The sequence below is a fragment of the Xyrauchen texanus genome, chromosome 6, assembly GCF_025860055.1.
Source record: "Xyrauchen texanus isolate HMW12.3.18 chromosome 6, RBS_HiC_50CHRs, whole genome shotgun sequence".
Classification (NCBI taxonomy): Eukaryota; Metazoa; Chordata; class Actinopteri; order Cypriniformes; family Catostomidae; genus Xyrauchen; species Xyrauchen texanus.
The window spans coordinates 4,321,522-4,465,700 of record NC_068281.1 but is presented as its reverse complement, the minus strand read 5'-3'; the positions used below and the strand labels follow the sequence as shown (position 1 = coordinate 4,465,700).

General features: G+C 37.2%; 4 protein-coding genes across 7 annotated transcripts in view; 1 reads left to right on the top strand and 3 right to left on the bottom strand.

Annotated features, from left to right (window-relative positions):
* Positions 1-6,270: 6,270 nt before the first annotated feature.
* Positions 6,271-51,807, top strand: LOC127644533 (phospholipid phosphatase 2-like). The gene is made up of 6 exons (XM_052127732.1): positions 6,271-6,574; positions 39,151-39,302; positions 41,772-42,034; positions 44,221-44,278; positions 44,724-44,900; positions 45,633-51,807. Exons 1-6 carry the CDS (start codon positions 6,511-6,513, stop codon positions 45,780-45,782), a joined length of 864 nt encoding a protein of 287 aa, XP_051983692.1. The 5' UTR covers positions 6,271-6,510; the 3' UTR covers positions 45,783-51,807.
* Positions 51,808-62,828: 11,021 nt separating this feature from the next.
* LOC127644530 (transducin-like enhancer protein 4) lies at positions 62,829-89,702 on the bottom strand. Its single transcript, XM_052127728.1, has 13 exons — positions 89,072-89,702; positions 80,964-81,064; positions 77,978-78,041; positions 77,497-77,541; positions 75,389-75,451; positions 73,025-73,099; positions 72,465-72,642; positions 69,798-69,814; positions 68,829-68,966; positions 68,586-68,636; positions 65,478-65,639; positions 65,267-65,389; positions 62,829-62,892 (listed from the first exon to the last, which is right to left on the bottom strand). The coding sequence occupies exons 1-12, from the start codon at positions 89,108-89,110 to the stop codon at positions 65,267-65,269; spliced, it is 1,056 nt and encodes a 351-aa protein (XP_051983688.1). The 5' UTR covers positions 89,111-89,702; the 3' UTR covers positions 62,829-62,892.
* Positions 89,703-94,584: 4,882 nt separating this feature from the next.
* LOC127644541 (TLE family member 5-like) lies at positions 94,585-124,953 on the bottom strand. 4 transcript variants are annotated; one of them, XM_052127743.1, is made up of 8 exons: positions 124,709-124,953; positions 124,383-124,591; positions 106,031-106,128; positions 103,427-103,490; positions 102,667-102,711; positions 100,417-100,479; positions 100,130-100,204; positions 94,585-97,437 (listed from the first exon to the last, which is right to left on the bottom strand). In XM_052127743.1, the coding sequence occupies exons 2-8, from the start codon at positions 124,407-124,409 to the stop codon at positions 97,216-97,218; spliced, it is 594 nt and encodes a 197-aa protein (XP_051983703.1). In that variant the 5' UTR covers positions 124,410-124,591; positions 124,709-124,953; the 3' UTR covers positions 94,585-97,215. The 4 variants fall into 4 exon arrangements, with proteins under 4 accessions (XP_051983703.1, XP_051983705.1, XP_051983704.1 ...); XM_052127745.1 differs by having other exon boundaries at positions 94,585-97,434; XM_052127744.1 differs by having other exon boundaries at positions 124,383-124,953.
* Positions 124,954-132,620: 7,667 nt separating this feature from the next.
* Positions 132,621-144,179, bottom strand: part of LOC127644529 (guanine nucleotide-binding protein G(q) subunit alpha) — a 58,056-nt gene continuing 46,497 nt past the window's right edge. The window contains exons 5-7 of the mRNA XM_052127727.1: positions 136,674-136,803; positions 136,052-136,205; positions 132,621-132,887 (exon numbers count right to left, since the gene is read on the bottom strand). Of these exons, the coding sequence (XP_051983687.1) occupies positions 132,697-132,887; positions 136,052-136,205; positions 136,674-136,803 (475 nt within the window). The 3' untranslated portion in view covers positions 132,621-132,696. The remainder of the gene's footprint in view (positions 132,888-136,051; positions 136,206-136,673; positions 136,804-144,179) is intronic.

The following is a 144,179-nucleotide window of genomic DNA, read 5'->3' as shown; positions in this document are numbered from 1 at the left end:
TTTTATATTTAAATGAAAAACAAGTTTATTTATTTTATATTCAAATGAAAAACAAGTTTATTTATTTTATATTCAAAGGAAAAACAAGTTTATTTATTTTATATTTAAAGGAAAAACAAGTTTATTTATTTTATTTCAAAGGGAAAAAGTTTATTTATTTTATATTTAAATGAAAAACAATTTTATTTATTTTATATTCAAAGGGAAAACAAGTTTATTTATTTTATATTCAAAGGAAAAACAAGTTTATTTATTTTATATTTAAAGGAAAAACAAGTTTATTTATTTTATTTCAAAGGGAAAAAGTTTATTTATTTTATATTTAAATGAAAAACAAGTTTATTTATTTTATATTCAAAGGGAAAACAAGTTTATTTATTTTATATTCAAAGGAAAAACAAGTTTATTTATTTTATTTCAAAGGGAAAAAGTTTATTTATTTTATATTTAAATGAAAAACAAGTTTATGTATTTTATATTCAAAGGGAAAACAAGTTTATTTATTTTATATTCAAAGGGAAAACAAGTTTATTTATTTTATATTCAAAGGAAAAACAAGTTTATTTATTTTATATTTAAAGGAAAAACAAGTTTATTTATTTTATTTCAAAGGGAAAAAGTTTATTTATTTTATATTTAAATGAAAAACAAGTTTATTTATTTTATATTCAAAGGGAAAACAAGTTTATTTATTTTATATTTAAATGAAAAACAAGTTTATTTATTTTATATTCAAATGAAAAACAAGTTTATTTATTTTATATTCAAAGGGAAAACAAGTTTATTTATTTTATATTCAAAGGAAAAACAAGTTTATTTATTTTATATTTAAAGGAAAAACAAGTTTATTTATTTTATTTCAAAGGGAAAAAGTTTATTTATTTTATATTTAAATGAAAAACAAGTTTATTTATTTTATATTCAAAGGGAAAACAAGTTTATTTTATATTCAAAGGAAAAACAAGTTTATTTATTTTATATTTAAAGGAAAAACAAGTTTATTTATTTTATTTCAAAGGAAAAACAAGTTTATTTATTTTATATTCAAAGGAAAAACAAGTTTATTTATTTTATATTTAAAGGAAAAACAAGTTTATTTATTTTATTTCAAAGGGAAAAAGTTTATTTATTTTATATTTAAATGAAAAACAAGTTTATTTATTTTATATTCAAAGGGAAAACAAGTTTATTTATTTTATATTTAAATGAAAAACAAGTTTATTTATTTTATATTCAAATGAAAAACAAGTTTATTTATTTTATATTCAAAGGGAAAACAAGTTTATTTATTTTATATTCAAAGGGAAAAAGTTTATTTATTTTATATTTAAATGAAAAACAAGTTTATTTATTTTATATTCAAATGAAAAACAAGTTTATTTATTTTATATTCAAATGAAAAACAAGTTTATTTATTTTATATTCAAAGGAAAAAAGTTTATTTATTTTATATTCAAAGGGAAAACAAGTTTATTTATTTTATATTTAAATGAAAAACAAGTTTATTTATTTTATATTCAAATGAAAAACAAGTTTATTTATTTTATATTCAAAGGAAAAACAAGTTTATTTATTTTATTTCAAAGGGAAAAAGTTTATTTATTTTATATTTAAATGAAAAACAAGTTTATTTATTTTATATTCAAAGGGAAAACAAGTTTATTTATTTTATATTCAAAGGAAAAACAAGTTTATTTATTTTATATTTAAAGGAAAAACAAGTTTATTTATTTTATTTCAAAGGAAAAACAAGTTTATTTATTTTATATTCAAAGGAAAAACAAGTTTATTTATTTTATATTTAAAGGAAAAACAAGTTTATTTATTTTATTTCAAAGGGAAAAAGTTTATTTATTTTATATTTAAATGAAAAACAAGTTTATTTATTTTATATTCAAAGGGAAAACAAGTTTATTTATTTTATATTCAAAGGGAAAACAAGTTTATTTATTTTATTTCAAAGGGAAAAAGTTTATTTATTTTATATTTAAAGGAAAAACAAGTTTATTTATTTTATTTCAAAGGGAAAAAGTTTATTTATTTTATTTCAAAGGGGAAAAGTTTATTTTTCTCACCCCATTGGCAAATAGTTTTTCAGAAACTAAATTTAGTATTTTTACTGGAAAACAAGACTAAAATACAGAGTGAAAAAGTGATTTCTGAGCAGATTTTTTTTTTTTCATGTTTTGAAAACATTATTATTGTGCATTGATTGTTTCCATGCTGTGGTTGTAACAAAGTAAATACTGTATGATCAGGTGTTGATGCAAAATGTGAAATTAACACATTTCTGTAGTTTTCATGGGGAAAAAACTGTAGCATTACATATGAATGTTTCATGTTTTAATCTGTAAAGCAGACCAACTGGCTGCCTGTTAAGATGTGAAATCTACAAAATGACCCACCAAATGTGAACTACAGTGGGGCCCAAAAGTCTGACACCACTAATGAAAATGCCTCTATATTGCATACAATCAGCAGAACAATTTGAGAGAAAAGTTTGTAAGTAAATTATGGCAGAATTGTCATTTTAAGGTGAACTATCCCTTTAACATGTTCAGTGTCACAAATTTGCTTACATTTGATTAGTGATGAAAACATCCCAGAATTTGAATGTGGTCTCAGACATTATTGTCCCCACTGCATTTGTATATATATATTGTATTTCTTTTCATTAGGGAATGATGTTGTAAATAATGTGAAATGTTTATTTTTGTGTGCTGTGTCTGAAGATAAACTGGTGTGCGACAGAGGAAATGAAAGTGAGATGGACGCAGGCGTGGATCAGGAACATTACATTTGTGGGAATGTTGCGATTTGGGGTCAAAGTTCATCACCGCTGGTCCATCTTTCCTGCGAGTGAAATTCTTGACAAATTACCTCTTTGTTTAGACAGAGACGTGCCAGGCCAGTGTCACACTAACATCCGGCTCAACATAACTGTTCGTCAGCATCAGGAGCGCAGATCGGCCGTGTGCCAGGGCCTGCTATTCAAACTGTCCTACCAAAACTGTGTTGACTCTTGGTATATAACTCGTTCCCTACATTCCTCTGCTCCTTTGGGAATTTATCAGCCTGCTAAAGTCACTCTAAAAATAATAAATTAATGCTTAGCACAATCTTTGTCATTCTATTATTGATAACTTGAAGCACGAATAGATTGCAGAAACTCAAGTCTTCTAAACTGTGTCAGATATTCGGATATTCTGTAAGCACATGTGTGGCATAAACTTTATTTTTACTTGACCAATAAAGTGGACAGTAACATATTTAAAATCCCAAGAGTTGTTATTTGAAATTGAATACGTATAATCTGCTTTACTTGAGCAAATAAACATGGGCATAGATACAAGCAGAGGCTATATGTACATGTATATGTACTCTGGATTATTTGAGTACTCATTGCCAGCATACTTTGGACTTTGGTTATATTTATTGAACATTCTCGGTTGTGCCAATTGATTATAGGTAGATTTGCTCTGCACTTTGACTGCACCGCAAAGGAAATGTTTCATATACAAAGAAATTAATAGATAAAAAAATGCTTGTTAAAGAGTAAAGAGATGTAAATTCATCACCCTCAAGCCATCCAGTTGTATATGACTTTCGTCTTTCAGCCAAACACAATCTGAGTTATGTTAAAAAATATCCTGCCTCTTCCAAGCGTTATAATGGGGTTGAATGGTACCTTAGATATTGAAGCCCAAAAATGCGAATCCATCCAAAAAGTAATCCATACGGCTCCAGGGGGTTAATAAAGGCCTTCTGAAGCGAAGCGTTTTTGTAAGAAAAATATCCATATTTATAACTTTAGAAACTATAATCACTGGCTTCTCTTAACGGCCGTCCGCACGTTCACAAGAGAGTCGGCTTTTGGCGTATGACATAGGCGTAGCGTAAGCTCTGGTGAGAAGTGACGAACGCAAAAACGCAGAGGATAAAGGAAGCCAGTGAACGCGTGGACGGCCGTTACCGGAAGCCAGTGGGAGCTGAAGCGCAGCTTGCTGAATAATGTTCACGCCTGATAAATAAGTCATGAAAAATATTAATTTGTAGCTATTTGAGTCTTTGAGAATTACTTTGTTTAAAGGTTAGTGCACTGTAAAAAATGTACGTAATTTTAACGGTAAAAGACTACAGTAAAAAACATTTACGGCCATTTACCATAAAATATACGGTAAAAAGACAATACATGTAATTTTACAGTACAATGTTGTAAAAGTAAAATTTTTTACATGTAAAAAGTATAATTTTACCGTATAAATTAACGGTAAAAATGTATATTATGTTTAACAAGAGAGTACATGTACTTTTTATGGTACAATTACAGTTAAAAATGCAATGATCGAGAATTCCCTGCATGACCCATTTCATTATATTTTATGGGAATAGTTATATTTCTTGTTATTTTTAATATAAGTTATGTACACTGGGGTGTTTAGTGTTATATTTGATGTAGTTTAGTTTATGTTTATTGCATTATTTTAATTTCACATGTGTTTCACTGATGGTGTTTATTGTTTGTGTGAGTGAAACTGAGCGCTGTCTCTACATGTTTATTGGTCATTGCTCTTGGAAAGGCCACTATTGATGAACTCTCTGTCATCATGTGCCCTTCTGTTAATACTATGGTGTGTAACATTACATTATCACGTGAATAGCAGATTTTTACAATTTCAGTAGGTTAAAGTATTACGTTTATAACAATTAATAATATAAACAGTAATACGCCTGTAAAATATACAGGCATCAAAATGACATCCTGGAAAGCCAGAAGCATGGTTATCGTATTTTTTATAGTGAAATTCTGGCAACCAGAGCTGCCAGTTTTTTACTGTTCATTTATCAGGAATTTTTTTACAGTGTAGAAACATCACTTGTCAAATGGGCTTTTCACTTTTTCTCAAGAATAATCTAAAACACTGCAGATATAAAAATGCAACTCGCATAGAGAGCAAATAATCTCCAAAATATCTGCAAAGATGTACACATTAAAAGGTATATTTATGTATGCATGGATGTTGTATATTTATATATGGACATATTCTGACCAAATTTGTTTTCGCTGATTTTTTTTTAAATAAATTTTTACATAGTTGTGTGAGTAATTGACATGACGTTTTAAGCATTGTCATCAGTGTCCTGCTGTGTGACACTTTCTTCATCTAACTATTTTAAACCACATTTTATGATCTTGTATAGCTATACACCGATCAGCCACAACATTAAAACCACCTGCCTAATATTGTGTAGGTCCCCCTCGTGCTGCCAAAACCCACATCTCAGAACAGCAGTCTGAGATTATATTCTTCTCAGCACAATTGTACAGAGTGGTTATCTGAGTTACCGTAGACTTTGTCAGTTCAAACCAGTCTGACCATTCTCTGTTGACCTCTCTCATTAATCAGCATTTCCGTCCGTAGAACTGCCGCTAACTGGATGTTTTTTGTTTTTGTTTTTGGGCACCATTCGGAGTAAATTCTAGAGACTGTTGTGTGTGAAAATCCCAGGAGATCAGCAGTTACAGAAATACTCAAACCAGCCCGACTTTTTTGAACACAACAATTTGAAATTGAGCTGGAAAATTAAATCAGTGAGCCGGTGTGTTATGGTGGGGTGTGTTACGGGCCGGGTTTGGTGGGCCGCTCTGGACCAGCAAGTCAAGGGCCATTTTTTTGTCCCAGTCCACCCCTGCTTGACCCTAAAACTGCTGCTTTGAGCAATATTTATTATTTGCTGCTTAAATTTGAAAGGTTTTTAATGATCTTATACATGCATACAGTTATAATCAAGCTGTATCTGCTTGAAATAATGTCTATTATAGTCTATAAATATTTGGTAATAATAATTTTTTTTTAGAAAAAACTTGATTTATTGAAAAAAAAAAAAAAAACTGAAACCACAATGATGTTGCATTTTTTGTGTACATTAATAACGTATGTAACGTTTTCTTTATTTAATGACTTTTGGAAGGGTACTAGAAATGACCGTCTCTTTTAATGGATCAAATCCAATCCAAAGTCCGCTGAGTCTATCCCTCACAGCCTCGTTTTCATTCCAATCAAAACTGTAATATATAATACTCTGAATAAGGTCTAAAAGCACTTTACTTGATTATAATAATTCGCATCTGAAAGAGTTATTCTTCAATCACATTCAAATCGAGGTGTGTGTGTGTGTGTGTGTGGATAGAGGATATCGATGACGTCATTTTGAGGGGAGTATACTTAAGTGTAGTACAAGCCAGTTCACTTCTAGTGTTCGTGCTTCCCGCTGTGGTGAGTGAGTACACGCGTTTGGTTCGATCCCGCGCTATCAGAAAGTCCTTGGCGCGAAATGATCGCAGCGCAGCGCTCGTGAATAATCAGAGCGAGGACCCTTTCCATTATCAGTGCACCTTTAGCACAGGTAACACAGGATATCCGGAAGAACAAGCAGTTCGGGTTACCACTTCAGCCGAGATTTTTCACGAGCCTCTACAATCTACAATAAAAACTTCAGATTACAGCCATGACAGAGCTGAAGAAGAACAAGTTATTTATTGTGCTGATGGATATTCTTTGTGTGCTCTTGGGTAAGTTTGCTCTTTTATATCATGTGCATGTATATCATGATCTAAAAAGAAGGTTATGAAATCCAGAGTTACCAAAGTTCACCTGTAACTTTTAACTTACGTGTGGAAGAGGTTAGAAACGTAACAAAAGATAATATATTTTTTTTATTGTATCTAGAATTTGTCTTTGTCTGCTTTACCTTACTCTACATGGGAAAAGTTGTGTAATGTAATGGATTTATGCCTGAAGTGATACATTCATTAGTCTCATGTAACATTCCAAGTTCGTTGTCATCAAAGTGATAATTATTACATGCATTTAACAATTTAATATATATATTTGTTTTACCATTGTTATACCATGTTTTATACATATGTACTATGGTATTGCCATATTTCTATTGATATGTACCTTAGCAAGACCGTGTTTCATGCATTTGTACCATGGTAATACAGTTTTTATGCATATGGACCATGAAAGTACTATGTTTATGCATATGGACCATGGTAATACCATGTTTGTAGGGATATGTACCATGGTAATACCATGTTTTACGCACGTGTACCATGGTAATCCAATGTTTTATGGAGATACACCATGGTAATGTCATGTTTGTATGGATATGTACCATGGTAATACCACGTTTATTTTTTTATACATATGTACTATGGTAATATCATGTTTCTATGGATATGTACCATTGCAAAACCATGTTTTATGCTTTTGTACCATGGAAATGCCATGTTTGTGTGGATATGTGTGCCATGGCAATACCATTTTTTATGCTCATGAACTATGATAATGCCATGTTTTATATGGAGATGTACCATGGTAAGACCATGTTTGTATGGATATTTACCATGGTAATATATATATTTTTAATGGATATGTACCATGGCAATACTATGTTTTTATGAATATGTATCATGGTAATACCATGTTTTATGAATATGTACTGCTTCAAAGTTACCATTTGTTGTGTAGATTACAGCTCTGTGGACTCTTTTCATTCTCTTAACCAAATTCAATGCTTTTTAAACATTAGTGAAAGAGCGTATGTATGCTGGACATGTGTTAGCTGATTTTCCTTCAATATCAGGTCCAATTCATTCATTGGTATTTGTCTACACTAATTTCAAACATAGGTTTTTGTGACAGGGTGGATGGCGGGGCTGGGTCGTGATGCTACACACCTGGCCTCTAATCTGGCTTATTAGCCCTTGAGAGTGATAAAGGCTGACCGGAGACGGCAGTGCGACAGAGAGAAAGATTTACATGCAGCTGTCCGACACCTGTGTGTGTGTTTGTCTTTTTGGTTTGTATTTATATTGTCAAGCCGGTTCTTGCCTTCTCCTTTCCATGAATCCCTTTACACTGGTGCCGAAACCCAGGAAGGAAGAAGGAGGGATGCACCGTAGTGGGGTTCGCGCCGCTACCATCCACCCCAAAGGAGCAGCCTTGGCCATCTGCCGGAGGACAGAGGAGCCTGGCCACCTGGAAGTGGAGGAACGGCCGCCGACCGTGAGGGGAAGAGGGGCTCCCAACCAGCCGCCTTGAGTGGTTACCGCTGCCAGGGGCGGGGGAGACCCCTTCCGTCCACCAAAAAAGCAGCGGGGCTTTCCGTCTGCCAGGGTCCAGAGGACTACCTCTGATCTGCCCAGGGATGCATGGCTGTCGTCCGTTAGAGGGTGGAGGAGTGGCCGAAGACCAAGCTATGGCGTATCGGAGAACCGGCGAGTAACTGTTTTTTTTTTCTTCTCTCTCTCCCACAGCCACTCCGTGTTGGCCTTTCCCTCTCTTTTAAATTTTACTGTGGTTTTTGGGCAGTACTTCACTGTTACAGTGAGGAAAGATGATTGGGGGGGGGGGGTTACATCATGCCGGGGGCTCCCCGACCTGAGAGAACGAGGGAGGAATGTGGCAGGGCGGAGTGCAGGCCGGGTCGTGATGCTACACACCCGGCCCCTAATCAGGCTAATTATCCCTTAGCCGACCGGAGATGGCAGTGCGATAGAGAGAGAGATTTACGGGCAGCTGCCCGGCACCGATTTGTGTTTGTCTTTTTATTTAATTAAATATTGTATATATATATATATATATATATATATATATATATATATATATATATATATATTATATTTATATCATGAGAAACATATATTCAATCAAGTGTGTCCAAATTGAGGCTTGCCAAAGTCATTTTAGCAAGTCAGTTCACTCGGCAACCATCTTTGGAACGCTCCCGGGGAGCTATTTTTACATTTTTAAACAAGTGGCATGCCAGTGCAGCTTCTATCTACTTGATTGCGAAATCTCCAAAATGGTTGGTCAAGATTGCGATCAAAGAACATATTTCAAATCAGCAGGAAAATCTGACTACACTGGTATCATAAATTGTGCTTCTTTCATCCGTGCATCCACTTTCTATTTTTATCGCGATTTAAATTGCATGCATTTTACAGCACGCACACGTTTTTCCCCTCTGTGTTACACAGATTATTGCATCAATCTCAAACCCTCACCGCTCAGCAACAACAAACAACAACAATAAATTGCGGTAAGTCGTGACATCTGCTCATGTTATTTCTTCCTGCATTGCATGTCACATGTTTACAATAGCTTCTTCCATCAGCAGTGAGGGATGCACATGTGATAATTGTAAGTAATTATTCAGGCTGACAGAGAAGGTTAATGAGTTAGAGACACGCATCCAAACCCTAGTGGAGGTCAGTGAGAAAGAGAAGCCAGTAGATACTGTTTTGGATGCGGGGATTACAAAGAGCAACACATACACTTTGGTTACAGCTGTAGAGCCCCCGCAGCAGGGCGTTTGGGTGACGTCTCGGCGGCATACTCGCTCAGCAAAGCGACACCACTCTCCCGTTCCTGTTAGGGTTTTCAATGGATTCTCCCCAATCAGTGATACACCCACTGAGAATCATGTTGAAAGAGCCCTTGTTATTGGTGATTCTATTGTAAGGAACGTGGAACTAGAGACTCCAGCCTCTATTGTTGAATGCATTTCGGGTGTCAGAGCATCTGACATCAGATAAAATTTACAAGTGCTGGCTAATGCTAAACGTAGATTTTGTAAAATTGTTATTCATGTTGCCAGTCGGAATTTACTAGAGATAATGTTAAAGAGGTATTTGAATTTACAAAAACTATGTCAGACACTGTAATTTGCTCTGGCCCCCTCCCTGCTCATCGTGGTGACAAGGTTTATTGTAGATTAGTGTCACTGAATGGCTGGATGTATGAGTGGTGTCTGGAGAATAGAATATGATTTATACACAATTGGAAGAGTTTTTGTGGTAGACCTGACTTGCTAAAGAGAGATGGACTCCGTCCAGGGAAGGTGCCGCTATCCTCTCTAGTAATTTGGCTCATATTCTTATTAATGATAGTATTTGACTAACTGGGGCCCAGCTCAGGAAGAAGACAAACTGGTTAATCTTAACATCTGCTATCTGCCTTGAGACGTCACACATGTCACATAATCTACAACACATAGAGACTGTATCACCCAGATATCACATACAGACTTTGTCTGTTCCCCAAACTACCAAACGCAAAAATCTCACTAAATAATTTAGAAAAAAGTTGATTAAAGGCAAACTTGAACAAAACAAACATATGAAAGATTAATATCATATGAAGGTAAGGCTACTAAACATTATCTCTTTCAACCAAAGCACTTATTGTAAATGAAATTATTACAGATCATAGTTTGGATGTGCTCTGTTTGACTGAAACCTGGCTTAAACCGGACTAGTATATTAGTTTAAATGAATCTACTCCCCCAGGTTATTGTTATAAACGAGCCTCATCTGAAGGGTCAAGGAGGAGGTGTTGCCACAATTTAAATATTTGGTGTTACTCAGAGGACAGGATATAAGTTGAAGTCTTATGCTTAATGTAACAAAGTCAGATATATATCTTCTTTTACCCTTGTTACAGTGTATATTGATCACCCGGGCCTAATTCTGATTTCCTTGGTGAATTTGCTAATTTTTGTCAGATCTTGTAGTTACTGTAGATAGAGTTTAACTGTTGGTGGCTTCAACATTCACATAGATAATGAAAATGACACATTGGGATTAGCATTTATCAATATTCTCAACTCTCTTGGAGTCAGACAAAATGTAACAGTACCAACTAATTGCCATAATTATACGCTAGATTTAATTCTGTCATATGGAGTTGATGTTGATACTAAAGAAATTCTGCAGCAGAGCGATGACACCTCAGATCATTACCTCATCTCTTATATGCTGCAATCAGCTAATGTTACTCAATCTACACCACGCTATCATTCAGGTAGAACTATTCTTTCAACCACTAAAGATAGCTTCACTAATAATCTTCCAGATCTATCTAATACACTCAGTAAACCCCAAAGCCTAGAAGAACTTGATGAAATAACAGAAAATATAAATGCAGTCATCTCTAGCACTCTTGATAGTGTCCAGCACCATGGTACAATGATCACATTCATGTTCTCAAGAGAGCAGCTAGGAAAATGGAGCGCAAGTGGAAGAATACAAAATTAGAGGTATTTCGTGGTGCATGGAAGGATAGTGTCTGTAGCTACAGACAGCCACTAAAAGCTGCCAGGTCAGCATATTTTAGCAAACTCATAGAAAATAGCAATGACAATGAGTAAACAATGGCATAAACGCTTAGTAAGTCAGTGAAACTGGCAATACTTTGCAACGTGACATTGGATAAGCATGGCTTTATATATGGTACAAACAGGAAGTCACCATAGAAGAAACGGTTAGTGTCAGTATTCGGGAGAGGGCTCCCTCTGGCGGTCAGCTGAAGGGATAGCAGCCTCATTCGTTACAGAATCCCCCCTCTACGTACAACTCCCGGTGTTCTTCTTGGCCGCCCCTTGGTCGTGGTGCAGGACGATTCGGGTGAGCTTTGTGGAAGTCTCGGATCAGGGATGGATCCAGTATGTCCTTAGCGGCTACCCACGATCTCTCCTCTGGTCCATAACTTTCCTAAGGCTGATGTTGATGTCAAGCTGCTTGCAGAAGGCCTGCCAGACTCTGGAGGTGAACTGGGGTCCTCGATCAGACACAATGTCTTCTGGTAGGCCATAGTTCCTGAATACTTGATGGAACAGAGAGATAGCTGTCTCCATGGCAGTGGGTAGACCTTTCGTGGGGATTAATTTGGAGGACTTTGAAAATCTGTCAATGATTACAAAGATTGTAGTATACCCATTGTAGTTTGGCAGATCAGTGATGAAATCAACAGACAGGTGAGACAGGGTCTCTCAAGGATAGGCAGTGGTTGTAAGAGGTCTGCTGGCAGTGTAGCCAATGCATGCCTTAACATAGATGGTTACATCATTATTGAGTGTAGGCCACCAAAATTAGTTATATACCAAGTTAATAGTTATCTGAATGCCAGGGTGTCCAGTGCTGAGGGTGGCATGGATCCATTGAATCGTTCTTTGGCGCAGTGTACGTGGTACATAATGCTTGGTAGGAGGGCATTCAGGTGGTGCAGGGTCAGTTTGTTGGGTTCTTTGAATTTCTTACATGATATCCCAATTTATAGGTGCAATAGATTAGCAATAGAATAAAACTTGATTATTTTAATGCATTACTGGGAGGATGTCCAGCAAGATCAATAAATAAACTACAATTGGTTCAAAATGCAGCAGCCAGAGTGCTGACTAGAACCAAGAAATATGATCATATTAGCCCCATTTTATCGTTGTTACATTAGCTACCTGTTAAATTTCATATTAATTTAAAAATTCTATTAACTACGTACAAAGCTTTGAATGGTCTCGCTCCACAGTACTTAAGTGATCTTCTACCACGCTATATTACCTATACTACCTAGCCAAATCCCCCCCCATTGGCCCCTATATATCATGGCCTCCTAATAATCTCCATCCCTGAATTGGCTACATCACTCTACCATCTCCTCTCCGCCAATAGCTAGCAGGTCATGTTTGTAAATGAGAAGTGGTTCTCAAACAGTTTACCCGGATAAATAAAGGTTAAATAAAATAAAAATAAAAAATATTCCATCACGTTCATTACGCAAAATTCTGGCCTGTTAATAGTTCATAGAATATCAAAATCAACAAAAGGAGGTAGATCCTTTTCATATTTTGCTCCTAAACTATGGAATAGTCTCCCTAACACTGTTCGAGATGCAGACACACTCACTGAGTTTAAGTCTAGACTAAAGACTCCTCTATTTAGCCAGGCATACACCTAATTTATCCATCAACTCACAATTAGGCTGCTTTAGTTGGGTCTGCTGAAACCAGAAACGGCTATTATGATCTATAACTCTGCAATAAATTGAGTGGCATCTATGCTAATATTATTCTATTTGTTTCTCTGTCTCAGCCTCGGGACTCAACCTGGATCCAGCTCCATTCCTGCTTCATGTTGGACTCCACTGCTACGTGTCACTGAGTGATGTTGACTAATAGCAGCCGGTGCCAGCCAAACATCACTTCAGTCTATTACGATGGACTTCAGAGGATGAACTGATGACAACTCCAAACACAAGACATGGGATACTTCATATGCCATTGCCTGAACCTTGGATTTAGGATAGACCTCACCGAAATTACTGGCCAGGTTGAACTGCGATGCACCTAACTGATCTCTGGCTGCATCACCTTGCTCTAATGATGGACTACACTCTTGAAATGGAATACATAGACTATCAATTAATTGCCAACAAAACCCTTCATCAGCCAACTAACAAGGACAGTTGCATCTATGTGAACTTCTGCAGTTAATCCAGGATGGACTTCAAAGATATTAGTCATTAATCTTACAGTTCAAATTAAATATTTGTTTAAACACTGACCCTTAACACTTAGTTCAATAATTTTAAACCATGACTTGCACTATACATAAGTAATATTAGCATTATATTCATGATGTTAGTCAGAAGGGAACTGGCCCCCACAGTGAGTCTGGTTTCTCCAAATGATATTTTTCTCCCATTAATCAACATCTTATGGAGTTTTGTGTTCCTTACCACAGTCTCCTTCGGCTTGCTCACAGGGGTTATAAATACAATTACTATTTAATTACTTATATTTAAACACAATTCACAATTGTATTTTATTGTTAATTCATGATCATTTGTAAACGATGTGTGTTGTAAAAGGCGCTATACAAATAAAAATGACTTGACTTGACTTCTTTACCTCAGATTCTGCTAAAAACTAAATTTTCCCATCTTGTAATGCACATGCACATTCTAAAGTTGATTGACAGATGACACCTGTATCTAAAAGGTGATTGAAAAGGTGATTGGCCTTTCTACATCAGTTTACCATTGGTGACAGTTGGGCATTTCTCCTATTCGTTTTAATAGAAGTGACCCGTCTCTGCTAAAGAGTCTCTCGGCTTGCAAACTACACAAACTACACATCCTAAAACAGAGTGCATGATATGTTCACTTCCTGGTAACTGTTGTGAAGCAGATACTGCAGCCAGAAGACACTTCTTTATCCCTTGCCTGTACATGTGTCTGAAATTGTGGCATGTCAACAGTTTAAAACATGCCAAAAATATACCAAATTAATAAAAAGTGAAATCTAAATTTCGTGTTAAATTAATGTTTAATCAAATGATCCTCTGGAGAGCACACTCCAAGAACTTGCCTATGTTTCAGATTTACACATTTCATTTCAATTTCACTGCCCCCTGGTGCCCCCCCCATGGCGCCGACCCTATTACTATGCTATTCTTTTTTCCAAAGATATCTTTTGTTTCATCAGTTTTGCGGTGAATCAGTCTCCTAATTCCAATATATGAGGGTTTTGCTCTTTATTTCACCAATAATGCATTAGTTAAGGTAGTGGATAATAATAACTGTAATGTAACACTGGTGTAATGAACTGTAAAGGCATTGTCTTGTGCACTCGGCTGCATCAGAGGCCAGCTACTGAATCTACTGAAGCATACATGAGTGAGCAGAGTATCAATGGAGACCTTATAGAGAGTCTCAATGGTTATGATTTTAATTAAAGTGAGCTGTTTTACTGCTTCCTTCACCACTTTAGATTTACACTTCATTTCATCTGTGAGGTCTGATGGAATTAAATGTTTACACCTGTACAAATGACTCAAAATAGTCAAACTGGCATCTGAGAAGTAATTGGTGGCGTTTGTTTAATCTTTAAAGAAATGGCTAATTTTTCTTCGGTATTGCTGAACCTCTGAATTAAAAATGAAAACTAATGGTTTATAACCACCATATTTACATTTATGAATACTAAACTTTGCCATAATATTCCTTATGAAGAGACATGTAAAAAAAAGACAGAATAAAACATTTTCAAAACAAAGTTGAAAGCTGGGAATAATATGATCTCTAACAATTTTGCAGAAATCAGACCAAAAAGTAGGGACAACTCCAAAATAAATGAAAAATGTTTTCTGCCTGCATACCACAAAATGTACAGAATATTTTGCACCATCACAATCCAGCCACACCCACATGCTTGTGTAGTGTCTCGGGTGCATTGCGTCATAAACATAAAATGTTTAGGTCACTGTTTCAAGTTAAATACAGTTTAATACTCAATCTTTAAACGCATCTTGAGATCCCTTAGATCGCATTTGCGCTCCTTCAAGTGTTTTGAACGCAAGAACGTAACGCATGTTTGTGTTGTTCTGCCTACTGAAGTGTTTTCTTCACTGTATAAACTGTGTGTTGCCTATACAGCTGAAGTTTCACTTACTGCCCTCTGGAGTAAACAGGTGGTACTACAAGCTTGCATTTCTCAGGAATCTTCCTTATTATGGTCCGGTGGCATTGCGATTAATTGCGTAATTTTTTTTAACTAGTTATTTTTGGAAAAATTAATCGCACTGAATTAACGCGTTAAATCGACAGCCCTAATTATTATACATGGGTATAAAGGTTTGACGTCACTGAGTGTGTTTACATGTACAATCTGACACTATTATACTTGATAAGCTGACAACATGTTAAGGAAACGCCTTCAATGACGGTCTTTTATTGGGGGTAAGCTCAAAAACCGTTCAAGCAGAAACCGATCGGCACATGCCGATATTTGCCCATTACCCAATTTTGCGTTGCATAGACATCTTTACCAACATTCCCACCGGCATATCTGCTGTGCACAAGTGTTGTGCACATGCCTGTTTACATTTTGACGTCAAAAGCAAAGAGTAACGTGATAATTTCAAGTGTTATGTAAACATGATTTTCTTGTATTGTCATTTTGTCAAGCACCATTAATATTTTATATCATATCCTCACACAAAGCTATTGTGTATCCTCAAAAGACTTGGTGCTTTTTTTTGTCTTCGTTCTATGGAAAAAAGGACTCTAGACATCCTGTTATATATTTTCTGTTGTGTTTCACGTAAGAATGAAAGTCATATGGTATTTGTAACAAATGATGATCGACTTGAACTTGATGATGATCGACTTGAACTTTTTCTTTACGATGTTTCAGACAATACAAAACATTTTAGCAGCTGTGATTGACGATGGGAATTTGATTTCTTGGCGGGGTGGGTGTGGCCTGCAGGTGGAGCCTACCTGTGTCATTCAGCGTTTAGAGTCGTTAGTGCGCACTAACAGGAAAGACATCTGAAACTCAGTGGGCCAAAACAATGCTCCCCATTGCACAGTTGTCAGTTTATTGCGACGCAGCATGTCAAGGCTTGCTTGAGAATCAGGTCTGTGCAAGTTCAGCTTCAGCAACATCATTGTTGATGGCATTACATGCTGTTCTCTGCTAAATTATTCACGTTTACGTGTCTGACCAGACAATGGTGGAATTTGTAAACGTGTCTGGTTATTCAAAAGACCGATGATGAGCCAGTTGGGTAGAATTTCTGTTCAGGGTTGTATTATGTTTACACTGAGTGAAAAGAGACTTTTTCTCAAAAATTGGTTTTGTCTATCTGATTCTGTTTACTGTAGGTAGGATAGATAGTGTTCTGTCTGTGCTAACTGAATTTTGAAGCACTGCCCCAAAGTGGCTAAAGCTGGAAGTGTTGTTGAACGTTTAGCCCGTGTGAGTTCCAGTATCTGGGAGAAATGCCCACAGAGAGGCGCCAAAAGCAAGTTTTATTTTTAGTTGTAAATGATGCAAAACAGTTAACAGGAATACATATTTTATTAACTCTACTACAACCTAACCCAAAGCTCAATGATACTCAAAATTGAGCTCAGGTGCCTCCTGTTTCCACTGATCAACTTGATTGGAGTCCACCTGTGGTAAATTCAGTTGATTGGACATGATTTGGTAAGGTACACACCTGTCTATATAAAGCCCCGGAGTCATTCAGGTGCCTTTTGTCAAACTCCATACGGGCTGTCATGTGCCTTTTACTGAGGAGTGGCTTCTGTCTGGCCACTCTACCATACAGGCCTGATTGGTGGAGTGCTGCAGAGATGGTTGTTCTTCTGGAAGTTTCTTCTCTCTCCAAAGAGAAATGCTGGAGCTCTGTCAGAGTGACCATCAGGATCTTGGTCACCTCCCTGATTAAGGCCCTTCTCACCCGACCGCTCAGTTTGGCCAGGTGGCCAGCTCTAGGAAGAGTCCTGGTGGTTCCAAACTTCTTCCATTTACAGATGATGGAGGCCACTGTGCTCATCGAGACCATCAATGCTGCAGAAATGTTTCTGTACCCTTCCCCAGATCTGTGCCTCGATACAACCCTGTCTCGGAGATCTACAGACAATTCCTTGGACTTCATGGCTTGGTTTGTGCTCTGACATGCACTGTTAACTGCGGGACCTTATATAGACAGATGTGTACCTTTCCATATCATGTCCAATCAACTGAATTTATCACAGGTGGACTCCAATCAAGTTGTAGAAACATCTCAAGGATGATCAGTGGAAACAGGAAGCACCTGAGCTCAATTTTGAGTGTCATGGCAAAGGCTGTGAATACTTATGTACATGTGATTTTTGTTTTGTTTTTTATTTTTAATAAATTTGGAAAGATTTCATACAAACTCCTTTCATGTTGTCATTATGGGGTATTGTTTGTAGAATTTTGAGGAAAATAACACAAAAAAAAGTGAAAAAGTGAAGCGCTGTGAATACTTTCCGGATGTACTGTACACACACATATGCACAGTGTGTGTGTGTGTGTGTGTGTGTGTGTGTGTGTGTGTGTGTGTGTGTGTACTCTGTATATATGCATGTATGTATGTATATATATGTGTGGTTACAGACAAGTCATCTAGAACAGTGAAATCGCAATGAACTTCATCATCTTGTCTGCATTCGACCGCAGTATCTCACAGGAGAATGATCGCATGAGCTCCCTTATGATGTATTCATGTTTGTTTGACTTGTTAAATCACACTCCGGATGCAGAGAATCTCTGCTGTTCTGTCTTTCATTTTTCCTTTGTCTCATGATTCCCACCAATGGAATTCAGCAGAAACATCCCAGCTAAAAGCACACCTCTGATGTATAGAATTCCCAAACATCACAAGCCTCAACTGAGAAAGTTAATTGCGGGATTTCCTAAAATCTCCTGGACTTTGTGGTTCAATTAATAGAAAATCTATTCAACTTGGATCAACTTGGATTGTTCTCTTGTGAAATACTTGGGCTATCTCTGATTTGGTGTGGGAATGCCTGGCCAGATATCATCAGAAAACCTGCTAAACTGATTTAACCCAAATGCTCTGATTCGCAGAGAAACTATTGCGCTATAGTGCTTGAAGGTGCGGAGGTCTTTGATTCTTATAAGATGCTTTACTTCCTTTTCTTTAAACCCATGCTTCAAAGCTCCCATCCCTAAATCTGTTTAAGGACACTTTTTATGTACAATGATTGTCATATCCTTGACAGATGCACATATTCCCTCAGTACAGGCTGATAATTATTTACATACCAAACAATTGATGCTTGGGTATATTTGTGGTCACAAGTAATGAAGTGTGAAGTATGTAAGACATGCCTAGATTGTAAAACTAGATTGCTTCCATTTATTTCAACAAAGCTGCAAGCAATCAACGTAAATAGCTAAAATAATGTGACATACTGAGAGCTTTCTAATTTTGCAGTACCATGCAAGTACCTACAGTACTACAGCAGATTTTAAATATATTAACCTCTCTCTAAGTTCAAGGAGATGTGTGAGATTTCACCTAATTTCACCTAAAAGTGTAACACTGTGGTTTTGTGGTACTTTTAAAAATACCTCTGTTTGTTTGAGTATCCTTCCTGCACGACACCTCAACGATGGCTGGCCAATGGTGTGATTTTAGGGCGGGACTATTTGTTTTTACAACCACTGGAAGTCGAGGTGAGTTTTCTGGAATCTGTTTAAAAACAGCAATTATTTATACAACTTTGTTTGGTGATGCTATTGGTTCAGAAATGACATAGGCCTACTTTAGCTTTAGGAACTACTTTTCATACACTAAAACTCACTGCAGTTTGGCCTCTGAGTGCTCCCCACTGGCCCTGTATAAGCTTAGTTCAATTAATCATTCTATCAATAAAAATATATATTTAAAAAAAATATGTGTTCAGAAAAGGAGTACAAACCGTGTCATAGTTACTAAAGAAATGTAATGCAGTATCTTGTGATAGCATATGCTATATGAGAGATTTATAAACAATCTTAATGGCCCGGTCAGTTTTGACGGGGGACACAAAATGCGTATAATAAAAAAAGTAGAATTTTTTCCCCTAGTAAGAATATCAAAATATCCTTAAAACAAGATGAATTTAGCTGCTATAGATATTATGGGTTGTTTTCAGAGAAGCAGTCTGGAATGTAAGTGTATTTTGTCTTGTTGCATCGACAGATTGTTGATAACTTGTTAAGATTTCTTTTTTTTTTACTTGAAAAATGTCAAATGAAATATGTAATTTCTGCACCAGTAGTACAACCAGGGCTGGACTGTAATCTGTCATACCGTGCATTTTCCCGGTGGGCCGATCAGGGGCGGATTGACCCAAATGGGCCAAGCTAAAATGAGCAGCCGCGTTATGCAGAACGGACCAAAAAACGGTGCCACAATATGCAGAAAAGGCCAGCAAACCCATTTGGGCCAGTTGCTATGTAAAATCCCATGATTTCTCTTCCCAGTCCAGCCCTGAGTACAACCAAACAGAATTGAAAAAATAAACCTGTTTTAAAGCAAGTTTCCCATAAACTCCCCCCAACTTCCATTGGTTGAACAAATAAATAGTCCTGCCCCAAATTCACAGCATTGGTTGAGCCACTATTGCTGTGTCAGGGTTTGGATGCTCAAACAAACGCAACAAACGTTTTAAAATCGCCACGTAAATGTTCACACGTTTCAGGGAAATGAACCTATGGATGGTTTAGTTACAGCTGACTCTCTATATTAAGATGTAATACAAGAAAGTATTTTGACCAACAAAAAAATAATAAATACATACATTTTTTTGATATCTTTAGAGGAAAACATTAAGAATCAGATGTTTTGCAGTGTAGGAGTTTTGTAATTCAGCATGCAGGTTGTGTCTTGGGGCTAAAGGAATGGAAAAGCTTGTTTTGGGTTTAGTAGACTGAATTCTGGATTAATCCGATAATCAGGTCTGACTTCACGCCACTGAACACGCAGAATGCATGAAACAAAACCACAGACCACAGCATGCACCGCCGGAGAGCGTTCAGAAGAGCGAAATAGGTGTGGGAGAGATGAGAAAATCATTACAAACCGAGAAGGAAAGAAAGGAGTTAGTTGGCAAAGGAAAGGAAAGAAAGATGGAAAACAGAAGAGTGTGTGGAAGGTCTCTTGTGTAGATTAGATGTGTCAAGTTTAACAGGCAGTCAGTTCTGTGAGCACATACCACTGAGTATTACTCATTCTCTCCTCTCTCTCTCTCTCTCTCTCTCTCTCTCTCTCTCTCTGTCTCTCTCTCTGTCTGTCTCTTACACACACACACACACACACACACACACACACACACACACACACACACACACACACACACACACACACACTTTCACTCTCAAATACACCCACACTCTACATCAAGACGTTAAAGGGAACATTTGAGTTTAAATGTTGTGGAATTATTACATAAGCCCTTTTCCCAAAGCTAGGCATCCCTTAAGGCATCATTGGCACACTCTCGACAAAAGGTAGGCAGCATTCTGTTGCCAACTAAGGCCATGTTTACACCTGGTATTAAGATAACCATATTTTAACGTTTTGAATCATAATACACTAACTATAAAGGGGAAAAGTCACTTCCTCATTCTGTGCATCCCAAGATAACTGCATTCAAAACTATAAATAAACTCCAGAGGCATCCGAAGCGTTATTCATTAGTGATCACCTCAGCAATGATCACCGCGCCACCACGAGTCTCCGCGGTGTCACGCACAACAAGCCGCGTGATAAGATTCGTGGATTGACGGTCTCAGAAGCGGAGGCAACTGCCTCCCGGATTGAGGCGAGTAACCGCGCCACCACGAGGACCTACTAAGTAGTGGGAATTGGACATTCCAAAATTGGGAGAAATGGGGATAAAAATATAAAAAGACTGAATTGAATAGAGTTCTGGAGTTCTTTGTGCGACTGATGGCATTGGCCCTCAAAACCCTTTTTGGTTTTCAGATTGGAACTGGCATGTTGCCAAACATCATCTCTCTCTAGTGCCACTATAAGAGGTTTGTTGTTCAGTGATCCCTTTTAAATTCACATTTGTCTCTCTTATCTAGAGGATGTTTGTGCTTTGATCAGCATTTAAAGAGTTTTGCGGTGTGTCAGCATGATGGAAATCGCACTGTTGTACCCTCTTAATTTGTCCGTTCCCAACAAGTTCACTGAAAATGCTGCAGATGTTCACAGTTTCTGAATTTTCAAGAACAATAGGTTGAAGAATAGCACTTTACAAAACCCCAAACCTGTGAACTCTTCAAATGCATCTCATTTGCTTTAGTTCAACTCATGTGACATTTTTAAAGATGAAAATTCAGTCATCATGTTGTTCCAAACCCGTATGAATTACTTTCTCTTTGGAAAAGACACTATTATAACAGGGCAGCAGCATATAATGAGAGCGTTGACCTCAGTGCTGTTTCTGCTTGTGAGTTACAGTATTTGCTGTAAGGTCATTGGCTTCTATGCTTGATGAGTGCATGTTATGAAATTGAGGTTTGAGAGATATAGGAACTTTGATGCATTTCCCCGATATTGTAAAACTGAAAACTTCATCAACTGTCCAAAAACTCTCTCGTACTGACATCCTTATTGCTGAACCCTGGTTTGAATTGACCATTGCTCGGGCATATAAATTTACGACCTGGTGAGTGAACTGCAGTTCAGAGCATGTTCCCGTTCTCTCTTATTTTTTCTCGATAATTTCCTCTGACTTAGTCTGTGCATTCCTTTTAAACTGTCTCCTCAATTCTTGCTTTTGTCTTTCCTGGAAAAGGAAGTTCTTTGTTGTTTTACTCTTAAGTCACAAAGCACTTGTGTCCGGAAGAACGCATTTTCATTTGACAGTAGACAGGGGACAAGATTCCCCTCTAGACATTATCATACTGAAATGCAGCCACATTCCACTTTTTTTGTGGAACATTAAAACCCCTAAACCAACTCGTCTCACATCTACTGTGGTGTATGATACCTCAAATTGTGTAGTAATATTCCAGGTTCAATACAACATTTTTGGCATAATATTGATCACCACAAAAAAATAAAATAACTCTGTGTTACCGTGAAACACCCTTACAAAAATTGAGAGTTCTGGCAAACTTGCTGCAAACTTGTCATTGATTATTTTCTTTGTGGCAAACCTTTCATTATCACCATAGGTTTGCTGCCGGTGCACCGCTACTGGTGAAGTGCTGCAAACTTCTAGGAAACATTTGCAAAAAATTATAAGCTCATTTGCATGTGAAAAAATTAGTGAGACATTTGCAGCAAGTTTATCAGAACTCTTGATTTTTTTGTAAGGGCACTTACAATTTAAGTGAAAGGGACCAATCCATAAACATTCAAATACACACACTTTTAAAAAATAAAGCAACAAGGTATTAAAAAACAAATATGCATGTTAAAATTATTTTGGTGAGATAAAATCGCTTATTAACCTTTTCAGTGTAGATATATACAATTTTAAAACTTTGTTGCCATGACGACAAATATTACATAAATATTTCTACCATTGGAGCAATTCAAGCATGAAGTACCACTTGGTTTCAGCAGGGGACAGTAAGCGAAACTCCAGCTGTATAGGCTACGCGCAGCTGTACATAGAACAAACCACACTCAAGCTCACTTGACTTAGGATAGCACAAGATCTGAAGAGAATGCATTCTTATGTTCAAACACAGCTGGACGGAGTGCCATTCCGAACGATGGGATCTCGAAATGTGTTTTTCTAAGTTTCAAACTACTTTTAACTTGACACAGCAGCATGAGTATAAAACGCTGAGTCTATTACAGGACACAACCAAAGTGAGATGCTCCAAAAGTGTCTGATTCATGTCTACATTCACACATCCTTAGAAAAGCCCCTATAATAAATCTGTCTTGAAAAGATTAAGGAATTCAATTGCAAAATGGATTACTGTGGGCCAACGTTAAACAAATAATGATATATTACCTTCTAAAGCCAAAAAAGTATTTTTGTATTGTCTTATCAATGTTTTACTTGTCCGCTGCAATGATGTAATGCAAAATGAATTATCTAAATTATTATATTTATAATATAAATTATAGGGATGCACCGATATGGAATTTCTTGGCCGATACTGATAACCGATAACACACAGCTCATTGTGGCGACATATTAGATATACCTATATATATAGATATATCTATATCTATATCTATCTATATATATATATATATATATATATATATATATATATATATATATATATATAGATATATAAATATAAAAAAAGGTTTTTCATCATTATCCTGGAACTGCTTCCTAATTTATTAAATGATTCTCATTTTAAAATAGGTAATTTTAAAGCTTGGAATTTGGACTGCTATTTAAGGTTTTACGGATGTAACATGAACAATAAATGTGCCTGTATTACAGATGTATGCTGATTTAAATGATAAATAAATAATAATGTACTTGCATAAATTATGGTGCCCATTTATATAGGTTCTACGGTAATCCTGATGTCTCGCTCACAGAGAGAGAATATTAATTTCTAACAGCTGTAATAATGCATTAAACCAAAATGAGGCTATAAACTGCATGCAGCTAATATTAAACAACAAAACAAACCGTAATCTTTGTGTGGTGTATTATTAGTGCCGGCAGCCTGACTTTATGTGCAGCAGTGGTTTTTGTGTGTTATGAATGTGCGTGCTTGTGCTCCCTGTTCTGGTTGCTGCTGGCATGCTGCACGAGTGTTTGTATCTTGCTAGTCTGGTTAGCATTGCTTATACATTCATAATTTTATCCTTTTTCCATGGTACTGCGTGCTTCGGGTGTTTTCCCCTTTTCTACTGTTTAGTTCCGTCTACATCTAGCATCTCGAGTGTGTACATTAGTTTTCTCCACTGTGGTTTAAATAGATTATTGCATCAATCTCAAATATCTGCTGATCAGGAACCACATCGATCTCAAACCTCGCTGCTCAAGAACAACCATAACAACAAAACATTGCGGTAAGTCATGGCATACACTCATGTTATTTCTTCCTGCTTTTCATGCCACATGTTTACTATAGCTTCTTCTTTCAGCAGTGAGGGATTCACATGTGATAAATTTAAGGAATTAGTCAGGCTGACAGGGAAGATTAATGAGTTAGAGACACGCATCCGAACACTAGTGGAGGTCAGTGAAAAAGAGAAGCCGGTAGACTGTTACGGATGCAGGTAGTACAGCGAGCAACACACACTTTGGTTCCGGTTGAGGAACCCCTGCAGCAGGGCGTTTGGGTGACGTCTCGGGAGCATACTTGCTTAACAAATTGCCACCACTCTCCCATTCCTGTTAGGGTTTCCAATCGATTCTCCCTACTCAGTGATGCACTCACTGAGAATCATGTTGAAAGAGTCTTATTAATTGGTGAATCTATTGTAAGGAACGAGGAAATAGAGACTACAGCCACCATTGTCAAATGCATTTCCGGGGCTCGAGCATCTGATATCAGATTAAATTTACAAGTGCTGGCTAATGCTAAACGTAGATTTTCTAAATTTGTTATTCATATAGGCACTAACGATGTCTGGCTTCACCAGTCAGAGATCCCTAAAGATAATGTTAAAGATGTGTGTAAACTTGCAAAACAATGTCAGATACTGTAATATGCTCTAGCCCCCTCCCTGCTCGTCATGGTCATGACGTTTATAGTAGATTAGTGTCATTGAATGTCTGAGTGGTGTCCGGAGAATTGCATGGGATTTATAGACAACTGGAAGACTTTTTGGGGTAGACCTGACTTGCTAAAGAGAGATGGCCTTGCTAAAGAGAGATGGACTCCATCCGTCCAGGGAAGGTGTCGCTCTCCCCTCTAGTAATTGCTCATAGTCTTAATAGTGAAAGTATTTTACTAACTGGGGCCCAGGTCAGGGAGCAGACAAACTGGTTAATCCGAACATCTGCAAGCTGCCTTGAGATGTCACACATCAGATAAACTACAACACATAGAGACTGTATTACCTAGATATCACATAGATACTGTGTATGCTCCCCGAACTACCAAAGACAAAACTCTCACTAAATCATTTAGAAGGTCAAACTTAAAAAAAAGATAAACATCATATAAAGGTTGGGCTAGTAAACATTAGAGGTCTTTCAACCAAAGCACTAATTGTAAATTAAATTATTACAGATCATAGTTTGGATGTGCTCTGTTTAACTGAAGTGGAAGTTATTTATCCACGGTACATGGAAGGATAGTGTCTGTAGCTACAGACAGGCACTAAAAGCTGCCAGGTCAGCCTATTTTAGCAAACTCATAGAAAATAACCACAACAATCCTAAGTATTTATTCAGTAGTGTAGCTAAATTGGTTTGGAATAAAGCATGAACTGAACCAGATATTCCGTTGCAGCACAATAGTAATATTAATGAATTTCTTTACTAATAAAATTTAAATAATCAGAAATAAAATTGGAACTATGCAATCTACTGTCACAGCACCTCAGAAAAGTGTCTCTTAATTTTCCTCACAAGCAACTTCAATCCTTTTCTGAAATAGGTCATGAGCTAACAAAACTTATCAAAAAATCAAAAGCCACAACATGGATGTTAGATCCAATATCAGCTAAGCTCTTCAAAGAAGTATTCCCTGTAATCTCAGATTCTCTTCTTAATATTGACTCATCACTATCCTTAGGACATGTCCCAAGAAACTTTAACGTGGCATTAATAACTGCTTATTAAGAAGCCACAGCATGATCCTGGAGAATTGGATAATTACAGACCGATTTCAAACCTATCATTGATGTTGAAAATACTACAAAAGTTAGTGTCAGTCCCAACTATGTTCATTTCTACAGAGAAATGGTATAGATGAACAACTTCAGTCAGGATTTAGGCTCATCACAGTACAGATGGTCTTATCAGTTGCAAAGGACTTGCTCTTATCATCTGATTACAGCTGCATTTCTCTTCTAGTGCTTTAGATCTTAATTCTGCCTTCCACACCAGAGATCACAACATTCTCTTGAATAGGCTGGAGAATTATGTTGGTATTAGTGGACTTGCATTAGCATGGTTTAGATCCTATTTAACAGACCATTACCACTTTGTATGTGTAAACGAGGAATTGTCAAATCAAAGAAAAGTTAAGTATGGAGTGCCACAGGGATCAGTTTTAGGGCCTCTGATTTTCTCCTTATACATGCTTCCCCTGGGAGATATTATCAGGAATCATGGAATAAGTTTCCACTGCTATGCCGATGATACCCAACTTGATATTTCTTCTAAACCCAACAAAAATTCACAATTCACCAAATTAGCAGTGTATCAATGAAATCAAAGATTGGATGGCCAGAAATTTCCTTCTACGGAATTCTGACATAACAGAGGTACTAATTATTGGACCAAAAATAAGCCACTGCAATATAATTTGTCTCTCGATGGATGTACTGTTACGTTGTCTTCTACAGCGAAGAAATTGGGTGTTATATTTGATACCAATATGTTCTTTGAAAATCTAATTTCCAATGTTTGTAGAACAGCATTCTTCCACACATGCTCTCTGTTGCTGATGCCGAAAAACAAATTCATGCGTTCATGACTTCAAGGCTAGATTATTGTAATGCATTAATGGGAGGATGTCCAGCAAGCCCCATTGTTGGCTACCTGTTAAATTTCATATATTAATTTTAAAATTCTGTTAACTACATACAAAGTTTGAATGGTCTAGCTCCACAGAACTTAAGAGACCTTCTGAAACGGGGCACATACGATCACAAAATTCTGGCTTATTAATAGTTCCTAGAATATCAAAATCCACAAAAGAAGATAGGTCCATTTCCTATTTGGCTCCTCAACTATAGAATAGTCTCCCTAGCCCTGTTCGGGATGCAGACACACTCCCTCAGTTTAAGTCTAGACTAAAGACTCGTCTATTTACCCAGGCATTCAACTAATTTATCCATCAACTCAAAACTAGGCTGCTTTTGTTAGGTCTGCCAGAACCAGAAACATCTATCATGATCTATATAACTCTTCATAAAATTTAACGGGAACTACGCTAATATTGTTCTATTTGTTTTCATGTCTCAACCTCGGTATTCATATCTGAGGTTACCAGAGCCGGCCAGATCCAGCTCTGTTCCTGCTTGGTGTCGGACTCCACTGCTATGTGTCTCTGACTGATGATGACTAAATGCAGCCGGTGCTAGCCAGACATCACTTCAGTCTTTTAAGATGGACTTCAGAGGATGAACTGATGCCAACTCCAACTGCAAGACATTGGATACTTCATATGCCACTGCCTTTACTTTGGACTTAGAATGGACCTCACTGAACCTCACCAAAATGACCTGCCAGTTGAACAGCGATGCACCTCATTGATCTCTGGCTGCATCACCTTTGTCTATTGATGGACTACACTCTTGAAATGGAATACATAAACTATAATTTAAGTGCCAACAAAACCCTTCATCTGCCAGTTAACAAAGGACAATGCATCTACGTGAACTTCTGCAGTTAATCCAGGATGAACTTCAAAAGATATTAGTAATTAATATTACAGTTTAAAAAAAAACTATGGGGTTTTGTGTTCCTTGCCACTGTCACCTTCAGCTTTCTCACTGGAGTTCGAAATACAGTTATTTAATTATTAATTTTTTCTTCACAATTTACAATCATATTTAATCAATCTACACAATGATCACTCTGAGACTTTATAGATGTTACAGGTTATTTTTGTTAATGCATGCTTTTCTGTAAAGCTGCTTTGAAACGATGCGTGTTGTGAAATGCTTGACTTAACTTATGCGCAACTCATTCACAGAGATTTTCCACAGTGCTCATCTGTGACAGTTCCACAGTATAACTTATTAAATGAGCCATTTTAGGATGTGCTTGGACTTGCTTTAATCACAGTGCTGCGATGTACGTATGTAACGATGTGCTATTCCCCACATTCTGTATGTGTGTCATTAAGTAATAAGCGAAAAGGATATCCCCCATGAAACATACCTACATGCTTTTGTCGCGTTGTTTATTGCCTCATAAAACAAGCCGAAAATGAGAAATGCCATCGTTACTTACAGCAGATGACTAAAACAACCCCAAAACAACATAAGGTGCAGATATGATGAAATAATCCTCACAGAACAACATAAGCAACATAATTATTTAATTCTATATTTTAATTATTGTTATTTAAGGGCCTTTGTCAGCAACTAAATACAGTATCCGATTAATTGTGATAAATTAATCAGCATATTATGTAATTCATGGCATCTTTTGTTTGACGTTTTACACAAATGTCGTACGATATGCTTTCGGCAGCTGCGGTCAGACTTTGCAGTTCTATTTGAATATAACACTGATCTAGAGAAAGATCTAGATTTCACATGCACACAACAAGCTTATAACTTCAGTGTTTTACATTCACAACAGACAGATTTAAACTCTGCCTTGATGGCAAACTCCGAGCTGCTTTTCCCAGAAATATACAAAGGGAAGAACCATTGCCCAAGATTTGATTCAATCCAGTGCTTGAGTTCACATGTGAAACTGTTTCACAGATAGACTTTCCAAAATGATGAATCACCCAAGGTGGTTGTCAGGCCTTAGCTGGTCTCCCAGTCTGGTCTGTTGACTGGTTTTAGAGGGGTTTTGGGCACTTTTCAGCTTGGCAGATCTGGGATACCTGCTTAAACATCTATGCTAAGGCTTGTAATTCAGCAGGGCAATGAATTTAGATTGTTCAAACAAGCAAATTAGAAGCTGGCGCAGGAGTCCCTCATGCTATTGTCATTCTCTAGTCATCATGGTTAATTTGCTTTGCAGAGTTTAGCAAGATTTTCACTGTTACTGCCAAAATTCCTGTCTTCTCACTTTATCATTTCAGTACAAGTCAACACTTATTCTTTTTCATTTGTTTGGCTCGTCCTCATTTTTTCCTTCTTCATAAAACCAAATCTTCATCTTGGCTATGTGCTGCAACATTCTCAAAGTGTATTTTGGCATTGGTGGGTTTGCCCAGTAACAAGTACAATTTCAAATTTCTCTGGCCATGGGAAATGTAGATCTGAGTCAAAGGCCACAAGAATAACAAACTGTGTCCAATTGTGAATTCCTGGCTGTTTATTTTATCCAGTTTCATCTAGTTTGAAACTTGATAGCCAGATGACATTGCAACAAGCCACTGGAGACAATAGCGCTTCTTATTCCTTGAGTTCGGACCCATGCTAGCACAAAGACAAACGATCCTTTGGCACAGCTCCCGATCACTCGGCACTGTAATAACTTGAAGCTATGCCTGCCATGCGGTCGTTAAACTTGAAGTCCAAAGCTATGTGTGAGTACTGTTGGGGGATAATTGAGCTGTGGAAAATGAGTCTTGACCTTTCTGTGGATTGACCTCCTTGTAACATCATAATGCAGAAAAAACAATCTAATCTCTTTTGATTACTGGAGTGGGAAGTTTGTTTTGAAACTCTCTGTAGATAGATTTCTTTGCTTAAGTGCCATTTGGTGTAATTTACTTGACGGCATGAGAGTTTAATGATTTTGGAGTTTGATTGACGGTTTTCATTTAGAGTCTGTCGAAATAACAATTAAGTAGTTTTAGGCCTCATGCATACTTTATTGCAGTACACAAATGCAGATATGAATGCTTATTTTGAGTTCTGGCAAACTAGCCGTAATTTTGTCACTCATTATTTTCACATGCAAATGAGCTTGTGATTACTCGTAAATGTTTGCCAGAAGTTTGCAGCTCTTCACCGGTAGTGGCGCACCTGTTGCAAACCTTTGGCAACAATGAACAATTTGCTGCAAGTTTGCCGCAGAACTCATTGTCATGTGAATATTATGAGTGGTGAGTTTGCGGCAAATTTGCCATTAACTCTCGTTATTTGAGGGTGGCCAACCAATGTAAGTGTGATGTCTTGTTGCACATATTTAATATGCATTCTTGCCTTTTTGTGGAGGTTACAAACTTCATTACTCAAGGGCACTATAGAGTTAACTTAATCTGTTATTATTCAGGTAGCTTGCTTTAAACGTGCTCTCTGCAAACTGTTGTGCCGCCATGACAGTGGTTGACCTGAAACTGAAAATAGACTATAGAAGTATACAGATTACGGTAATGCCGAGGGATGCACAAATCTGATTCCCAGCCTATTCGAAGTTATCATGTGATCATGTACTTCAGTATATTTCGTACCTTATGCACTGTGGGACGTTTCGGAATGCATCAACATGTAAAATCGACAAATTATTGCTAGAAGTGTTTGCATTTAAGAACTTGCAGAGTATGTTTCATGTCTTAAGCATTACGCTCTGTTAAATTTTGAATGCAACAAGACATAAAATCGAGGATTTGTTGCTAGAAGTGTCTGTGTGTGTTTCTCACGAGTAAAATTCACCCACGAAAAAAAAAAAGAAAACTCAAAAGCCCATGTGGATCATGTTCATTTCAGGTTACCTATTGAATCCCCCCTTCTTCTCCCAGGAGCTCTTACTGTAAGTAGTGAGACAGGCCCCTATCTTTCCTCTACGAGACAGACACTTCCTGATGTTGTAGTGATACTACTGTAACCTGTATGTCATCATATGTTGACATTTTGAAAAGCCGTGTCTGTTATACATACTGTTTACGTTTATGGTTGTGATTTGTATAGCCCCATCCTGGACATTTAGAAATATTTAGCTCTGAGATACTGTAGAGGAAGAGAAACCTTTCTGCTTACCTGCAGTACAGTCAGGACTGGACTGGTAATCTGGCATTTTCCCAGTGGGCCGACGCAGTTTTGGGCCGATCAGGGGCGGAATGTCCATCGGGACGTGCCGAATGGGCCGCGATAAGCAACAATGAGTCGTAGAACGGACTACAAAACGCCACCGAGATATGCAGAAAAGGACAGTGAAGTCGAAATTGGCGGCGGTGTAGTTTGACAAAATGCCAAAAAGTTTTGTAGCACTTGTATTCTGCACAACCAGAGTGAACTCAGGCAATAATCAAAAACAATTTAGTAGGATTACGGCATCTCTCGAATGTTTTGTCAAGTCAGAAATGGTTTGTTTGTATGGTTTATGATAGTTTTGCATATATATATATTACATACAGTATGTGTGTGTGTGTGTGTGTTACTTTTGGTTAGTAATCTTTAGTGTAGTTAACTAATGTTTCATAGGGTAGCTTGACAAAAAAAATATACATAATGTATATTATGTATGTTATATATTATATTATATGAAGTATTTATATATTTGTTACTTTCATTTAGTAACCTGTAATGGAGCTAACTATTTCTTTCAAAGGGTAGCTTGACTCTATTTAAACTACTCTAAATGATATCTCATGTATAACTCATTTTCCTCAACAATGATTATCTGTTAGATTATTTCTGTTTGATCCATTGCTCTGTGATCTATTGTACCTCCTCAGAGTTGGCAAATTTACCACACATGCACTCTTCATTAAGTGCAAAATTCTCAAACGTTGCCATTTGAGTGCAATTCTCAATCGAAAACCCAGTCCTTGTTTCTAACAAGTAGTTCTCTGTAGATGGTAATATCTCAGTTCTCTAAACTTCATCAGTAATCAGATTCTTTTCAAAGAGTTTCACATCCGTCAGGTTAAACCAATATTCAGCACAAGCCGTAAGAGTGAATCTGAGATCAGTTACACGTCAAGTCATGTCAAGTGGTTTTTATTGTCGTTTCAACCATATACAGTTAGTACAGTACACAGCAAAACGAGACAACGTTCCTCCAGGACCATGGTGCTACATAAAAACAACAAAGGACCAACATAGGACCACATGAGACTACACAACGAAATAAAATACCTATATAAACTACCTATATATACCTATATAAAGTGCGTGCAAACATGTGCAAAAAGTACAGGACAGTACAACAAATTACTGACAATGAACAGGACAATAGACAGTGCAGCGCCGACCAGTACTCAGTAGTGCAAAAAGATGACAGTTTCTAAAAATGTAAACATAACATACTATGAGATAATGTTCTATGCACATAGCAGTTATTGAGGTAGCAGACAGTTATAAAGTGACAGTTATTAAAGTGCAACTCAGGACACGTGTGTGTGTCAAACCAGTCTCTGAGTATTGAGAAGTCTGATGGCTTGGGGTAAGAAGCTGTTACACAGTCTGGCCGTGAGGGCCCGAATGCTTCGGTACCTCTTGCCAGGCGGGAGGAGGAGTAAAGAGTTTGTGTGAGGGGTGTGTGGGGTCGTCCACAATGCTGGTTGCTTCTTGGATACAGTGTTTTTTGTAAATGTCTTTGATGGAGGGAAGAGAGACCCCAATGATCTTCTCAGCTGTCCTCACTATCCTCTGCAGGGCTTTGCGGTCCGAAGCGGTGCAAGTCCCAAACCAGGCAGTGATGCAGCTGGTCAGGATGCTCTCAATAGTCCCTCTATAGAATGTAGTGAGGATGGGGGGTGGGAGATGTGCTTTCCTCAGCCTTCGAAGAAAGTAGAGACGCTGCTGGGCTTTCTTGGTGATAGAGCTGGTGTTGAGGGACCAGGTGAGGTTCTCCGCCAGGTGAACACCAAGAAATTTGGTGCTCTTGACGATCTCCACAGAGGAGCCGTCGATGTTCAGCGGAGTGTGTTCACCGTCAGTCAGGTAATATTAACCATTGCATACAAGAGAAGCTTCACATATTTGGACCCTTTGTGCAAAGTATCAGAACTGGTCTAGAACTGTCTGTTGATTCGGAGGCCACATTTTCAACACTTTTTAAAACATTTTCCTCTTTTTCAAAGGTGCAATCCTCAGTTTATTTGTTTTTTGGACTTTAAATACATTTTATTATTTGCATTAAGCATTGTTTTTCCCTGCTGTCTGAAACCCGATCAGAACAGAACTGCAACCCACTATTTGAGAACCACTGTCCTAATGTGTACACCAGATTAGGAATAGGAAACAAACTTGTTTTAAGAGAATATGTCTTGAATTAAGTTTATTTTTCGTACACCATTGGCAAACATTTTCTTGTTTTAAGCATAAATCTAACTTTTTTCGGTTTATGCTAAAAAAATGTAATAGCAATTTGAGAAATTCAATTTAATAAATTCCATCGTGCATTTACGTTTACTTTTCATTTACATATTTTATGGAAGATACAGTATGACAAAAATACAAAATAAATAAATATATATATATAGAGCTTCTCATCACAATATCCTCCCCAGCAATGACAGTTTTGCAGATCCTTGACATTCTAGCGGTCAGTTTGTCCAGATACTCATGTGACATTTCACCCCACACTTCCTGTAGCACTTGCCATTGATGTGTCTGTCTTGTCAGGCACTTCTCACGCACCTCACAGTCTAACTGATCCCACAAAAGCTCAATGGGGGTTAAGATCCGTAACACTCTTTTCCAATTATCTGTTGTCCAATGTCTGTGTTTCTTTGTCCACTCGAACCTTTTCTTTTTGTTTTTCTGTTTCAAAAGTGTCTTTTTCTTTGCAATTCATCCCATAATGCACCCCTGAGTCTTCTCTTTACTGTTGTACATGAAACTGGTGTTGAGCGGGTAGAATTCAATGAAGCTATCAGCGGAGGACATGTGAGGCGTCTATTTCTCAAACTAGAGACTCTGATGTACTTATCCTCTTGTTTAGTTGCACATCTGGTCTTCCACATCTCTTTCTGTCCTTGTTAGAGCCAGTTGTCCTTTGTCTTTGAAGACTGTAGTGTACACCTTTGTATGAAATCTTCAGATTTTTTTGTCAATTTCAAGCATTGTAAAGCCTTCATTCCTCAAAACAATGATTGACTGATGAGTTTCTAGAGAAAGTGGTTTCTTTTTTGCCATTTTTGATCTAATATTGACCTTAAGACATGTCAGTCTATTGCATATTGTGGCAACTCAAAAACAAACACAAAGACAATGTTAAGCTTCGTGTTACAAACCAAATAGCTTTCAACTGTGTTTTATATATATATATGCTTTGATATAATGGCAAATAATTTTCTAGTATACTTCTAGTATTTTCTAGGAGTGGTGGTGGCGTAGTGGGCTAAAGCACATAACTGTTAATCAGAAGGTCGCTGGTTCGATCCCCACAGCCACCACCATTGTGTCCTTGAGTAAGGCACTTAACTCCAGGTTGCTCCGGGGGGGATTGTCCCTGTAATAAGTGCACTGTAAGTCGCTTTGGATAAAAGCGTCTGCCAAATGCATAAATGTAAATGTAGTACCAAATTAGCAATATAGTATGATTACTCAAGAATAAGGTGTTGGAGTTATGGCTGCTAGAAATGGAGCATGTCTAGATTTGACCAAAAATGACATTTTTTCAAGTAGTGACTATACTATATACTATAATTAATAGTATATTAAATTGCATTTCTTTGAGAATACTGCATTCAGTGTTCACTTAAATGTTATCCAGTTTGATTGAACTCTTTAAATTGAAGAAAGCTCAATGATATGGTCCTTTCAAACAAGGAAGAGGGTGATCTGAATAAAGGAGGAAGAGAGATAATGATGTGGGTGGAGTGGTTAAAGGTTGTTTTGTGTTTGTACAGTGGAAAATAAAGGGAGAGACCTGATAGTTCAAACAAAGATCTTACATTCATACTATGAGTAAACTACCTGTCAAAAGTTTGCTCACAGCTACTGATTATTTATTATTACTATTTTCCACTTTGTACAGTAACAATATAGTCTTCAAAACTATGAAATAACACAAATGGATGGATGGGAAGTATGCAATGATCAAAAAATATCCAACAAATTAAAACAAACTCATACACTACCTGGTTTTAGCACAAGAACGTGTTTAAGACTGAACATACCCTTAGAAGGCAGCATAATAAAGCTAATGACCTTTTGGAATTAATTTGTGTTGGGAATGCCCCCAACACGCACAGGAATATCCTAAGGACGACAATGCCAAGATGATGGGAGAGTCGAACCACCCTATGAAGTCTTCTCAAGCACATCCCAAAGACTTTCAATGGGGTTAAGGTCAGGACTCTTTGGTGGACAATTCATGTGTAAAAATGATTCCTCATGCTCCCTGAACCACTGTTTCACAATTTGAGCTTGTTGAATTTTGGCATTGTCATCCTGGAAGACGCCTGTGCCGTCAGGGAAGAAAAGAAAATCCATTGATGGGATAACCTGGACATTCAGTCGTTCAGATTTACATTTATGCATTTGGCAGACGCTTTTATCCAAAGCGACTTACAGAGGGACAATGTATTATTACATGTCCTTATTACAGGGACAATCCCCCCGGAGCGACCTGGAGTTAAGTGCCTCGCTCAAGGACACAATGGTGGTGGCTGTGGGGATCGAACCAGCGACCTTCTGATTACCAGTTTATCAGTTATGTGGTTTAGACCACTACACCACCACCAATCCAGATGTGGTTTCCGAGAGTTCCGTTACCCTGGGATCGGCCACATTATGCCGACACTGTTTACCTTCCCTAGTGATAATTGTTAGGTTTAGGGTTGGGGGTTACACTTTATTTAAAAAAAGGCATATCTCTTCACTGTGTTAGAGCCTGTACAGCTGAAAACAACTTGCTTCGAAACACTTTTGGCGCCCCTCTGTGGACATTTCACCCAGAAAATGGAGCTCACATGTGCCCATAGGCCCAACGACACTTACTGCTTTGGCCACTTTTCCGATTTCACTTTGAGATCAGTCTGAAAAAGCAGCAAGATGTGGTTCCATCTGTCGAAAAATCATTTTTAAAAACGCATTGGGTGCAAACAGACCTTTATATGTTAGCTGCCTTAGACAGCTCACTAGGTTTTAGAACAGAGCCTATAAATTTGCTGTCTACATTATTCTATATTGACATGAGTTCCCAAGGGTCGATCCCCAACAATCATTGTCGACGACTCACATCTGTTTAAAAGACAGCTTTACAGTCAGAGTCATTGTCAAAATGTGTGTGGTTGCTTTTGCCATTGTGTAAATGTTATGAATGCCAGCCAGTTTTTTTCTTTCTTCCTTTTACCGTCCTGTCCAAGTTTATGGACATTTCCTTTGTGCAACCAAAAGGTTGCATTCTTTGTGCCTGAAAACAATGAATGTCCAGTCAACACATTAAACCTTTAAAACTCAGATTTCCCAGAAGTTATTGTTGGAACTAAATTGGGGCTTTTTCTTTCTCTAAATAGATTATTACTGCATTCTCAACAGTGTGGAGGTCTTGGAAAGTCGTCTTGCTTTGTGACATCTAAAACGATCCTGTTCATTCTTTCATAATTATCATTCATGCAGCTTCTATGACTCGTTTGAATTGAGACAATATGGAATATTTGTAACTTTTAAAATGTATTTGTCACACCTAGTGTCAGAAATCCCCCCTTAATTTCTGGCCATGGTCACACCAGAGGACCTTTTAAAATAAAATATTAATGGTGATTAAAAATGGTCTATATAAAGAACGAAATGGTGACCAGGACTTCAGATTCTTAAGGAATTTCCCTTATACATTTCATTAAAAAAATGTGATGTTGATGACAGGATGCTCAAACAAACAGAGCAATGTTTAGATAATGCTACAGGGGTTTTCGGGGGAATCAACCTACAAATGGCCCACTTATAGTTATAGTCTCTGCGTATTAACCTGTTGATACGCAATCGCCCGCACGCGGTAGTGACGTCACTCTGCTTACATTTTAATATATAATTTACCGTCTATAAATGTAATTAATGTTAACAAATTATGCATATTTTCAAAGGTCTAAGGGTTCAACATTGATATCCGATCTCTGTTTCATAATAGCAATGCTCCAGAAACGGCAATTTAGTTATTTGTGCCAGGAGTACAAATGAAAACATGCAATATCAAAACAGGACTTCATACCTTTATTATGAAAACGCGATCGCCAGATGAATCCAGTTCAACACACTTGGGTCAGTCGTCCATGACAAGCGTTCATTGAAAAGCATCCAACAGCACTTTTTGTCCATAAAAGTGATAAATCTGAGAAATATTGATATATTCTTCATTGTTTACATGAGATCTCGCCTGAAAGAATCACCCTTTGTCATCGGTCTTCAACAAACTGCAATCTGAGCAGCATTCATGTTGTAAAACTGTATATGATCTTATATGTTAGAGTCTCATAAACAAAACAAGCCTGACTCCAAAGTCTATTTAAAAAAATGCAGCGTAGTTTTATTCATAATAGCCAAGCAGTGCCGTCAGATATTGTGTCGTCTTGAAAGGCGGAGCCTTAATTTTACTCTGTATGCTTCCAGTGATTTTACAGAGAAATAAGTTTGCAGGAACCTCATTTATTGGTATATAGACTCGTGGCTTTGAGAACATTGTATTTCTGGGTTGTCTTGGCACTTTTCTTATTGTTTTTTAGATTATAAAATCATGTTCAGCACAAAATATTTCCATTACTATAAATTTCAGCTTCTCGAACTTTAAAAAATAACAACATATATTAATTCTGGGAAACTTGGGAAATAAAGCCCAAAGTGTCTTCTTTCAGAAGATACTACAACTGTGTCCGTACTACAAAGGGTCCCGTAAATACATCCATTTAAGTTCAGGTATGTCATTTTCATGGTTTGTGCTCAAAAAGGGGTGCATATCAACAGGTTTAAGCTGCAAAATAAAGAAGTTTTATTATCAAAAATGATACACTTCAGCTTATTTTAAAGTACAAACCAGAAGTGCACACTCACACAAACAAATGTGCAAAGCCTTTAGTGATCTTTAAACATGCTGTGACTAAGAGCACTTTGGATGTGTCATACAGTTAAGTACATCTGGTTCAGTGCTTTTCCATTTATTGTGAGTGGATCTAAGTAATGCAATATGACTGGACTCCAAGGCCTTGATCCTGGGAAAGTAAAAGTTGCTTTGGGAATAGAAACAATGTTGATGAACCTCTGAGATGAAGCAAATGTATTTCACTCTGCCTTAACATCCAAAGTTTATTTTGATGGCCCATGAGGAATCTGATTGGTATCTTTGCTAGTGGGAACAGAGTTGCATGGAATATTCTGGCAGGTGTGTAAATAATCCTCATATTGGTCCTCATGACGTTGTATAAAATATATTGTAATTTCATGGACTTTTGCACATATTTGATTCTTGAATCAGTACTTTTCCTGGTTACTGGTGTGGGCATCTGTTAAACTGACCCGGGTAATAATACAATGTATCTGGGTGGAAAGCGGAAGATTTCTGAATTTTTTATGTGCTTTGGACATGCATGACTAGTCATTGTTTCTTGATGTGGAAAAAAACTTCTGATTTGTCATGCATTATGTTCTTACTTAAAAGGATAGTAAACCCAAAAATGAAAATTCTGTCATCATTTACTCACCCTTGTGTTTCCTAATTCCTTCCGTTTAACACAAAGTTAGGGAGAATGTCCAAGCAACTCCATGCAATGAAAGTAAATGAGGTACTGTGACCGTCAACCTCCAAAAAGGACAAAAAAGCACCATAAAATAGTTCATACACAAGTCGTGCGTTATATTCCAATACAAATAGGACACTTTATGAGTTCCAAGTCATTTTGATATTTTCAAAGCCAATAAATGCTATAATAAATTTATTTAAATGTATGAAACCAACATGGACACAAAGACTACATTTCTACGAACTTGATATATAAATGATTTCTAAATTGTATCACCTCGGATATCCTTATTTGTCTACAACCCATTCACTGAAAATCTTGCTTGACAGTCATGGTCACCATTCACTTACATTTCATGGAATACTCATTAGACATTCTGCTATATATCTTATTTTGTGTTTCACAGAAGAAAGAAAGTAAGGATTAGTACAAAATGAGCCTGAGTGGATGACAAAAGTTTCCTGTTTCCCATTATAAAATCAATGGAAAATTCAACAGACGACTGACGCATGAGAATGTTTTTTTGTGTGTGTGTGTGTGTGTGTCTGTTATCCAGGCAGCTGTCTGAATCGGATAATAACGTTGTCGTTTGTGTTTCAGTGGCGATGCCATTCATCATCATGACCATCACATTCAGGCCGTACAAGCGCGGAGTTTACTGTAACGACGAAACCATTCGTTACCCCTACAGACCAGACACCATCTCTCACAAAATGATGGCTGCCATCACCATATGCTGCTCTATTATTATCGTAAGTCTCTAAACCAATCTAAACAAAAATTTAATCGAACTCTTTACTTTCATGTCACTTGAAACAATTTTTGGTTTGATCAAACACGAAAAAGGAGTTCACGAGTAGATCGTCCAGACTTCTCTTTTCCATATACAACAAACATTCAATTGGTTGAGCAACTTGTGAGAACCTACCAGTTTCAGTAATTATTAAATGAATTACACACAAACTATATATATATATATATATATATATATATATATATATATATATATATATATACATACATATACATACATATATTGTTTGTACACCGATCAGCCACAACATTAAAACCACCAGCCAAATATTGTGTAGGTCCCTCTCGTGCTGCCAAATCAGTGCCAACCCACATCTCAGAACAGCAGTCTGAGATTATATTCTTCTGACCACAATTGTACAGAGCGGTTATCTGTGTTACCGTAGACTTCGTCAGTTCGATCCAGTCTGGCCATTCACTGTTGACCTCTCTCATCAATCACCATTTCCGTCCATAGAACTGCCACTCACTGGATGTTTTTAGTTTTTGGCACCATTTGGAGTAAATACAGAAATGCCTTGTTGAGGAGAGAGGTCAACAGAAAATGGCCAGAATGCTTCGAACTGACAAAGTCTACGGTAACTCATATAACTGCTCTGTACAATTGTGGTGAGAAGTATAGCATCTCTTTTAACTTTGGCCAGTAATCAAACACATAGTTTTGCGTAGCAAGACCTTTGACTACAATGCCAAAGTTCTGGACCGTAAAGCAGATTAAATTGGCCACGAACCATCCACTTAGACAGGAAAATCCCTCTTACGTGTAAAGTGGCCAATCACAGTCAGTTTCGTCATTACGTGCCATTTAGGGGCGGGGTTATTGGGGATATACTGTATTATACTATAATAAAAAAACGACATGGGGAAAGAAATTATTTATGCAATGGCACCACTGTCTTTGCAAGCGATTGCATAGAAACACATGTAAAAATAGCAGAAAATGTGTAGAGAGTACAAGAACACCACAACAAAAACTCTCAGATTATTTCACTGACATCACTATGTAAACATCAGAATATGCAGTTATGCTCATGGATATCTGCTTTACTTTCTGCTACGTGCCTCAAACAAAAAATCTGGATATCTTTGAAAGATTTGATGTCACAAACTTGGCAAACTTGGACAAATCTGATTATTATTCATCTTTAAGAGTGCTCATTCTATCAAATTGTATCAACTTGGACTGATGACTGAAGTTCTGTGTGCTTCTTCTTGAAGTAGTTCCATCAAACCAGCAAATAAGATTTGTGCTGAGTGACTTGAGAATGCGTTCTCCAATTTTGTGTGCTATGTGCATTAGACGGTTAGAGGCTGAGACTAGCAACCACATAACACCCTGGCAACCACCCAGAAGACCCTAGCAACTGCATAGCGATGTGCTAAAACTACTCAGAATATATTAGTGAGCACATAACACCCTAGCAACCACATAGCAGTGTGCGGAAACCACTTGGAACACCTTAGTAACCACATAACAATACCCTAGCATCTACCCATAAGACCCAAGCAACCACATAGCAATGTGCTAAAGCCATTCAGAACACCTTAGCAACCTTATAGTAGTGTGCTAAAACTTCTTAAAATACCTTAGCTACCACATAGCAACACCCTAGCAACCACAAAACAATGTTTGAAACTACTCAGAAAATATTAGTGCACACATACCAACACACTAGCAACCACATAGCAGTGTGCGAAAACCACTATGTACACCTTCGTTACCACATAACATCCTAGCAACCACCCATAAGACCCAAGCAACTATATAACAATGCGCTAAGACCACTCAGAACACCTTAGAAACCACCTAGAAATATGCTAAAACTACTTAAAACACCTTAGCTACCACATAATAACACCCTAGCAATCACCCAGAACACACTAGAAATCGTAAAGCAATGTGCAAAACTACTCTGAATATATTAGTGACCACATATCAACACCCTAGCAACCACATAGCAGAGTGCGAAAACCACTCGGAACACCTTAGTAACCACATAAAACCCTAGCAACGACCCATAAGACCCAAGCAATCACATAACAATGTGATACAACCTATCAAAACACCTTAGCAACCACCCAGAATACCCTAGCAACCTCATAGCAATGTGCTAGAACCACTCAATGCACATTAGCCAGCATATAACAACACCCTAGTAACCAATCAGAAGAGCATAGCAACAACATAGCAATGTGGGAAAACCACATAAACACCTTAGAAACCAATTAACAACACCCTAGCAACCCCTTAGCATTTACATGCTAACTTTTGCCCGGGCAAAAGTTTCTAGTTTTGTCCTCAGAAAATGTTCAAATTGAGTTATTTGTTTCTGTGTGCTCTTTGCTTTTAAATGTATTGAGCCTAAAGAACTCTTTTATCTTTCCTTGTGTCTTCATTCTGTTTGCAGATCACTTCAGGAGAGGCTTACCTGGTCTACACCAAACGTCTCTACTCCAATTCAGACTTTAACCAGTACGCTGCAGCACTCTACAAAGTCGTGGGGACATTTTTGTTTGGCGCATGTGTGAGCCAGTCTCTGACCGATATGGCAAAGTACACCATTGGACGCTTGAGGCCCAACTTCATGGCAGTGTGCACTCCAGAAGTCTGTAACGGTTACATGCTGGAGATAAACTGCACGGGAAACTCTCACAACGTGACGGAGTCCAGGTACAGCAATGGGAGGCAGGAAGGGCCAGTGTTATAGGTCATTAACTGTTAATCTTGCTTCCTGTATTTGTTTATTTTTGTCACCTGTTGTTTTTCACTAACAGTTTCACCAGTAAAAAAGTAATGTGCTTTCTCAGGCTTTCGCAGTCCAAAAGTGATAAAAAAAAAAGTATGTCATATAACCTCAAAGACTTAAGGATTTGTATCGTACATGCACTAGGATGCACTGAAATTAATGATTTTTGTTCAAATAAAAATAAGGATGTGCATGAGTAACTTTTACTTAAAATGTACCAAAAGTAATGGCCAGCATCATCAAATCACTGCCAACATTGTCCCATGTCTGCCAAACATGCTGAGTGGTCCAAAGATCATCTGCAGGCTAAAACTGAACTTTTGGTCAGATTTTAGGAGTGAATGCACCTAGCTGAATAGATAACTGTAGGAGGCATCCTTGCTCCCTTGCTCCCTATTTAGTGAATGACTAAACCTCCAGTGTGTTGACCGTTTGCTCTGATCTCAGAACAGTTCGAAATGCCCTTTATTTTCATCCTAACGCCATATAAATCCATTAATACATTTATACTCAATGCATTTACAAATGTTAATGAATAGAACCGTATCGTACAATGATAAAATAAAGCAATAAAAAAGTAAATTAAAGTGAAGCGAATTGACCCACAGATATGTTAATGTTGAAAAATATTTTTTAGTTTTTAGTTTTTAATCCCCTTTTCTCCCAATTTGGAATGCCCAATTCCCACAACTTAGTAGGTCCTTGTGGTGGCACGGTTACTCACCTCAATCTGGGTGGCAGAGAACAAGTCTCAGTTGCCTCTACTTCTGAGACAGTAAATCCACGCATCTTATCACATGGCTCGTCATGCTAGACACCGCGGAGACTCCAGATGTGGAGGTTCATACTACTTCTTTGGCTACATCACTCTACTCTCTCCTCCCCACCAATAGCTGGTGTGTGTTGGGCGTTCTGGCGCACTATGGCTGCTGTCGCATCATCATCCCTATGCCATGTAAAGCGCTTTGAGTGCCTAGAAAAGCGCTATATAAATGTAAGGAATTATTATTATTATTATTATTATTACTCTCCACGATCTACGAACAACTTACCACACACCCTATTGAGAGCAAGAACCACTAATCGCTAACCCAAGGAGGTTACCCCATGTGACTCTACCCTCCCTAACAACTGGGTCAATTTGGTTGCTTAGGAGACCTGACTGGAGTCACTCAACACACCCTGGATTCGAACTCACGACTCCAGGGATGCTAGTCAAGGTCAATACTCGCTGAGCTACCCTTAAAACTTAGAGGTTTCTTACCAGCGGCATTTTTGTTGGTGCTGCCCCAGTAGCAGCGCTTCCTTGAAAAAAGTTATGCTGTTGTGTCACCTGGCGTGGTGCGCCAGAAGTTAAACGCCCAAACATACTCAAAATTTCCCGTACAACCACATAACTCACTGTTTAACCACTATAGGAATGCATCGTTGGAGTACTGTTTCCCGAAACCGTGGTAACTATGTCGCACATCTATCGTTCGAACCACGTTGGTTCAACAATATAGAGCTGTCCTTAATGACGTTATGCATGGGGTGGAGTTAGAACTTCTGCAACCATCAAATTATAATAGCTCATTTAGACGTACAACAAAATGCAGCAGATTAATTGTGGTACAATAATGGGGTTTCCCTTTTCATCAGACTTCATGGATCCCTGGACACACTTCAGGATAATCGTTGTACTTGAGGATTAATCATTGAACTATGTTGGTAACGATGGAACTTGCGACCATAGTTGGCTAATAATGCTTTTTGGTAATGCACCCTTGACTGATTCAGTCAATAAGTGAGTCTTTAGAGTTCAGGACTGAGTCTTTTGGACCGACATATTAAAAGAACTGGCTTGTTGTAGTGATTCATGCAGGAAATACTTTTAGTATTTTAATCATTTCTATATGGCAATAATACAGTTCCGGTATTTTTTTTCTGAACGTCTTTTTGATGCCCAACTGTGATGTGTAAACATGCTTGTACAAATCTAATCTCCTTTGAGTTGAAACATGTCTGTTTAAATGATTTGTGAACTTTGAAAATGATTATCTGTTTCCTCTCTCCCTATTTTATGGTATCTATTCATACCTCCCTTCCACCTACGACTCTTGTGCGGCAGGCTGTCGTTTTACTCCGGCCACTCGTCCTTCGGGATGTACTGCATGTTGTTTTTGGCGGTGAGTTGTCGCAGTGCTCCTTCTACAATCATGCTGATACAGAAGACTTGTGTAGACCGATAAAAAGCAACAGGAAACTCGACTGAGACAATGAACTCCACTCCATTCGGCACGGTTTCTGGCTTTGAATCAAGGCCATATGTAATGCTTCGAGATAGTTCACCCAAAAAATGAAAAGTCGTCAACTGATTTCCACAGAAGAAATGTATGTGGGTTTGTGACAAGAGAGTAAATGATTGGAGAATTTATCCCTAAATTATTGGTTTTATAATTGACTTTCTGGTTGTTTCTAAAAATCATGTAGTTATGAGTTTGTCAGTCATATCCACACAAGTTCTGTGCTTCTGAATTCAGAACACATTATCTATTTTCCCCGTACACTGTACATATACAGTAGGCCTGTTTTAAAATATTGTGCAATTAAGCATTGTTTTTCCTTGTGTAGCTTTATGTCCAGGCGCGAATGGCATCCAAGTGGGCCCGCCTCCTTCGGCCCACCATTCAGTTCTTCCTGGTGGCTTTTGCCATTTATGTGGGCTACACGCGTGTGTCTGACTATAAACACCACTGGAGTGATGTCGTCGTTGGTCTTCTGCAAGGCGCTCTAGTTGCTATCCTCACGGTGAGTTGGTCAAAATCATGAAAACTGTCAAGAAACTGTCATATTTCACCCTAAAGGGCATGGTGGCTCAGTGGGTAGCACTGTTCCCTCACAGCAAGAAGGTCCCAGGTTTGAGTCCCGGCTCAACTTGGACATTCTCTGTGAAGTTTGCATGTTCTCCCCATGTTCACGTGGGATTCCACTGGGTGCTCTGGTTTCCCCCACAGTCCAAAATACATGCAGGTTAATTTAACTGGAGACCCTAAACCACCTGTTGGTGTGATTGAGAGTTTGAATGTGTATGTCTGTGTGTGTGTGCCCTGTCATGGACTGGTCACCTGTCCAGGGTGTTTCCCTACCTACGGCCTGAGACAGCTGGGATAGGCTCCGGCTCTACACACAACCCTACATAAGTGGCTAAAGAAGATGGATGGATATTAATATTGCTGATTTTATTCAAATGTACTAGACAGGAACATTTTCATTACTGTCTTACATGAAGAATTGGGGAAGTGGAGAGGGTTTGCTTCATTGTTATGTAAATAATGTCAAAATGTAAAAAATTACTCCTAAGCACACCCCCTCACTTACCAATAGCCTAAAAAAAATCTGTAATATATAAATAAATATACATTAATATAATAATAATAAAATAAATAAATACAAATAACAATAAATACGTTGATATATGAATACATTTAGTTGTTATACAAATATATTGCAACAAAACTGTCTTCTCTTCGCCCTTCACAGGTGCGATACATTTCCGACTTCTTCAAAGAGCGCCCCCCTCGCTGTCAGGATGTTGAAAATGCAGAAAACGAAGACATGGAGCATAAACCCAGCCTTCAGATCGCAGACGCAGACAGAAACAACCATTACACTTACAGCAGGCCCGTATGAGCCTGACCTTTGACCTTTAACCCAATGTGATTACAAAACCACTGGATGCTGCATCCTCTATTCCATGTACCTACACTGCCATCAACTATACTCTCTTCCACAGGATAATACTCCCCATTTCATACTACTGTGTGTGTGTGTGTGTGTGTGTGTGTGTGAGAGAGAGAAATTAAGAGAATGCACAGACTAACACTGAATCACATATACTATATAGATGGCTGAACGTGTTTATAACATTTTATGCACACTCCTATACGCCATGTGCACAGATCGAATCTAATGAATAGTAAGAGACTTTTTTTTTTTTTTTTTTTATCAGAGTACCAAAACACTTTCCTCAAAAGGAACTGGTTGTTTCCATGGCAACCACAAAACCACCGGTTGACATTTACTCACTGGCTGAACTTCTGGTGTTAAAATTCTTTCAACATGGAGAAAATAGTGCTTTTCTGACTTGTCAGAAGTCAAAGTTTGGTTGTCTGAAACAAAGAAATCCATAATTTGAACACTGAAACGCTGCCAAAAGAAGGTTTACTCACATTGTCAAAGAAATATTTTACGTACAGTTTATATGTTTAAAAAAATTGGATAACAGCAATTTTAAAGGTCTTTTTTTATATATATATATATATATAAAGAAATAATGTTATTATCCTGTGGTAGGTTTAGAAACATTTTATAACTCCATATAACTTTATTTCGATGTTTTTGTATTGTTATGCTTACATCTTAACGCCATGTCGACACGGCAAGCTTGCAATGCCCTTCTAGTTTTGTTGTGTCGCTCGCTCTTAATGTAGACATGGTGTTATGTTTTTAATAAGAACCACTAGCTAACTAGCGCACATTTATATTTGGCCTGTTCCTAACAGGTTTCTGTAAAACTCTAGAAAACTAGCATAACTAACACAGTAGCTGCAAGAATAAACCAACCTACCCATGTTATAGGACATTAATAATATATTAATTAAAACTATTAACACGCAGATTAGAATAAAACAGTTCAACAGCTGAAAGTGAAAATGCTGCTACAGTTTTTGCATTACAATCCCAAAAATCAGAACATCTCCAGTGTTTTCACATGTGATGTTTAGCATATCAAATTTGTAAACAAATTAAGAAACATGGCTGCAAATTGCGATACTTAACAGAGTTGCGAAGACCGTCTTTTGACAGTGCCTTGCCCGAGAGTGTAGATGACGTGAATCGCTGTCCCGAGGTTAGTTACGTTGATATCATTAACTACTTCCAACAACTGCACAATTTGAGCCTGAACTCATGTTTACTACTACTGGCACCTCAAATTGTTGTTCTCCATTTGGATCATTCATTTCGGTAGATTCTACAGTGTTTCTTATGGACCCGGAACCAGAAAACAATCCAGCAATCATATTTATCATGGCGCCACCCAGTGGTTGGTCAAGAAAACTGTGGAGACAGCTACATGCAGATTATTAACCAATGAGATTTCAGAGCCACACAGTGTGATGCAACAAAATAGAAACTGTATTTGATTAAAACGGATTGTGATTTGTTTGTCATGATGTGCCAGATTTATTCTTAGTCTTATGTGCTGTTTTCCACTCAGTTTTAAAAAAGCCATTAAAGTGGTCATGAGCTGCCAAAACGACTCGTTCTCTACTTCCTCCACATTGTGATGTCACACTGTGGTAGACAGTTGCATCTGACCTCCTCCACAACCACACATCAATGCCTACTTTACCTTTAATCACTTCTGTAGCCCCAACCAGTAGTGGTGAGTAGTGAGATGGCAAGAAGAGAGAGCATGTCAGTCAAGAGCAGAGAGCCAATCAGAACAGTGGGCGTTTACTGTCAAGTCTTAAAGGAGAACCAGCACCAAAACCAAGCGTTTCTGAAAGAGGGTCAGAATGAGGGTGGAAAATGACTATGTTTTACAAATATGTGTGTTTTTTTGCAAAACAAAAATACTAATATTATAAGTGAACCTCAAATGTATACCACAGTGTGACATCACAATATGGAGGAAGTAGAGAACGAGCCATTTTGGCAGCTTGGTTTCAACAAATGCGCTTTTCGCAGTGAGGAGGAAGTTTTGAGTTCTGAAACTTACAGTATGTTTTATAGTACAGTGAGCTCTAATATGTCAAAAGATCAAGGATTTGAATCCTCGTGTCATCTCAAGATTTAACTTTATGCTGCATCTTTGTATAATGTCACACAGTAGCTTTATTGCAATAATTCCCGTACTTCTACTTCGCACTTAAAGTATGTACTTTGCTGATGTTGGAAAATAACTGCATGCGCATTTTCTATAAAAGTTCACTAATGGTGAAATACATACTGTAGTGTGTTTAACATGACAGTATGGCAAATTGGAACATACAATAATATCTTAAAATTGTCTTGATACCAAAGACCCCTTTGTCACTTACTCTGCGTTAGCATGCAAGCATAAGCATTTAGCTAAATTCATGAACTTAAAATACATTATTGCTGAACTTTTAGGTTCATAATATACCTTTAAAAGCTAAACAGTGTCTGCCTTGATGTGCTCGCCATTTTTTATAGAAAGGGAGGACAACCCAAAAACATGTATGGATGCATACTTGGGAAATCCACCGACAACAGTATAATTTCCAGGCATCTTCAGCATGCTATAAGCCTGTTTAAAATGGCATTAAGCCTGTTTAAAATGCACATATCTCTATATTTTTACTGTCTATACTTTACCTGTTCTATTGTTCATGAGAATAATAGTGTCCCAATTTTTCATTGACGATTTACCACATAAATCCTCCACAACACACATCTGCTGCCTACTGCAAGTCGTGAATGCTGCAGGACATTTTTATGGTCTATATTCACAGAATATAAATGATTTCTCTCTGTGTTGAACAGAGACTCTATTTGACTCTTGCATAGTTGCAGAAAACCAGACGGTCTTTAAATAAACCTGTCCCCATCACTAGGCTGAGCTCATTTAGTGGATATACACATTGAATGTGAACAAGATCATGGCATATTTGTACACTTTTGCCAATATTTTCAAATGTCACTACTGTTTTATATAATATAACATAACCGAGCAATATTATGGATTATTTTGGTAGGTTCATTTAAAACTTTATTCATCTGTGCCTTTTATAATTATTACGACATAATTAACTGAGACTCCACGGGATATTTACATTTATGCATTTGGCAGACGCTTTTATCCAAAGTGACTTACAGTGCACTTATTACAGGGACAATCCCCCCGGAGCAACCTGGAGTTAAGTGCCTTGCTCAAGGACACAATGGTGGTGGCTGTGGAGATCGAACCAGCAACCTTCTGATTACCAGTTATGTGCTTTAGACCACTACACCACCACCACTTTTTGTACTTTAAAAATGTGTTTGTCACACCGCAAGATCATTTAAAATGAACTAGTGAAGGCAATAATGGTGGACTAACACACAAAATATACACTTTCTCAAATACATTCATGTCAACTTTAACCTAAAATATTGACTTTCTGCTGTTATGCATCAATTAGGTAATCACACCTACATTAAGAACAATTAGTGCTGAATCTAAAAAAACTACTTCTTACAAATGAATACATATTTTAACAAGTTAATTAATAATTATCATATTACATTGTTTATTTCAAAACTAAAGCTTCCTAAATGTGAATTTCACAGAAAAAATTCAAGTAAACAATTTCCTTATCTTTAATGAATCCAGTTAAATTGAAGCTACTGAATTGTTTTCGTTCAATAAATAATTCTATGCCACTTCTGAAGCTTCAAAATAAATAAATAAATCAGTTTTTAACAATGATTATTTAGTCCATTAACTGCTGTCTTGACTGGCATCAGTGACTTTTTACCGTGAGTGTACAGCTTATGAATGTCGCACATGTCATTTTTATTTTCAAGGTATATTTTGTATTTGTTGGTTATACCTACAACTTTAAGAAATAAAAAATAACATCTTTTGTTCCATAATGTTTCTCAGATTGGAAAGTTTGGGAGTTTCTCAAAGTTAACAGTGAAGTTCAGTGTATTTAAATTTTTTTCCTCTCCATTATCAATTAATAACAACCGGCTGACTGTACATTATCCCTTATATAACACTTTACATTCCAGTATCCAAGTTACTCATGTTATTAATGATCTTTGCTAACTAAGAGTTGAGATTCAGTCAAATCTGAACTGTACGTTAATCTATGTATTGCAATAACACAAAACTATCATATGGAATCTGAAAACTTGGATTATAGTGCATGAGTTGCATGAACCATGGGTTTGAAATGACATATGGTGAGTAAATAATATAGAATTTTATTTTGAGTGAAAATTTTCATTTTTGTCTGAACTGAACTTTTTAAGAATTGTATCTTGCATTTGCATAAATCTTTCATTTACTAAACTTTCTTATGAATTCAGTCTAGTGCTGTTTAGCCAAAAACACAGGATCACAATGCTTTTATGGGATTTCTATTGGACAAAACGGTCACATATAATTGCAACATCTTTTCAGCTGGCTTTTGTTCAAGGACATCGATATGGCGTTTGTGTGCAGTTCCCATTAACTTCATTGTAACTGGTTCAATGCTTATTTTGTCTCCCGGGCAGAGCTGAAACAATCAAAGCGAAGTAGTGAATACACATTTAATGACTCAAGGCAAAATGTCCATTGTAATATTGAGTGTCCATTTAAAATCCTTTTCTATTGAGTGTCTATGAATAGAACTGACTGATTTAAAAGCAATATTTTTTTTAAATAGCTACATTTTCAGCTTGTAATTTATCAGAGATAAGAATGTTCTTTACACAAATATGCCATTTCATTTTCTTTTTTAATCAAATCATTTTGTATTATCACTTTCTACCAAAAACACCTGTTCTCAGACCATAACTCAATCCAATGAATTGTTAAGAAATTGTTTGCAAGTTTCCTCATTTTAAGAGTGTCCTAGTCGTAGCTATTACAGCTAAACTAACAAACAAAACAAAAAAGCCATCGCATGTTGTGTATGATGAGGAAAATATGGTTAGTTTGTCAACACTATACAATTTTGACTAATCAACAGATGGAGCTTAAAATGAGTTTAAAATCTTCCTCTCTGTATTCTCTATTCATTTTAAATCGAAACTGAATGCTAGATTGGTCCATAGTTTTATGTGACAGTACACATCTTAATTTGTTACTCAAAAATGCATCTTACTGTCGTAAAACTATTATTACATTTTAAATGTTGCACTATAACTATTATACAGTGTATTTACCTTTTTATCACTATATTTTTTTGTAATCAAAACTAGCTTCTGTTATTATTTCTTTAAAATAATAATAAAATGAATGTCCTTAAGGTGTGCCTTTAGCCCCATTGTACCCTATCTATAAAATGTAGGAACACTTCTCAACATGTTTAACACATTGATGCCTCAAGAAGTAAATGTTTATTTTTTTTCCCATTCTGTAACCTACTTTGCCACAGTATCCAAGAATCAGTGTTAATATATATATATAAAAAAGCAATATCACACGAGCAAGAGAGCGATATGGCCCTATATCAGCACTGTGATTTGGTCGCAGGTAATCACAGCAGTGCTGATGTAGGGCCATATAGCATGACTGCAAGTGTTATATTGCTTATATACAAAAGTTCAATGAACAAGTACATTTTCAAAAATAAGGAAAATTGAGGACGGTCACAAAAATGCATTTGTGCATGGAACTACTTTCTTATGTGACCGACAAGAATCTGCCGTTGCTGGATCAAAACAAATGATACATCCAAGCCTCCGTTTGTAATTAAAAAATGTCACTTCAGAAATAATATCATGGCTTGTGCTGTTTTAACAAGTTATTGGATAAAGAAGGATGGATGGATGTGAGTGTGTGTGTGTGTGTGTGTGTGAGAGATGGAGCGTGTGCAATCACCTGTTGCCACTCCCAAGCATAGATGCTGTCAGCTTTCTGAAGATCAGCTTTCTGAAGATCAGCTTTCTCAGTGGTAATAGCTGTCCAAGCAGTGGTATTCCTCTCTATTTCACGGCACCCAGTGCGCAAGAGTCATTCACTATAGAAACCGCAATGTCCTCCGCCATTTTAAAAAGTATGTATCCAATGTGGAAACTCTGGTAAAAGGTAAGTACATTGAGTTCTGTAATCAGTCTGTTGTGTCTCTCAGCTGTGATGAGCCATAATGCTGAAGTTGTTTGTTTAAAGCCATTAAAAGCTATTTCCTAGCTTTAGTGGTGTAGTAGTAAGAGCACTCACATAGCGCTGTTCTATGTAAACAATGACTAACGGATTCAATTCACCTCACCAACTGGTATTACACACAAAAATTATCTTTTGCCACTACCTGCTGGCTAACATATGTAATGGGGAAAACAATTTATGTAAAAAGAGACCCATAGCCTACAGTAGCTCTTAACACATATGCACTACACTTACACTTTAGTTTAGCATGAATACAAGCGGAGTGATACACAGTGAAGCGTCCAAGTGCTGATGGTGTCACACCATCAGTGCTCATGGAACGTCTCTCGTCCAATCAGATTCGAGGACTAGGCACTAACTGTTGTGTGTGTGTGTGTATATATATATACATATATACACCGGTGGTCAAAAGTTTGGAATAATGAACAGATTTTGCTCTTTCGGAAGGAAATTGTTACTTTAATTCACCAAAGTGGAATTCAACTGATAACAAAGTTCAGTCAGGACATTACTGATGTGAAACAGCACCATCACTATTTGAAAAAGTAATTTTTGATCAAATCTAGACAGCAGCCATCACTCCAACACCTTATCCTTGAGTAATCATGCTACATTGATCATTTGATATTAGAAAATAATTTGCCATTATATCATACACTGCTGAAAGCTATTTGGTTCGTTAAATGAATCTTAACATTGTCTTTGTGTTTGTTTTTAAGTTGCCACAATATGCAATAGACTGACATGTCTTAAGGTCAATATTAGGTAAAAAATGGCAAAAAAGAAACAGCTTTCTCTAGAAACTCATCAGTCAGTCATTGTTTTAAGGAATGAAGGTTATACAATGCTTGAAATTGCCAAAATCTGAAGATTTCATACAAAGGTGTACACTACAGTCTTCAAAGACAAAGGACAACTGACTCTAACAAGGACAGTAAGAGATGTGGAAGACCAGATGTACAACTAAACAAGAGGATAAGTACATCAGAGTCTCTAGTTTGAGAAATAGACGCCTCACATGTCCTCCGCTGACAGCTTCATTGAATTCTACCCGCTCAACACCAGTTTCATGTACAACAGTAAAGACTCAGGGGTGCAGGCCTTATAGGAAGAGTTGCAAAGAAACAGACACTGTTTGAAACAGAAAAACAAAAAGAAAAGATTCGAGTGGGTAAAGAAACACAGACATTGGACAACAGATAATTGGAAAAGAGTGTTATGGATCTTAACCCCATTGAGCTTTTGTGGGATCAGTTAGACTGTGAGGTGTGTGAGAAGTGCCCGACAAGACAGCCACATCTATGGCAAGTGCTACAGGAAGTGTGGGGTGAAATGTCACATGAGTATCTGGACAAACTGACCGCTAGAATGCCAAAGCATCTGCAAAACTGTCATTGCTGCACGTGGAGGTTCCTTTCACATGTAGCAAACAACTGTGATCTCATGCCATCTATTGGGAAAACCAAGCAGTACGTGCACAGTTTGTTGACTTTTTATTCACTAAATCCAGCTGATATATGAAATTACATAAAAGAAAAACAAGAAATCTGCTCTCACCTGTGCACTAACCGTAGTTCATATATAAGGCACTATATCTCCTAGCAGAAGGGTGGCAAATTTGCTTGGTAAAATAATGTTTTTATGTAATTATGTGTCCTCAATGTTTATTTTAAGAAGTAATTAGGCACTTGAGGCCCTGCTGTGTTGTGAGGATATTCACTCCGCTGCGTGTCATGCCTAACAATGTCGATTTGCTGTGACTTTGTTCGTAAAATAGTCACGGTAGGCACTTGGTTGTCTTGGACGCGACATGATGTGCAGATTTTTGCATCCAAAGAAGACTCTTTATTAAACCAATATTTATCTTTAAATGCAGTGTCCTAATACTATGCAATATAGTATTAGGCATATTGTCATATACATATGCTGATAATGCATATAAAGCCCTGCCATGTCCTTGTCTTGGACAGTCTGACCATCTTTTCCTATTAATGGTGCCAGCTTACAAGCCACTCATTAACAGGATTAAACCAACTAGTAAAGTGGTTAGAGTTTGGCCTGCGGGAGCAATGTTACAATTGCAGGACTGTTTTGAGTGTTGAGAGTGGAGTATATTTACTAGAAATAACTTTTCTATAGACTTTTATAGAGCATTACACCCCATCTGTCTTCTCCTATATTCATTTCTGCATAGACAACATTACCACAGTCAAGGAAATACATGGATTTTAGTTCATAATCTATTCAAACAAAGAGATGTTGCTTACAGGGTAGGTGACATTGTAGCCTATAGTTTGGCCAGAGTTAATCTAAAACAAGGTATTAAGACAGCTAAATTTAATTATAAACTCAGGATTGAGAACAGCTTCAACTATGGTAATTCCCGACATATGTGGCAAGGCATACAAGCTGTCACAGATTATAAAAGGAATGACAATCCATCCATAAATGGCAGTCATTGTTTGGCAGAGGAACTTAACACTTAACATGAGAGCAAAAGTAATGGAACAGTATGGCCTGCAATGTCACTCGACCAACGTGAATCGTTAAAAGTGAAAAGTCGGACACATATGTCAGAATGATGTTTGTTGATTTTAACTCCGCCTTTAACACAGTCATTCCCAAAGTACTTGTGTCTAAACACCACAGCTTGGGAATAAGTGCAGCCATCTGCAGCTGGACTTTGGACTTTTTAACAAACCACGCCCAGAATGTCAGACTGGGAAAGTATACTTCTTGAAGTCTTACCCTGAATACTGGTGTTCCACCAGGATGTGTGCTGAGTCCCCTGTTATATGCACTCTACTGATATACTGCATCACATCTTGGTAAGGCAGTTGTACAAGAGAGGAACAGAGTGCTCTGCAACGAGTTACCAAAATGGCACAACATATCACCGGCACACAGTTACCATCAATTGAGGACATTTATTTGTCCATATGTTGGAGCAGAACCTCCAAAATGATTAGGGATCCCACTCACCCTGCATACTTCCACTTTGATCTGCTCCCTTCGGGTAGGAGATACAGGAGAATCTAATCTCGTACCACAAGACTGAAAAATAGCTTTTTTTGATAGAGCTGTACAACTTTTGAACACTTCCTGACTGGTCTCCATCTAAATATTGTAAGTGGCTGCAGTAGAGCGGGTCGGCCACTAATCGCAGGGTTGGTGGTTCGATTCCTGGCCCACACTACTCCACATGCCGAAGTGTCCTTGGGCAAGACACTGTTCTTCCAAGTTGCTCTCAATGGCAGGCTAGCACCTTGCATGGCAGCTCTGCAGCCATTGGTGTATGAATGTGTGTGTGTGAATGGGTGAATGAGTCACAGTGTAAAGCACTTTGAATACTTTTAAGGTTAAAAAGGCGCTATATAAGTGCAGACAATTTACCATTTATATTAATCTGTATGCATTTCTATATTTTATTGTTGATGCTGTTTTCTTATATAAATATCTGAGAATGTGGGATACCAACAAACTTTCGTTGTTTTGTACAGCAGTACAATGACAATAAACTCTTTTACTTTAAATTAACCAACATTATAGTTTTATTCAAGGGTCAGTTTCAGTACCGGGACCTTATTCACAGCAGCGCCATCTTTGATTTTTGACGGGAATGACAACGAGGCTTTGAAAGATAGATGTACGCTCTCTTTAATGGGCTGTCCTGCAGTTTAAATAGTTTTTGGGTCCTTCCGTGGACAAAACATTGATTTTTTTTTTCAAGAACTTTCAGTAGACAAAAAAAATCCAGACATGAGTTGTGGAAAATCAGATGTGATCTAGGAGTTTTATACAGTTAGTGCCCTCACAGCCTTGTTGTCATTCCCATAAAAAAATCAAAGATGGCGGTAGCGTGAAAAAGGTCTATTCTAGGCCTATTAGGTGAATTTCCATCAAACTATTTTTATGCGCATTTTGAAATTGCACATAAGAAATCATGAATGGAAACGCTTGATTTGCGTATAAACTTTCTAAATTTGCTTACATTTTAATGCGTTAGGAAGAGGTGGATTTTCTAGAGTTTTGCATTAGTTAAAATGTGCATTAAGGCGATGGAAACAGTTTATTCACAAAACGATGATGTGATTTGAACATTCGTGCATGTGCTATGAGTGTGCGATAGCTTGATGTGACTAGCCCACCGAAAGGTCCGACATTGGCACACAATTCTTTGAACAAAGCACTTGTAATTTGAAAGTGTTTAACCCACAGTTGTACGATATAGTGGGGTCCTCACAATCCGCCTTAACAGTTTTGAGAGTGGGGCTCCCAGGTATGCGGAGACTGGCAGTGTGGGGGTATCGCAGCCATTTCAGCCCACATTATTTCAGCTATTACACTTATTCTAAGGTGTCTTGTGGATGCAATTAATACAATTAGACACTTGCTCCAATCTTGCAAATAAAACTGTCCCCAAAGCATGGAGAAATCGTTCAACTGCTCCGTCACGAGATGGCTCCCTCATGATAATGCGCATTACGTAGTAGATGAAAACATGCAACAATTCATATTTTCTTTTTAAATTTATAAAAAAAACATTTTGGATGGAAACCCAGTAATAGTTTACGCCTCAGGGACTATATTTTGTAGCTGAAGGATGGCACAACGAATTAGTTTCAACATACATTTGTGTCCTTAATTGTTATTTAAAGAAGAAATAAGGCACTAGGGGTTGTGCTACTGTGATCATATTCACTTCGCCTGCATGTTGTGCCTAACAATGCCCTTTTTATTAATTTGTTTTATTTTTGACAATTTGAAACAATCATAGTATTAAAAATAATAGTTGTAGTAGTAGAAATGGTAATAATAATAATACAAATAATAACAATATTAGTAGTAATAATATAATTTCTATCAGGAAGACTTGCAGACTTGAGTGAAATTTAAGATGACATTTATATTTATATTTGATGAATATAAAACAGAAATGTAATGTCTCTCTTTGGTGTAGGCCCCGTCTGGTGGTCCGAAGAAGTTGTACTCGGAACCGTCATGTCCTGCCGGAGATAGGAGGTAGGGGTGAGGAATCTACCCCTGTGCAGGACGGGACTCAACTGGTGGTGGAGGTTGCCGTGTTAAGCACACTGAAACAGCAATGTGATTGTGAGCAGACCTATAAAGCAATGGCTTAAATGTGATTGGCTGGGAATTACTCAGCTAATGGTGCGATGATGATGTACAGTTGCTAGTCTCCCGCTAGAACTACACTCTGCCTGCATCTCGGCTTTATGAGAATTTAGACCAGTCTAAATTATTATTAGGAACACCATACTAATACTGTGTTTGACCCCCTTTCGCCTTCAGAACTGCCTTAATTCTACGTGGCATTGATTCAACAAGGTGCTGAAAGCATTCTTTAGAAATGTTGGCCCATATTGATAGGATAGCATCTTGCAGTTGATGGAGATTTGTGGGATGCACATCCAGGGCACGAAGCTCCCGTTCCACCACATCCCAAAGATGCTCTATTGGGTTGAGATCTGGTGACTGTGGGGGCCATTTTAGTACAGTGAACTCATTGTCATGTTCAAGAAACCAATTTGAAATGATTCGAGCTTTGTGACATGGTGCATTATCCTGCTGGAAGTAGCCATCAGAGGATGGGTACATGGTGGCCATAAAGGGATGGACATGGTCAGAAACAATGCTCAGGTAGGCCGTGGCATTTAAACGATGCCCAATTGGCACTAAGGGGCCTAAAGTGTGCCAAGAAAACATCCTCCACACCATTACACCACCACCACCAGCCTGCACAGTGGTAACAAGGCATGATGGATCCATGTTCTCATTCTGTTTACCCCAAATTCTGACTCTACCATCTGAATGTCTCAACAGAAATCGAGACTCATCAGACCAGGCAACATATTTCCAGTCTTCAACTGTCCAATTTTGGTGAGCTCTTGCAAATTGTAGCCTCTTTTTCCTATTTGTAGTGGAGATGAGTGGTACCCGGTGGGGTCTTCTGCTGTTGTAGCCCATCCGACTCAAGGTTGTGGGTGTTGTGGCTTCACAAATGCTTTGCTGCATACCTCGGTTGTAACGAGTGGTTATTTCAGGCAAATTTGCTCTTCTATCAGCTTGAATCAGTCGGCCCATTCTCCTCTGACCTCTAGCATCAAGAAGGCATTTTCAGCCCACAGGACTGCCGCGATACTGGATGTTTTTCCTTTTCACACCATTCTTTGTAAACCCTAGAAATGGTTGTGCGTGAAAATCCCAGTAACTGAGCAGATTGTGAAATACTCAGACCGCCCGCCTGGCACCAACAACCATGCCACACTCAAAATTGCTTAAATCACCTTTCTTTCCCATTCTGACATTCAGTTTGGAGTTCAGGAGATTGTCTTGACCAGGACCACACCCCTAAATGCATTGAAGCAACTGCCATGTGATTGGTTGATTAGATAATTGCATTAATGAGAAATTGAACAGGTGTTCCTAATAATCCTTTAGGTGAGTGTTTTAGAGCATTATTTGTCTTTAAATGCTGTGAATTCATACTACTATGCAATCAAAAAGACATTTTATTCAGGGGTCAGGTTCAGAGAGGGAAAACAAGTGACTCACTTGAGTCTTTTAAAACAGTAAAAAGTTGTGTGTAAACAGTGAAAACAAGTGTTGAGTATAACAGGAACAACTTTAACGTCCATTGGTCTAGAAGTTTCCGTGTCTACTCTTTTTGACTTCAGAATTTGAAAAAATTGGCAGTAAAATAATTTCAGTCCATTTATGTGTGGGAGATGATATGGTGAAACACGTCTTGCCTCCATTTGGCGGTCACACTGCAAAGAAATAAAAACACATCAAATTACATGTCAATAAAAACTTTTTTTTTTACACAAGTGTATTAGCATTGTAGCTTTGCAGGTACAACTGTACATGCATTAGAGATGGATTTTATATGATTGTTATATCACCAAGTAAATCTGCATCGGTTGGGTGATTCTCACAAAACCTGTCAAGAAAGTTTCCTGCTCACACTTATCTTCAAATAATAAAAAAAAAAAAGCCAAGACATCTAGACAAATCATCATCAAGTCAAAGAAGCATACATTAATGCACTAGAAACTAACATGAACTAACAATGAACAATTATATTTGTATTAACTAGCATTAATGGCACTTTGCCTCTGCACGTTACAGTTCGCCTCGACTGGACTCTGCTCGCTTTACTTGTATGAGCTTGCTTTTCCACTGCTGTTTAGTGCCGTGACATCATTTTAAACACGACACAAAACAATTAAAAATAACACGACCGCTAGCTGTTAGCAACTAGCTCATTTTGGTGCATAAAGCAGTTGTTGGATGGTGATTTTACACAAGTGGTCTGGTTGTTTTAGAAGCAAGTTTTCCAGTAGCTGGTCAACTAAATAAAGTGAAGCTTTCAAGCAGAATATGGAGTTAACGTACCATCCTCCATCGTGGACTACAGCCGTGGATGAGTTCAGGAAACTCTTCCTCCCATTGCCCGCCGATCTAGATAGCGTCCATTTGGTTGAACCACTTCCAATTTTTCTTGATGGTTCTGTAGTCACTTAAAACATTTTTTTTTACTTTTCCATAAAGTCCGGTGGTATCCGCGTGTGGCCAACAGCTGAGACACTTCCTGAAAGACTTTTTCGTTTCGTTCGTCGCAAACCGAGAGGAACGTCTGCACCTCGTTTATTGACCACGGCGTGGTTTTGCACACAGCCAATTTTTTTTACAATTCCAAAGTTGCATGAACAAATGATACTGCTATCCCTGTAGCTAACTTTAAAACTAGCGGGTTGATGTCCCGTGTCAAAAATCGACACGGGACATCATTCTCTCTGACGATTCTCTCTGACCAATCAGTGATCTGCAGGGTTTTGACGTCACATTTAGTAACGGCTCGGCTCGCTTGGAACCTCGACCAAGGTGGTACTAAAAAAAGTACCAGGTACTATCCGCAGTGGAAATCCACCAAAAAGCGTGCAGAGTCGAGTCGAGTTGCACCGTGCGGTGGAAAAGCCCCATAAGTTTCATAAATGCTGTAAAAAAATATATTTAGTTCAAAACACTATGTAACTTTTGGCCCTCTATAGGTTGAAGCATAAAACTGCAAGGTACTTGTGGAGGAACATTGTTTTGGTAATTACGTGAGTTGAGCTTCAGCTCTGCTCTTTTGCACGGATGAATCGGATGGTTTGAGGCATACTGGTGTTCCCATGGTTACAGGTGATCAGAGCGAATCACTAACGACATCAAATGTTGCCCCACTCCCCTCAAAATAAAAAAGTAAATATAAAACTAAAGAAACAAAAAGCTGGATATCTGAAAAATATGTTTTATGAGCAGGTAAGTAGCATATCGTCAGCTGTTGTTTTGACAATGAAAACATACTTGTTTTAAAATAAATAATGTTACAAAAGTTATCAAATGCTGATACAGAATTACACATAACGATTGCTAGTCATATCAGATAAATCTATTATAATTCTAGGCATATAAGGTCCTTTCCAACTGACGGTACTAAAGCCCGTTTTAGGTACTTTTCCCTGGGAATAGTGCTTTCCATCACTTTCACACATAAGGATATTTAAGGGGACATTTTTAGCTCCTATTCTGTGGTAGATACTTTTGGGGGCGTATAGGGACCGTGGGAGGTACTGCAGCCTGTGATTGGACAAAACCCTGCGTTGAGAAAGGAGAGGAGCTCCATAGCCACCAATAGCAAACAACTAGGTGCTATCCTGCTATTGAGAGGACTGCGCTAATTTTACAATTCCCATAACAGAAATAACATATAACAAAGTTTTCAAAGAGAATCACCCGTTTCACATGCATTTGTGACTTCATCAGGAGACATCGCATTTGGTTTTCGTCACATCTGTACTGTGTGACTATAAAGAAAATAAAGTGAATTCTGAATTACTACACTGACTTTATCCAGGGATGACAGATGTAAATAATCAGACGTTTATCAAGAGTGGGTAATTGAAATTTATTATACACTAAACTGTCATTAAATCTAGTTTACATGAGGGACTTATTGTGTAACCGGTCCTGGTCGCCCCGCTCCGAACGGGACTCGAACCGACATCTCTGGCGTGGGAGGCGGGTGCTCTAACAAGGAGGCTAAAGGCTACAGCCTCTAGCGTCAGTCGCTAGTGCACCTCTTGAGGTCAGGAGAGTGAGGTTTACACACTGCACAGCTATCTACCAGCGGCTCCCGTTACACTCACCCCCCTAAGCCTCACTCCCATCCGGGTCACGGCACCATTGTATCCGGTCCTGGTCGCCCCGCTCCGAACGGGACTCGAACCGACGTCTCCGGCGTGGGAGGCGGGTGCTCTAACAAGGAGGCTAAAGGCTACAGCCTCTAGCGTCAGTCGCTAGTGCACCTCTTGAGGTCAGAGTGAGGTTTACACACTGCACAGCTATCTACCAGCTGGCTCCCGTTACACTTGCATGGCTGTCACTGCATGGTTAACGTAATAAAAGCCTTTATTGTAAAAGATCATGCTGGTAAATAGGCTTGTAGTGCATTTTCAACATGTTGTCCACTGATTTCAGCATGTGCTGCACGGCTAAACAGCACTTTCGCTGCCTTGTCTCATCTCTCAATAAGGTGCCTTTTGAACAGTTCAGAGAGTTCCATTAATCCAAAAACACTGTTGTTTAAATCATTAACAGATAAGGCAGATGCCTAAATTTTCCGATGCAGCCAAAGTTCGTATAAAACAGCCTTAAACAAACAAAAGTGTAGCCCTGATACCGGCGTCCTCCGTCAGTGTTGTTGAGTTTGTTGTTGTTGATGCTATATGCGCATGCATGCATATAACGTCAGAAGAAAATTGACGATACTAGATGACGTCACTACGGTGGTTACGTTGTGAGTGCGAATTCAAATGCAACAGTGGAAAAGCCTCCTTGGGTCGGGTGTCCCGTTCCTCGTAAGAGTACTCAACTAGAAAGTTACTAAGGGAAAAGTACCAGGACTGTAGGTGGGAAAGGGCCTATAGACTAAGGTAGTAACTGGTTTAGAGATTGGCATTGTTACCAACATAAAATGTACATTTTCCACTGTCCTCCCTTGAAAATGAAATCAAGCACTGCAGTACCAAAACCCATTAGAAAATTCCCCATTACAGTGGCTAATGCTATCGGTCCAATAAAATATCTTATCAAGCAAGAAAAAAGTGGCTGAGGAGAGTCCCCTGTTCTCTTTTTAAAAGTGCTTTGAGTGTTGTGTCAGAAAAGAGATTTATGTGTAAAACTAATTCAGGCGATGTCAAGTTAAACTCAAATTGGGAGGTTCATCCACCAGAAGAGCAGTGCCAGAACATGACTGACATAATGTATTATTCTGCAAATTGCTTGCAATTTTATGTTTCAACCACAGGTGTCGCTTGAGAGCACAAAGTTACATAGTGCAGCTTTAAAATAACGCGTAGTTAAAACGTGTTTAACTGTCATAAAAATGCAATGGCAAACTTAATGGCCCTAAAATAGGTTTTTAAAATAAATTTTCTATATGCAAAATGTTACTTCTTAATTGTTTCTTTTGACTTTTGTTTTCAAATGGAACCAGGACATTTTCTGGACAGGTTTTACAAGAATCACACGGTTAGTACTTTTTAAATTTGTCCAAATAATTTTTGGGGTCACTGTAGTTTTGGAATTGTGATTTAGGCATAACAGCTTACCAGAGTATTCAGCTTGCTTTCTAATTGGCTGACAGAGTTGTCAGACAGCTGATTGGCTGATTACTCCCTGTTTGTGGGAACACAGGTGCAGTTTGCTCAGAGTTCGGCTCAAATGGCCACGAAGATGGATGAAGGGCTTCTGACAAGGCACCTGGTGTTTTCTGGGAAGGGCGGGCTGGGGAGGGGTGGCGGCTCTCTTTCACTAGTCTCACTCCATGGACAGGAGTGGGTCCTGCAAAGGAGACGAGACATCAAAATGTAGCAGGTAACTTACTAAATATTAATTCCAGAAAAAAAGAGGTTCAAAGTCAAGTTTTGAAAGTAAAAAAAAAATCGTATTTTTTTCCCATATACAGACTTTAGCGATTAAGTATACCTGTGTGCTCCGAGATTAAAGAATGATAAATGGGTCAATGATGTGGTGCTCATTTTTTGGTCAGGATGTATTGAGTTATTCAAAAATACCTCTGAGTTCAAAGTCATTTTGATATTTTTTTTCTGGGGCACTCTGTAACTTTTTGCTGTGTCATCTTGGACTTACAGTGACACCTAGTGGTGTGGATGCAGCATCACTCAAAATCAATAGTTTTCAGTTACAGATAACATTGTAGATATTCACTATTCACAGTCAGCCATGATTAATTTAATCCAAGCGTGAAAGTGTCCAATAACAAGACGGTTACTGAGATTAAGCGAGTAGTATTCAGCTGGTCATGTGATTCTAAAATGGCTGCCCCCATGAGGGCACCCCTGCCCCATGTAGAATAAAACAGCTTTTATAGAGTTTCTGATATGACTAGCCTCTCGTTTGAATGCTCATTTTAGACATACGTTTCAAAATTACAATTAATTACTTCAGGAGTAAAACTTCTTTAATGGGAAAAAAATGACAGTGCATCTTTAAATGTCGTGTGATGGAACAGTCTCATTAAAAGCTGAAATTCTAGAAAAAAGAAAAATGTTGGCATGAATTGTACAGAATAACATTTTATTACTATTTATACTATTTAAAAGATAAAGCAGTATTTTTTAAGTATTATTAATATTTGAAAAACTTTCATAAAGCAATTCAAAGTCAGGTGATGTAATCAACATGAATGTTGCCATGTGATAAAAAAACAAACATCCTCATGACTTTGTGTGAAGTTAAAATAAATAAATAAATAAATATATATATATATATATATATATATATATATACACACACACACATATACACACAGTATCTCACAAAAGTGAGTACACCCCTCACATTTTTGTAAATATTTGATTATATCTTTTCATGTGACAACACTGAAGAAATGACACTTTGCTGCAATGTAAAGTAGTGAGTGTACAGCTTGTATAACAGTGTAAATTTGCTGTCCCCTCAAAATAACTCAACACACAGCCATTAATGTCTAAACCGCTGGCAACAAAAGTGAGAACACCCCTAAGTGAAAATTTCCAAATTGGGCCCAAACTGTCAATATTTTGTGTGGCCACCATTATTTTCCAGCACTGCTCTAACACTCTTGGGCATGACGTTCACCAGAGCTTCACAGGTTGCCACTGGAGTCCTCTTCCACTCCTCCATGACGACATCACGGAGCTGGTGGATGTTAGAGACCTTGTGCTCCTCCACCTTACATTTGAGGATGCCCCACAGATGCAGCCATCAATCAAAGAAGTCGCTGTCACCATGAAATGAAAATTGCTACAAAATGCTCAGTAGTGACCGCCCACTGAAGCATCAAAATTAGGTCGGCTCTTAAACTACATGTACTGAATATTAAGCAATACAAATATAATCAATAGTCGTCTTCTCATATACATCCTTTTACAAATAATTTAAGTTGTAACATAACTGGAAAAGTTCAGTTTTTATGCTATATGAGAACAAAGCCATAAGATGAGTTCTGATGGTGATATAAGTTCTAACTTTACAACATTTAACACCTTTAACTTGGGAGTCAAAAAGTGTCATCAAATTGGACAGATGGTGCAACTAAAGCGCTTCTCTTCTATCGAGCGGATGAAGAAATTTGCTAAAGGCTTACAGGAACAGTAAGTGATTCTGTTACTTATGATCAACTATAATAACTTGGCTTGTTCGGGAATGAGGTACATGTTTGAAGGGTGTAAAGTCATGTGTTCAGCTTAACAGCTTGATCATTTAAAGGTCATTCCCGGCAATTGACATCAAGGATTTTAACAACAATTTGGTTCTGAAGTGTAAATGGTAGCAAAATGGATTAAAGACGGAAAATTGTTGCATGTGTGAATGGCAGATGTGGTATATTTACCCAAAAAGGCAATCCAGCAAAGTTTGCTACATGGGATTGTAGTTTTTTCCTTCGAATCATAGTGTGATGTTGTATAATGTTCATTTAGTTCATGCCTTAGAACGCTTCATTAAAGAAATATTTAAATGCCAATGTAGAAAATGAATGGAAAAGGCTGCTAAAAAGTGGCCACACGCTGTTTTTGGAAATTAAAGATGCGGAACCATTAGGGATTAAAATCACGTCCCATTTTGAAAGCTCAACATTTACTGAGGCTAGGATAAATGATCCCACTGCCACCCACATTTACAGTAAGCAATAAAAGGATGAGTCAGGACTCACCTAGTGTTTGAGAGCGGGTGACGGGCCGTTGGCAGAGGAGGAGAGGGGGCAAGGGGGAGGCGGAGGAGAGCCAGGAGAGAGAGATTCATGAGATGCTGACGGAGAGGGAGATCTCACTTTCTCCTGAAACATCAGAGGGTCGACAATCTAAGCCACGTCCAAAATCTGAGCAGAAAAACTACTAAGCAGAGGATGTGTGCCAGGTACCGACCTGTGTGGGGCTCTTGCAGAGACCAGGAGAGCGCGGCTGTGAGGGAGGGGAGGATGAGGGGGAGCGGCCTTCTCTGGACGGATTCTTCCGGAGAACAGGAGAGCTGCTCAGTCCGTTTCCTTCAGCAGACCTCGAAGAGACTCCTGTGGGTGAAGCACTTTTCTGCAACCACACACAGTAAAATGATATCATATACCGCTACCGTTACATCATTTCAAATCATTTAAAAGTTTAATTAAGTAAATTAAAAGTACAAATTTGCTTTTGTTATTTGGACGGAACAGAAACTAGGCAAGCAGTAAAAATTCAAATTTAGGATCATCTGTCTAAACCTGGTTTAAATGGTACTTTTAATATCAACCGGAGAGTATGACAGCTGATGTTGTGTTGCCAAATTAAGTCTTATTAAGTCTAATCAAATTAATGATTTATGCACCTGGTAACGATTATTTATATGTAATAATTTTATAAACAAACATTTTATAAAACTTAATAGAACAGTACTTTTTACTTTAAAGTATGATTTGATATATATACAGTTGAAGTCAGAAGTTTACATACACTTTGGTTAAAGTCATCAAAACTCTTAACATATATTAACCGCTCCACATATTTCCTATTAGCAAACTATAGCTTTGGGAAGTGGTTTTGGACATCTACTATGTGCATGACACAAGTAATTTTTCCAACAATTGTTTACAGACCGATTGTTTCACTTTTAATTGACTATATCATAATTCCAGTGGGTCAGAAGTTTACATGCACTAAGTTAACTGTGCCTTTAAGCAGCTTGGAAAATTCCAGAAAATTATGTCAAGCCTTTAAACAATTAAGTACCTGTGGATGTATTTTAAGGCCTACCTGGGAAAATCAAAAGAAATCAGCCAAGACCTCAGAAAAAAAATTGTGGACCTCCACAAATCTTGTTCATCCTTGGAAGTAATTTCAACGCCTGAATTACCACGTTCATCTGTACAAACAATTGTACACAAGTATAAACACCAGGGGACCACACAGCCATCATATAGCTCAGGAAGGAGACGCATTCGGACTCCTAGAGATGAACGTATTTTGGTATGAAAAGTGCAATTCAATCCCAGAACAACAGCAAAGGACCTTGTGAAGATGCTGGAGGAAACAGGTAGACAAGTATCTATATCCACAGTAGAACGAGTCCTATATCGACATCACCTAAAAGGCTGCTCAACAAGGAAGAAGCCACTGCTCAAAAACTGCCATAAAAAGCCAAACTACAGTTTGCAAGTGCACATGGGGAAAAAGATTTTACTATTTGGAGAAATTTCCGCTGGCCTGATGAAACAAAAATTAACCAGTTTGGCCATAATGACCATTGTTATGTTTGGAGGAAAAAGGATGAGGCTTGCCAGCCGAAGAACACCATCCCAACCGTGAAGCATGGGGCGGCAGCATCATGTTGTGGGGGTGCTCTGCTGCAGGAGGAACTGGGGCACTTCACAAAATAGATGGCATCATGAGGAAGGAAAATTATGTGGATATATTGAAGCAACATCTCAAGACATCAGCCAGGAAGTTAAAGCTCAGTCAAAAATGGGTCTTCCATAGGGACAATGACCTCAAGCATACCTCAAAATTTGTGAAAAAAATTGACAACAAAGTCAAGGTGTTGGAGTGGAAATCACTAAGCCCTGACCTCAATCCGATTTTTGTGGGAAGAACTGAAAAAGTGTGTGCGAGCAAGGAGGACTAGTTTCACCAGTTCTGTCTGGAGGAATGGGCCAAATTTCCAGCAACTTATTGTGAGAAGCTTGTGGAAGGAAACCCAAAACGTTTGACCCAAGTTAAACAATTTAAAGGCAATGATACCAAATACTAACAAAGTGTCTGTAAACTTCTGTCACACTGGGAATGTGATGAAAGGAATAAAAGCTGAAATAAATAAGTATCTCTACTATTATTCTGACATTTCACATTCTTAAAATAAATTAGTGATCCTAACCGACCTAAGACAGGGAATGTTTTCTACGATTAAATGTCAGGAATTGTGAAAAACTGAGTTTAAATGTATTTGGTTAAGGTGTAAAAACTTCAACTGTATGTATATGTATATATGGCATCAAAAATCATGCCACAAATCACTGAGATCACATTTTTCCCCATTCTGATGGTTGATGTGAACATTAACTGAAGCTCCTGACCCATATCTGCATGATTTTATGCATATCTTAATATTCTATTAGGCCAAATAATAGTCACTTTGGATAAAAGCGTCTGCTAAATTATTAAATGTAAAAGGGATAGTTCACCCAAAAATGAACATTCTCTCATTATTTACTCACCCTCATACCAGGGTGTAGGTCCATACAATGCAAGTGAATAGTGATCAGACCTTAATACATATCTTCTGAAGCAATATAATTGGTGTGGGTGAGAAACAGTTTAAAATGTCTCCACTTTCACATGAAGGTGTGAATGTGAATCTAAATAAGCACCACATGTGGCTTTCAGATGTAAAAGTTAAAGTGGAGATTTTGAGTTAAAAAAAGGACTTAAATTTTGATATGTTTCTCACCGCTTCGGAAGGTATGGATTTAACCTCTGGAGTCTTATGGATTACTTTAGTGTTTCATTTATGTGATATTTGAAGCCACAAAGGTCTGGTCACCATTCACTTGCATTGTATGGACCTACAGAGCTGAAATATTCTTCTAAAAATCTTTGTGTTCTGCAGAAGAAAGAAAGTCATACACATCTGGGATGGCATGAGGGTGAGTAAATGATGAGGGAATCTACATTTTTGGGTGAACTGTCCCTTTAAATGTAAATGTAATGCATTATGGCATTAATTGATTTTATGCTCATTTCATTTCATTGGTAACATATTATCAGATTAGCCAGATTGAATATTTATTTTAATAAACTGATTACATTTTAGTATTAGACATAATACAATGATATTATATTATGTCATTATATCTTTTAAGAGATGGTTGCTTATTGGCCATAAGTCCTCTTGTCTATAGCACAAATGGTGTGGGATGATTCATATTCTCAAGTTTAATGCTTTAAGTTTAAGATCTCTGTTGGCATCACTCTAATGCAAGAAGGAAAAAAACAAGATCTTCACACCTCTTTAGTGCCATCTTTTCTCAGAGTGTCTTCATTTTTCCTGCCACTCTCCTGCAGGAAACACATCATCATATGATCAGCCCTAATCATCCTAAAGATCTTCGTACCTCATATACAACTCACAGCGATAGAGGATGAATTGATATTACTTTAAATAAAGGAATTGTAATGCATTTTAACTGCTCATCCAGGAAGAAGATCTTTTAATCTCTTCAGATTGTTTTTGATTTCAACTTAAATTACCCCTGTGCTGGTCTGATCTGTGGCGCTCCTCTTATTGTCTGTCTCAGTGTGAGAAGAAGAGGAGGAGGAGGTCGGGGGAGGAGGAAGACCGAGGCGCAGCCCTGAAGATCGATGGCCAACTGGAGAGCTGCTACCACTCTGAAATACACACAATCAGGGTCCGTTCATGAAGAATTCCACTTTTTTGTTTATAGCATATTAGGTCTATTCTAGGCCTAGTTAATCATTCAATTAAGGCTCTCGGGAGCAAGAGTTGCCCCTTAATATAAATAATAAACTTACACTAACATTTGCTGTTCTGAGATGTATACAGCATAAATCTAACATAAACACAGCACTGGCATTCTTCATAATGACATGAATAAATGTTTAGTAGGTTTTGATTCTAAACTAAAATAAAGCATAATGCATAACATGCTCTGTTATGATCGCCCATGCATGTCGGCCATAATAAAACCAGAGAAAAAGTCATTAATTCCCTTTTTTTAACGCAAAATCCTATATTTACAAAAATCCTATATTTACAAAAATCCTATCCGACAATCAAAATCCAATCACTACGGCAATCCATAGATGAAACAAGACATCAAATCACAGCAGTAATTCCACAATCACACTATTGAATGGTCCAATGAGAGCATAATAAGTCAGGAAACCCACATCGATCTTGGACGCTGCAATGATGTGTTTGAGCGCCATTAGCAAGCCCAGACACAATCTATGCGCACAAAACTCTTGCGTCATTAATAAAAACATTCATAAGAGTTTTACACATTCCCCACCCCTTGCGTGTTGGTTTATGTGAGAGTGCAGAACGCTCAGCTCCATGTAACACATTTGACTATGTAAATATCCCTTAATGCAAAAAACCGTCTGCAGATTCTGTGTGGGCCAGGCCATAAACTGGGTTATCAGTTACCATTGATAGATATCTCTAATTAAAATCAGATGATTAGCATTAATACTCACCCTGTTTGGGGCTCCATCTACAAAAATAAAAAGAGAAACATTATTAAATTATTGAAACACGTTAATCATGTCATCATTAGCATTCACGATATGTTCAATTCATTTATTTTCTACTGAATCATCTGTTGTATGGTGTAGACAATGTACCATAGACAACAATTGTTTGTAAAAACAAGAAAAAATGATGTTTCAAGTTATACAAATTGAATGGAAGTAAATGGGGCAAGGCAATCCAGAGGGTTTAAGAGCAGAAATTTGCACCTTATGTTTTAGGTAAAGTAATTTTTTGAATTATTCAGTAAGACGATGTGTGTATTTGACCTGTCTAAATTGTCCTTTTGAAGTGGAAATGTAAGCGCAGCGTAGTTCTAGCGAGAAGACTAGCAGATGTACATCATCGCACCGTTAGCTGGTTAATTCCCAGCCAATCACATGTAAGCCATCGCTTTATAAGTCTGCTCACAATCTATCACATTGCTGTTTCAGTTTGCTAACACTGCAACCTCCACCACCCCACCACCACCAGTTGAGTCCCGTCCTGCATCGGGGTATGCTCCTCGCCCTTGCCTCCTATCTCCGGTAGGATATGACGGTTCAGAGTACTACAACTTCGGACCGCCAGACGGGGCCTACGCCAAAGAGAGACATTACATTTCTGTTTTATATTCATCAAATAAATGTCATCTTCAATTTCACTCAAGTCTGCGAGTCTTCCTGATAGAACTACATTTCTTGGCGGAAAAACTTTGGGTTATGTACACTTGAATGAAATTGAAGAATGAACAGGTGTGAAGTCATTTAGCACAAAATTTGGCAAAAAATTTGCTTTGGGGTTCGTTTCAGTGGTTTGTAACAACTCGCCTTCACAAACTTTCAGGAAAATCTCTTACCGGCTGCTAAACATCTTCACACTGTGGCCCAGTTCAGTCAGTTAAGATCAGTCAACATGAACACACGGGCGTGCAGAGTTAATAGCAAGCTGATGCAAATTTAACTACATCTGTGTGACTGCTCGCATAGAGGCATTTTCCATACATGTCATGTGGTACTTTTGTTTAATTAGTCTACAAAAGGAATCAAATCTACTTTTAAGTGCCCAATAACTCTTGTGCCATCTGCAGCCAAAAGCCATTCACATAAATGCCTAAAGTAAGATACGGCAATCTTCTTTCTTTTGTCCGTATTCTGCACATTAACCCCTTTTTATTCACCCATATTTGCAGTAGTACAATAACAGCATGTAAACAGTGTATAGCATGTTAGTATAGCATTCTAGTATGCTCGACCCACTCCAAGCGGGATTTGAACCGGTGTCAGCCAGCATAGGAGTTGCTAGTGTGCCTCTTTAGACTAGGGGAGTGAGGTTTACACATACTGCACCACTATCATGTACCAGCTGGCTCCAGTAACATTAGTGCCATGAATTTAAAAGGTAAACTTTACAAATTACACATGACCTTCTGCATACTGTATATATTACTTAAAATAATCATTGAACGTTAAAACAGCTTCATTCACTCAATTGTGTCAATTCTACTCATAGAATGAGGCATGAAGTCATTTATAACACTTTTTATTGTCACATGCTTTACATGTATTCTTGAGCGTCCTCATATGTAAATGCACCTCTAAACACCTCCCACAGCAGTGTGACCGGTGACTGAATGTTTCCAAACAGTATATCGTTGCTCAGCTGTTTCTAACTTCTTTTTACCTCTGAATGAACAACAAAGAAGAACATCTCTGTAAGTGTGCTGGGGCCTTTACCAACGCAACTCCCATGGGTGGAATTTGCTGCACGGAAAAAGTACTTAACGGATAGTTCCTTCCTGGTATATTTGCACAGATAGTAACTGGTTTCCTTTCTAGCTGTTCATGACATGTCATGTTATGTAATACTTAAAACTATTACTATCATTATAGTTATATTGTTTCTATCGGGAAGACATGCAGACTTGAGTGAAGTTTAAGATGCCATTTATTTGATAAATGTAAACAGAAGTAATGTCTCTCTCTTTGGCGCAGGCCCCATCCGGCGGTCCGAGGGAGTTGTATCCAGAACCGTCATGTCCTGCCGGAGATAGGAGGCAGGGGCGAGGATCCTACCCCCGTGCGGGACGGGGCTCAACTGGTGGTGGTGGGGTGGTGGAGGTTGCCTGTGTTTAGCACACTGAAACAGCGATGTGATAGATTGTGAGCAGACTTATAAAGCAATGGCTTACATGCGATTGGCTAGGAATTACCCAGCTAATGATGTGATTATGTACAGCTGCTAGCCTTCCCGCTAGAACTACGCTGCACTTTCATTTATATGTAACATTCGAAAAATTCTATTTGCGGTACTGTATGCTTGCCTTCAACACTCAAAATAGTTTTTTTTTTAGCATTTTAGCATAGTAATTTAAAAAAAAATATTAATAAAACTTAAAATATGTAATTTTTATTTATTTTATTTAAATCTCATAATAATTTTTTTGAGTGCAGGCTAAAATTAGCGTAATCACTTTATACGTGTTTACCTGTTTGTTTGTGTCTGCTAAAAATAACATGGAATGTTCCTTTTAGCCGTAACAGTTTTTATTTTGATGCATGTATAATATTCTGTTTACCATTTTTTAAAAGTTTACTTGAATTTGAAATTCAGATTTTGAAATTATTCTCAAGTACCTCTGGAATCCACAGGCTCAGGGTGAGTGAGGTCATCTTTAGGGAGCAGGTGCAGAGGGAACGGAAAGGCCCCAGCTAATGGCATAAGGCTCGCACCCGCTCCCAGAGTCAGTCCTGAGGGGTGTTGCGTCAGGGTAAAGCCTGAGCCGTGATGGGAAAGATGCTGGAACTGCTGTTGCTACAAACAGAGAGAATATCAAGCTACTTTTTAAAAAAACAAACGCTTTGGTTTTGGTACAATTTTAATTATAGCTCTGTTCAAAAACCTAGTGAGCTGTCTTCTGTCCACATAGGCAGTGTTGCCAAAAGCATGGTATATTAGAAGGCTGCATAATTATGCTGACTTGTTTTTGGAAAAACCCTTACTTTGGAGCTAATCTATCATCTGTCAGAGCTTTTGTATGTCTTCTTTTTGTCTTATGTCCAGTACATTCAATAAAAATAAAGTTTGGTGCAAAGTTAAACTGACAGTAATGACAGGAGGTTTGTCAGACAGTACCGGCTTGTCATTGGTCAAGCTAAAACTTTACTGATAGATGGTTAGGAGGACAAAAACTCACCCCAATGATGGCGTTGAGTTCTGCCATGCTCACATGTTTTGATCGCTCGACTGCTTGGGCGACCTGATGTTGATGCTGCCCGGATACACAAATATCAATATCCAAACAATTACTTCCTAAAAATAGCTAAGAACCCCAACTGAGTACATGAAGGAAAAATACAATCACATACAGTGAGGTCCAAAAGTCTGAGACCACAATGATAATGTATTTAAAATCCCATTTAAATCTGAGAATTTACAAGGTTTTAGGATTTTCACAATATTAGAACAAAGACAATTTGAAATACAATATTTAAGATAATTGTGTTTTAATTCTAACACTATTTCTACATCATTAATCAAGTATGCAAATTTGAAATATTGAGCATATTAACACCCATTTACTAAAGGTCAGATTGTCTTGCCTTTATTGAAGCATTCAAGATGCTCTTTGGATCATTCTCGAATCAAGATGGATACATGATCATTGGGTTTTATTTATGCCAGCTTGAGTGCATGCTGCTATTAAAGCAAAGGGGCAATTTGGCATTCATGTTGATTTTTCAATTCAATTGTTATGATAATTCTATGATTTGTAATAGAACGTTTTGTTAGAGAAAGATTCAGTGGTTTCAGACTTTTGGACTTCAGTGTATGGGGTAGTTCTGATTAGTGGTCAACCGATATATCGTCGATATTCAGCTTTTTTCATTATCAGCATTGGACGATACATTTTCCCTTTTACCCGATTTGTTTCTTGAGGGCGCTAAGAATCGCCCGTTGCATGTGAAGCGCCTGAGAAATGTAAACGACTAGACATGGTTCGTTTTGTTGGTACATGTCATCGTGTTACTACAATAATAGACCGAAGTGCAACAAAGTCTCATTTAAAGTTCCGCATATCAGAGCTGTGGCAGATGCATTTGAGCTCGTAATGTTAAATTGCTCACCTGTTTCATTCTCCCTCTCTATTATCAACAGTTCCCTGTACCCTTAACAGTCTTGTCTAATGATAAAAAGGCAAATATAATTAAAACTAATATCATATATACCATCTGCAAATATGCACATATCTCGTTTAAACAGATGTAATAAACCAACCTCACAAAACTTCAGCAGATCCAGGATCCTGTGGAGCGCTCTTTTATTTACCTCTAAAGCACATATTCTAACTGCCTCTCCTCAACAGCTCCCTGTCACTTTTCACTTTCATGTCTAATGATAAAAAGGCAAATATCAATAACATTTCTACTATATTCCATTTGCAAATATGCCGATATCTCGTATAAGAAATGTCATTCACGAACCTCACGAAAATCCAGCGTTATCTTCCCGTTGAGCACTCATCTAATATCTTCCTCTGAAGCGTGTATTCTATCAGCCAGAATCAAAAGTTCATCTGATTCGCAAATCATGATGGCAAGTCCGTGTTACACCAAGCATGCGATCCAGGCCGTTTAAACCGTCAGGAGATTGAGGCTCTTGCTGGATCTGCACGAGCCCGAGAGCAACTTTAAGGCTGTGTCCGAAACCAGGAAAATGCTGCCTCCGGAGGCTGTATACGGAGGCAGGATGAAAATAAGGTGCTTTTCACATTGTTCGTTTCACGTGTGCTATAAGTAAATGTCTTATTCACTATCACTGTATGTATAGTTGGTTTGATTAAATATTGTTTTAGTAAATGTGATTGCTAATGTGGACATGCCATCCATGGTTGCTGGACTACTGTGTGTACTGTTATTTTTTCTTCCTAATATATTAACAATTTCTTCATGTGCAAAGAAATGACTAAAATTTGATGACTATACTGAACTCTAAAGAACTTAACTGCTATCTACCATTTATAATACAATAACACATTTTTTAGCTTTGTGTGAAATTGAGTAAATATAGTTCTAAATATTTTTTTAGTAATTTTATGTTTGTTATTTACTATATTAAATTGTGTGATATATCAGCATTGTATTGGCCTATCGGCCACCTTGCTCTCTGGATATCAGCATCGGCCATTAAAAAACCCATATCGGTCGACCACTAGATCCGATATTTAAAGATTAGTGCCAAACATGCAAAGCTCGCCCTAAGGCTGTTACATCACAGCACCTTTCATTGTGCAAAACCACAAACAAACAAGCATGTGGACTGAAAAGAGCCATTGAAGGGATATTTGACTCCATGGCAGAGCTGTTGTTCCCTGAGGGCATTAAGATTACAAAATAACCAAATCCACTCTGTGTGGCTTATAAAAGAACAGTATGAAATATTGATGAAGGGAAGAGGCGGGCTATTTCAAGCTCTGTGTTGATGATGACCACCTCAGCTGTCAATAATTCATGTGTAAACAGCAGCTCAGAGAGGACAGTGTGTGTGTGTGTTTACTCACCTCTTGGGACAGCAGTGGAATGATCTGATTGCATATAGCACTGAGCCGCTTTACAATCTCTGCCTGCAGACACACACACACACACACACACACACACACACACACACACACACACACACACACACACACACACACACACAGATAAGACAATACAATATCCCATCACATAATGGTGGAGATACTAAAAAAACAGTCCCTGTAAATGCAGTTATTGATTTGTTGCTTTGATAAAGACAGACAGATAATGTAGATAGATAGATAGATAGATATACAGACAGACAGACAGACAGATAGAAAGACAGGTAGATAGAATGTTAGAATGACAGACAGACAGATACTGTAGACAGACAGACAGACAGATATATAGATGATGACTGATAGATAGACAGACAGACACTTAGATAGACAGAGAGATACTGTAGATAGAGAGACAGACAGACAGATATATAGATGATGACAGATAGATAGATAGATAGATAGATACTGTAGATAGACATACAGACAGATTGATAGATAGAATGTTAGAATGACAGACAAACAGATAAACAGATATATATATAGACGGACGGATGATAGACAGACAGACAGATAGATAGAATGACAGACAGATAGAATGTTAGAAAGAGAGACAGACAGATAAACAGACAGACAGACAGATATATATAGATGGACGGATGATAGACAGACAGACAAGACAGATAGAATGACAGAAACAGACAGACAGACAGACAGACAGATATATATATATATATATATATATATATATATATATATATAGACGGACGGATGATAGACAGACAGACAGACAGATAGATGATAAACAGACAAGACAGATAAAATGACAGAAACAGACAGAAAGATATACAGACAGACAGAAAAATTGACAGACTGATTTCTCTCTTTCACACTCTAAATTTGTACTGGTAAGAAACATACTGTCCCATGTCTCTTTTGATCCCCAGTGGTGCTTTCAACACACTCTCTCAATTTAGCTCACACATGTACACATTTCCATATAGGGCTCATCCCACACACTCTGACCCACATACACACTGAAATCCAGGCATTGCCAACAGATGGCCAGGAAAACTATTAAAAAACTGGGGGTCTTATCTGGATTAGCCCACTCTAGCCTGTGTGTGTGTGTGTTTGCTCATATTGAATAGGCCGGCTTAAAACCTGCTTCACAGTAAATACACAACAAACAGTGAATCAGACACATGCATTAAACTTCTACCCCCACAAAACTAACAAATGAAAATTGAGCAACATAAATATCTACAGTTGAAGTCAGAAGTTTACATACACTTAGGTTGAAGTCATTAAACCTACATTTTTAACAACTCCACAGATTTCATATTAGCAATCTATAGTTTTGACAAGTCGTTTAGGACATCTACTTTGTGCATGACACAAGTCGTTTTTCCAACAATTGTTTACAGACCGATTGTTTCACTTTTAATTGACTATATCATAATTCCAGTGGGTCAGAGGTTTACATACACAAAGTTAACTGTGCCTTTAAGCAGCTTGGAAAATTCCAGAAAATTATGTCAAGTCTTTAGACAATTAGCTTCTAATAGGATGTGTACCTGCCTGTGGATGTAGTTTAAGGTCTACCTTCAAACTCAGTGCCTCTTTGCTTGATATCATGGGACAATCTAAATAAATCAGCCAACTTCTGACTTCAACTGTATATTAAATATGCTTGTGGAAAAATATAGATAATAAAACAGATAGTTCCTACTCTTAAATCTGATTGGATGAGCCACATTTAAAAGCGCCATAAAATAGACTATATATGCACACCTGTGACCACACATTAATCGAATTACATATTAATGCGGCAAGACTATAAACAATGTTTACAATATCACACACAGATAGTCAAAATCCTGTTGTGTCACCATTTTACCCTTGATCGTGTATTTTCAGGGTGATTGTCGGTTCATTTAGTGTTCTGTACATCTACTGTCATCGCTAAATGCTCAATCAGACCCCATGATACACCCAGACAAAGACAACTCATTGTGCAAAGCTCATTACACACAGTTCATGCTGATCCGTCAAATCAGGCTGAAAATGACACATCAGCTTCTGTGACCTACCTGTTTCTGCAATTCAATATTCAGTCCGTAGGACATTTCATAATACTGTGGAGGGAAACGCAGACAGCTCAATTACATTCAAATTACTTTGCATTAATCACAATTACAGTCACTTCAATTACAGAAATGCTTCACATGTATTACAATAGACACAGAAACAATACATTTTCAATTCTCGAATGTCTTCCATATTATTCGGTGTGGATCATCAATCTGAATTTTGTGTAAAATAAGTACCAATTTAATTTTAGCAATTTTGCATCTTGTTTGTCATATTATGCACCTTGGGGTCCAAAAGTCTGAGACCATTATATAAAATGCTTCTCTTAATAATAACAATTTGAGTATTTTAAAATGTTTATGAACTTCTGAACCCACTGTATCTTATACTAGATATCAGATATCATTTAAAAACAGTAGCACTATCATTCATGTCATAGCTGGGGTTTATACTGTAAGTAATAGTACGTGTCACTCTTACCATGATATAATGCCTGTGCATCTCTGTTTTCTCGCTCGCCAACTTCTCACATTCCAACTTTAGACTAAAAAACAGAAATGACACAAACCGTGAGCTCCTCTAGGGACACATTGTGTCCTTAAACAGCTGTCAGTGGTCAATTATGGACGCTAAAATGTTGACCCTTCCAGCATGAGACAGAACAGCCAATGACAGCTTTATATACTACATAGATTCATTTTATTATAGACTTTGATTTTCACAAACGTATCGCTTGTAATAACGTACAATGATGTTTACTACTCATTTAGTTCTAAAGAAAGATATTCAGCAGCTTTTGTAATTGCTGCTAATGAGACTATCTGGATTAGGCTAACTGGATAGCTGGCTAATAGTCTGTATCAGCTAATATAAGCATTTCTAGTTGCTCAAATGATTTTAGAGCATTAAAATGGGATAATCTCATCAGCTTTGCCCAGGTGATCCAATGCTGTGTTTTATTCAACTCAGAAAGTCAGAATTTCCAAATTCCTACTTGTAGAAATATCCCTCAGGAATTTGTAATGGGATTTTAGAATAGCGTTTGTAGGGATTTACGAGTAAAACAAGGTTTGTTGACCTTAACATAAATTACGCAGTCATTGATTTTTTAAATCAATGTCTGCTTCAGAAATGTAAGTTGCTACATAAGGACTACAACCGATGTTTCATTCATGCAAACTTAAGTATGATCTCATGAAAATTATGTGACTTTGGTAACATTTTTGCTAAATAATATTACGTGGTTCATTACACATATTGCAGCAGTTCTGAGAAATGTCCACTGAGTGGCTAAAAGCGAGTTACATTTTCTCCCAAACAGATGAGGTTTTTATGGTTAATGCTCTATCAATTTTGACATCATCAAAACAAAAGATAGATAGATAGACAGACAGACAGACAGACAGACAGACACTGTAGATAGACAGATGATAGATAGATTTTACATTTACATTTATGCATTTGGCAGACGCTTTTATCCAAAGCGACTTATAGTGCACTTATTACAGGGACAATCCCCCCAGAGCAACCTGGAGTTAAGTAGATAGGACACAATGGTGGTGGCCGTGGGATTAGAACCTGTGACCTTCTGATTAACAACCCTGTGCTATAACCACTACGCCACCACCACTCCAGATAGATACTGTAGATGACAGACAGACAGACAGACAGACAGAAAGACAGACAGACAGACAGACACTGTAGATGGACAGATGATAGATCATCAACAAAAACCGACCTCCCAACAATAAACCTTAAACCTAAACATAACCGATATTGTCATAAAAAGCAAATGTGAGAAAACAAATATTCTGAAGCAATTACATAATTTTGTGGAACTTCTATGATACTTTCAGCTCATGTGTCGTCTTGCGTGCTCCTAAGGACTCGTACCCTGGTCCTTTGCATCGCAAGTGCAACGATCTTATCAGATTAGCAATTGAGCAATTTGATCGTGCCTAATCGTGTAAATGTAGTTGGTTATGTAATGCCGAAATTAAAATATATCGCCTTAAATATAATGTGTTATAGTAAGTGTTCTGATGTCATAAAATAATGTTGTGTAAGAAACAGAGCAAAAAGTGTTTATGTACTAATGATATGATTTTTTACTCTGGATTTTCTGCGAAAGTTAATTTTTGGGAATTGCGCCTCTAGTGTTCATTTTACTAGGAAACTGCCACGATACATACAACGAGACACATAAATCAAATCTAGACAAATATGTAGGTGTAGTAACATGATTCTATGAGACCATGTTGGTAAACATCCTTGTGGTAGTTGTGGTCCTTATGTATGAGCTTGATTTGTAATACAATGTATTGTTTACTACCATATTATTGATCATAAGTCAATCATTGACACACAGTTCACAGCAATCCATTACACAAGTGCATTTGTCAATCAGTTGGAGATTTATTATGATGGCTTGTTTAAGGACCGTCAATGTACAGCTGCATCAGACATGCTTGTGTAGTGTCTCGGGTGCATTGCGTCATAAACATAATATGTTTAGGTCACTGTGTCAAGTTAAATATAGTTTAATACTTAGAAAACATCTTGAGATCTCTTAGTTTGGATTCTTGAGCTCCATCAAGTGTTTTTAACGCAAGAACGTAACGCATGTTTGTGTTGTTCTACCTACTGATGTGTTTTCTTCACTGTATAAACCGCACATTGCCACACAGCTGAAGTTTCACTTACTGCCCTCTGGAGTAAACAGGTGGTACTACAAGCTTGCATTTCTCAGGAATCTTCCTTATTACAGTCCAGGGGCATTGCGGTTACTTGCGTACATTTTTTCAACGCATTATTTTTAATGAAATTAAATCGCACTGAATTATCGTGTTAAATCGACAGCCCTTAATATATTATATATTATATATATATATATATATATATATATATATATATATATATATATATATATATATACACACACATATACACATACAAATTTCCATCTAATTGAATTGAGAAATCTTAAACAAAGTTTTATTAATTTAATTTTGTTAAAGATTACAGATAGAAAAAGATGGAAATTCGTTATGAAGTTGAAATGCGTAAATCCACAAAATAGGCCAAAATATTTTTGAGTGTAAATACAAACAATATTGAATATAGATGCAATTATAGAAAATACAATAAACAGTAGCGAACAAAACGGTAAACATCATTGTAGCTATTTTGTTATTGCTTTATTTTTAGGTTTTATCTTAAATTAGGTGATAGAAAACTTACTAGCATCATCTAGTAGCAACTAAAGCTATTTTGAATCACAACAAAATCTGATTATTTGGGGAAATAAATGTATGCATGGCCTGCTTAACTCCTTGAATATAACATAATGAATGTACAGTATAACATTAAATTAGGTATAAAGGTTACAATTTACAAAAGTGCTTGTGTATATTCTAATGAATACTGGGATAAATATCTAGATGAAATCATGGTTCTGGTTCTGTACCTGTGGTACTGGGCCTGGAAAAGCTGGAATTCCTCTTTTATATGGTCAAGAGTTTCCAGCACTGTGAATTTCATACCGGCATGGCCGGAGATCAGCTGAGCCTGAAACACAACATACGACCAGTGTTATATCGCATATCACAGTCATTAGTGTGTATAGATAAAACAATTTGTGAAACAGACACTGTATCTAACTAAAGCTAAACAATGTTAAATCTCTGATACACACACAGATGGCGGAATGACCGAAGAAATGGGGGCTTCACTGCAAGAGTAAAGAGACACTTTATAAAGTCCTACCATCCACAATGAACGCTTTGTTTTGTCAGCTTTATCTAAAACATGAGACTGGCCGCAGGCACATATTCAATATTCACCTTGATATGACCCCAGATAGAGGCTAGACCATCACCTCTTATTAACTTTTAGAGCATTTGACCAAAAACACAAAGAAAAAGGCTTTATGTGTTGCAAAAGAAAAATGCAATAGCAAAATAAAGATGAGAAATATATTTTTTGCAACTGTTTAAATTTTATATCAGACACGCCATAACACATCTGTCTTGGCACTCTCCAACTTGAAAATTAAGACAAGGGCAGAACACAAAATTAGTCTAATAACACTGTCTTTGGGAAACGTATAGGCCATCCCGATAATCATAATTTATTTAATATTCCCAGCCAAGTGGGCCTGGGTAGCTCAGCAAGTAAAGACGCTGACTACCACACCTGGAGTTGCAAGTTCAAATCCAGGGCCTGCTGAGTGAGTCCAGTCAGGCTTCCTAATTGGCCCGGTTGCTAGGGTGGGTAGAGTCATGTTGAGTTAACCTCCTCGTGGTCACTATAATGTGGTTCTCGTTCTTGGTGGGGCGCGTGGTGAGTTGTGCGTGGATGCTGTGGAGAACAGCATGAAGCCTCCACATGCGCTAGGTCTCCACGGTAACACGCTCAACAAGCCACATGATAAGATGCACAGATGTCTCAGACATGGAGGCAACTGAGATTTGTCCTCCGCCACCCGGATTGAGGAGAGTCGCTACGCCACCATGAGGACTTAGAGGGCATTGGGAATTGGGCATTCCAAATCGGGGAGAAAAAATTATTCCAGCAAAACCATTGTGAATATATCATAAATATACAAAATATGTATGCCGATACATTATTTGGTGAAAAATTTGCTGATACCAATTGATTTGTGTGTCCATACTGATATTCGATTATTTAGAACAATGTCTGCTGATATCAATATATTTGTGTGCCTATACAATATCTGATTGTTTAAAACAACATCTGCAGATATGCCGATAGATTTGAGTGCCGATACAATATCTGATTGTTTAAAACAACATCTGCAGATATACCGATAGATTTGAGTGCCGATACAATATCTGATTATTTAAAACAACATCTGCAGATATGCCGATAGATTTGAGTGCCGATACAATATCTGATTGTTTAAAACAACATCTGCAGATATGCCGATAGATTTGAGTGCCGATACAATATCTGATTGTTTAAAACAACATCTGCATATATGCCGATAGATTTGAGTGCCGATACAATATCTGATTGTTTAAAACAACATCTGCAGATATGCCGATAGATTTGAGTGCCGATACAATATCTGATTGTTTAAAACAACATCTGCAGATATGCCGATAGATTTGAGTGCCGATACAATATCTGATTGTTTAAAACAACATCTGCAGATATGCCGATAGATTTGAGTGCCGATACAATATCTGATTATTTAAAACAACATCTGCATATATACCGATAGATTTGAGTGCCGATACAATATCTGATTATTTAAAACAACATCTGCATATATACCGATAGATTTGAGTGCCGATACAATATCTGATTGTTTAAAACAACATCTGCATATATACCGATAGATTTGAGTGCCGATACAATATCTGATTATTTAAAACAACATCTGCAGATATGCCGATAGATTTGAGTGCCGATACAATATCTGATTGTTTAAAACAACATCTGCAGATATGCCGATAGATTTGAGTGCCGATACAATATCTGATTGTTTAAAACAACATCTGCAGATATGCCGATAGATTTGAGTGCCGATACAATATCTGATTGTTTAAAACAACATCTGCAGATATGCCGATAGATTTGAGTGCCGATACAGTATCTGATTGTTTAAAACAACATCTGCAGATATGCGGATAGATTTGAGTGCCGATACAATATCTGATTGTTTAAAACAACATCTGCAGATATGCCGATAGATTTGAGTGCCGATACAATATCTGATTGTTTAAAACAACATCTGCAGATATGCCGATAGATTTGAGTGCCGATACAATATCTGATTACTTAAAACAACATCTGCATATACCGTTGTTAATATATCATGTGGTTATGTTTTTTTATGCTACCTTGTTTCAAATAACCAATAATATAGTACACAACTTTTTTGCGTAAAAAAAATGTAAATAATAAAAAAAAAAAGCAAGCACAAGCTAAAACACACTAAAACACTTTATTAACCTACAATAACATTGTTAACTCACAATAACTGAATTCTGAATAGCCTCCTTTCAGGTTCATATTAAATTATTACAATTTCTTAATTTTCTTAATGAATGTTCATTTCTCACATCAACTGAATTCTGAAGCTTGTCCCTTGTTAGCTTGGACAAACTCATATTCACACGTTTCAAACTTTATGATGAGAAATAAAATTAGTTGTTAAAAGTTTTAACGGTTGTTCCAACACGTGAAATTTTAGCAATGCTTACAAATTGCAACTCGGCTGTTATAGTCACCAAATTCAAAGTAACTCCACACTAGTGACATTTTCTTTCACACATGGCACGAATTGTAGGCTAATTGGCCAATGTGGTTTTTCACCACCTTTTGACAGGAAATAATAAGCCCTAACAATTTGCTGTATTGAAGTAGATAATTGCGTAACTTGTGTAATGGGGGAGGGTGTGGTGAAAGTGACTAACACCTTATATCAAGGTGTGCATAATTATTAGGCAGCTTCATTACCTCAGGTAAAATGGGCCAAAAAAGAGATTTAACTGAAACTGAAAAGTCAAATGCCTTAGTTTCAGACGGATGCAACACTCTTGAAACAGATAAACTATGGAGGTGTGACCACCGGACAATCAAACGTTTTGTTGTGAAGAGTCAACTGGGGCGCAAAAAACACACATAGAAGAAAAGGCGCAAATTAACTGCAAAAGACTTCAGAAGAATTACACGTGAAGCTACCAGGAACCCATTATCCTCCAATGCCACCATATTCCAGAACTGTAACCTACCTGGGGTGTCCAGAAGTACAAGGTGTCAAGTGCTCCGAGACATGGCCAAGGTCAAGAGGACCGAAACACGACCATCACTGAATATATTCACAAGTTGAAGCGTCAAGATTGGGCAAAGAAATACATGAAGGTTTTATTGACAGATGAAATGAGAGAGTGACTCTTGATGGACCAGATGGATGGGCCCGTGGCTGGATCACTAATGGACACAGGGCACCACTTCGAGTCAGGCACCAGCAAGGTGGCAGAGGGGTACTGGTATGGGCTGCTATAATTAAGGATGAGGTAGTTGGACCTGGAGTTGAAGATGGACTGAAACTCAACTCTTAAACCTACTGCCAGTTTCTGGAAAGTACTTTCTTCAAGCAGTGGTACAGGAAGTAGTCTTCAGCATATAAGGCCATGATCTTTATGCAGGACAATGCTCCAAGTACTCCACTGCTTGGCTAGCCAGCAAGGGCCTCAAAGATGCCCAAATAATGACTTAAATCCTATTGAGAACTTGTGGGCCCTTCTCAAATGTGAGATTTACAGTGAGGGAAGACAATACACCTCTTTGAACAGCATTTGGGAGGCTGTGGTTTCTGCTTCAGCGAAATTGATCGTGAACGGATCAAGAAACTGACAGACTCCATGGATGGACGGCTCAGAGCAGTTATTGAAAAGATGGGTGGCTATGTCGGTCACTGAATATTTTTGAAATGCCAAAAATGCTATTTAATTGTCATTTTGTGTTACTTATTTGTTGCACCTACTCTAAAAATTGAGAATAAACAATTGAGCTGGGAGAAATTATTTTGTAATTAGTTGCCTAATAATTGTGCACACTTATATTTCCCCCGGAGAAAGATAAAACTCACTTTTTCTTTGTTAAACATTCAGATTTGAGGTTCAATAACATTTTGGATTGACTGAGAGCATTGTGTTTGTTCAACAATAAAATCAATCCAGAGGAATAAAATTTGCCTATTAATTGGGCAAGCAGTGAACATACATATAGTGATTTCCATATCAGCCAAAATGTAGATGTACATGCAGGGATACACTAAAGAGCAGCTGTCCAGAGGACTCAGAGTCTGCTGTTAGGAAACAAGAAGGCGTTGTACCGAAAACAGCGTGACAGAGTCATGAATTGTCACACACACTGTTCCTCTCACAGCAACCCTGAAAGAACGCAGTCATCTATCTAACACTGTTTACTGTGCAGGGCACTTTCAGACGAGAGATAAAGAGGGAGGAGGGGATGGGGGAATCACAGATCCGTGAATAACCATAGGCTGCTGAAATATTCAGCACATGTGTGTGTGTGTGTGTGTGTGTGTGTGTGTGTGTGTGAGTGGCATATGAACCTGCTGTGTTTCCAATCAATGCTTCCTGTGCTGACTGCTGCAATTGGCAAAAACAGTGAATGTTTGGGAGGGGAAATACAAGCACATCTGTTCTGAGCAAACGTCTCATTCCTGAAGTACTGTACATCAGTGCTGATGAGCAGATTGTTAAGGCCTCGATACACAATACTGCTTTGATGAGGAATGACACCATGCACTACCGCCTCCAACACACACACACACACACACACACACACACGCGCATGCAGTCTGTGCAGTTTATGCATTTATGTAAGAATGGGCCTTTGAGAGGTGTTAAACTAACATGTCATGTGTGTGTGCTAGTGTACAGACTGTTAGGGTTTGTTAAAGACAGATTTGATCATTAACACCATCAATGTGATGACAGTAAATACAGCACAGATGGTGAAAGATACAGGGATGTATACACATCTATATGCTGAGAACCCTCTTTCACACATGCTGCTAGTGCTACTTAATGTCTGGGGCTCCGTTTACACCTGGTATTAAAAGGGTTCATCAAATGTTCCTTAATCTTTTGACATAAAAGCTAAACTAACTTCTCAATCGATATAGATATAAATAGATAGAAAATGTATGTTAATGCATTAATGAAATTGAAGCATATGAGATACAAAGGATTATATTGACCATTGATTATATTATATTAAATAATATACAGATATATATTAGTGGTCACCTGATATATCGCAAAGGCCAATCAATCGGCCGATAATCTGACTTTTTTCATTATTGGCATCGGACGATAAATTTTCCTGTTTGGCCGATTTTTTTCCTTGTAGGCGCCGAAAATCAGCTGCTTACATGTGAAGCGACTGAGACATGTAAACGATTAGTCACAGTTCACTTTGTTGTTACATGCCATCGTGTTACTACAATAATAGACCGGTGTGCAACACAGTGTCATTTAAACGGTCCGCATATCAGAGCCTTGGCAGACATCTTTCATCCTCCCTCTCTCTCCTCAACAGTACACTGTACCCTTAACTGTCTTGTCTAATGATAAAAAGGCAAATATCAATAAAACTAATATCATATATACCATCTGCAAATATGCACATATCTCATTTAAACAGATGTAATAAACCAACCTCACAAAACTTCAGCAGATCCAGCATCCTTCAAATCATAATCATTCAAATCATAAATTGTGCTTCTTTACATCAGATTACACTTTTATAGCTAATGCACATTTGCATTATCGAGTTGATTGACAGGCGATGTCTGTATCTAAAAAGGTGATTGGCTCTTTTACCTGTCAGGCAGGACTTTCTTTTTACATCCATTGACCATTGGCTGCAGTTGGGTGTTCTAAATTCTCCCATTCATTTTAATAAAAGTGGCCCATTTCTGCTATAGTCTCTGGAGCAACTCCAAGGTAAAAGTGCTTCACGTGTGCTATGAGTAAATGTCTTATTCACTATGCACTGTATGTACAATTGGTTTGATTGTGTATTTTTGAGAATATGCAATTGCAAACGTGGACATGCCATCCATGGTTGCTGGACTACTGCGTGTACTGTTATTAAAAATGTGAACACAGGGGCGAAAATTTCATCAAAATGTTGGGGGGACAATAAACATAATTCTCAAGAGCAATTTTTGAAGGTTTTTTTTGTTGTTGCCCCGTTTGCATTTGTATTATTTTATTTCTTAAACAATTATTTTAAGAATATATCATTATATTATTTACAATACACATATTTTAATTATATTTTAGGGGGGGACAACCCTCAGATGCTGGGGGGGGGCATGCGAATTTCCGCCTATGTGTGAACAGGAAAGAGATATTGAGAGCAATTGACTGCCAAATAAAACTATATTCCCAAGAAAACTCGCTTTGTTTGAAAAATGGCCAATTAGACAAAGTATATCGAATGAACAAACACCTGGAATATTTCTAAATAAAATGCTGTTTTTTAATCTTAGGAGTTATTTAATGATAGTACCTGCGGACATGGCAAAAATGGCAGCATGCCCTCAAACCAAAGTAGTGATATGATTTCAATTGAATCTCTTTGTTTACGTAATTGTGATATTGTGATAAAAGAAAACGACCTTATATGATTTCCATCTTTACAATTGTGACTTCAGTATTTTATACAATATAATTAGACATACACTGTTTGACAGGGACATGAAACTGTACAGCAAAGTAGGAATGACAGGTGTAAACAGGGCCTGAGATTTCATATATAAGATCAGACGGGCCTCTGGCCAATGGAGTAGCAACAAAACACACACATACAGTCATTATGTTATTACCACATCCTGTCTACTAAACACACATATAAAAACAACACACAAACCACATTTACACACTCTCATGAGGTCATTCATTATGTGCACTAAAATGCTTTGCCTTAAATCTGATGCATGTTACCACAAAACTGGGTCTCCATGGGCCTGTAATAACATGCCATAATTTGCAAAGGTAGCTTTGATGTGTGGCTCTGTGTGTGTGTGTGTGGTATCTCGTTGCCCAGTGACGGTGATGGAACATGACATTTGCAGTGTAGAGTGGGGTGGCTTGTATCCATATGTAGTAACATGCAGCAGTAACTCAAACAAACCATTCATTCACCCATCCGTCCACCACACAGTGCAAACTCAACCCACAAATCTCTCTCTCTCTCTCTCTTTGTTCATGCATTTCCTTCTACTCTTTTTCTGTCTTGGATAATTGTATCTTTTTCTCTTCCTCTTCTGTACATGCCGATCTCCCTCTCTCTCAAAGTGCTTAACGGGCATTAAGATTTGACTAACAGAATGGCCAAAGCATTAGTTCAAACATCAACGACAGTTAAAATACTGAGAGAGAAACAACAATCAATTCTTAAAAATATGTTTAGAGATTAAATATATAACTTTTATAGATGAATAATAATACTTAATAAATAAAATAAATATAAGTGCATATAAACAATATACAATTAATATTTGTAAATAAATTATATATATATAATTTTTAATTTACAAATATTAATTGTATATTATTTATATATATATATAAATAAAATGTATTTTAATATTTAAATGTATTTTAATATTTAAATATTGTAAAATTAATATATATATATATATATATATATATATATATATATATATATATATATATACACACACACACACACACACACACACACACACACACACACACATCTAAGTAAAAAAAATCATAGTTAAAAAAAATAATAAAACTATGCTCTTTACTGGACTGTGGACGTATAAAAACGTCTACGACTACATTATGGTGACCGTAATGGTACTCAAGGCATGTATGCATAAATCACTGAACCCATAACGCTCTAATTAACTCTTTATCGTGACTTTAACACTGACCACAACGCCTAACATAATGCACATTAAACGGGCCGCCGCGCCGACCTCAACCGAACTGAGCTCCGCTGGTCACTATTGAAAAGTTCATGACACTGCCGTACCTGAGGTCTTCCGTGAGGATACATGCTTCTGGAGGTCATCCACGGGGCTCTCGATGGTCAAGACCGAATCCGGAATCACCATCCGACACCGAACCCCCCCACCCCCCCCAGTGCGCTGCGTAAATCCGGATCTCTTTCTTCCGCTTTCCGCGCTCCAAGCGTTTTCGAGGTCAACAAGAATTCGAATGTGTCCGATTTGAAAGTTTAAAAACGCACTATTAGCACGGATCGAACGCTCTTCCTCTTTATGAGGCACAGTTACGCCGTGCTACAATGTAACGAGATCATCCTGTTCAGCGCGCGTGCACAAGAAGCGCGCGCAGGAGATCAGAGTAGCATAAACAGAGCTGACCCGCGTTGTACACACTCGCATTTGAAAGTCTGATTCGTTTAGCGAATCGGTTCGTTCGAACGGACAAAAATGTTCCCTTCTTTTCAGTCGCCTTACTAAATATACAAATAGTAACCAATAGTTTCCGGCTAAATACAATTCAACGCGTATTACTACAGTAATACTTGGGTAAATTTATAGTAGCCACCGCTGTCATCAAAGAGAACGTATTATATATAGGCTAAAGTTAGAAACTAGCTCACAAAAACAAACAAACAAACAGGAAGCATACTAACGTTTGTGGTACATTCTGTTTTTGCTGGGTGTCAAACGCTTAACGAATCGTTTCGAACGAATCACTGGAAAGAACCGATTCAGCAGAGTCGTTTGTTTACGAATCGGTCTCTACAGGCTCGGACGCTAAAATAATGTACTTCCTCAATCACAGCACATTACATCACATCACCCAGACGTCTATTTGATATGCATGTTCACATCTGGAAGACCTCAATAAGCTAGTTATAGATTAAGAGTTGTTGTTTTAGGTGTACAACATTGTGTTCCATCAACTATGTACTCCCTAGGAGCGCTGTTGAAATATTTTGGAGGTGGTGCACATGAACGCCACCTGCCCCAAGTGCCAATGCTACAGCTGATGATGATACAACAGGTGAGTTTTCAACAATCCCAAATCAATATATTTATATGGATAAACCATGCCTTTTGTGAGACCTTTTTTGTTTTTGACAGACAGTTGCATTACCTTCTAATATGACTTCTAACATGGCAAGCTTTTATAAAAATAATCATCATCAGCTTTCATCAGGTCCATCCACTGATCTTACTGTTCCTTCTGTGTCTCTTTCAACCTCAGCGGATGTGGCAGGTAAGTCAATAGCACAGCAGACTTTGTACATGCACTGTTTACATGCTACTTTTCAGTACACCACATTAAGTATGCCAATAAAAAACACTTGACTTGACTTAGTGCTGTAAGACTTTGAATATTAAAGTGCAAATTAACAGCTGACCACTCTTGTGGGTTTGCTAATGTTACAATTAAACACTGCAGAAGGGTAAAAACATGCCAGGCAGACATTGGTATGATGTAAGCAACACAGCTACAACTAATTAAATTGATAATTGGCGTGTTAGATTTATAGTGTGTGAATAATCAAGCATTGACTATAGTCAATCGTATTGGTGGCACCGAGGGACCACCCAAATCAAATTCTGCTTAGGGCCCCATAAAGGCTTGGACCGGCCCTGGTGTGCTATCAGGGTAGTTTGTCACAAAAGCCTTGCAACATTCTAGACATAAGGGGCAGCTGTGGCTCAGGTGGTAGAGCGGGTTGGTCACTAATCGCAGGGTTGGTGGTTGGATTCAATGCCCACATGACTCCACATGCCGAAGTGTCCTTGGGCAAGACACTGAACCCCAAGTTGCTCCCAATGGTAGGCTAGTGCCTTACATAGCAGCTCTGCCATCATTGGTGTGTGAATGCGTGCGAGACGCAGTGTCAAGCGCTTTGAATATCGCCAAGGTTAAAAAGGCACTATATTGGCAGCCATATCACCCTGCAGCTCTTGACTGGTTGCCAACTAAAGCAAAGCAGGGTTGAGCCTGGCCAGTACCTGGATGGGAGACCTCCTGGGGAAAACCAAGGTTGCTGCTGGAAGTGGTATTAGGGAGGCCAGCAGGGGGTGCCCACCCTATGGTCTGTGTGGGTCCTAATGCCCCAGTATAGTGATGGGGTCACTATACTGTAAAAAGGCACCGTCCTTCGGATGAGATGTTAAACTGAGTTCCTGACTCTCTGTGGTCATTAAAAATCCCAGGACACTTCTCGTAAATAGTAGGTGTGTACCCCAGGTGTCCTGGCCAAATTCCCCCCATTCGCCCCTATCTATCATGGCATCCTAATAATCCTGAATTGGCTACATCACTCTACTCTCTCCTCTCCACCAATAGCTGGTGTGTGGGGGCGTTCTGGCGCACTATGGCTGCCGTCGCATCATCCAGGTGGATGCTGCACACTGGTGGCGGTTGAGGAGAGTCCCCCTATACTATGTAAAGCGCTTTGAGTGCCTAGAAAACGCTATATAAATGTAAGGAATTATTAATTATTATTATATAAGTGCAGGCCATTTACCATTCTGGCAAGGTTTGTTTATGGTTATACAAAAGAAATAAATAAACATTAGCTAACGTTCTGATACAAGTTATAATTAGGTTGTTGCCCCAAAAACCATTGTTTGTGGTTTAAAAAATAAAACCTAAAAATTATATTTTGCTAACTTTCTGTATTAGTTTTGAATAAGGTTATCACAAAACAAAACAAAAAAAAAACTGAAACATTCTGGGAACGTTAGTTTATGGTTATGAAATAAACTAAGAGAACGATCTTAGAATGTTAGACTGCTGGGTTCAAAACGCTTGGCGAATCGGTTCAACCGAATCACTGAAAAGAACCGATTCAACAGAGCCGCTTGTTCACGAATTGGACTCTACAGTCTGTGACAGCGAGCCAATTTGCAGCCAACGTGCGGTGGAGCCCACACTGACTGTATGATTGTGATTGTTGACATTAAATAGGCGGAGAACGAAAGCTGCTTTTAAGGTCGACCGCTTACATTTGCGGTATGAAGAGTAGGGATAGGGATTAGGTAAATAGGATACAGCGGAGTAAAAATGCGAATCGTTTTGGTATAAATTATGTGTTTTAAACTCAACTGTTTAATTAACAGTACTGTTTGAATGTGGGTAAACAGCAGCAAAATGCTCAGATCACTGTTCAAACTGCTCATATCATAACACGGAACATATTGTACAAACATTGCAGCCTTAACATCTCTTTCCACGACGGGGCGCCCAGCATCGCCCTCATTGGCTAATGACATAAACGCCAAGGCCAATGAGTGACTCGAGCGCCCACGTTGGGTCATGACACTCACTTTGATCTGGACCAATAGTGAAGCAGGACTTCGCTGTCACTGCAGCATAATAGATAATGTAGACGTTTGCGTTTTGAGTCGGAAATGACAGCGGAGCCAATCAGGAAGCATGCTGAAATATGTGACTATTTATGAGATAATGATTCCCTTTTACAGGTTGCATACAACATGAATATATACGCATGTATGAGTTAATATTAGAATTATGTGAAAATATTCAATTAATGTGGGTTCAATGGCAGAGTTCAAATAAAACTCCATGGCAATTAAACAGAACTGTAAACACAACATCTGTTTATCAACATAAGCTCCAATACCTTAAACAGGCCTACATAATTAAATATGCAGGTGCCCTAACATGCTCAGCTCAGCTAAATTACTCATTTTAAATAGTTTAAATAAGTTTGTTCCAAAACAGAGTACATCTGAAAACAATGTGTTATGGAGTAAAACACATTTAAGTAAAGGAATGAAAAAAGCAAAATATGATAATAGAAAATTAATAAAGGGCCAAATGCATTTTTTTCCCCTGTTCATTAACTACATTCAGACATGCAACTCTATAGCTGACATAAGATTGAAGGAGAAGTAAAGCATTGAAGCGAGATATCAGGAAAGAGGGGGAGAAGTGGTGCAGTGAGGTGGAAGTAAAACAGGGGAATGAAAAGTGAGAGACAGTGAGAGCGAACACCGCCTGAATGTGTTCAATGAAATATCATGTCAGAGCGCTCTGCCATCAGTCATGTCTCCATCAAGATGCACGAGAGAGAGACACAGAGAGAGAGAGAGAGAGAGAGAGAGAGAGAGAGAGAGAGAGAGAGAGAGAGAGAGAGAGAATGAGCTTAGGCAGTTCTAATTGGATGCAATAGGGCAGAAGACGACGAGAAAAAAGACAGACCGAATTTAAGGTGGATTGTCATTTTTTTTTTTTTTTTTTTTTTAACAGATCTATATGAAATCCGGATACACAACACTAAATGTCTAAACATTTAACAATATTTGAGCAAATCCCTTTAATGAACTCTCTAAAATATATATATTATTTAAAAATAATTCCAATAATAAATAAATAAATAAATAAATATATATATATATATATATATATATATATAAAAAATACAATATAAAAAAGTGCATATAATGAATGTAATTTACAGAATATCTTGTTTATTACATGACCTATGGTGTAAAATAATAATAAAAAAATACTAGGTACAAATAATAATAAAAAATATGACAATTTGAAAAAGTAAAAGTGATTAGAATAAATATAAAATGTGCAAAAACAATGCATGTAATATATATATATATATATAAATATAATTACATCTATGATCTATTGTTTAAAATGATAAAAACTAACTAACTAAAAAAAAAAAAAAAGACAATTAGAAAATATAAAAATTAAGAAAAACAAAATGTGCACATCAATGCATGTAATGGCCTTTACGTGATATCTTGTTTATTACATCTATTATTTGCGGCGTTTAAAAAATAGCTACTAATTACGCAATTAGTAAAAACTACGATTTAAAAAGGTAAAAGTGAAAAAGCAAAACAAACATACGATGCTTGTAATATACAAGCCATCGTATGACATTATGATACAAATACATACAAAAAAGAAAATTTTAAAGGTTAAGTGAAAAAAAAAAATGTGCACATAAATAATGCATGTAATACAGAAGGTATGGATATATTGTATATTACATCTATGATCTGTGGTGAAATGATTGATAATCTAATTACCGCTGCAGCAGGTTAATGTGTGTTTCTACAGCAATGATCACACGCTGAGGACTCGATCTGTGCACATGAAAATGACAAACACCGATGACTTGTAATTCCTGCTCATTATTATACACAAATGACGTACATAAAACCTGCCTCGTCGGTTATAAGCAAATGCGTAATTTAATAATGCTGATACATCACTTAATGTCATCAAACAAAGGATTTAATTTCTTATTTATGCAACACACAGTGCAATTACTGTAAGTCGACAGTGCCACCTGCAGGAGGGAAGGGAAACTGCATCCTGACCAAAAAAAGAAAGAAAAGCATACTCACCCTCATGACGGTACAAACCTGTCTGACTTTCTTCTGGACAACACAAAAGAAGACATTCTTAAGAATGTTCATGCCGCTTTTTTCCACGCAATATATCTGTCTGGCGATTTGCGTGCCACTGCTGAACAACATTTTAGTTTTAACGGTGAAAAAACAACAACAGCAGAATTGATAAAGGTCCAATGAATCGTTTATTTGTAAGGCACGATAAATACTTCCTTACTGCTCAATCTCTCATTCAGGTATAGTAAAAGTAAAACATTTTAACCTTGCCTTTTTCTTCCAACAATTTTCTTTAAATTAAGTTATAATAGCTTTTTTCATCAACACTAACAACATACATTTCCATCAAGTACATTGTTACATACAACACAAACACACACACACACTCTTTAAAAATAACTACTACAAAGCTTAAAAATGTTGCAAATGTTTTATAAGTACTGTCACCACATGAAGGAGGGGCTACATATAGAAAAAGATGATCACATCATGATCAAATGCACAAGTTGCACCTGACTGAAAATTGTTTAAGTAACTTTTTAGGGTCAACCAGTCCCATTCAGCTGATGTTTAGGTGACCAAAACAAAGACAGAGCTACTTAACAGAAGGTTTATTCATTAGCAACTATAGCTAGTTGAGGCCAGTCAGTAAATGTGCATCTAATCAAATAGTAAGGTAATCATTAATAATGTAAACGATTATAGATGTCTGCACATTACAGCATTCACAATCAAAACTGCACTGAATGTCCTCTGGGACACATACAACATAAATGTAGCTTTATACATACAAAAAAGTTTACAAAATTATATGTATATTGATATATTTATATATGTATATAAACTGGCTCATCGCAACAGCACACCAATCAAACACACTTTTCGTTTGTCTGTAGTGTTTTGTTGTCATCCTATTTAAAGGGACAGTTCACCCAAAAATGAAAATTCTCTCATCATTTACTCACCCTCATGCCATCCCAGATGGGTATGACTTTCCTTCTTCAGCAGAACACAAATGAAGGTGTTTTGAAGGATCTCTCAACTCTGTAGGTCCATATAATGCAAAAGAATGGTGGCAAAATTTTGAAGACCCAAAATCCACTTAAATAGAGCAAACCATAAGACACCAGCGGATAAATCCATGCGTTCAGACATGATAGGTGTGGGTGAGAAACGGATCAATATTTAAGCCATTTCTGTCAATCTTCTCCGGCCCAGTAGGGGGCAATATGTTTCTCACCCACATCCATCACATCGCTTCAGAAGATAGGGAATTAATCACCGCCTGGAGTCGCCTGGACTATTTTTCTGTTGCTCTTATGTGATTTTTGGAGCCACAAAAGGTCTGATCACCATCCACTTGCATTGTATGGACCTACACAGCTGAAATATTCTTCTAAAAACAGTCATTTGAGTTCAGCAGATGATATAAATTCACAAACATCTGGGATGACTAGAAAAATGGTTTTGAGATCCAGTGAAGCAAACAGCAAAAAAAATAAATCTAAATATTAAAATAAAAACAAGTGATAAAATCGAAAAATCAAACAAGAAGTTAATTTAAAGATTATAATGACAGTATACAATCCAGATCAGATCTTAGTATGTATACGACCCACACTTAAACTGCAAGCGTTTCTTAGAATATATTAGCACTGGCGAACTGAAAAACAAGTAAAAACAAGGAATCATGGGACACGCGCTGATATTCGAGGACACATACGAGACATGAATGTCCAGAAACACACAATTAGAAAATACCCAATGCACCAATGCTTATGTACAGCCATAGGTAGTCATGTCTTTATAACTTGGCTACGTTCAAAATGGAATACTAGCATTCTACAAAGTACATTCTGTGAACTGCTTACTGTTTTTTTTTTGTTTTAGCACGTGGAATAGTATGCACTATACTATACGATAAATATGCCAAACATCGTGTCGCATGTTTAAAGGGATATTTTGGGTTAAATACGAGTTAAGCTCAATGGACAGCATTTGTTTTTGCATTACATTGATACCCCCCCAAAAAAATATGTATAAAAAAAACTGACTCATCCCTCCGTATCTTCAAAACAAACAACAAAAATGGAGGTTACGTTGAGGCACTTACAATGGAAGTGAATGGGGCCAATGTTTGGAGGGTTTAAAGGCAGAAATGTGAAGCTTTTTATTTTATAAAAGCACTTACATTAATGTTTCTGTTAAAACTCGTCTATTATTTGAGCTGCAAACTTGTTTAAATCATCGTTTTCAAAGTCAATTTAGTGTTTACGTTGTAATGGAGATGAAGTTTGAAATTGGCTTTAACTTTACACAGAAAAAGTTGAAAGTTATTTTATCACACTAAAATCACGTTTACACGCATATCATTAACATCTTGTGGCTATACGTTTGGAACAGTGAGTATTTTATTGGCCCCATTCACTTCCATTGTAAGTGCCTTAATGAAACAATTATTATTATTTATTTTTTTTAAGAAAAAGAGGGACGAGTCAAACCTAATTTTGGTGGTAATCAACATTATGCCACCACAAATGCATTGTACCTCTTATAGAGCCAGAAAGTTGGTTGCTAGGGCATTGCAATGTGGTTGCTAATGACAAAGCTAAAAGAATGAGACTTAAAATGCAGTACTCAGGAGGAAAGATTGGCTTTAATCATGTATGAGACAAATGAGTAGAGAGTAGTGTGTTTGGATTCCTTCACAACTCTCTCTTTCTCTGGTTGTTCTGCACTCTATACTTACAGAACTCAAACCACAGAATCAGAGTCTCAACAAACGCTAGTCAGATTTGTCACCATCTTCGTCACGGTGGCCGTCGGCCCCGTCGCGAGAGTTCTTGTCCTCCTTGGCGAGGTGCGCGTGTGATGCGAGGATGCTGGACAGCGACAGGAGCCCGGAGTTGGCGGCGGAGAGGTTGGGCTGGTTCAAGCCCAGGGGCAGAGGGGTCATGGGTAACGCCAAACCCTGGAGCTGAGAAAGCTGGTGAACCTGAAGCTGCTGCTGCGATAACACAAACAAACAGGCGAACGTGCAAAGGTGGAGGTTACAGAGAGATACAGATCACACACACACACACACACACACACACACACACACACACACACACACACAGTTCTCAACATTGTTGGGGCTTATGTGTTAATACAGGCAAATAATCTTAAGGTAATGCGGTTACTGAAAAAATGACCATCTAACAACTAATATAGTTTCTTTGCATGTCATCCACGCGCGCACCTGCCATTGACTGTTCTGAAGACTCAGTCTTAACGCGCAAGCGTTTAACGCGTTTAAGTGCTCACGGTCAAAAGATAATATTTTGAAAGGCTGAGCGCTTGTCCGTGCACATGAGATGGAAAAATGCATGGAAAAACAAACTATACCCTAGCTTTAGAGGCCAAAGTATACTTCAGTTCTGTCTCGTGATCACTTAGATGCTCAACCTATCAAAGTATTCTCTTTTGACCAAGAGAGCATACGGATGCGTTGAGCACATGCGCACTACGACTGACTCTTTAGTACAGTCAAAGGCAAGCGCATATACAGATGACGTGCAAAGACGCGGACTGTCTGCCTGTCTAGAAAAACTGGGCTGCACGTAGACAGTCACCACATACTTTGCTGATGATGAAATTTGCATCACAGCACTGTGTGCAAGACATAGCTGGACATGGGAAAACAACGTTTACCCTTGCCTTAATTTTGATCTGTATTGCAGATTGAAATACTCCAATTACTTTTTCGTTTTGTCATCATTTACTTAACCTCATGTCGCTCTAATGCATAATTTTCTTTCGTCTGTGGAACACTAAGAGGTTTAGCTGAATGTCCAGGCTTCTCTTTTTCGTACAATGAGAGTAAATGGGAATGGCTTTCCCATTGGTTGTACCATAAAATTAGTCCATACTACACGTGTGCTATTTTACAAGTCTTCTAAAGCCATAAAATATCTTTGTGTGACAAACAGAACTAATGTAAAGGTTTTAGCTGAAAATCTTCATCTCCACCAAATGGAGTGGTGGTGGCGTAGTGGGCTAAATCACTGAACTGGTAAGCAGAAGGTTGCTGGTTTGATCCCCACAGCCACAACAATTGTGTCCTGGAGCAAGACACTTAACTCCAGGTTGCTCCGGGGGGGATTGTCCCTGTAATAAGTGCACTGTAAGTTGCTTTGGAGAAAAGCAGTTTTGAACAACCTTTCCTCCTTTCTTAATTTTTAAGGCCCTATATGGTCCCAGAGATATGGGGCTCTCAATGTGGCTCCATGCACAAACTGCTACATTTTACCCATTTTCAATGGTCGAAAACCAAATATAGATCACATGGTATTAGGCTTGTTTTTCTTATCCAAAAAAGGTCTAAAAAAGACAAATGATGTAACAAACTGTAGGCACTAAAACCATATGGGCAATAATCAAATAACTTTTTTCCTCTGAATTCTTTAGTCGTCCCAAATTAAATCCTCATGTGGATTTCCATTTCCGTGAGAAACGATTTCTTCCATTTAGATTTTTGTTTTGGAACAACCTACTTTTTTGAAACTTCATATGCCATTGGTCTGTTTGATTAGCATAAAATATGCTTTGTATCATATAGAGATGCTAGTGACAAAAATTATTAAAAACATTTGATTGTTTTAATCCTTTATAACATGCGTGTGAATACGTTTTTGGGTGTGGTCCATAATCGCCCACTTGATGCTTGTCTGCAGAACAAATTTGTCAGGGCTGTCAATTTAATGCACTTAATTATATGAATAAGAACAAGTTAAACCACCCCCGCCCCGCAATTAATCATGCCCCTGTCCCTGTACTACATTCTGTAAAGAACCAGTTTTTATGAATTTGTGACAGTAGGGGGCAGTCAGCACTCCAGCTGTACAGGCAACATGCCTAATCAAACTAACAAGCAGGCAGCAAAGCCTTCGACAAATGCACTTTTACATTCAAATACAGCTGGAAGGAGCACAACAGAATGCTGGGTCTTTGAGAAAGGTTTTTCTTGACACTCTTCATGACTAGAGACGCCGAAAACTAGCGAGACACGATGCAGCTGAAGTGAGACAAAAACGTACGCCTGACACACAAGTATATAGACCTGATCAGCAATTAAAAATAGATCGGACGGAAGCCAATGGTAAATGGTCTGCACTTATATAGCGCCTATTTAAGCCTTAACGGTATTCAAAGCGCTTTACGCTGTAACTCCATTCACCCATTCACACACCAATGGCGGCAGAGCTGCTATGTAAGGTGCTAGCCTGCCATTGGGAGCAACTTGGGGTTCAGTGTCTTGCCCAAGGACACTTCGGCATGTGGAGTCGTGTGGGCTGGGATTCAAACCACCAACCCTGTGATTAGTGGCCGACCCGCTCTACCAACTGAGGCCAAAGCCACAGCCGCCCCAATACTAGGATTACAATTTTTTGTCAGGAGCATCTCTAGTTGTTACACATTTGGTTGATTTGACATGGAATAACCCAATATAGTTCAAAGGTCAAATGGACAAATTTTCTAGTGCATTTACAGTACTTTTATTTTTGGTCAATTTTGGATAATATACTGTATGTCTCTGACATTCTGCTAAATTCTGTTGCGTTCCAGAATTCACCAGAAGAACATGACGGTGAGTAAATGATGACAGAATTGCCATTTTTAGCTGAACTAACCCTTTAAGATGAAAATAAATAGCTTACCCTAATGATGGAGTTCATTTCAGGAGGGGTGACCTGTTTGGCTCGATCTATCGCCCCCAGGACCTGCTGTTGGTGCTACACACACACACACACACACACACACTCTTATTAACATCTTTACACATGTTTTACAATACAACACGTACTATCTCCAAGTAGAAATTACCACATCCAAAACAAACAAAACCATCTTCAGAGCACAAACCAATTGAACATGTATTGCATCAAACTAATGATGTCATTATAGTTTAATGTATCTATAAATAAATAAAATCACAAAGTCGGACCTCTTGAGACAGGTAGGGCAACACCTGAGCACAGATCCCATTCAATCTCTTCACAATCTCCGCCTGCAGACAAAACACACATATCTCTTGGGTTTACCTGCAATGAGACAGCTGGGAATGCTCTTGCAGTTTGCTGATTTTGCACAAAGGCACAAGAACAAAGACAGTTTGGCCATGTAGGCTGACAATGTTTGATGGAGGGCAGCAACTAAATTTAGGATGCTGCATAAGCACAAATAAGCATATAACTAGGATGCATAAACACTGCATACAATCTGGGCCTGCAGAATTTAAATTGCCAAAGTTCTACATATCTCTAACCCTATAATTTATTAAATATTATATCTAATCTGACAACGCATTGAGCTAACAATAGGAGCATAGTACTTTCAGCTCTGTTTAGCATACAGTGATGTCTATCTTCTACATCATAAGGGGGGAGATTTCAAAATTAGTTGTTTTTGCAGGGTGGAGAGTAATTTTTGAATGATTAAACTTACAATATGTTTTTATAGTACAATGACCTCTTATATCTAAAAATACTAAGAGAAATTTACTTTAACAAAAGTATGGTAACAGACCAGCCTATCCCTGTGTATAAGTAAAATATTGATGCTGCCACTTTTCTAAGGTTATTTACTACATGTAGTTTTGCCCTGAAAATCATAGGCGAAAATTGCTATTTTGAACCCCTCTCCACAAAATAACAGATTACTCTGTAAATATTGATCCATTGCATTTAATTTGGCTTTCATCATCATTTATGGTTCAAGGTTTCACAATACGGTTATCATTTAATTGAACTCTTCTCATTGACAGTATTGCATGAATATAAAGACCCCTTAAACCCAAATCAGTTTAATTGACAGAATCGGCGATGTTTACACGGCATCATATAAAGTTGGCGAGATAATATAAATCTATAAATTGCATCTTCCTCGAGTTACATTCGACTGTCACTCAATTTTAAAGGTTACATGCAGGTGCCGTGGGCGTTGTGCATCACGAGCACATCATACAGACATGTCCGACCCTGAACCTTTATTTCCGCCGCCAAAGGGTGGGACATAGTAGTACTCTTGACTGAGAACATATAGGCTACTATATGGGGGTTCAGGTGAAACCACTGAGAGAAATTAAAAAGTCTGAATAGACCATTTTTATATTTTGTGGGACTTTATCATCAGAAGCAGAGAACTATACTAGCCAGGCTAACTAATAATAATAATTTCTATGAATTATAATGACAGATGATGACATCTCTGGTTTATTTTCACAAAATTATAACAAAAAACTGTTTGTCATGAAAGGCACTTAACATGCTGATTAATAAAGCTAAAGTCAGATGGGAAAAGATGTGACACGAGAACTTGTCCTGTCACAATCCTGCTTTAGCTGAACCGAGTCATTTATCAGAAAGATGAAGATAGTTTCACTTTAAGTTATTCACATTTTCTGCAGTGTGCTTTAGCTAAATATGCCAGTTTCCATCTTCTTTTCTGCTCACCGTGTCTCCACTGCTGTTGTTAAAATCTACGTAGCCTAATCAGTCTTTATGTGACGCCTCATGTATATAGCGAGGGAGAGAGGCAACACACGGAGCAGGAAATGAAGCGTGTTCGGCGCTTGAGAAAAAGATGATATAGTGCCGACCGCCCCCGAGCGCTTATGCCGTGTATAGCTCCATTGTTTTGATGCGCTTCTCACTAAAACTGTAGAGATGTTAAGACAACCGTTGTCATTATCTCACAGTCCAGATGGAACCAGGCCGGGGTTCGGACTCTGACAAGGCACGCTGATTGGTGACCGCTGGTATACAGGATAGTAAATTATAGCCCCTGTATCATCATAGTGTCATTACACCTTTTAAAATCCTACAATTTGTATTATTATTATTATTTTCTAGTTTAAATTAGATTGATATTTTTGAGGACTGTGTTTAAATGCAGGATTATGTTGATTTCGGTAACACTTTACAATACGGTTTCATTCGTTAACATTAGTTAATGCATTAGGTATCATGAACAAACATTTAACAACATACTTGCTTAGTCATTTATGAATCGTTGTTGATGTTAGTTAATAAAAAAAACAATTGTAAATTTTTAGTTCATGTTAAGTAATGGAACCTTATTGTAAAGTGTTAATTTATTCATTTCTTCTAGTTATGCAGATTTTGTGAGGGCCTACAGTATATACGGTATTGCACAGAGAGGAGACAATAATCTGACAAAGTATTCAGATTCTTACCTGTTTGTGCATTTCAATGTTGAGTCCATATGACATCTCATAATACTGCAGTCAGAGAATCATGAAAGAGGAGCACAGGTGAGAGCACAGTTTATAAGGGGGAGGGGAGAGTTTTTGAGATTTGCTCAGGGCTAAACCAGCTGATATTTCTGATCAGACACCGGCAGTCTGGCTCAGACACAGCGGTTACAGATATTCTTTCATATTGATCCCACAGTGAGAGATCAATATGCTTGTTCTGTCTCATGACTATGATTGAACTGATCAATGAAATGCTTGTGTGTGAATAACTGCAGACACTCAAGGGTTACAGGTGAAAAGAGAAGGAAAAAAAAACATGAAGAAAAAAGCTAACAAATAAATTGTGCAAACAAAATGAAAGAATAATGAAAAATAATGAAATAAAAAAAACTAAAGAAAGGAACATTTGACAAATAAAGGTTACTACATTCAATGGGCATACAAAATATTTAAAAAAAAAATGTCAAGATACAAAAAAAACGAATAAAAAATAAAAACAGCAGCAGCAAATGTGCAGTGAAACGTGGCTTGGACAAGACATAAAAAAAGTGATGTTATAGGAATATACAGTATATTGTAACAAGAGTGGTTGGACCTCACTAGTCAAGCAAGTTACGTTTTAGAAAGTATACATAGCAAAGAGCGCACTGGTTATGCTATATCACTCATATAAACACGGGTATGCTGCTCTGGCACTCTTTTTAATCCTTAGAAATGCAACTGTAATCTTTATACTCACCATAATATAATGCCGCTGCATTTCAGATTTTTCACTGGCCAGTTTATCACATTCCAACTTTAAACTAAGAGAGAAAGTGAGAGATTGAGATGGATGAACAGAGAGAGATAGAGAGAGAGAGAGAGAGAGAGAGAGAGAGAGAGAGAGAGAGAGAGAGAGAGAGGGAGAGAGAGAGAGAGAGGGAGAGAGAGAGAGGGGAGAGAGAGAGAGAGAGAGGGAGGGAGTAAGAGAGAGAAAGAGAGAGAGGGAGAGAGAGAGGGAGGGAAAGAGAGAGAGAGAGAGAGAGAGAGAGGGGAGGGAGAGAGAGAGAGAGGGAGGGAGAGAGAGAGAGAGAGAGAGAGAGAGAGGGAGAGAGAGAGAGAGAGAGAGAGAGAGAGAGAGAGGGAGAGAAGAAAAATTAGTTGGTTTTCAGTTTCTCATGCTATGGTATAAAAACCCTAATCACAAGCATATTTGTCATATGTATCATGATTAATTTATTCTGCATTCAAAAGTGTCCAATAATATGAAGGTTACCAAGATAAAGTGATTGATATTCGGCTGGTCATGTAATCTCGACATGAGGGGGCAGCACACTTATTATGTACAATTAGAGCTACGATTCTGGATAAATTGACAATTAAGATTTTTTTGTTGTTGCTTAGAATAAAATTGATTCTTTTACGATCCTGAAGAAAATAAAACGTTTATTTCAGTGATTTATAAAACCTGAGCATTAAGCTACTAAACAAAGTAACCTGTAATTTAATAAAGGTTCTGATGTGGTTTTTCTTTGCTTCAGTCTATTTGAAAAATGCAATAAACAAAAAGCAGGAAATGTAAGTTATAAATCAATAACATGCATCAAAAAGTCTAAAATCCACAAGAGGGCGCAACTAGTACATTATAAACTAAACAGCACGGCGTTATTATTGCCCCAAAAATAACGTATAAATGTATTCTAACTTGCTAAAGTGAAATAAAAAGCAAAACGAGAGGAATAAAATGCTTCATAAACAGTTCTGTTGACTTTGTGTTGCACTGGTAAATAAATAAGATAACATGCTTTAAAAAAAAAAAACCATTAATTCAAATAAAACAATAGAGCCTTCTGTGTTTCTTTTGTAAACGTCCCTTCAAGCTTTTAAAGTAATTATTCATGACCCAGTAATTAAATAGCTACCAGCAATTGTAGCTATTAAAATATAAAACTGAGCAGAGATTTCGTGGCACCCATATCCAGTCGTTGCAGCACCCCTAAGCTAGGCTAACTTCTTCGGTAGTTGCGTCTCCTAGTTTATTCAGCGTCTCGTGCAGTAGCACTGTTTTTAGACGCCATATCAAGTTAAAAATAACTGCATTTAAAAAAGTGCCTCGAAGCGAATTTCGAAATTTTATTTGACCGCCTTACATAAAGGCACGCCACTGGAACGTTAACATACATGGCTCAATCGATGCAATTCAGAAAAAAGATCCCGTGGGTGTCTGAATCGAGATCTTTTAATGATTAATCGGCTTTTTCTAGAATACTGATATTACTGGGGTTTTTGCATGTGAATGTACACTACCGTTCAACACGTGACTGAAATGTTTCTCATGATCTCAAAAATCTTTTGATCTGAAGTGTGTGTTTAAATGTTTGAAATTAGTTTTGTAGACAAAAACATAATTGTTAATTACGAAACTAAACCTACGAAACTTTGTAACGAGCCAATGTAACGAGCAAAAATGCATGACCATCTCTTTCATATAATAGGTTATCCTCAGAAATTACTTAAAAATACCCCAACAGGGTGATCGGGACACTGACGCAATATGCACAGCCATTCATTTGTGATAATGACTAGCTGATTGAACATTATGCTGCTCGTTAATGATAAATCCAGTTCAGATGGTTTCAAATTGTAGCGTAAATTTAGTATCAATTTAAGTGCGAACTTATTAATGAATCATTAATTGTGCGTGAAAGCGTTTGCCTGCAGGTTGAACGCACAGATACTTGCATATTCATGGTTAGCGACTGAGGCCCGCTATCTAAAGCGCCACAGACACATCTGGTGATCTGAAAACAGTCAGATATCTGAAAACATCAACACACTCGTCTGTTTATCCTACTCCATTTCCCTCTACCTTCCTGTGTGCTGTTTCTCTGATGTGTCCAATCTGACATGATCGCTCTAATCTCAGCTGCGGACAGATCATGACAGACAGGAAGCCGTTTTTCCAGGAGGAGCAGTGTTCACACCATCCTGTGGCAAGATTTTCAGGTAATAACGGATTTTGGTCCGTTCCTCACGCAAAACTATCGTATGGCTTCAAAAGAATCTGACAATAGTGCACGAATTGTATAGCCAATTTTATGTAGCTTTTTGTATCCTTTTTGGAGCTTAACAGCATCCCCCATTCACTTTCATTATTTGGGAAAGAGCTGCATGAACAGTCTGCATAATATCTCCTTTTGTCTTCCACAAAAATAAGTAATACATGTTTGGAGCAATATGAGGGTGAGTTTTCTCCTTTTGGGGGTTAACTATTTCTATAAGTCTACTAATGGTACATATAGATATATTTTTTTAATGTTCTGGGTACGTGCCTCAAACACTTTTGTCTGCCAGTGTTGTGTACCTGTGATATTGTGCCTGCAGGAACTGAAACTCATCCTTGATGCGATCACAAGAGTCCGATGTGGTGAATTTGAGTTGCTGTGCCGACTGAGACGACACCTGTTAAACAACCAATAAAATGAGAGATTAGATTTGACATTGAACAATTTTGACATCAACTGTGGTTGGTCACATTATATGACAACAAAGTCCCATTCAGGGCAAGTCAGTCCACTTTGGAACACTGCCGGGCAGCTATTTCCATGGACATAAGTGGCATAAAAAGAATTAGTGTTTGACTGTGCTTCCTTTTTAATTTATTGTATGCTTTTATACCTGCCGCATTTTTGTCCTTCCTAGTGTACACGTTTTTGTTTGTGTTGTCATGGACTTACATTGACACCCAGCGGATGGATGCAGCATCATTCACAATCAATAGTTTTCAGTTAAAGATTTAAAAAATGTTACAATTTAATATTCACCGTCAGCCATGATTCATTTAATCCAAGAGTGAGTGTCCAATAACGGGTTTGCTGGGATTAAGCAGCCCCCCATGAGCAAACCCTCTCCATGTAGAATATATCGTCATCATCTCATGTGAGCACTCATGATTTTATACATATATTTCAAGATTAGAATGAATTTCTTTAGAAGCAAAACGTTTTTAAATGGGAAAAATAAAAATGACTCAATGCACTTTTAATGCAAGTTTGTACACTTGCATGTATTCTTTTACAGTATACGACCATGGAAATAATTTATCAGTGTTTTATGCGGGTATATGAAATACTCTATTCTTATTGGTCAATGGCACCACCTAGCGGTCTGAACTCTGAGTAACTTCCGCATACCCATATATCAGACCGCTCATCCGGGTATTACGAATTTGTGAGCCATCTCTCCTGCTTCTCGGCTCACTGTGCAATCTGTAGGAGTAAGTTAATAAATAATCCAAATGCAAATCAACATTGCATGTGCTTTATTCATTTTTTAGCAAGTAGTCTTATGAGCAGTCAGATAAATAAATAAACGCCAACAGATCTCCGACATCTGGAGGTATATTTAAACTGTTCAGCAATTTCTTTACACATAAATAGATTTGTGCTTTGAAATTGTTAAGTACTCTTGTAAGGTTAGGCATACACTGTGCGAGTGCGGGAGATTGTGAGCCCCTGTACACGTTATGAGTCAGTTTATCTGATAATCGTACAGATGCAGTGATACACGACACGACTTTATGACCTGGCGAATTCCAAAATTTAAGGAATGTTCTACACTATATCTCGTTATAAAACAAAAGCCAGAGGAGATTGCTTTAATTCCTTGCGCTTTAGAAATAAAAAAAGAAGACTGGCATGGCCAGCGGTTGCATTTAGCTGAAAACTAATTTACAAAAAAAGGATTATTCCAAATGCTGTCTGACATTTGACATCGACAGATTTGGATTTTGAAGGGAGTCTGATGTCATGACTGCATACATCAATCATAACGTCAGTGTTAGGGATGCTCCGTTCAGGATTTTTACAACCGATCTTTTTGTCACCTGATCGGCCGATACCGATCCTTTTCTCAGGATCTCTGTCAAAACTGGCTTTATCTAAGCTTTCTGCACATCGTCACTTTTATTTTCATTTTCCTCTTCTCAGTTATATCACTTTGCCTAGTTTTTGCTGACAAAAAAGTTGAAAAGGTTTATTAAAAAAAGTGAATAAAAAAAGTTTCTTTTATTTCTTAATAAGACTTCAAACAAGTATAGGTTAAGAAAATGTTCTCTATATTAAGATATCCCTATAAAAGCCTATTTAATCTGTGTCAAACTGAAGACCCATAGGTGCAATTAAACTTAATGTGACATTTTTGTGGCAAATCAATATTGTATATCCATGTATCATTTATTTGGTTAGTAGCAAAGTAAAAGGCGGGTAATATGATAACGATTGTTCACCCTGATTACACTGTCAGGGTTTATTTTGCAATAACCAGCTGACTGTACAGTATCCCTTATGTATCACATATAACAATATTTATAGAAATAATATCATTATAATGATAGCAAAAATAAGATGCACACAAAGTTGCAAAATTTAAACGAATGCTTGTTTAATACAAATATTTGAAAACTGAAATTGTTGGAAGTAGAATTTCACAGATTGTTTTTAAAATCACTACATACTGTATAATCTTGTCAAAACATGTGGTACACAGTAAAAGTACACAAAGCACAGTGACAGAAAATAAAAAGTAAACAGCATATATATATATATATATACACACAATATATATATATATATATATAAATAAAAGAGCTATCGGATAAAATCAACTCTGATAGTTATTTTTGGTTTAATTTCTGTGGCTGGCACTGGAGGGTTCTCCAGTCTGAACTCCTTGTTTCAACAGTATAACGGCACCCTCTAGAGGTCAAATAAAAAACACTCACTGACTCCACGTGGAGTTTGTTGTGCAACATGACAAGGTTATTTATAGAGACAGATACTTTAAATGTGGGTTTAAAACATCGACAGTGAAAAGCCAAGATAATGTTTAATGCATGGTTTTTTTATTGTCATGGTGCAATAAACGAGTTATTTAATACAACTAAAGGCAGTTTGACAATTAATTTGTTTATAACTAATCGCTGCACAGGAGAATTGCATTGCCGACAGTCAAATGGACATTAGATGAGTTAGAAAAATGTCAAAAAAAAAAAAACAAAGTAAAGGGTGGAAACTGCTTACCATTCTTCTTAATACGCTATTTTGAATAAAATTAAATAAATAGTCATTGTGAATTTGTGCAGATCTGTTGAGTTTTTTTTTCATTTTTGTTGTGCTCTGCTGTTCGTTTGCTTTAGAAGACCATGTGCAACAGGACAGTTTTCCATTTATAGTTTGACTATTAAGTTTCCCAAACTTTTCTCCATTCTGACAAAATGAACTTCTGACTAAACTTCCAATACAATGTGTTCATTTGAGGGCAAATAGACATATAATATAGACCATGCCATTCAAAAATGACCTTTAAAAAGACAAGACTTGAGTTTATTTCTATCCCTTTTTCCTCTCTCCCTTTCTTGGACATAATTTATAGATTTAATATGACAATAAAATAATATAACAAATATTGTCATTAGTGATGGAAGCATACAGTCGCTATATGGCTTTACAAGGCAGTGTTTTATGTTACTGCTGAACAACAAACATTTGGCCTGTTATTTTTTTATTAATTTCAGATGATATAGACTTTGAAGAAGGTAGCAGTGTGGGAGAAATTTATTGAAGTATCGCCATGGTATGTAATATATAAAGTTAAGCACTATTTTACATGAATACGTTTTCATTCTTATTATATATTTAAAAACTGTCAGCCGATAAAATGGCTATTGGTCCGTTTTCCCACCTTAGTTATCGTATCGGCAAAACCCACTATTGGTCGACCTCTAATAAAAAATATGAATACACAAATCACTCTGTCTGTCTGCTGGCATAATGAAGACCCTCCACTGTTGCACCTTTATGATGCTAATGAGGGATTTTGGCCTGAGTGACCCAGACATCTGCTGTGCACGCATGCACACACACACACACACTTACTTATACAGCCCTCCAGGGTCTTATCCGCTTTTTTGTCTCCAAAATAGTGGCTGGTGCGTGTTGTTATAGAACCAGAGGAAGTGAGATGTTTCGGGGGGGTTGAGCGTGATGGAGACAAAAACCATTTCACAATTACACACATGCTTATGTCTGCGTGTGTGCGCGTGTATGTCAGGGGGGATTAACCTCTCTCTCTGTTGGGGGTTTTGTAAAGAGAGGGGGTCTTGTTAATTTGGTTGTCCTTAATAATGTCTTCACACCCTAACAGCACAAAAAACACATAATAAACCCAGACCTGTGTGTGTGGTGCTTGAGTGCATAGGTTTCTACACAATACACTCAGAGTCAGCAGTATTAGATTTTCTAAAGGAAATGTCTCGCCAACTTGATGCTAGGATGTTGTGGGTGGTTGCTTGGTGTTGCAATTTGATTACTTGGGGTGTTTTGAGTGTTTTTTAGCAACTCGCTTTGCTTTGTGGTAGCTTTGGTGCTTGCCAGTCAGTGTGCAGACACAAGCAACAATCATATTATCATCAAATAGCACAAAGATGACTGACATTACAGTCTTCATTTTTCTGTTATAGCATAATTCCCTGTACAGCTACTCTGAAACTATGTTTGTTGAAAAAAGCCCTATACAAATAAAAATGACTTGATTTGTTGCTATGCAGTTGCTAAGGTGTTCTGGCTGGTTGCTCACAGTGGTTGACGGATATAGGGGTGCGCCGATCTGATACCTGGATCGGTATCAGCTCTAATACGGACGTTTTTAAACCGACAAGCCCGATCCAAATCCGATACTACGTGTTAGTCATGTTCATTACTGCCAAGCTCCAAAAATGACAAAAGAACCATAAAAACACCATTAGTTCATATGACTGGTGTATTTTATTCAAAGCCATTTGAAGATGTGCAATAGCTCTGTGATATGGAGGCCCAAACCTGCATAAATAATAAATGAATAAATGTAATAATAAAATAAATAAATAAAAGGAATGTCTTGATAAAACAAATATAATTCGTTTTTAATTAAATGTATTCCTGAATTTATTATTGCATGACTTTATTCCTTTATTATTTTCTATATTTATTTTTAACTTTATTTCTAATCTTTTTAGCTTTTATGTATTCATTTATTTTGCATATTTTTTTATTTATGTGTTAATTTATTTTTTACATTTATTTATTCCCACATATATTTCCATATTTATATATTCCCATATAAATTTATTTATTTATACATGTATTTATTTTTACTTTTCTGTGTGCAACATGTAAATGAGGGAGGCGGTCCTTGCGGAGCTCCAGTGCATCATTGGTTAAGCGCTCAATAGTACTTATCGGAAGCAGATGGACGTCCCACCTTAGCACCCTCTGACTCGCACAGATTTTGAATATGCAGAGAGTTTAACAATCCAGGATGTGCTTCAACATTCATACCAGCCTACAGCTCACCTAAAACATCAATCAGCACCTCTACACTAAATGAAACATAGTTATTTGATGCGCGGTTATCGACTTCATTCACAAGTTGCGCAAGTCTCTAGATATATGTGAAGAGTCAGCTGTAGATTTTTTAATTTTGTTATTGCATTTGTATACATAAACGATCAGGGAAATGAAGCATGGTTGTATCTTTTACAATGAACAATCATAACAACAGAAAACAATATTATGGATTTGCAGACATCAAAATATGAAGTTATATACACAGAAAAAAAAGAACAGCATAAGGTTAAATCATATAATTTATGAAACTTGCTCATTTTGTGGTTTTGTTGAAGAAACAGTTCCCCATTTATTTTGTGATTGTAGTATAACCAATACATCTTGGATTGACTTAAGCTCTTGTGTTTTTAGACCCACAAATAGCTATAGTTTACACAATATGGCTATGACCTAACGTCACATCAAAACAAGTAATCGAGCACACGCTTCAATCTACAATAAGCCAATGGTAAGCAGGACCCGCCCACATCATTATCATACAAGAGACAGAAATGTAAGAATATTTAAATATATAAATAAATAATGTGGGAATAAATAAATAAAAATAAATGAATGCATAAATAAATAATAAAAATAACAAAAACAAATGAAAGAATAATTTTTTTTAAAGAATAAAAATAAAGAGAGAAAATAATAAATAGAGAAAATAATAAAGGAAAAAAAAAGTCATACAAAAATAAATTCAGGAATAACTCATTAAAAACGAATTATATTTGTTTTAACAAGACATTTATCCTTTATTTTCTTATTATTACATTTATTTATGTATTTATTTATTATTTTTGCATCTTTTGTCCTCCATACTGTGAATCACAAAAGGCTGATACAAAATTGAAAACATTTTGCAAAAAAACAACTGCCTTTTCTACTGAACACAAACTGGAATTATTGTTCATTTTGCTGCTACACTGTACAGTAGACTATAGTAGACTGACAATAACAGTAGACTGACAATAACGTTTTTCTTAATAAGCTGCACATTTATATTGAAATAATGTGTAGTTACAGGTTTGTGTTTCTTTACATATTACAGCGGACCCCCAATTAATTCCACACAATAAAGATATTCTAAACAGATTATGCAAAAAAAAAAAAATATATAAAAAATATTGGGACTGAAGATTTCAGATATCGGAAGAGAATAGGTGGTATCGGTGCATCCCTAGACTGATAATATAAATCACACAATTTAATATTAGAGTAAATTACAAATACATAAATTGGCAAAATATATATATTTTCAAAACTTTAAATAAATAAAAAAAATATTTTGTATGGTAGATAGCAGTTTCTTCTGGTTTCGGTTTAGTAATGCCATATTTGTAATTGCAAAAATAAAAAAAATATTGGCCGATTTATCTGCATCAGCAATATATCGGTCAACCACTAATTGCTTCTTCGCCAACACAAAAGTTCCTACCTGCAAGTCTCAATTGCTGGGTTTCCATCAAACTATTAAAAATCTGCACACCCGTAAAACTGATTGGAAGGCGCATAAACTCAATTTGCTTCAAAGTTAATGGCAAGGCAGAGGTGGATTTTCTAGAATTTTTCATAAGTATAATTGCACATTATGTTGACAGAAACAAGTTTATTCTCAAAACAATTACTTTTTTTTTTACCATTTGTTGCACGTGTTATGGGTGTGTGATAGCTTGATGTGGCCCAACAAAAGGTACGACCTTTGCACACAATTCTTTGAACGTAGCCCTTGACATTTGGAAATGTTTAACCCACGGCTGGTCGTTAAAGTGGGTCCTCACAATCCAACAAAACAGAGTTTCAGAGACTGGGGCGTAAACACACAAGCTATAAAAAATAATTCCATCTACTCATATCAATAAATCATCAAGCGATAAAGTCATAGAAAAACACATCTTACAAATAAGGACAGGATGCTCCACTAGTCATCCAACTACAAACTAACAGGTTTAATATATTTAGCTTTGGTGATTTCAAAAGTGATGAATTAAAAGATGCTACTTTTTGTAACGTTTAAATACACTGACAGCATCCAGTGCATTTTGTGTAATTACTATCAGAGAGTAAACTTTGAAAAGTTGTCTTTTTGTCCTTTGAAGCATTGCTTCTTTACAAATTCATCAAGCTCTACAATAAAATGCACATTTTAGTCATCATTGGAATTTACATTTCCTGCTGTGAGCAATGTTCCCATTATTATGCACAGCCCACAGGTTTAATTGCAAGGTGTTTATTTGTAAGGACTTCAATTTTATAGCCTGTTGCTGATTCGTTATGTTGGGTGTCTGACAGACAACGGGTTGCTTTAATAAACTGTTGCATGCCTTGAATTAGGCTACATGTTGCGCAACCACAATTATCTTACATTTACACACTTTTGAAGCACTCCAGTTACTTAAGCACATCACTGAGCTCGGGATGCACATAAGAGGTGTCGTGGCCTAGATTGGAGCGTCTCTTATTATATACGTCCTATTTAGTTTTCTTATTGCAGGGTTGCCCTTAGTGTCCACATATCCCCCAGAAGTATGTACACAAAAACGTTCAGTTGTTATATGTTATGCATTTTTTGCATCAGTGCTATTGTATAAGAAAAATGGCAAATAATCGTAAAACCGGCTAACAGCAATTTTTTTCTCAGACGGTAATCTCTCCCTCAAACTCTCACATTGTGGCATCCCTACTGTAGGACACACATAGTTTGCTAATTGGTTTGTTCAAATCTCTGCTGAATGCTCGCAGATCATTGGTAGGTTTTTGCGGAATTCAGAATGAGATTTTTTTTTTGGCATCAAGCAGATCTCTAACAGCGCAGTTATGACATCACAATGAGCAGAAAGAACCAGAATCACATGCTTCTCAGAAGATAATGCCTGTCATATAATTAATATTTCCCCATGAATCATCACATAAACTCTGACTAACAAGGTCAGAGGGGGAGCACTAAGAATATAGAAAATTCAAAGAACAATGTTTAACTGTACTACTTTCATTCACATTTTCTTTAGAAAAACTTAAAAATCAAATTGGTTCAGATTGGAATATCTATTTTTAAGAGTGCAAGAGAGAAGCAAAAAGTGAAATACGTCTCTAATGCTCATTAAAAAAAAGGTTATGCAGGACCAAAACAATGAAACCAAATACAAGACTTTCAAAAAGTTGCAGGTCAGTGTGTTATTTGGGCACATGGAAGACTAAAAACTGCTGAACTCAGAGAAATGGAGTCTGTTATTGTCCATTATTTCCACCAAGGCCCGAGTTCAAGAGTTTTATGGGGGAATGGAAGAGGGCGATCAACAGACCGATGAAGAGCTACTTACGGTGACTAAACACGTGTGCAAAAACAGTAATCCTCACTTGTAATGCACCAGGCCTCACTTTTTACCCCAAATAAGCAGAACAGGCCAATTGGCTTAACAACATGAAAAATAAAGCAAGAGGACACACACATCATACACCCATTTCAGAGTAAAGAGTGTTTTATTCAAACTTAACATTTATATTCGCAATGGTAACTGTAAACATTTCAGCTCGTACAGTATATTCATCATAAATCCATGTGAAATGTGAAATTCTAAGAGTCTCTTTAGGACTCGGAATGTCCAAAATGCCCAAAGTCTGTTTTATAGCAGCAACTTCAGAGGTTTACTAAGTCAAACTGATTCCACAAACTCCTACATTTCAAAGAAAGCAGTAAATCTTTGTGGTGAAGATTAAAAGGAGAATTTGGCATTAACTCCTAATCCAAGATTTGGGATCCTGCAGTTAATCTATGATGCCCATTTCAGAGGTTTAGAACCAAACTTTGAACAGTGTCCTAAAGAATTAATCTGCCAAAGAAAGACAAGCCAAAACAAAGTCTTTAACAAAGTCAGTTCTCACTCCGATGATATATTAATCTAGTATTTTAAGACACCAGGACCTTGTCAATGACCGCATTTAAATGCACTTAAGAAAGTGGTTTATTTCAGGGTTTTTGCAGAAAGTGGCATTCTGAAACGTCATTTAAACAAGGACCACGTTTACACCTGGTATTAAGATGCTCGGGTGATCCGATCACATGTGGTCATCACAGTTTGCACATGGTCTTTTAAATGCATCTCCTGTGAGCACTTGTGATCTTATTTGGAGGGGAGGGACTCGGTTTCATGACGACATACATCAGTTACTATGTCAGCGTGTTTCGGCATGATAAACCGAATCAAATTCAGAAAAGTGCACAAAAAAAATTAAATGAGCGGTATTTCTCCAATTACGTAATAGTTCACCCTCCCTGGTACCACATAGAACAAGCGGTCCTTGCCCCAATCTTACCATTGCAGTCTATTACATTGCCTAGAAAAGTAAAAATACATCCAGTTATTTTACACTTACATTCAGTATGGACAATGTTTTCCCGTATGTAAAATTTTTAAACTTGTGTCTCAAGTATATGGCTGAACCCCAAATGACGTATTAACAAGTCCCCCTTTTGCTGGAAAGAAAGGATCGAGAGAGGTGTTGCTACGCTTGGTGACCTTTATGATAAAGAAGCTTTGAGATCGTTTGAAAATATAAAGCAGCAATTTGGGATTTCTAGGTGTCAACTTTGTACTATTTTTGGTGGTAGTACACAGCCCCCTAAAGCTGCAGACACCCTCTGTATGGTGCTCAATGCCTTTGGACAGGGTCATGAATTGCCAGTGTGTTATTAATCCTCGTTGATTCAAAGTTGTGGTGATTTAGCCTTAACAGCTCTTTAGGTTATTGGAAAGAGTTTTGAACTTGGTATTGAACGATGGGGAGTGTGAAAGAATTAAACATTTTAAACTATATCTAGAGATTCAAGGGTACGCCTTATTCAGTTTAAGATTTTGCATAGTTTCTATTGGACTCCCTCTAGATTTAGGCTTGGTTTAAAAGACACCTACCTGCTGGCGATGTCAGTTGGAGGATGGAGACATATCCAATACTCTGTGGTTTTGCATTAAGATTCAAGAATTCTGGGTAAGTGTCCAGAATTTTATGTGAGGCACAAGACACTCAAAATTCATTCTGCCCTAGACCATGTACATTGGGCGATGGGGCGGTTATTAAAGTAGGTGTCAAATATACAAAAAGCTGGGTCTAAACTAGTGTAATGATTGGCAGACAGAAAATTCTTAGAGGATGGAAGTCAAACGGCACACCCTCATTTCAAGAATAGTCCACCAACCGAGTTGGGCAGGGTGGCGGCATTTGAAAAGATGTCATATAAACAGCTTGGTAAATTAGATGTGTATGGTAAAAAAATGGGACAAATACTTTTTTTTAAAGCTCTCAGTAAGATCCATGTGGAGAGAGACACGTGGTTGAAATTGTATCCATTGTGGAATTATTATTTTCTCTCTTTATTTGGTGATTGTTATATTTTAATGGGGTTCAAAATGGGGGTAAAAAGTATTTGTATGTTGGGAATCAATAAGTGTTAATCATAAAAAGAAAACGCAATATTTTGAATAGATTGTCCGTTATTTTAGTGGATTAGTTGCATTAACATGAGCTGCAGATGTTCATGCTTCTTGTAAGTGTCCCTGAATGTTGATATCAGACACACTGAAGATCTGTAAAGTTCTCACGCTGGTGTATATATCAGCTTTTTTTAATTTTACAATCGTACGGTTATTTCCTTCTAAACCACTCGTAATCTGCAAAACTTCAACCGCATCATCAATTAATATTCAAGAGCCACACCATATTCCACACTAATGAAAACAAAAACCTATTGAAGATTTGTTGTTAGAAATGTAACATTTCATGAATGCATTTAAAATCAGAATGAATAAATCAGAAGAATAAGATCAGAAAATAACCTCATCCAGTTCTCATTTTGTTAATATATTTAATAAAAAGAGGGGTGGTGGCTCACTGCTGCCGGGGTGCATACAGGACGGATAAGCGTTAACACATCAAACGTGAAGCGGTTACATATGTTTTTTACCACATACGCAAGTGGTTTTTGTGATCTGATCACAAAAGTTTTAGATCCAGTTTAGACCTGTATTTAGCGCTGAACACATGTGATTCGATCACCAAAAACGCATCTTAATACCAGGTGGAAACATGGTCAAGAACGGCAATTTCCTTGGACCATTTAAGGGATTAAATGAAACAGTTTAAAGCACCTGGGTTTCTCATGAAGAATGCAGCTTACTGTAGTCATGTAAACGCATTAGCGGCATTCTAACCAGATTTAGAGGAGTGTGCATCTGCGTAAAAAGACCGAATAACTTAATAGGATAGAGACCAACATGTCAACAGCGGAATTAAATATTTCTGCGAGTACAGTGGGAAACCCACGTGCACTAAATTATACCCATTTATGCACACTAGTGTAAAATACCAACTGTCCCTCATGTTCATGTATATGCACTCGTACATTGGGGGAATCCCAGAGTTCTATGTAAGAGGGAAACTGTTGCTCCAATGCAGGTTGCGATAGAAAGTGAAGGAAACAAACAGCAACAATTCTGGAATATTTGGAAATAAATGAAAGAAACAGAACAAAATGGCAAGTAATCCATGTTAACACGACATTTGAAAACCCTTATTTTCTGCTTTTGACGTCAAACCGTGAAGAAGCATGCACTCAACAAGTGCGCACATTGGATAAGTCGGTGAGAACACCGGTTAAGATGTTTACAAGCCACGATAAATCGGTGTAATGGGCAAAAATGTGTTTATTTCTACACCGTTTATGATCTCAAACAGATAGAGGAACACCGTTTATTGCATTTGCATGATCACACGAATTGTCGTCTTATTAAGCATAATAAGTGTAGAAACGTGCATGTAGACGTGCTCAATGATAACAAAGAAATCCCTAAATGAACGCCAACAATACTAATGAGATTAAACAGGAATTCTCTAAGAATCCAACAATATCCTACTGAATAAACTGGTATTCTAAAAAAAAAAAAAAAATGGGAATTTGAATAATAAAAAAAAAAGACATTAAAATAAAACTAAATTTAAAATGTATAATGTATTAAATGACAAAAATGCTTTAAAATACTTAAAGAAATTATAACAAATAACAGTATACATAATACATTTAAAAATAAATGCATATATAATTTATAATGATGTAAGTTTAATAAATGATAAATTACAACAAACAGTAAGCATAACAAAATAAAAAATATATTTTATTATAAAATAATAATAAAACAAATTAAAATAGATATAGTATAAATAATAAATTGATTAATCAGAAATAAATTAAATGAAAAACTAATCCATCCCATCTTATATCAAAGTCGTATTTGTTCCAAATATACAGTCTCCTTTAGGATTTTGACAAGGAGTTGAAGTCATACAAAAAAAGAGCAAACAGGAACAAACCATGGCCCCCATGCACAATGGGTATATGTTTTAAGATGGCTCTATATTCATCCCATTGGTCCCAATAGTACTTGTGGTTTTGGACTCTATACTGACACCTATCGTCCAGGATACTGGAAGTTTTTTTTAACCTAGTGCTGCCGCTTCATACCAAAGATGTTTATCTTGTGTTTTCTCTGGCACTTACTACACACATCCCTATAATGGCTGAACAATGGCGTGTGCTTGCGCTTGACGCATGATGTTGTGCCGTTTATCCATGATTTGTGCCATGAGAGCTTCAGGGAGTAGTGGTTCGTTTCATGACTCCAGCAGGAAACTCTTGTTTGGACATTTCATCTTTTCTCTTACACTCATTCTGTTTGAAATATATGGCGGATCATATTCCTGCTGATCCATATGATCACTTTGGACTATGCTGTTGACTTGGGTTCTGCTGTTGTCTAAGTACATTGTGTTTGTTTTAATGTATGGTTTGCTTGTTTAGTCTACTTGTCCTTATCTTTAAGCATTGGCTGAAAGTGCTATATAAATTAAACATGTTATTATTTCTGTCATTACTAGTGGTAGTAACTCGGTCAATTGCATGAAACAGGTTGTTGTGTGCTCTGTCAACATGGCAGCTCCCATGAGTGGGTGAGCCACTCCATGTAAAATTAAAACAACTTTTATTGGGATACTGACATGACTGGTTTCTTCATCTAATCGGAGTCTACATTATATTTTTTTTCTGGAAAAATGTTGTTTTTAAATGTATTAGCAAAACTTACTGAGTTCAACTTTAAGGTGCTTCACTATAAAATATAAAACAATAAAATGCAGAAATTTGTTTTACCAGTTAATTGCCAAAGTGAACAAGTTCAATCGGATCAAAGCATCCGACTCATTTCTCAACCATCTTAAGCCAGTAGTTGAAATGTCCTCCCAATTTCTACAATGGAATTGCAAAAAGGCTTCAATTAAAGAAGCCCACAAATGTCCACTCGTGAGGTTTTCATTTAGCATCCTTGTGTCCACGTGTGTGTGTGTGTGTGTGTGTGTGTGTGTGTGTGTGTGTGCACCTGGGGAAAAGGCAATTAGGCTTGAGTGCAAACAAAATAATGACTGGGGACTCATTAACAAGCTGCCCACTGTGTGCACAGGAACAATTCATGGAAACAAGACAATTAAGCCACAACAGGGAGGAACCTGGCAACTGGTGTGCAAACAAGCATCTCCGACCATTCCTGAAACAGAATACATTCATAAACCCTTTCATTTATACATGCCACCTGGAAACCTGACCAGTGTTTCGTGAGATAAGAGGAGACTGAAGGAAGAGTAAACCAGTGATATAAAAACTGACATATAATAGAGACATATATTTGGAAGCCACTAAAACACAACAGAACCCTCTCTTCAGGTTGTCAGCATTTCAGTATTTTCTTCTAAAATGCCTTTGATTTAAACAGACACAATATACAGCTTTTACGATGCAATGAATGAGAAAAATAATTCAAATCTTCCATAAGAAAATAAATGCTTATTTTCTAGAAAAGTACTGTGTGGCAGTTCCATGGAACGGTGATGGAAATTCTATACTGAATTTAATTTACCATCTTCACTGCCTGGCCAAAGTTTCGTTGGACCTCCTTTAGCTTCGTTTACGGCGCACATTAGTCATGGCATTGTTTTGACAACCTTGTGCAACGTCACAACATTTATTTCTGTCAAGAGTTGCATACATTTTTGACGAGATCTTTCATGGTAACAATGAATGAAAGAATTACAAACAGCATCTCTTTTAAAGAGAAAATAAGGTTTGGACTTCATAGTTTTACACTTGTGCTCATCTTCCAACGACTTGAGACTTTAGACATGATGACGTTTCCAGTAAGGGAACATACTGAGTAATGCTGCTCCCGGGTTTTACGGTGCATTGTGGGATTTTTTAGAACGCTTCAGTTGTGACCTTCAAGTGGACTTGGGAAAATCGTAAATATGAGTTCTGAGCACATGAATGACCCAGCGAAGTCAGATGTTCCAGTGGGAAACTCGGAATTCTAGATGGCACCCGATCTGCAGAGATGGGAGGAGCATTAAACTTTCAACATGGCGGAGGAGAGTACAGTTTCTGTAGTGAATGGTACACCTTAGCCAAATATATATTTTCACTATTCCTGACATTTAAAATTCCTTGTCTTCGGTCACCCAGGGTCACATGATCATAAATGGTAACTTACTCAAAATGACCACTCCATGTACCCTTTGCTAACGGCCTTGTGGAAGGTCCGAACTGGGACTAAAAAGTGGCCCTGAACTTACTGGCCCAGAGCAGCACACCGGCTCATTGATTTAATTTTCCGGCTCCATTTCAAATTTCTATTGACTGCTAGTCATGACAAAGGGCCACACCAATGTATAAATTGTTTAAACTTAAAAACATATTAAACCACTGTAAATGTGATGAGCGGATTTATTTAAAAAAAAAAAACACTAAAAATCAAGTACTTTATAGATCAGACAAATAACCTTTTCCCCAACATACAGATGTTAGGTTAAAATGTATATATGAAAGTTGAAAAGGGAAAGTGTGCATTTTAGGTGCTGTGACAAGTCAGCATTTATTCAACTTTTTTTAAAGATATTAATCACCTTTCAACTTTTTTCTAGAAGTGCAAATAAACTGTTGTCTTAGTTAATATGAGGTTGTGAAAATAACAAGTATAATATTAATATTTTATACATGTAAATATACAGCTATACACGATCATAAAATGTGGTTTAAAATAGTTAGATGTAGGGCTGAAATGATTAGTCGACATTATCGACAATAAATCATTGACGTCAAACATTTGCGTTGTCAAATAGTCGTCTGATTTCATTTAATACAACAGGAGATCTTTTGAAATGCTAATGATGATGCGGGAGAGCAGCACTTCAGCTCGTACTTGATTGAGGAGAGGAAGAAAGAACAGCTCACAGTCCAGACGCACTCCAAACAGATTAAGGTGATGTAGATCGCAAAGCATTATAATACAAAAATGCAATACAAGTAAATACAGAAGCAGTGTCGTCGTGAAATAAAGCGAAGCCGTACCTGGTGTTCGGATTGAGCAAAACGTGCCTGTCAGAGTGTCTAAAAAGGAAACACTGCACCGTTATATACTGTATTTAATGCATCCTTTATTAAAGTTCAAATAATAAGGAAGCGGGCTGTATAAATAAGCATAAACTCAGAAACTGGCATTTGTTTGTGCAGTCAGAGCCGTATGAAAACAGCGCGAGAGAGTTTCAAACTTCTCCCGGCTGATACACTTGTGCACACTTACTGCAGCTAGATTTTGTTTATAGTGATTGCTCGCGACATACTGAATTATAATACGAGTGTCACGGTGTGCGAGTATCTTACGCCATGCCATGCATCTTATGGAGTTTTGTGTTCCTTGCCACAGTCGCCTACAGCTTGCTCACTGGAGTTATTAATACAACTATTATTTAATTATTTTTAAACACGATTAAGAATCATATTTTATCTAAATTACACAATGATGATTCACCGACTTTATAGACATTACAGTTTTATCGTCTGTTAATGCTGATCTTCTGTAAAGCTGCTTTGAAACGACGTGTGTTGTGAAAGGCGCTATACAAATAAAATTGACTTGATGAAAATCGCCGATACGCAGAGAAAATATTTTCTATAAAAAGACAGTTTCTTTTTTGAGAGTTAAAGATGGATCAAAATCAAGTGAACAAAAAGGTGAGAGGCTGTAGTGTTAGTCCATTATACAATGCAAAAAAATTTTTTGGTTTGTTTTCCAATATAAATATCTAAAACGCCTTATGTACATTTACTTTAGCAGCTATACTGCAGAAGAAAAAAATTTGTTATCGGAGAATTTTGAATACAATATTTTATTAATTTTAATATTTTAAAATATCCTGAAATCATTAAAACAAGATACATTTACATGAGAAGCAATATAAGACATTTAGACTTGCTTTTAGAGAAAATATCTTGAATAGGAGTATATTTTTTCTTAACTGCACCGGCAGAAGTATGAACATATGAAAACATCCATTTATCAAAATACACTTTATATTTAAGATACATTCTCTTAAAGCAAGTCTAAATATATTATATGTTGCTTCTCAAGTAAATGTATCTTGTTTTAAGGATTTTTAGACACGGTTAAATTGAAAACAAGACAAAAACACTTGATAACAATATGATTTTTTGCAGTGAAATATTTAATTAAACATTAAAAATCCAAGTAGTTTTCCCCTTTAATTCAGTGAAGTTCATTTAAAGGTATATGTAAAAGATGATTTTGTCCTCTTTATTGTTAGTAAGCACGTTTAATACAACCTTTTAAGTCGGGCACAAGCTGAATAGTCGGTTAAGAGCCAACGATTAATCGTTGCAATAATCACCCAAATAATAGTTCTAATAATAGTTAATTAGTCGATTATAAAAAGAATCATTAGTTGCAGCCCTAGTTAGATGAAGGAAGTCTCACAGAAGGACAATGCTTAACATGTAATGTCAACTACTCACAATACTGTGTGTAAATGTACATTTGGCCAGAATATGTACATATAATAATAACATTTATACATGTATAAATAAACATCTTTTAAAGTGTAGATCCTTGCAGATATTTTATAGATTAATTGCTCATATTTTCCCCCTATGCGAGTTTGTTGCATCTTTATATCTGCTGTGTTTTAATTCCTTCTCCAGATTATTCTTGAGAAAAAGTGGAGAGCTGTTTCTACTCTCCTTTAAACAAAATAAGCCTCAAAGACTCAAATAGCTAAAGTAATATTTTTCATGACTTAATTATCAGGCGTGAGCACTACTCAGCAAGCTCCCAGAAATGCTTTGCGATATGAATAAATTATGCAAATGACAATGAACTAATCATAGCTTTACTGTTTGCCGATTTCTTAACGCTATGGTTATTGTATTTGTTGTAACTTGCAGTTATTTGTCATTTATTGATTATTCAGAGTTCCTCTTATACTTAATATGATGTTTTTGGTTGTCACGTTATTGTGATTTTTATGTCAAACAATGAGGTCCACAAGAGGTGCAAAGTTAATGCTTTTAAACAAATATGCGCTCCGACGTGCAAGTAATTTCAATATAAAAGCCATTGCATTATTTCAAAATAAAAGCCATTGAATTTGCTTGTCTTGGAGTTTATACAATTTTTGCTTTGTTAAGAGGTCCGCACGGGCATATTGGAGCCCAGGGTGACCGCCTATAGGACAGGCCTGTACTTGTGCAGCAGGGCTGGCCCAAATTACCCAGCGGCCCACCGGGAAAACGCCCGGTGCTCCAGTCCGCCCCTGGCTTGAGTTGCTTGCTTTCTATTGAAACACCCCTTCGTGTGGTGTCCCCTTCCCGCAGTGCCATTCAAGGGCGCAAAATTGCCTTTTGGAATTCGCCCCCAATGTACCATATTTCCATTGTGCACCGTGTGCAGGCCCTAAAACCAGTACCGCCATTGAACATCCCTTAAGAAAACATGGCATTACAATGGCTCCATGTAAAAAAACAAAAAACAAAGAAGGGCATTACCATGTCCAAACCTAAATATACTTCAAAAGGACATGCCTTTACCACTGTAACGTCCAAAAACCAGTATTATCAATGTAGCACATAATAAATTACATGATACATTTTATACATTTTCTTAAGTTCAGAACCTAAAACCTAATGTCATGAATATGAGAGATGTTTAACAAAAACCATGAACAATAGAATGGATATAAAGGTTGTTGGCTCTCATCCCAGTCCAATCATAACACGACATGTGCAGATATATGCAAATGATACAATGTATCAAGTAGTTACAGAGACACAATGTTACAATGTATCATTCCGAAAACACATGCTATAGGAGAAAACATCAATTGCATCAGAGAAACGACACTTACCGAGTGCCTGGCTTGTGGAAACATCATGTCAGCTTGTTTGTTGTGCTGTATTCTCCTTCTGTAAATAAAATTAGATGGATTTGGGTGAACGTCCTCTTTGTTTGGTCTCGTCGCGGGGAGAGATTCGGTCCTGATTGATCAATTTGACGACAGAAATGCAGTCTGATCTCTCGAACCGATTTCCTCGAGATTGTACTTCAACTTCTTGCCTTTTAGAATAACAAAAGCAACGCACTATATTTATTATGTGACATCGCGGGTAGATATAAGAAAATCGAAAGAATATTTGGTTGAATTAGGCCAATTTCAACGATTAATCCACATACTTGAAGTCAATGTTCAGATGCAGTAATAAAGCCAAGCTAACTGGCTAAAGCTAACACAAACGTTTATTTTGAATATAAAAAGAAAATAAACGCGGAAGATGCATTAAAAACGATAGACAAACGACTTTATCTTAAATTTTGACTCATAAAAGCTGATTTTGACTTTGAAAGAGAAGACTACGTTGGGAAATTCATGCCTCATCCGCTGCTTCTGGAATCATATGAACGGACTCGTGATGAGGGACGCAAACCTACGAATTCTACTATGGGAACGGTTTGCTCATGAATATTAATTACGCCAGGCACACGTTGCTTGGTAACCTTCCGGGTGCGTCCGCATCACGTAATTAATATTCAGGAGCTACGCCACTCAGTGTTACACCTTGTTACGAAAAAACAAACAAACAAAAAACTTTTGAAGATTTGTTGTAAGCAATGAAACATTCTATGTATGCATTTATAATTATAATTAATGATTAGATGAATAAGATATGTAAAAATTTATTTAGTTCTCATTTTGTTTACTTATCAATCTGCTGTTCTGCAATACTAGGCTCTTTTCAACAACAACAATCTATTAAAAAAAGCTACAAATCCTATCGGAATCAAACAGGAATTAAAAAAAAAATAATTATTGGAAAACTGCCATTTTGAAAAATTTAGAACTTAAACAAAAATATAGATAGATAATTAATTTATTGAAATAAATTAAAAATAAAAACAACAAAAGAAATAAGTATTATAAATTATAAATAAGTACATTGTAATTAAACAAAAAATTATATTTCATCCCATTTTTAATCCTAGGATTGGTTCCAAATATTCAGACTTCTTTATACATTTTTGATAAGGGGTTTAAGTAAACACAAAAATCGCTTATATATATATATATATATATATATATATATATATATATATATATATATATATATATATATATATATATATATATATAAGGGCTGTCAATCAATAACATGGTGTCCCTATTAATTAATCGCGCAATAATTCAATATATAATGATGAAATAATTATACATAGTTATCTTTAAATATATATATATATATATATATATATATATATATATATAAAATGCTAAGAGTCTTTTCCTGATCTCAAGAATTGTCACATTACATTTTAAGTGTTAAATAGTGAAATTGTCTGCATTGATTACGGTTTAAAAAAACAAAACAATAAATAAATAAAAACCGGAAAATGGCTTCACCATGCAGTTGTTGACTAGCGCCAGTAAGACTTACAACACAAACGTAACATTAATATTCATGAGCTGCACCTTCACCATAGTAGGAAGCAGCCATTCGCATGGGGAATTTAAGGTGGCGCTCAGGAGGCCCATTTTAAGATGTCAAATGGATGAAATGACAGCGGGCGGAAGTGCGTGATTGTGGGTGGAAGGTGTAGCTATTACTCGGCTTTTGTTCTCGGTCATTGGATAGCGACTCCAACATGCAATACTGCTAACTGCACCCATGAGACCAGAGAAATTTAAATCAGTTCAACCTGAGAGCAATTCAATTTTCTCCAATGTAGTGGACATAAGGTCAAACGCAATCATCAAATATTTGGTATCATTTATAATAATATAATATAAAAGTGTATTACTTAAAATTCTACAATATACTAAGAAAATAATTTAGGTGAAACTTTCGGTATTTTTGAGGAAACGTGTATATTTTTGGTTCTGGTCTCCATTTATTAAGTTGTACATCATTTTTAATTTCCTTTTAGCTATATTACAGTTCACTTAAATGATCCTACAGTGTGACAAATGCATTTGAAGAAGTTTAAATTCTATATTTTTAAACAACCTTTAAAAGGCAAGCCAATTTATCATAACCATGCATGGCAAACGAATCCCATCTCTATTGACATCAGGCAAAAGCACTTGGGATTGCATGCAATTCCCTTTTGTGAAATTTTCCACTATGATGGACCACGAATCTGCATTTCATTAATGTGAAAGAGAGGGTATTATCCAATCTCTGCGTGCCCCCTTCTGGGCAAAAAAAAAACTCCACCAAAGTTTGCAAACATTTTAAAATTACACACACATAAGGCATTTATTTTTTTTAATTTTTTTTGCATATTTATAATGCAAGTAAAACATTATATATTGATTGGCATTTTAATGTCTGACAGCATAATTTATTTTAAATACTAAAGAATATCAGGCAATGCAAAGAAAACAACTAACTAGGCATTCAGCAAGTACAGGAACACATTTATTTAAATTTAAAACAGGTACTTTTATTATTTTTGAGAAGGCGCTTATGAAAATCATTTCCATGTTTGAATGTGGTTCAGGCAACAGTGGTTGAAATGAAACAAATACAAATAAATAAAAAAAAAATCCTCATCTCAAGAGCTTCAATGTATTTGTCCGAGCCCAAAACTCCCATCTGGACAAAGAGCACATGCTTTAAAAATAACAATAAAAACAAATAGCAAAGAGAATAAACAGCAGTTTATTTTCAAACTTAAATACAAAGTAAAACTATTTACTCTCTTATTTAGTGTTTTACTCGATTTTTAAAGGGGACCGTGTCTAATTTCACAGTCCACGTGTGATTTGGACAGCAATTGGCACTTGTTATGAGTCTCACAGAAGGGGATTGGCACGCACAATATTATCCAACATTTACATTTGGTATAATTACAAAATAAAAAGGTAAAAAGACTCAGTGAACAGGCGTTAGAGAAACCCCTAAATTAAATCGACATTATCCTGTAGTAAAAAGAAAAAAAGAAAATACTTATGTGGTTCTGGACAAAGCAATTTTCAGAATATGTATCATAAAAAAAAGGGGAGGAAAGGCAGATATCAAATTTCAATGATTCTTTCATTTGGGTCAGAACATCAACCATTCAACCAATCCGTCAGTCTGCAATGGGGCAACACATCTGATGGGCAATGGTAGACAGAGCTCAGACAAATTCAATGGCAAAAGGCTTTGTTTTTATGCCCCTAGGTCACACTTAAAAACATGTTAGGGCACTTACAAGCTACAGAAAGCTCAGACTGAGCGTTTGACAGATACAAATGCATAAGGTACGTTTTTAGGGTGTGGAAAGCAAAACTGGATCCATCTCGGATGGTCACTTTTGGTCACATGATATAGCACCACTTTTACAGCACACCTTGCGTTGCTTCTCTACGCTCTTGCGACACACCATTCCCATTATAAATCGCTTCAAACACCAGCTAAGCAAGCTTGATTTTGTGTATCTGCATTCTGAAATTCGTAACACTGAAATTCGTAATTCAAAGCAAGAACATGCCGAAATCTCAGTGTTGAAGCAAGGGTCAATAGAGCGCGCATTAGCGTAAACTGTGGCGCAGATCAAATACTCCTAACAACAGTTTGAAGGGAATCCTGCTGAGAAAGTTTTTAGAAGTTGACATGTGTATAGTTGGCTACATGAACAACAACACATCCGGTTTATTGGCACAAACATTTGAAGGAAACTTTAAGATATGTTCAAGGAGACAGCGCGCTTGCAATGCGTTTGCTAAGCATTCGTGTCTACATTTGTGTATTTGCATAAAGTACATTTCTAAACTAAACGGTAGTGTGTAGAACACCATTACATCTATAGTACCCCCGAATCGCTTACCCAATGTGCTATCTAAAACGGTTGACCAGAAGCCATTAAGAACAGCCAAAGCCCTCAAAACGGATATGTTTATTCAATAGTCCAGTGTGAAAATGCTCTCATAAAGAGCAGGAAAGATGCTATTTCCCATTTAAAACTCCCAGAACCATTAGGAAGTTGGCCAACAAAGAATATTCAACCTTAAGAGGTGTTGGTTGACTGCCATGTTTGGCGTATGCTGGAAAAACAGAAAAACACAAGCAAGAGTTAAATGAACTTTGCGATTGTTGGCAAGATTCAAATTGCATTTTCCCATCTTGTAAAGTTTAACCACTGTGCCCTAAAGACTAAGTGTGCTTGTCACGTGACTACCAATCCCACAATGCCCAAATACATCACAAGGTCCACAGAGGTAGCAGTTCTTCGGGTTATGTCAACACGAGAACTCTGGAACTGGCACACTAACTGTGCGTTCACACCAGAGGCGGCGAGAGCGTCAAATCGACCGGAAGTCATTCATTTTCAATGACAGCCAGCGTCTCTCGGCGGCGAGTCTTGGGCGGTGTGGGCATCAGATGAAAGTTCAAGTGCAGTCAACATTATGGTAATGAGCTGTGACACGGTTCGGCGGCAACCTATTGGAATACAGAAGTGCTCCGCTCTAGCGAAGTCTAGAGAACACAACAGTGTAAACTTTGGTTCCCACCAAACATTAGTTCCGAAGATAAACTAATTATTGCCGTGGCGGGTTTCCCAGTAATATATGATCTGTGCCTGTTTGCTTACAGGGATATAAAACAACCAAGACCACAGTTATTATTACAAATGTATTTTATTTTGATAACAAACAACTATAATTTTAATTACTTTCTGCCATCGATCGATTTCTTATTTTCACATTTTAAAGAGTTCATGAGGATATACGCTACTTGTGATCGGTCGGCAAAAAGTAAATGGTCGACATGTCTGGATGTTTAAATTGCGGCCCCTTTAAATATAGTTCACAAAACAAAGCATTCTGAACAACCATTGCCGCCTATTTCAACTACGTCAGAGCGTCCACGAGCGTCCTTGAGCGTTGACGGCAGGGCAGCCAGAGTGAATTTTGACGCTCTCGCCGCTTCAGGTGTGAACGTACGGTAAGGAAGTAACTTCCTTCCCACAACTCAAAAGATCAAAAGCTGCGAACTGTTCAGAGTTGCGCTTGCTCGGAGAGTGTTTCCAGGCATTTACCTTGTAGCACGGAAAAATTTAAACGTGCATTAAGAAAATCAAGCTGCGTTAGACAACGTCCCATTGTAGGAGCAATGCATTTACAATCACTAGCTTCCAAATCTCAGATACAACGAAGCAACCATTGACACCGTTTCATCATAGCGTTACTGACAGAATACAAGAGCAAAGGGTCTTTATGAGCCACAAACTTGATTAAGATCACACATTTCAAAGAGAGACATACGTCAAGTGAACAATGCACTGCCACAGGATGCACTACAGTGTCTAAATACGTCTCGACTCAATCCAATACCTCTTATAGCGGTTAATTATTTGCTGTTCAGTGGCCATAATTTGCACTGTATCATCAGTTTCAGACTTTTATCACTACGAACAACTAAGAGAGCAGAAAACACTTTACAAATGTGACATGTCCAAACCCCACAACGTTTCAGCCTACAAATAACACGTCAGAGGTTTTAAGGTAACGTTAAGATAGGATTTGGGGAAGGGAACCTGTTTGGGTGCTCTCGAATAAACAAATCTGATGACCAATTACTATAAGTAATTAACTCGGGGAGTAAAACTGCTAAAATAGTGAATAATACATTAGAATTTGGTGGAATGGGAATTTGATGGTATGAGTATACATCTGAATACTTAATCACTGGCTAAACTGACCACGTACAGCAAAAATCGAATTTCTCAAACCATTTGACCGAATACCGAATCGTACTTTGATCGTTTCACTCCTGCCTCGTATCAGTTTTTCACATCGGTTTCGACATGTTTTCTTAGCCCTTGATGAAAACGACATCACCTGTATAAAATATTGACTGTAAAATAACCGTAGAACACTTTTCTATCTGTGCATCACATTCACAATGAAGGAAACAAGCCATGAATTTAAGAAAATGAAATAAAATTTGAAAGTAAGGTAAAGTGTCACTACTTGCAAGCGTTGTCCATATAGATCCTCAAATCACAGATAATAAGCTGTCTATTTTCATATGGTAAATTTCCTATTTTCGTTTTTAAGCACTGCGCCTAAACATCATTCAAGTGTGGTTACAGAAAAATATTTATAGTAGAAACATAATCGACATAACATTGTCGACAAAACTAAAAAGTATTTTAACTGGATTTATAGGAGGTTTATACAGCAGTACAGACACTAGTCTCATAACATGGGAGTGCTTCAAATGGAAAGAGAAAACAATAGCATTCAAATTATCAACAACTTCAGATCTGGTCCATAAATTATATAAATAAAACGTTCTTTAATTAAGTCTTTTTCTTTTGCTTAAAAATCCTATTCTTTATCTCATATAATATTCACACTGTAGAGGAAGCTTTTTCCAATCTCCTGGAAAATGGAAAAACATTCCCGTTTCGATGTTTCCTTGTGATGTCGAACAAAATAACGTTTTCAGAAGTCTGATATTGGTTTTCTCAGAGTATTGCTCATAACTGAACGTGTTTTTAGCTACGTGTATATCATTTAAAAGTATTCATAGTGACAATAAAATACAAAATTAAATTAAATCAAGAATCACAGTTTCAATAATATTGTAATTCATAAGAAAATCAACAAAACCGTACACAATTACGAAAGTGTTTTTTCTGCCAAAGGTAGTGTACCACAGACGTTTTGTACATAATCAATAATGTGTATACCCAATTACAAATATAAATATACACAATCAATTAACATCAGCGCACTAATGCTTTCCTAATCACCCCACGAACTCACGAACCCACCAGAATTAATTGACGTATTTGTAATTCTTGACCAAAAGTTTCTTTTTAAGTTGCATAAACATTTATTGGACTGTGTGCACCTCGAAAGATGATGATTATACCTTGCGAAGTCAACACAGATTCTGAATTGAAAAAGGAGTGAAAACGCACTAATTGCGCACTCCAAGCGTTACGCCTGGAAGTCGTCAAACTATCGTTATATCCTAGGCTGACAGCTACTGTCGAAAAATGCAAACGTAACCGGGGAGGTAGGAAAGACTACAAAATATAAAATCAGTTGGGTAGGAAGCGATGCAATCTTTCGAATCGTTAAATGTGGAAATCTGCAGAACAAATACCTATCGCATGTATATAATCTTGTTTCGTACACACTTAAGACCTTTAATGTCTCTAACCCATCATTAATTCGACCGCTGTTATAATTTATTTTATATTTGATAGCAGAAGTAGCTCTAGTTACTTATCATTAAAAAGATTTTAAAATGATCATCTCAGCAATATACACAGATTTATTTATTTAAAATTCGTTTCATCTCTCTCGCTCACGTGCTTTGTATCGTTTCGCTTATAGAGGCATTCTTACACCATTTGCATTCCTTATATTGTTTTCGGATTTTTTATTTTTCACATTAGCGATGCTCTTACATGAAGTTTACATTCATCGATGCAAGTTGAAGACTATCCTCATCGAGATTATCATCTCTACGAGAAATAAAAGTTTCTCAACACCATCAGTGGAACCCAAGGGAACCCACTGGATTCTAGAATTCGCCAGAATCCTCGGAATTCTAGACAGATCCAGTGGATCCGTTCAGAACTTTCCGGCACCACAGCGCTTGTCCTTGTGTCCATGTACATGTATGTAAATGTGTTGTGATTTTTGTTTGTTTTTCTTCTTCGTGAAAATGCATTTTCCATTCATCCAGGCAGAATTCCGAGAAACAGATGGCGTGACTGGAGTGCGTAATAGCACACGATTGTGGAAGGAACGTCACTTCTAGTTTTCAGGCCAGCATATCACGGATTGTTCCGTTCATCTCGGCTCTGCCAATCCAACATTTCCTCTGAATACTTTCTTGGAAATTCTGGAGCTGCATATCGGAGTCTAACGTCCTTTATCAAATTCGAGACACTTTTGGTGGTCAAATTTGAGAAAAAGAGGCCTTTGACAAAAGCTGCCGGGCAGGAGTGAACAGATTTGATAAAGAATAAATGATGAGCAGGAGCAGTCCGTTATGATTCCGCTGGACATAAAGAGAATTTCTGGAATCTGTGGGGAAAAAAAGCAAATCGCGAGAGCCACTTGTCGCGTTTGTGATGCGTGTGGACGTAGGTGTGCACACGCTCTGTAGGTGCCTGTTCTGTGCCGATCATGTGATCGCGTCTGACCGTTGCACATCTCACACCAGGTTGTATTCTTTTAGGTTCAGCTGAAGGATGGTGTCCTTCACCGCCGCAAACACAAAGCGGATGTTCTCGGTGTCGGTCGCGCAGGTGAAATGGGAGTAGATGATCTTGTCGCTGTCTGGATTCAGATCCACAAACATCTTCAGGATGAACTCCCGTGCCGCCTGAGCATCCCTCTGCGGCCCTAGGGAAGAATGTTTACATGGAGTTATTTGCCACTTCCCACAAATAGGGCACAAAATAAGGCCTGAAACTGTTATTTTTAATATGTTTGACATATGAACTAGCCAACAGACACAAACTTGAAGTTCTTCATGGAGTGTTCTTCCAAAATAAAACCAGAGGGTTTAAAAGGTAAGACTGTATTATCATTATTATTAATTATAACAATAATAGCATACCACAAATTACAATGATATTTAAATTGACTTAGTAATGTGATATCCTATCACAACTCCACTAGTCCATGTCCACAGACAATGAAATAATAATAATAAGATTTTTAAAGGAATTACTTTCAAGTTTGCTGATGCATTATCCAGTATAGTTAACAATAAAGGTTTCTTAATTGGCTACGAATGCATTTATGTTTTCTGTATTTTATAATGAAATGTGTAGTTATAGAGAGTGTTTTTTTGTTCATACCTAATAATAAAATGTATAATTTAAATTAGGGCTGTCGGTTTAACGCGTTAATAACGTGAGATTAATAACGCATTAAAAAAAATGTATGCATTTAATCGCAATGCTTTCCTGAGAAATGCAAGCTTGTAGTACCACCGGTTTACTTTAGAGGGCAGTAAGTGAAACTTCAGCTGTGTGAGCAACGCACAGTTTATTACAGTGAACGAAGGAGCGCAAATGCGAACTAAGGGATCTCAAGATGTGTTTAAAGATTGAGTATTAAACTATATTTAACTTGACACAGTGACCTAAACATTTATTTTTATGACACAACACACCTGAGACGCGACACAAGCATGTCTGATGCAGGTCCTTGTTGGTAATTAAATTAAATATGTATGAGGTAGAGGAGGTGACCTTGAAACTGTTACACCGTTTTTACCCAGTCAATCTTTATTTAAGAAACATGCTCCCTGAAATAGATCCACTTTGCTCCTTCTGTAATGCTGTAGATGAATCTGCCCCTCACCTTTTTTGGGAATGTGTCCACGCTGTAGTATTTGAGAACATTTTGTAGATTTCTAGTTTTTCTTGACTTTATAAAGACTTTTTATTTGGTTTTCACAGTTTTGATAACTTAAGTTATTATTTTCTGATTAATCTGTTAATAATTATTTTCTGATTAATCTGTTTATTTTTCTTGCCAAGTTTTTTTTTTATACATAAGTGTAAATATATGTCTATAAAGCCCCTATTTGCACTTTTTTGTAAAGACTTAAAATATTATTTAAATACTCTTTGTACCTCCAACAACTCCAAAGCATTGAAAACCATTGCACTATGTAATGAATATAATGTCTTGGCATTATTGTAAAATATATCTGTAGTATTGTGTAATATGTACCCCTGGCTTGTTTCTAAAAAAAAAAAAATGTCTGACGCAGGTGTTCATTAACGGGTCCCTAAACAAGCCCTCATATTAAATCTCCAACTGATTGACAAATGCACTTGTGTAGTGGATTGCTGTGAACTGTGTGTCAATGATTGACTTATGATCAATAATATGGTAGTAAACAATACTGTTAGGAATTCCTTGTCTTGTTTCACCGTTGCCCTTGTTTGCCTTTTTTGTCAACTTTGCTTTCCTTAGTTTTCTCTTCATTCCCCTGTTGTCTGCCCTGTGTCTCACTATCTATTGTTTATGAACTACATTTCCCACAATCCACCTGCCGTCATCACTGCCATTTTGTTCATTGTTTTCACCTGTGTCTCATTTGTATTATCACTCCCTGTGTATTTAAGCCCTGCTTTTTGTTCACTCCTTGTCGTTTGTTGAATGTTGTTAGCCCAGTGCCAGTGTGTGTTCCCTGCCTGTGTTTTCGGTGTTGTGTTTATTTCCCCATTGTGGGTTTTCCTTTGTGTTTTTTGTGTTCAAATAAAGTAAAGCTGCACTTAGATCCGCTCTCCTCGTCTGCCTTAGCTGTCTGCATTCGTAACAAATACATTGTATTCTAAAGCCTCATTTTGTATTGACTTATTAATGATAAACTCATCTGCCACAAGAATGTAATGCATTTGAATTATCTGAATATTTGTTTATTTTATATATATGTTTTAATATTTAAAGATAACTATGTATAATTATTTCATCATTATATATTTAATTATTGTTATATGAGGGGCTTTCTCAGCAAATATTTGTATATGTGATTAATTAAGTGGGACACTGTGTAATCAATTCGATTACAAATTTTAATCGATTGTCAGCCCTAATTTAAATATTCCAAACAAAGTCTAATTTAAAGGGACAGTTCACCCAAAAATGAAAATTCTCTCATCATTTACTCACACTAATTCCATCCCAGATGTGTACGACTTTCATTCTTTAGCAGAACACAACATTTTTTAGAAGAATATTTCAGCTCTGTAGGTCCATACAATGCAAGTGAATGGTGACCAGACCTTTGTGGCTCCAAATATCAGATAAATGAAACACAAAATAATCCATAAGACTCCAGTAGTTAAATCCATACCTTCGGAAGTGGTGAAGAACAGATACAAATTTAAGTCCTTTTATTTTTACTCTAAAAAGTCACATTTAAAAGCCTGTTTAGTTTCAATCTGAAAGTGAAAGTTAAAGTGGAGATTTTGAGTAAAAAAGGACTTAAATATTGATCTGTTACTCACCCACACCTATTATAAGATATAGATTTAAACACTGGAGTCTTATGGATTCACTTGCATTGTATGGACCTACAGAGTTGAGATATTTTTCTAAAAATCTTTGTTTGTGTTCTGCTAAAGAAAGAAAGTCATACACATCTGGAATGGCATGAGGGTGAGTAAATGATGATAATTAATTTTTGGGTGAACTGTCCCTTTAAAATAATACTTTTAGGTATTGGTCTCCAGCCCAGTGTGCCCAGAATTCATTAAGTCCCTTAATGAATTTCATTCAAGTCTTTGATTTAGTCACAGGGATGAATCAGAATCTACACTACTAATAGATAAAAATACATGTTCACAATATAGATTTTGAATGTCTTTTGTTGAGCTCTGATCCTTCAAACATGTCAAGGAAGCTCAGAATCATCTATTCCAACGACTAACATCTGCAGCTAATCAAAAGCTTGCAAAAATTGTTAATGCTTGAATTAATCAGGTCTAGATAAAAAAAAACATATTTATTTATTAATTTTTTAATTCAAGAATCAGACTCAATACCATCAAACTCTGGGAAGTAATCGACCAGGTGTGAGTAGGAGATTTTTTCCTCTAGCAGATCTTTCTTGTTGAGGAAGAGGATGACAGAGGAGTTCTGGAACCATGGATATGTGATTATCGTCCTGAACAGAGCCTTGCTCTCCTCCATACGGTTCTGAACACAAAGAGAGACAGAAGAGCGTCATTATTGCTGAGTAAAGGCCTACTTTCATGCATGCATTCGCGCAGTGAAAAGGACTTTACATACAATTCATTCTTAGGGGTGAAAATTTGTCTGTCCATGAAGCATGACTTTTTTTCATTATTATTATTATTCACTATCAATTAAAAACAAAATCTACTGACAATGGATAATTGTTAATGGATAATGCACATTCAATTTCCAACTACTATTGCATTAATTGTGAGTGCATTTTGTGTAAAAAAAATAAATAAAACAATCCACTTAACTACAGCAATTTTATCTACAACTGCCATTAAAAACCCATATCAGTCAATTGCTAGTCCTTTCAGCAAGAAAAGCTTCCGTTACTGTGACTTTCGTGGTTTCTAGTTCTACTTTTAAAAGTGTCTACAGTTAAATAAAACGCTGGTGTGGTCAGGTGATTAGAGAACTATTTACCTCGTTGTCCGACTCGACCAGAACCTGATCGTACTCGCTCAGAGCCACCAGGAACATGATGGACGTCACATTCTCAAAGCAGTGGATCCACTTCCTGCGCTCTGACCTCTGACCTCCTACATCAACCATCCTGAGAGAGAAAGAGTGAGAACATTAGCATTATTGGTTGATTATACATATTATTTCCATTAAAAGTGCATTATTGCATGATTTGATACATTATGCAACAATAAACATTTCAAACACCATTAATATGATACATTGTTGTCACATGACCTCATCACTTTGCGAGTTATCGTCTTGGAAATATAAACAGTTAATTTGCATTTTTAAACCAGTTTTGTGTAAAATATTCCGATCAAACAACAAGTCAAGAAAGATGTTAAAAATCATGGCTGATATTACATCCATTTCATTCTTCACACTTTTGTACATGCAGCTCTGCGTATTCGATACATACAGAAATTTGCATACTGCGCAGTGCACACAGTATACATACTACAGAAATCATAGCATGTTACAGTATTGCTTTATACTGCACATTAATTCTGGTTACATACTATGTACACTATGCACATTACAGACTTAGTAAGAGTAGTATGGTTGGATAGTATGCTCTATTACTGTTGTATACTGCACATTTTGGGAAATGTATAACATCATCTGCTTGCATACTATGCACAGTATACATACTACAGAAATAGTAAGAGTAGTATTTTTGGTGGCATGCTATAATATTGTTGTAGGTCATATGCATGTTCCATACATACAGAAATGTGCATACTGCAAAAACTACACAGTAGTTTGCACGGTTTACCGGTACTAAAGAAGTATGGTACAGTCTCTTGTTGCTAATTTTGGTACCATATCACAGTATGCTGTCATTAGCAAAATGATATGAGTTTTGAGATGACAATGAAAAAATAAAAACCATTTGGATATGGCAAAGTGTGATCATTAAACAGCAGAAGGATGTCATTTAATTAAAAATACAGTCACATGTGCTGCACACTACAGGAAACACAAGAGGTGCCACTCTACTCTCGGTCACCTGCCACACACACACACACACACACACACACACACACACACACACACACACACACACACACACACACACACACACACACACACACACCTTCATTTTCATGCAGTCTGTTAAACGATATAAATGGCTGTTAACATTAAATGAACTCCTCCGGTGCAGCTCGGACATTTCAGCTTGAGAGTCGTGACGGGAGTATCCCAGCATAAATGGGAAGCTTTATATAACTAACCTGTCAAAAACAGGAAGAACTCAAAAGGTCTGTCAAAAAAATAAAAGTCCTGCTAAAATGAAAGCTCTATTCAACTGGATAGAAAAATATATTATATTCAAAATGTAGCAATAATACTCGTAATAAAAATTATATAATATTAAATGGTTGTATTATTATTATTATTATCATCATCATCTGTAAGCTATATCACAAATGCAAGTGTATTATCAGCATTTAATCAGGTAATCAGGTTTTTCTTTTTCATTAATGTTTCCATTAATTCAGTGAAGTTTTGAAGTGAAGTTGTGCAGCATTATATTTTACCAAAAATATTTTTTTTGTAAAAAATAAAATAAAAATTATAATTTTTATATTTTTATTAGGGCTGTCAATCGATTACATTATTTAAATCGAATTAATTATATGGTGTCCCAATTAATTAATCAAGATTAATCGCATATGCAAATATTTGCCAAGAAAGCCCCTCATATAACAATAATTAAATATATAATGATGAAAGAATTATACATAGTTATTTTTAAATATTAAAAAATTATATATATATAAATAAAAATATTCAGATAATTCAAATGCATTACATTCTTGTGGCAGAAGAGTTCATTATTAATAAAACAATACAAAATCAGCTTTAGAATACAATGTATTGTTTATTACCATATTATTGATCATAAGTCAATCATTGACACACAGTTCACAGCAATCCATTACACAAGTGAATTTGTCAATCAGTTCGAGATTTATTATGAGGGCTTGTTTAAGGACCCGTCAATGTACAGCTGCGTCAGACATGCTTGTGTAGCGTCTCGGGTGCGTTGCGTCATAAACATAACATTTTTAGGTCACTGTGTCAAGTTAAATATAGTTTAATACTTAGAAAACATCTTGAGATCCCTTAGTTCGGAGTTGCGCTCCAAGTGTTTTGAATGCAAGAATGTAACGCATGTTTGTGTTGTTCTGCTGATTGTTGTTTTGTTCACTGTATAAACTGTGCGTTGCTCACACAGCTGAAATTTAACTTACTGCCCTCTGGAGTAAAGAGGTGGCACTACAAGCTTGCATTTCTCAGGAATCTTCCATATTACAGTCCGGGGGCATTGCATTAATTACGTAAACATTTTTAACACATTATTTTTAACTCTTTCCCCGCCAGCGTTTTTAAAAAAAGTTGCCAGCCACCGCCAGGGTTTTTGACGATTTTCGCTAAACTTTAATGGCCCGCAGAATATTTTCTTCCATGAATATATGAAGATGCTATATATCAAAATAAAGATCTGAGCCTCTGCTTTTAGGCAAAAGAAACGATTTTATTTTATCTTCATATGTTCTTTTTTTATTGCCACTTGAACAGAGGTAGGTTTTGTCAAAAACAACATTTCGGACAAAAAGCTGAGAAAAAGGCATTTTTATCAAACAAGTGCTTTAGTATTAGTATGATGTTCCACTTCACGTTTGAGATGATCGCAGTCTGTTTCTTTGATCAAAGAGTTTGCTTACTCTTTCAAAACATGCGCGCGGGTCTTCCTTACCGTATACCACCTAAAACACGGATACCCGGAAAATTCCGTGTTTGCCGGGGAAAGAGTTAATAAAATGAATCGCACTGAAATCGACATTAAATCGACAGCCCTAATTTATTAAAGCTGTATGTATCAATTTGATTAAACATCATTTGATAATAATTTTTAATTAAAACATTTAACATGGAATCCAGAAACAATTTAAACAGAAAATGCAAAGTTTGTATCTGTGAGACTTTAAGCAGTTCTTTCAAGACATTTTCTGTGTACTTTCATAAAAAAATCTGAGTTTTTGTATTTGTTGATTATAGTGTCGATACGGAGGCACTAGGGTTGCTCAAATACCAACATTTTCACTTCGATAAGATACCAGTCCTGGTGCCTCAGTATAGATGTAGTAGGTCATCTGGGTATATACTACGCACAGTATAAAATACATACTACAGAAATAGTAAGAGCAGTAAATATCTAAGTATACTTTATTGGTTCGTATTGCTGGCGGGAACACACACAATATGTAACATGCAAATTTCGTCATCAGCAGAGTCTGCGCAGTCATTCGTCTGCCATTGACTAAAAGAGACACAAAGCAGTCGTAGGTTGTGTGCGTCGAATGCATTTGCTTTTGCTCACTGTCACAATGGTAAAAAAAAAAAAAGATAAATAAACATTGAAAACATATTTGGAAGAGAAAAAAAAGCTTGCAGTTGCTTTGATAGCAGAAAGGAATAAAAGGACTCGTTTATGTTTAGGTCTAAGCGTGTCATTGTGAATGTAAATGAGTTCAATAACTGGGGTCTATGATATTCGTAAACGATAAGGTAATATTGAATTAAAATAAATGATGAGACATTCAATGTCCCTGCACAAATTTGGTCAGTTTTTAAATAATTCTTGTTGCTTAATGCTCTCAAAGACATTATTGGTGAAGCAAAAATGTGTGTGAAAATCACTTTGGTGTAAAGACACTTCAATGTATTCTGCAGCGCTGACGCGAGTCATGTGATGACCATTAACGCGTATAAATATCACTTTTGCACATTAATCATTGCTCTGAACATTCACAAAAGTGACCAATTAGGGTTTCAAAACGGCGAATTTCTACGAAAGGTGAGAAGTTTGGATCCCTGAAATTATCATTTTTTCATGCATTTATTTATTTGGTGGAATTTGATAATTTTCCATGGCACACCTGTCAATCTTTCATGGCACACTAGTGTGCCGCGACACAGTGGTTGGGAAACACTGTACTAGTATGCTATTCCAGAGCCCTAGATTTTAGCAACATGGTGAGTGTGCGGCCGGAAACCGATGCCATTTATCCAGCACTGATATTGGGTTTAAATGGCACACAGCGCCCCCTAGCGGTGCCAGCACTTCACAGAGGGGCCTTTGATAAATTAAGCCCTCTTGGATTGGCTGCCCAAAATAAAGCACCTTCAAATATAAGCAACCTCATTTCTTTCAGCTAGGGGCTCGGTGACCTACTTCTCAACATACACACACTCTTTAATGTAGGACTAGTCTCCACATTCACCCGTTTTACTCTTTCAGGAAGCTCCACATGGGATCCATGTTAGTTTAAGATTAAAAACTAATGAGCTGATGGTAATCATTCATTGAGTCAATTTGAGAGAGTGGGGCAAAACTAATCTCTTCTATGTTTTGATGAGTTTTCGTATAATCATGGGCATACGAATGATCCCAAGAGTAGGAGAGGGACACAGAAATCTCATCAGCCATATGACAAAGATTTAAATGTCTAGTTGCCATGGATACACTTATACAAGTCACTTGGGTTGTTAATAGGGATGGGCGTTTTGGTCATTTTGTCTACTTGAGTACTCGTCGAGAGTCAATGACATATACATAACTGTATATATAACAACATGTCTTTCAAACGTTTTTGGCTGCTGAATTGCATATTGATGTTCCAGTGTATCGTCTATTCATTATTAAAGGCTGTTATTAAATAATCTGTTACAAAACGTACAAAAGATTGCATAATCAAAATATAATGCATCATATTTTGTCATTATGTGAAGGTTCGATGCCCAACTCCATGAAAGAATGTGCACAACAATCCTTCAGGTTACCGTAGTAATCATAGTAAGCATGCATCAGTTTTTATAGTGACTGTCTGAACCGTATATTTTCAAATAGCGGTTGGTCATAACCATTGCGTTTTTAATATGCGTGTTAAGTTGAAGTTCAGATTTGAAGATGCTGCTGCTGTTCCATTTAGCTGCGCTCTGTCTAGCTGTTTGAAACACTCGCCTGCTGTATATGCGCTGCTTCAGCGTGTTTAGTCCACTGCCACAAGCCTAGTGTGTGTGTGTGTGTCTCCCCAAGTGTTCGCTCCTGTTGGGAAAGGCACAATGCTCCGTATTGTTGTTGCTGTGATGATTCATGTAGCGTTACATTCAACTCGGGGATTCAGAATTTGCACATTCAACTGGGGAACGTGCAACGGAATGACACATTATGTCGGACTTCAAACTTGGAAACTGGTGCGGAAACCTTCAACTCCCATTTCGTCGAGATGCAGGTGTGTTACGTCACACAAACTTTTCGGCACACAGGACAGGGAGGTTTACAGTCAGTGACAACATTCACTTTTATTAAATAATATCCATTAACGAGTCAAAGTTCTTACATTATATGATAATAAAACATTTTGAGCAACATTTTGCAGAGACACGGTAATTACACTCTCTTTTGATTATTGTAACGATAGCATTGCAGCGTCGTATATCAGTTTGTTTGCTATGAGACATCTCTGACAATCAATTTATCCCTCAAAATCACATATTTAATCACAAAAAAAAATGAAAAAATATGCTCTCTATTTGACATGGTTTTGTTTAGCTGTCAGTTAATTGTCACTGAATTTCAAATTAAGTGAAAAGTCATGTCATGTATGATCACCATCGATCATCGTTTTCATGATCGATCATTGCTGCCTCGTCCGAGTACTCGTGCCCATCCCTAGTTGTTAAGAGTACATGGTGAATACTAAAATAAAAACGTTGGTAATTAAAATGGTTACACGGCTGTAAGCATACATTTCTTGGTCGGAATGCCAAAACATTTAGAGGTATGGTAAAGCCTTATGTGAATTTTATCTTTCTTATGACAGCCAAGCAAAATAAACCTTTTAGGGGGAATTTTGTAATTATGTTGACACAGTTTTTCCAACCAATCACTAGGCCGCAACATGATGATTCTGATTGCCGCTGGACAAATCAATCAAATCAAAAAATGTCATTATTTCATTAAAATATTTAAATCACTGCATGTCAATTCATTAATTCCCCTTTATATTTTTGCAAAATATGTTTAAATTCAAAAAGCGCTCCAGCTAACTCCTGGCTATAAAAAAAGGAATATTATTCTGAAATATTGTACATGTATACCATGAGTAAACAAACTCTTACTAAACCAAAACCAACAAAGCTTCTGTACAGTGTTCCTCCTACTCAGTTCTTCCGGGTGTGTTGCACGTGCGACAGGTCTCGTGTGAACAGGACAATGCGATTATGTCACGCACACATACTGCTGCTGACCGGAAGCGATGATTTACAGTTTAAAAAGTACCTAAATACTGATCTTTTTGCACCAAAAGAGATCGTGTCACTTTAGAAGACATTCATTCACTGCAGGAGTCGTATGGCTGACGTTTATGCTGTCTGTCTGCGAGTTTTGCAGATTCAAAAGTCTGATCACCATCCACTTGCATTTTAAGGACCTACTGAGCGGAGATATATTTTCAATTTTTCTTCAAATGTGTTCTGATGAAGAAAGAAAGTCATACACATCTGGGATGGCATGAGGGTGAGTAAACGATAAGATCATTACAATTTTGGGGGGGAACCCCTTTAAAAGGGGTCATGATATGGAAAATATACATTTCCTTGATACTTAGACATATAAGAGGTACAATAAAAACATACTGTAAATTTTACAATAATTACATTTTAAAACATCATTCATAATTCCCACGTTTAAAACATCTCGTTTTGAAAACTGTGTGTTTTTGACATCACGAGACATTGATCAATTGTATTTACACGGCCTGCAAGATGTGTCATCGGACCCTTGGCCCCGCCCACTGGCGTTCAGTTCGTATTGTAAACAGGGAGAGAGACGGACCTAGTGTGTGACCAGTTATTTCTGAACACCAAACGAGACCCATCTGGACCTTTCTTTCTTTCTTTCTTTTTTTAAAGCATATTGTGCATATAACATGCACTACACAGACGTCATTGACCGCTGCCATGTTCATCGTGCTGCTTTTAAAACACGCTGTGTCAGTTACAAATCAGAAACGGAGATGCCATTCAGTTTCATTCAGCTGCTCTGTTTGCTGTTCTTGCGCCCATCTGCACTATATTTAATTGTTGGTGTATGTAAATAAGCACTAGCTGGATGTCATTGACCACTTGGATACGTTTCTGGCCTATGTGCACCAATGTGTGTGTCGTGTTTTATCGTGTTATGGATTGTGTATGTGCAAATATCAGCTTGGACTGCTTGTGAACCAGTCATAATAAGATTCAAGTGTTGCAAAGGAACTGTTATTGAAGAATGGGACAGTTAAGAACACTTGGACTTGACAGCAAAACCATGAGAAAACAGTTTAATTCATGAATATTTCAAAATGTCAAGACTGTTTGATATTTATGGTGCTGATGTGCTTGAGTGAACAT

Bases quoted from the DNA above. Each gene is read 5' to 3' on its own strand.
- LOC127644541 (XM_052127744.1), bottom strand. From the start codon at position 124,409: ATGATGTTTCCACAAGCCAGGCACTCG. The intron at 100,480-102,666 runs GTAAGAATCTGA...TTTTGTCTGCAG, and splicing joins ACATTGAAATGCACAAACAG to GCGGAGATTGTGAAGAGATT. The intron at 97,438-100,129 runs GTAAGCTATTTA...GTGTTATCGCAG, and splicing joins AAATGAACTCCATCATTAGG to CAGCAGCTTCAGGTTCACCA.
- LOC127644530 (XM_052127728.1), bottom strand. From the start codon at position 89,110: ATGACCTCCAGAAGCATGTATCCTCACGGAAGACCTCAG. The intron at 72,643-73,024 runs GTGAGTTTTTGT...CTCTGTTTGTAG, and splicing joins AACTCAACGCCATCATTGGG to CAACAGCAGTTCCAGCATCT. The intron at 68,637-68,828 runs GTAATTTAAGTT...TGTTTCCTGCAG, and splicing joins CAGATCAGACCAGCACAGGG to GAGAGTGGCAGGAAAAATGA.
- LOC127644533 (XM_052127732.1), top strand. From the start codon at position 6,511: ATGACAGAGCTGAAGAAGAACAAGTTATTTATTGTGCTGATGGATATT. The intron at 6,575-39,150 runs GTAAGTTTGCTC...TTTGTGTTTCAG, and splicing joins TATTCTTTGTGTGCTCTTGG to TGGCGATGCCATTCATCATC. The intron at 44,279-44,723 runs GTGAGTTGTCGC...TTCCTTGTGTAG, and splicing joins ACTGCATGTTGTTTTTGGCG to CTTTATGTCCAGGCGCGAAT.